The sequence below is a fragment of the Pipistrellus kuhlii genome, unplaced genomic scaffold, assembly GCF_014108245.1.
Source record: "Pipistrellus kuhlii isolate mPipKuh1 unplaced genomic scaffold, mPipKuh1.p scaffold_m20_p_21, whole genome shotgun sequence".
In the NCBI taxonomy this organism is placed as follows: domain Eukaryota; kingdom Metazoa; phylum Chordata; class Mammalia; order Chiroptera; family Vespertilionidae; genus Pipistrellus; species Pipistrellus kuhlii.
In genome coordinates this window covers 9,084,806-9,228,984 of record NW_023425520.1, presented here as the reverse complement: position 1 = coordinate 9,228,984, position 144,179 = coordinate 9,084,806, and the positions used below count along the sequence as shown (strand labels likewise).

The 144,179-nt window shown below is 46.2% G+C and overlaps 4 protein-coding genes, 1 non-coding gene and 2 pseudogenes across 12 annotated transcripts; 4 read left to right on the top strand and 3 right to left on the bottom strand.

The window, feature by feature from the left end:
• Positions 1-12,028: 12,028 nt before the first annotated feature.
• PRSS38 (serine protease 38) lies at positions 12,029-13,909 on the bottom strand (the record flags this gene model as incomplete). The annotated part of the gene is made up of 3 exons (XM_036450586.2): positions 13,541-13,909; positions 13,082-13,244; positions 12,029-12,332 (listed from the first exon to the last, which is right to left on the bottom strand). Coding segments are annotated over exons 1-3 (606 nt in total), but the record flags the coding sequence as incomplete, so codon positions are not given.
• An 18,884-nt stretch (positions 13,910-32,793) lies between these two features.
• On the top strand, positions 32,794-35,117 carry LOC118725984 (pyruvate kinase PKM-like). Its single transcript, XM_036450305.2, is given in 2 exon segments — positions 32,794-34,208; positions 34,210-35,117. Coding segments are annotated over 2 exon segments (1,617 nt in total). The 5' UTR covers positions 32,794-32,891; the 3' UTR covers positions 34,510-35,117.
• Positions 35,118-48,411: 13,294 nt separating this feature from the next.
• Positions 48,412-96,329, top strand: LOC118726143 (annotated as a pseudogene).
• Positions 74,208-121,367, bottom strand: SNAP47 (synaptosome associated protein 47). 6 transcript variants are annotated; one of them, XM_036450126.2, is made up of 5 exons: positions 120,939-121,356; positions 112,265-112,808; positions 97,422-97,912; positions 91,362-91,486; positions 74,208-76,917 (listed from the first exon to the last, which is right to left on the bottom strand). In XM_036450126.2, the coding sequence occupies exons 2-5, from the start codon at positions 112,762-112,764 to the stop codon at positions 76,771-76,773; spliced, it is 1,263 nt and encodes a 420-aa protein (XP_036306019.1). In that variant the 5' UTR covers positions 112,765-112,808; positions 120,939-121,356; the 3' UTR covers positions 74,208-76,770. The 6 variants fall into 6 exon arrangements, with proteins under 6 accessions (XP_036306019.1, XP_036306020.1, XP_045441916.1 ...); XM_036450127.2 differs by lacking the exon at positions 91,362-91,486 and having other exon boundaries at positions 120,939-121,359; XM_045585960.1 differs by lacking the exons at positions 74,208-76,917; positions 91,362-91,486; positions 120,939-121,356 and adding exons at positions 95,514-96,038; positions 113,644-113,672.
• LOC118726142 lies at positions 113,373-114,944 on the top strand (annotated as a pseudogene).
• Positions 119,832-119,934, bottom strand: LOC118726211. Its single transcript, XR_004990240.1, has one exon. It is a non-coding gene; the product is annotated as a small nucleolar RNA U13 (small nucleolar RNA).
• A 122-nt stretch (positions 121,368-121,489) lies between the features above and the next one.
• JMJD4 (jumonji domain containing 4) lies at positions 121,490-126,189 on the top strand. 3 transcript variants are annotated; one of them, XM_036450029.2, is made up of 6 exons: positions 121,490-121,833; positions 122,092-122,257; positions 124,125-124,250; positions 124,593-124,839; positions 125,316-125,414; positions 125,789-126,189. In XM_036450029.2, exons 1-6 carry the CDS (start codon positions 121,569-121,571, stop codon positions 126,086-126,088), a joined length of 1,203 nt encoding a protein of 400 aa, XP_036305922.1. In that variant the 5' UTR covers positions 121,490-121,568; the 3' UTR covers positions 126,089-126,189. The 3 variants fall into 3 exon arrangements, with proteins under 3 accessions (XP_036305922.1, XP_036305921.1, XP_036305924.1); XM_036450028.2 differs by having other exon boundaries at positions 121,491-121,833; positions 125,316-125,462; XM_036450031.2 differs by lacking the exon at positions 124,125-124,250 and having other exon boundaries at positions 121,491-121,833; positions 125,316-125,462.
• The last annotated feature ends 17,990 nt before the right edge of the window (positions 126,190-144,179 follow it).

Genomic DNA, 144,179 nt, shown 5'->3' with positions numbered 1-144,179 from the left:
ATGGAAGGAGGTAAAGGACTTAAACATCACAGTACACTGGCTAGATATAACAGACACATACGGAACACTTCACCCAACAACAACATATACATCATCTCAATATACATATACATGGGGCATTTTCCAGGATAGATCATATATTAGGACACAAATTAAGTCTCTATAGATTTTAAAATATAGGACAAAAGCTTCATAACATTGGAAATTGGCAGTGATTTCCTTATCATGACACCAAAGGCACAGGCCACAAAAGAATAGACAAATTGGACTTCATGAGAAATTTAAAATGTATATGAAAAGACACTTCTAGAGTAAAAAGGCAACCCCTCAGAATGGGAGAATATATTTTCAAATCATATATCTGATCAGGGGTTAATATCCAGAATATATGGAGAGCTCCTAAAATTCAACAACAAAACAACCAATCTGATTCAAAAGACTGTGATAGACATTTCTCCAAAGAGGAGATACAAAGAGCCAATAAGCACATGAGAATATGCTCAACATTACTAATCATAAGGGAAAAGCAAATTAGTACTATGAGGTATCACCTCACACCCATTAAAATGGCTACTATCAAAAACAGAAAACAAGGATATGGAGAAATTGAAACTCTTGTGTACTGTTGGTAGGAATAAAAATTTTACAGCCACTGGGGAAAACAGTATGTAGGTTCCTCAAAAAATTAAAAATAGGATTATCATTTAACCCAGCAATTCCACTTCTGGCCATATACCCCAAATATTTGAAAGCAGAGTCTAGAAGAGATATTTGCACACCCATGTTCATAGAAGCATTATTAACAATAGCAAACCAAGCGTCCACAACATATTAAAATATGGCATACACATAGAATTGAATATTATTTAGAATTCCAAAGGAAGAAAATTCTGAAAATTTGTTACAACATGAACAAACCTTGAGGGCATTGTGCTAATCACAAAAGGACAAATACTGTATGAGTCCACTTTATGAAGGAGCTTAGTCAAAGTTATAAATACAGGAAGTATAATGGTGGTTGCCAGTAGCTGGTGAAAAGGGGAAAACGAGGATTTACTGTTTAATGAGTATACATTTTGATTTACAGGATAAACAGAATTCTAGTGATTATCATTGGCAATGGCTGTATAATGATGTGAATGTATTTTATGTCATTGAACTGTACACTTAAAAATTGTTAGGATGGGATATTTTATGTTATGTGTATTTTAACACAATAAATATTTTTGGATAAATATAGGGGCCCGGAACCAAGATGGTGGCATAGGCAAATGCAGTACTCACTGCCTCCCACAACCACATAAAAATGACAACTAAACAACAGAATAGCCATCATTCAGAACTGCCTGAAATCTGGCTGAATGGATATCCTATAACTGTAAAATTAAAGAAGAAAGCACATTGAGTTTGGTAGGAGGGGTGGAGATGTCGATCAGGCTAGTCTGACAACCATGTGTGACATCTTTTTAAATCAGGAGGGATATCTAAGCTGAGGAGACCTTCCATGAGGAACAAGGAGTTCCAGACCCACACCAGACCCCTCAGCACAGGGTTCCAGTGCTGGAAAGAGAAGTCCCATAATTTCAGGCTATAAAAACCAGTGGGGATTGTGGTTGAGTGACATGGAGCCTGCTGGAGTCCCTATTGTTTCTCTTAAGGGACTGGCCCGTGTACTTACAGAGAACTTGCTCCCTCTGAGCTACAGTGCTGAGGCAGCTGCTTGGGTGGATCCAGGGACATACAGGGAGGAACTGGATTGTCTGACATCAGAGAAAGAACTCAGGGATGGCTTTCTCTCAGACAGGGGTGTTCGCAGTGGTCATTGTTCATATGCCAAGACTTTCCCTTTTGCAGAGCTGACTGGCAGACGCCAAATCTGAGTTTCCATTAATCTGGCTCACACTGTTCCTTATGCCCTGGTGATTCCCTAAGACCCCATACCACCCAATTTTCAGCCCTACCCAATCTGTTTGCAAAGCTTTTCCATATGAGTGGCCTGTCCTGGTTCAGGCTTCAGACTTTCCTAAAATCTCTCAAACTAGCAGCAGCTGGCATCAGCATGCCCCAAACCACTCAGTAAGAATCCCTAGGCCTGGCACTAGCAGCAGTCTGCCTTGTTTCACAACTTGGCCTCTCCTGGGCACTTCCAAGCCCAACACATGTAGCAGCCATCTGCAGATTGCTCTGTAGCTCCTGATGGGTGGACCCAGGCAGGGCATAGGAATTGGATGACTTTGCACCTCCAGAAGGGCCCTAGAGTTAGTACATATGGTGGATAGATTTAGCCCATTCCAGATTACAACTCTACACATCTATGAGTGACACACTCAAGGGGCAGACTCAGTGAGCACCAAAGCCCCACTGAAACAAGTCCTGCTCATAGGGGTCTCTCCTGCACAGCACTTCTTCCACTGTAGTCACAGCTGCTGGCCCTCACAGTCAATTGGCCTGGAGGTCAACTCCTCCCAGTGATCCAACAGCAATAAGAGCTCAACTACAATAAGACTGTGCACACAGCCCACACAGGGATGCATCTAGGCTGCCCAGATAAAGTGACTGGGGAGGCTGAGCTACTGGCTCCTACAAGATACCTTCTACACAAGGCCACTCTACCAATTCCAGGAGACATAGAAGCTCTACATAATACACAGAAATAAACACAGAGAAGCAACCAAAATGCAGAAGCAAAAAAAACATGTCACATGTTGTGGGCTCATTCTCCAGTAGGGGGTATGCAGGAGGCAGCTGATCAATGATTCTCTTTCATTGTTGATGTTTCTATTTCTCTCTACCTCTCCTTTCTCTCTGAAATCAATGAAATATATTTTAAAACATTTACAATGAAAGGTGCCTGGATCAGAGTCCCATGCTCCAGCTAGTCTATCACAGGCCACCCACAGCCGGGTGAGCTAAATGAATGCCTGCCACCATGCACAGCAGGCTTTTACAGTTCATTGTAATGCAGTGTTATTGTGGCAATACTAGTATATACATACCACAAAATTGGTACCTAGAAATTGGAGGTTGCCATAAAAATAAAAAAAATGTGGCATTGGTTTTGGGACCTAGTAGATGGAAAAAGGTTCCTAAAGTAAAATCTAGAAAAAAATAAAAAGAAATGGGTCAGAAAGGTTGGGAAAATGGTGGCCTGTGTTCTGAAGTGGCTCAGTGGTGGAGTGTCAACCCATGAACCAAGAGGTTGCTGGTTGATTCCCAGTCAGGGCACATGCCCAGGTTGTAGCTTGATCCCCAGTAGGCAGCATGCAGGATGTTTCTCTCTCATCGATGTTTCTATCTCTTCATCCGTGTCCCTTTCTCTCTAAAATCAATAAAAACATTTTTTTAAAGAGCTTGCTTCTGGCTGAGTATAAGTTACTATAAAAGAAGATGAACTCAGAATAGAACACACCAATTCTCAAGCAGAGACTAGAAGGTATATGAAAAAGAATGGGTCAACAAACTCCCTGGAAGTGACCATAAGTGAATATTTGAGGCTTTGACAGGTACTCACTCTGCCACTGGAGCAGGAGCACAGCCATAGACAATACTGACGTGAATGAGCGTGTGTGTTCAAATAAAAATGTATTTTTGGGCAAGGAACTTTGAAATTAATAAAATTCTCACGTTCCATAAATCTTCTTCTTTTGGTTTTATATCAACTATTTAAAAATGTAAAAACCATCCCAAGATTGCCAGCAACACAGGAAGCAGTGGGCGGGATTTTACTGGTGGGCTGAGTCCTCTGGATTGGAAATGAAACTGCTTTGCTCTCAATCCAGGGCTTGGCTGTCCATGCCTTTGTTGAAATCTTGAAAGAATTAAGATTGTGCCCAGATGTTCCCCGCTGAACAAGCGGGACTCTAGAAATCCTAAGGCGTCCTAATGTGCCCAGAGAGGGGGCATGCAGGAAGCATGGGAAACAGTGAGTCATTTGAAATCCTGGCAGGCATATTGTAGAGACTGGGGAGTTGATTCTAAAATTCATATGAAAATGCAAAGGACCCCAAGTGCTGTGATGATCCTGAGGCAGAGAAATAGCTGTAGAGGACTTATACCTACAAACTTATTATGCAGTTACTAGAGGCCTGGTGCATGAAATTCTTGTACTTGGGGGAGCCCTCTCAGCCCAGCCTGCACCCTCTCACAGTCCAGCAGCCCTTGGGGGATGTCTGACTGATGGCTTAGGGGTGCAGGCCTATGCCGGGAGTTGGACATCCTTAGTGCTGCCGCAGAGGCGAGAGAGGCTCCTGCCACTGCTGCTGCACTCACCAGCCATGAGCTGGGCTTCTGGCTGAGCAGTGCCCCACCCTCCCCGTGGGAGTGCTCCTGCATTGAACGTCTTCCCCCCAGTGGTCAGTGCGTGTCATAGCGACCAGTCATTCTGCTGTTTGGTCAACTTGCATATTAGCCTTTTATTATATAGGATGATACTGCAGCACTGCTGACAGTAGAGACTCCAGTGGCAGAACAGGAAACCCAGAAGTAAGCCCACATACATATTATCACACAATGTTTGACAAAGGTGCTAATATAATTCTGTGGGGCAAGAAGGTCTTACGAATGGTGCTGGAGCAAGTGGTATCAATATGGGGGGGTGGGGGGTGGGGAGTGATCCTTAATCTTTTTCTCACATCACATGCAAAAAATTAATGTTGATAGATCCTATAAAGAAGTGTAAAAATTTAATACACAATGCTTCTAGAATAAATGAAGATAATTATCTTCATGACCTTACAAGAGGTTGTCATAAACATGATACAAAATGTCATACATTTAAAAGGAAAATGATAAATTGGACTTTGTCAAAATTAAAAACCTTTTCCAATTAAAAGACATATTATGGAATTTAAAAAGCAAGCCATAGTATAGCAGAGAATTTTGCATAGTTATCCAAGTACATGTATCCAGCATATATAAAAAATTCCAACAAATCATAAAACCTCAGAAAGCTATCACTACACAATGATCAGCATAGCTGAAGTGAAAAAGACAAACACTACAAATTTGGGCAAGGATGTAGAGCAACTAGTGGTCTCATGCATTGCATACACTGATAATGGGAATGTAAAATACACAGCCAGTTTAGAATGCTGTTGAGATTTTTCTAATAAAGTTATAACCAACATATTCTACTTCCAAGTATAGCTCCAAGATAAACAAGTGTGTGAGTTCATTGAAAGACTAGTACCATAATAATTGTTTTAGATGTATTCATATGACCTAAACACTGGAGACAACTCAGATATTCATCTCCAGGAATATAGAGAGAATATATTTACTATGTTCATAAAATGGAACATCATGTGACAGAAAAATAAGATAAATTACCATGTGAACAACATCTATACTAATTAAAGGGTATATGCTAATTAGACCGGGTTGACTGGCCATCCTTCAGATGTCCAGCTTCCTTTTGGACAAAGCTGTGGTGGTGGGGGCCAAGGCAGAGGCAGTTAGGAGCAATCAGGCTGGCGGGGAGGAGGTGGGGGACGAGGGGGGGTGTGTAAGGCAGTTGGGGGTGAGATAAGGCCAGCAGGGGATTAGGGGCAATCAGGCCTGCAGGGGAGGGCATTTGGGGATGAAGTCAGGCCAGCAGGGGAGGGCAGTTGGGAGCAAGATCAGGAAGGCATGGGAGGGCAATTAGGGGCGATCAGGCTGGCAGAGGAGGACAGTTAGGGACAATTAAGCAGGCAGGAAGAGGAGTTAGGGGCGACCAGGCAGGTGAGTGGTTAGGAGCCAGTCATCCCGAATTGTGAGAGGGATGTCTCCTGTAGGATCATGCCTAAACTGGCAGTCAGGCATCTCCCAAGAGGCCCCAGATTGGAGAGGGTGCAGGTCAGGCTGAGAAATGCCTCCCTGCCCCATGCACAAATTTTGGGCACTGGGCTTCTAATGAATGAATTAAAAAAAGAGTAGGTTGAGAGAAAGAAGGCATACACAAAGGAATACAGACTGCATAATTTTATAAACATGAAGTTTAACATGAGGCATATTTAAGAATCCAAGGCCAAATCCAAAGATTTACCACTATTTTTCTTCTAAGAGTTTTATGGTTTCAACTCATATTTAGGTTGCAGATCCATTTAAAATTTTGTATATGGTGTGAGGTAAGGATTAACTTCATTTTTGTACATCTGGATATACAGTTGTCTTAACACCATTTGTTAAATAAGTTATTCTTTCCCCAATGAATTAACTTGGAGCCCTCGTCAAAATTTAGTTGGCATAGATGTATAGGTTTATTTCTGGACTTCCATTCTATTCCGTTGGTCTATATGTCTGTCCTCATGATAGAAACATATTCTTTTCATTATTGTAGCTTTGTAGTAAAATTGAAATCAGGAAGCATGAGAACACCAATTTTGCTCTACTTTTCCAAGGCTGTTTTGGCTATTCAGGGCCCCTTCTGAGTCCGTAAGATTTTTTTTAAACTACATTTTATTGATTTTTTACAGAGAGGAAGGAAGAGAGATAAAAAGCCAGAAACGTCGATGAGAGAAAAACATCGACCAGCCACCTCCTGCACACCCCCTAATGGGGATGTGCCCGCAACCAATGTACATGCCCTTGACCGGAATCGAACCTGAGACCTTTCAGTCCCCAGACTGATGCTCTACCACTGAACCAAACCGGTTTCGGCTGAGTCCATAACATTTTGAGAATCAGCTTTTCCATTTCTGCACAATTTTGGAATTTTGATAGAGATCGCATTACATATCACTTAATGCAATCTATATCAAATGCAATCATGATCACTTTGGGTAGTGTTGGCATCTTAAAAACATTAAGTCTTCAAAATCCAGGAATATGAGCTGTCTTTACATTTATTTAAGTCTTTTAAAATTCTTTACTGCAATATTTTTAATATATAAGTCATTCACCTCCTTGGCTAAACTTATCCATAAGTAATTTTTCTTTTGGATGATATGATACTGTTTTACTAATTTCCTTTTTAAATTGCTCATTAAGGTGTATAGAAACACAACTGATTTTTTTTGTAACCTTGAACCCTCTAACTGCTGAATTTATTATTGTCTGTAGTTGTTTTTGATGATTCATTGGGATTTTCTATATATAGGATTCTGTCATCTGTGAAGAGAGATAGTTCTTATCAATTTGGAAGCTTTTTATTTATTTTTATTGCCTAATTTATCTGTCTAGAGTCTGGTATGATATGGAATACAAAGGGAACCACTCAACTTCTGGTCAAGATGGTAGAGCAGGTAAACACTGTGCTCACTCCCTCCCATGACCACATCAAAATGACAAATTATAAAACAACCATCCTGGAGAACCACCTGAGGACTCACTGAACAGAACTCCTATAACTAAGGATATAAGCAAAAAGCCATGCTGAGACTGGTAGGAGGGGTGGATATGTAAAACAGGCCGGTCCCATACCCACCTGTGGCAGATGAGAATCAGGAAGGATATCTTGGCTGCAGGGTCCCCACTAGGAGCAAGGGGTCCCAAGCCCACCACAGGCTCCCCAGCCCAAAGTACCGGTGCCAGGAAGATGAGTCCCCACAACATCTGCCTGTGAAAATCGGCGGGGATTCTGTCCAGGTGAGACAGTGGGCTGCTAGAAATCCAGGCATCCTCTTAAGGGGCCTGCAAACAGATTCACTCACTCACGAACACTCATCCTAAGCTCCAGCAAAGGGACAGCAGCTCGAAAGATACTAGGGAAACATGAGAAGAAACTGAGTTGTGTGGCTTCAGGATGAGGGCTGGAGAAGTTGCCACTGGTTCTGTGAAGAGCCCTTCTGCCACACAGCTGCAGGTACAAACAGGCCCCAAATCTGAATCTGCATTAACTTAGAGAACACTACTCCTCTTGCCCTGGTGACTCCCTGAGACCCCACCTAACCCCACTCATGCACTATCCAAGTTTCTGCAACTGCAGTTGACTGTGGCCCAGGCTGCAGGCATTTCTAAAAATTCTCAAAGATCCACAGCCCTATGCAGGTGGCACCTGGTCTCTGAGTGCCCTGTACCTCTCTATATAGATACTTTTTATTGATTTCAGATTGGGAGAAGGAGAGAGAGATAGAAACATTAATGATGAGAGAGAATAATTGATAGGCTGCCTCCTACATGCCCCCTACTGGGGATTGAGCCCACAGCCTGGGCATGTGCCCTTGACCAAATTCGAACCCTAGGACCCTTCAGTTCACAGGCTGATGCTCTATCCACTAAGCCAAACCAGCTAGGGCTGCCCTGTACCTCTTGATGAGCATCCACACAGGCCTGTCACTAATGGCAACCAGCTTTGGTTCACAGTGTAGCCTCTCCCATATGCCTCTAGGCCCAGCACAGGCAGCTAAAAATTGCAAATCAGTCATTTTGTAGCTCCTACCAGGTGCACCAGGCTCCAGAACCAACACACCAGGTGGTCAGCTTCAGACCACAAAAGAGCACCACATGATTAAGTCCTTAAACGGCACACCCAAAAGGTGGTCTTGGCAGGCACCAGAGTTATGCTGGAGCAAATCTTGCTCCATGGGATAAGCCCCAGCTTAGCAGCTCGTGCACTGTGGTCATGGCCAGTTTGCACACCAAGTTAGCCTGAGGTTCACCCCACTAAGTAATATGCAATCAAGGCTCAAATACAAGAAGAGAGCATACACAATCAACAAAAGGAACACTTTTAGAAACCTGGCTCAGGTGACCAGGGAGACTGCACCACTGGGCCTCATAGGACACCTACTACAAACAACCATTATGCCAAGACTGATCTACCTAACATATAGAAGCAAAAATAGAAAAACAGTCAAAATTAGGGGACAAAGAAAAATGTCCCTAAAGAAAGAACAGAAGAAAGTTCAAAATATTGGTTATAAGGATGTTTAGTGAATATAGGGGAGGAAGAGATTAACTCACTAAAAGAACTTCAACAAAGAAATAGTAAACATAAAAAAGACATAGAAACCATAAAACCCAACCAGTCAGAAATGAAGAATACAATAACAGAAACAAAGACTATATTGGGCAGAATAAACAGTAGATTAAATGAAACAGAAGATGCAATGAGTGATTTAAAACATAGGGTAGTGGAAAATACCCAATTAGAATAGCAGAAAAAAATACTAATGAAATGATGATATCTTAAGGAACCTCTGAGACATCAAATATAACAACATTCACATCATAAATGTACCAGAAGGAGAAGAGAGAGAAAAAGGGACTGAGAATCTATTTGAATAAATAATGACTGAAAACTTTTTTAACCTGTGGAAGGAAATAGATATACAAATACAGAAAGCACAGACAGCCCCAAAAACTGAATTTGAAGAGGTCCACACCAAGACACATCTGTGAAGAGAGATAGTTCTTATCAAGGGTTAAAGACAAAGAGAGAATCTTAACAGTAAGAAAAAACACACAATTAGTTACATACAATGTAATCCCAGCAATCAGCCTGATTCACACTGTCTACTCAGCCCTGGTCCCATTCAATTTACAGCCCCACCCAAGCTGTTTTCAGAGGCTTTTCCATTTGAATGACCTATTCTGGCTCAGGCTTCATACTTTTCTAAAAAAAAATCTCTCAAACAAACTGGTGTCAGCATGTCCCATGCCTATCAGTAAGAAGCCCAAGACAGCTTGGCCTCACCTGGGCACTTCCAAGCCCAACACAAGTAACAGCCATATGCAGATTGCTCTGTAGCTCCTGATGGGTGGCCTCAGGTAGTGACTAACTTTGCATCCACTGGGAGGCCCCAGAACCAGTGCACCAGCTTCAGACCACACCGATTACAACTCTTCACATCCACAAATGACACACTCCAGGGGCAGACTCAGTGAGCACCAAAGCCCCCCTGAAGCAAGTCCTGCTCCACAGGGGTGTCTCCTGCATAGGAGTGGTTCTCAGAGCCAATCAGCCTGCATGGTCAACTTCTCCCGGTGACCCAATAGCAATCAAGGCTCAACTATAACAAGACTGTGCACACAGTCCACACAAACGAAAGAAGAAATCTCCAGAAAAAGAACTAAATGAAATGGAAGCAAGCAAACAACTAGATATAGAATTCAAAACCATGGTTATAAGGTTGCTCAAAGATCTTAATAATGAGAGCTTCAAGGGACTTAGTGAGAATTCAAGAATTTTGAGATGTGAAAAAGGACCAGTCAAATATTAAGCATAAACTTACTGAAATAAAAAATAATTTACAGGGATTCAACAATAGAGTAGAGGATTTTGAAAATCAAATCAATGATTTAAAATAGGCAGCAATGCCAAAACCGGTTTGGCTCAATGGTAAAGCGTTGCCTGCAGACTGAAAGGTCCCAGGTTCGATTCTGGTCAAGGGCATGTACCTGGGTTGTGGCCACATCCCCAGTAGGGAGTGTGCAAGAGGCAGCTGATCGATGACTCTCTCATCGATGTTTCTAACTCTCTATCTCTCTCCCTTCCTCTCTGTGAAAAATCAATAAAATATATTTTAAAAATAAATAAATAAATAAATAGGCAGCAAAAATACCCAAACAGAAGAGCAAAAAGAAAAAAAGAATAAAAAAATATGAAGTTAGTGTAAGGACCCTCTGGGACAACTTAAGCATACCAACATTCACATCATGAGGATGCCAGAAGGAGGAGAGAGAGAGAGCAAGATATTGAAAACCCATTTGAAGAAATAATGATAGTAATCTTCTCCTAACTGATGAAAGAAATACACTTACAAGTCTAGGAACCCAAAGAGGCTTACACCAAGACACATTATAATATAAATGACAAAGGTTAAAGACAAAGAGAAAAATCTTAAAAGCAGCAGGAGAAAAGCAGTAAGAAGAAGAAAAAGAAGCAGCAGCAGCAAAAGAAAAAAGATAAAAAAATATGAACAATAAAAAGGCAATAAATACATATCTATCAACAATTGAATCTAAAAAATGGAACAAGGAATATAATGAACAAAATAAACTGGTGAATGAAATAGAACCAAAGGTATGGAACAGACCAATGAATCTCAGAGGGAAGGGAGGGGATAGTGATTGAACAAAGAACTTGTATGCATATATACATTACTTATGGACACAGACAATATGATGGTGAAGGAAAGCCTGGGCCAGGGGCAGGAACTGGATGGATGAGACAATGGAGACTGGGGGGGTAGGAGAAGGGGAGATCTATAATACTCTCAAAAATATTTTTTAAAAGTAAGGAAAATGGAAAAAAATCTCATAGGAAAAATAATATATAGAACAGCCAATAATCAATTGACCAGCTATTAAAAATTAGTTCAGTGAGTTGGCTAGAAACAAGGTCAATGTGCAAAAATCAAAACTATCACTGATTAGCAAATGCAATTTAAAAGCATCTTTTACTTAGCCATAAAAATTCTAAGTACAGCCGAAACTGGTTTGGCTCAGTGGTAGAGCATCGGTCTGTGGACTGAAAGGTCCCAGGTTCGATTCCAGTCAGGGGCATGTACGTTGGTTGCAGGCACATCCCCGGTAGGGGGTGTACAAGAGGCAGCTGGTCAATGTTTCTCTCTCATTGACATTTCTAGCTCTCTATCTCTCGCCCTTCCTCTCTGTAAAAAATCAATAAAAATATATATTTTTTAAAAATTCTAAGTACAAACCTACAAAGAAAATACAAAGTTTTTAGGCACAAAATGAGAATAACTAGTAAGTTTTTTTAATAGGCTAAAAAGATTAAGTTAAATTTACTATCTTAGGAAACTTTGAAAATTTTGGTCTTAATAAACTAAATTATTAAGTCCACACTCAAAGTAGAAGTAACTATTTTTTTGTATACAACAAAGCCAGCCAGAGATAAAACAAAGCTCCAGAGAAATAGGTTGGGATTGCAGTCCTCAGATACCTGCAACTCCGTAAGGGACAGAACACTTTCTTTCCTTAATGCCATAGAGCCACCATCCTTCCACAAGCTCAAAAAAAAAAAAAAAAAAAAAAGAAAAGAAAAGAAAAGAAAGAAAAAAGAATGAAAAGAAAAAAAGAAAGAAAGAAAGAAAGAAAGAAAGAAAGAAAGAAAGAAAGAAAGAAAGAAAAAAAAGGGGGGGGGAGGGGGATTGATGCTCCATTTTGTTCTCTTACCTGATTGGGAGATGAGTCCCCATCCTGTCACCCAGCAGGTAAGGTTATTCAGGTTCATGTTTGGGGTTGCAATGCAGATGGGGAGTACAGAGTCAGAGAATACAATTGGACTTTTCAGCTGCACCAGAGCGACGTCACCTCCAAGAGGGTGGTACATTTCAAATGTATGATGAATAATAACCTTATTCACCTCAAACCACTGGGTATGGTTGCCTGCGAGCTTGAGGTCCACAAGGCCCACGTACATATCAAATGCCGCAGGGCTCCTGTTCCTGTGGGGACAGAGAACAAAGGCACAGTGGCTCAAGCACCTTGAACCTGGGGAGAGGAGCCACCATTATGAGCTCACCGACACAGGGAGGCCTGGGAGCGAGGCAGCTTGGTGTTCAGGCTCTCAGTCAAGATGTGGAAAAGTAATCCTTGCAGGACAGTGGGGATTTGGTTGTTTGGGAAAATGTCCCCCAGAGAAGTCTTGACGTGGGCCCGTGGGAAACCATCAGGATCTGCTGGCCACCAACAGCCCAGGATGAGCTTTTCAGGTGAAAAGTGGCCTGTCCAGAGGTCAGTCTCTCCTCAGCTCTCACCCTGTGATGTGCCTCTTCTCCTCCCCTCCCCTCTCATGCTCTGAGTCTCCTCTCCTCCCATCTTATCCTGGGATGTATTTCCTCTCCTCCTATGTCTCCTCTCCTCCCATCCTATGATGTGTTTTCTCTCCTTTCATACGATGATGTGGCCCCTCCATCTCTCATGTGAGCGTCTCAGCCGCCCTATGGTGTGTCTCCTCTCCTCAGCTCTCATCCTATGATTTGGCTCCCCGCCTATCTCAAAGAACAGATGGGCCTAAGGACCCCCCGCAGCCCCCCCTCCTCCCACACACACATACCCTGGCCCTGTGTCAGAAGCTATAGAGGATGGAGCTGTGTGCTAGGCCCACTCTCTCTCCAATTCCAATTGTCCCGCTCCACCTGTCTTGCATGGTCAGTCCCTGGACCTCCGGGGAATGGCATCCGGCACCACTCACTTGCTAAAGCAGTGGGCTGCTGACAGGATCCAGTACTCATTGATGATGGACCCTCCGCAGATGTGGAAGCCCCCGTAGTGCACGCTGACCTGCCATGGCCACTTCCCCTCAGGGGCGTCCGTGCCCCCTAGGATCCTCCCCTGCACGTGGCGCCGGCCACAGGCTGAGTGGAGAGAGACAGAGCGTGTGAGTGCAGCTGTGCAGGAGCAGGCCAGGCCAGGGGCAAGAGGAGGGAGGGAGGATTGCGGTGCACCAGAAGTTTGTGTGTGTGTGTGTGGGGGGGGGGGGATAGGAAAGGGGAGGGGAGACTGGGGTAATAGGGAAGCAGAGAGGAGGATAGGAGAGAGCAGGGGAGGATGAGGACGGAAGGGAAGGCAAGGAAAAGGGGTCTCCAACATGGAAGGGGAGGGGAGGGAGGATGCGCCTCTGGAACCACTCACAACCATGCTAGGGTCCTACCCACGGCCTGGCTCAAGGTGATCCCTTCGCTGTCGAGGTGCCTGCGGGGCAGCAGCAGCAGCAGCAACAACAGGAGGAGGCCCGAGGCTTTGCTGGAAGCTCCAGGCCCAGCACCAGGGCAGGAGGGCGGGGTGGCCATGAGTCTGAGGGCCCCCGGGTGCGGTGGCTGGAGCCCGTGGGACTCCCCCTGGTGCGGCCGCGCGGTGTGATGGCGCAGCACCAACGCCAGCGCCTCGCGCGCTGGAACCTCAGCACATGGTTTGCCCCTGCGGCTCAGGCTCCAGGGGGCTCCGCTCCGCTGCTCTCTGGGCGCCTGGGGCCCTGGCAGGTCACGCGCTCACTTACACGTGGACGTGGCTCTCAGCGGCCTGCACCGCCCTCCCCTCCCCTCCTACCCCCACACACAGGTGATAGACTCTCTGTGTCCTCACACCCGGTCAGCTGCGGTGGGTGGTCTCCAGTGGCCCCACCCCAGGGCGGCTGTGGTCATGCAGCCAGCAGGTCCGGGTTTGGCCATAGGACGCACGCAGTAGTATGGGGAAGTGCAAGCACAATTCCTCACCTGCTTACCAATGAACAAAGCAAGTTATGATACCATCAGCGAAGAGATGGTGGTAAGGTCATTGTGCCACCTTCGCCCCTGAGGCCTCGGAGCCCCGCTGCCCTGACAGGATGGGCACCAACGCACAGCGCTGCCTTCCAAGGAAACCTCACTTCCAGTACAAAGTTGATTTTCATGTGAGGTTTACATCTCACAACGTGTTCTTTTGTTTTCCCTCAAGCGTAAACACATGTAAAAATCATTCTTAGTTCACGAGTTACATAGAAACAGGTAGCTTGCCAGTCTCTAGGTATTTTGTACATTTACAGGTGCAGGGTACCCCCCAAAGATATACACACCCTTTAACAGCTGATTGTAGGACACTCTGAAAATAAGATATATTTTAATAAACACTGCCTTTATAATTAAAACACCCCAGGAAACTCCCCACTGGCTTCTCCTTTCAGTCCTGAGATCCCTAGTCCACCTCCTTTTGTCCACCTCACAGAATCTTTTGGTGAGTGACTTGTGGTGTTGTGATTAGTGGCAGAAGTAAAATGGAATGTGTTCATTTCTGTCTTAAACCTTAAAGAACTGGAAGTACTTCATAACTTTAATTACTCAAAGTGTGTATCCATTTTGGCAGGGAGGGGGGAGAATATATATTTGTTGTTGTTTAATCTTTTATTTGGATGTGGTCCTTTTCCATAAAATTATTTCCCCCCAGGATTTATTTTATTTTTTAATTGGATTTATTGAAGCGATATTGGTTAATAAGATTATACAGGTTTCAGGTGTACAATTCTACAATACCGCATCTGTATATTGTATTGGGTGTTTATCACCCCAAGTCTAGTCTCCTTCCATCACTATTCTACCCCCCCTTTCCTCCATACATACATTTAAATAGGTGTTACTTTTTTAAAAAGAAGTTTTAGGGTCACAGCAAAATTAATTAGAAGGTACTGAGATCTCCAATGGGGGAAGCTATGAATGTGTGGTATTAGGAAATCTTTATATTTCTTGATATCAATCCCTTGTCTTTTACAGATGGTCTCTGACTTATAATGGTTTGATTTTTTTTACTTTACAGTGATGTGATAGTGATGCTCATACAACATTCTGTTTTTCACGTTCAGTACAATATTCAGTAAGTACACGAGGTATTCAACACTTCAATATAAAATAGACTTTGTGTTGGATGATTTTGCCCAATTCTGGGCGAATGTAAATGTTGAGCATGTTTAAGTTAGGCTAGTCTAAGCTATGATGTTTGGCAGGTTAGGCAGATTACATGCATTTTTTTTACCTTTTTTTCAATTTATGATGGGTTTATTGACAGAGGAACATCTGTAATATATTGCCAATAATTTATCTTCCTTCGTGGTTACTTGCACTTTAATATGTTGAATATGTTTCAAGTGTGTTCATAATTGCTCATCAGGGAATCTTTATGATAGCTGCTTTAAAATCTTGGTCCAATAATTCAAACAATGTGTTGGCCTGATGTCTATTGATTGTCTTTTCTTATTGCAGTTGAGGTTTTCCTAGTTCTCAATGTGACAAGTAATTTGGGGCTATATCCTGTGCATTTTGAGTATAACTTTCGAAGGCTCTGGTTCCCACTTAAGTCTAACTTAGCAGGTAGTCAACCTGTCAAATCAGAATGCATATCTGGCTCACTTGAGTGGACTGTGGTTCCAATAGTAGTTTAGTTTATGGAGTCTCTGGAGAGGGATGCTGCTAAACATCCTATAGTGCACAGGTCCCCTTCCAAAACAGTGAATTTCCCAGCCCTCAATGTCAGCACTGCTGAGCTATCTTGGCCCATATGCTCAACAGGGGCCACCTTACCGCGGGGAAAGGGCTTGGTACACAGCCCCCCATCAATGAAGCCAGCTTCTTCAGTGGAGGACAGAGGAGTGCAGCTTCCCTCAAGCGGGCATAAGGGTGAGGTGTCTGTCACGTCTTCCCACCCTTTCCTGGCCCTTGGCTTTTCGTATGGCTGGTGTGTGTAACTTCACAAATAACCCCAAGTTGGGCACACAGGGGAAAGAAATGCCCCAGGAAACTCCCCACTGGCTTCTCCTTTCAGTCCTGAGGTCCCTAGCCCACCTCCTTTTGTCCACCTCACAGAATCTTTGGGTGAGTGACTTGTGGTGTTGTGATTAGTGGCAGAAGTAAAATGGACTGTGTTCATCATTTCTGTCTTAAACCTTAAAGAACTGGGAGAACTTCATAATTTTATTTTGCTTCTCCTAGCTGAGTTTGTTTCCCACAAATTGCAGTCTTCAGCTTGATTGACTTAGTGTTTATTTTTCAGTTGGAGGCCCTCCTTCGATGTCTGGTATTTCTTTGTCTTGAATTTGAAGTGAAGACTGCTAGAATAAGAAGTGATTGGAAACTCTGGGTGGTGGATGTGGCTTATTTACTCTGATCTTCTCAGTGAGAGAATGGGGTGAGTCGTGGGAAGCTGCTGGTATCATCTTTATAACATATCTCTTGGGCTTGTTAGCTTCACAGATAATAAAAAATTCTTTCTTAAATCATGAGAATCTTATTGCAAGGTTCTGGCGGTGGGTAGAAGGTGCCAGTGTCTGAACATTATGCATTAAGTATGTTCAGCATCCCTGAACCTTCCATTGTTGACATCCAGGGCCCTACACTGTGCCTGGGATTCCCCAATGTGGATTCTCTCTCTTACTCTCCACAGAAACTAAAACTCGAGATTACTGCAATAGTGAGCTACATTAGTCCAGAGGTATAGAGTGGGGAGATCAATAGTAATTTCTTTTAAATAGCCCCCCCCCCTCTCAATACTCCTAGGGTGAGCATTCCATCTCATAGTCAGATCTAGACATGCTGCTTCTTTTTGAGAATTCTGTAATACATAGATCATGATGTTTACAGCTTTCTTTATGGCCCATTAGATTCTATTAGGTCATTTGCTATTTATAGACCTGCCATTCAGCCATAAAATCTTTTCCGTTAAGGTGTAACTTACACACAGTAAAATTGATCCGATCATGCAGGTTTGACAGCCAAGATATAAAAGAGTTCCACCGCCCTGCCTACTCTCCTCTGCCCCCATAGAATCAAGCCCTCCTACCTCCCGCCCCTTGAAACAATTTATGTAGTTTTCCACCCACGTATTTTGCCTTTTCCAGAGTATCACGTATGTAGTCTTCAGAGTCTGACCTTTTGTATTAGCATACTACATTTGAGATTCATCTATAGAATGGCCCATAAAGCCAACTTGGCCTGGAATTTTATTTTTTGAAAGGTTTTTAACTATGAATTCAACTTGTAACATATGTAGGAGTGCTCAGGTTATAGATTTCTTCTTGGGTGAGTTTTGATACTTTGTATCTTCAAGAAAAATATCCTTTTCACTTGAATTGTTGAATTTATGGGCATAAAGTTATTAGTAAATATTCCCTCTCAATTCCTGTAGTAATGACCCTCTTTATTCCTGATATTGTTAGCTTCTGATTATTGTTTTATATGTGAAGACTATTGTTTGTTTTTGTATGCTACTTTACTGAATTTTCTTTCAATTTGTGATAGTTTTATATTGATTATGTTTTTGTTATTGAGTTGTAAGATTTTTATAAATTCTTGATACAAGTCTCATCAGATATATGGTGTGCAAATATCTTCTCACAGCAGTGTGCTGCCTTTTTACTTTCCTGAATGTGTTCAATGACACACAAAAGTTTAATTTTAAAGAAGTCCAATTTATCTTTTTTTTTTTTTTTTTTTTTTTTTTTTTTACCATTTATACTTTGAAATTTATATCTAAATTGCTTGACCTAAGATCATGAAGATTTACTCCTATGTTTTCTTCTAAGTGTTTTATCATGTTAGTGCTTGCATTTAGGTCCATGATTGATTTTTAGTTAAATTTTGTGTGTGAGTATCTGTTTGTCCCAGCATCATTTGTTGAGAAGAGTAATCTTTTCCTATTGATGCCTTGGGAACTTTGTCAAAAAACAATTGACCATAAATGAATGGATTTATTTCTGGACTCTATTCTATTGATGTATGTTTCTGTCATATGTTTCTGTCCTCATCCAGTTCTACACTGTCTCAGTTACCATAGTTTTGTACTAATTGTATAATCAGGAAATGTGGTGGCTGAGTTGTGGAAACTTGCTCATGAGGTTTTACCAACTGCAGATGAAGTCAAGCAGCTCATGGAAATGAAGGAAAAACCTGTCAGAGAACTCAGTGATAGCAAGAGGCTGTGTGATCTAGCATTCATGGTGGACATTACCTCTCAGAGCTGAACATCAAGTTGCCGGGCCCCAACCAGCTTCTCAGCTCCTTGCTTCCAATGTGAAATAATCTGAAGCTAAATTAAGGCTCTGGAAAGTGCAACTCAAAAGGAATTACATAGTGCATTTCCCACTCAGGAAGGACAAAAGCCTTCTGCAACACGTGAATATGCTAATGAGTGTGGGAAACTGATTGAGACATTTAATGAAAGATTCAAGGATGTGAAAAGTAAACTAATGGAATTGAACATCTTTGTACAGCATTCAATGTGGAACCAACTGATGTGACTAATAACCTACAACATGAAATCATTCAGCTGCACAGTAATGATGAGCCAAACCAGTTAGGGAGCCAAGACTGAGTTTTATTAGCACCAGGCCCCAGAGTAGGTAAAAAATGTCATCAGGTACCCCAGGATCCACCTCCACATGCTTCTTCTTGCTGGCTGCGTATTAGACTCAGTTATTGAAAGAGCCTCTGGCAGAATTGGGAGGATGGGGCTAGTTGATCTCCTGTAAAGGGACAGTGCCATACAGACTTCAGGGAAGATGGTGGATGTGATCTCTTGCCCCAGAGCCGCACAATTGAGTCTGTCCTAGATTTTGCCCTGAACTCAGCAGGCAGAACCCCTAATAGTCAGGTGGATGGGGCCTCTCGAGTCCAGAGGTTGGGTCTGCCAGTAGCTGGGAGGGTGTTTCTATCATATCTCCTGTGAGGGAGAAGCATCAATTGGGTTCACAGAAAAGTGGAGGGAATGACCCCACCCCAAAGCCAGTCACTGATACCCTTTGAGTATGCCAAAACTTCTACACTACAGCCTATACTGCTGACTACTCAGCAGGACTTAAGATCTGCAGGGTAGCCAAAAACCGGTTTGGCTCAGTGGTAGAGCGTCGGTCTGCGGACTGAAAGGTCCCAGGTTCGATTCCGGTCAAGGGCATGTACATTGGTTGCGGGCACATCCCAGGTAGGGGGTATGCAGAAGGCAGCTGGACAATGTTTCTCTCTCATCGACGTTTCTAGCTATCTCTCTCCCTTCCTCTCTGTAAAAAATCAATAAAATATACTTAAAAAAAAAAAAAAAAAAAAAAAAGATCTGCAGGGTGAGGCCAGAGGGATTCCTAAAGATGGGATAATTGTTTTCCCCCAGGCTGATGCTGCTCAGAAGAGATTGTGCCACCCAATAAAGATGGCAACTTTAGTATCCAAGAATGACTCAGTACAGGGATCCTGGCAGCTGTCCACCCATGTTTCTCCCCAGAGACACAAATCCCAGAGTCTCCTCAAGTAACTCCAGTTCGCACTGGTCTCCTTTCACTGAAGTTTAGGGTGAGTGTCTGTGAACAAAATTTTGCATGATAGCCCTTTAAGAGGGTGGCTGTGTCTCCAGCGGACTCCACCTCTCCTTGGTGGACAGAAAAATCTGCCACTTTTCACAGTCGGAGGCTATGTAGACATCTCTTTCTTGCTCTGGTGCTCTGAGCTGGGGAGCCCGGCCTGGTATTTAGGTCCCACCCTTTCAGGAGAAACCTCCTATAGCTGAGATATCCTTCTGGCACCTCAGCTGCCACCCATGAGACTGCTCTCAGCCCCATTGCATCTCCACCCTTACTAGTGTTAACACGGCTTGTTCCTTGATTCTAAGACCCCTCTTCAGCTAGCAGTTATTCAGGGTGATTATTCCCCAATTTAGTTGTGCTTCCAGTTTTGTGCTGGGGGGAGGTGAGTACAAGATCCACCTACTCCACCACCATCTTGAAAGTCCTTAACTTTCTTTCATTGCTTTTCCTCATCTAATAAGAACAGGCATCCATGTCTTATTCCTGATCTTAGCTGGAGATCTTTCAATATTTTATCATTAACTATGATGTGAACTGAGTGTTTTTCCTACATGACTTGTATTAGGTTGAGGGAATTTTATTATATTCCTAATTCATTGGAAGGTTGTTGTTTGTTTGTTTTTTTTGTGTGTGTGTTTTTTTTCAATCATGAAAGGGTGTTAGATTTTTTCCCAAATACTTTTTTTTTTTTTTTTTTTTTTCATCAGTGAGATAATCATGTGTGGATTTTGCCCATTAATACAGTTAACTACATTGGTTAATTTTTGAATGTTAACTCAACCTTGCATTCCTAGAACAAATCCCCTACATGGTCATGTTAATATTTTATGGGATTCACTTTGATAGTATTTTGTTGAGGATTTTTGTGTCTGTATTATAAAAGATAGTGCCTATAGTTTTCTTGTGTTTTTTTTTCTTCTTCTGGTTTTGGTGTCATGGAAATACTAGTCTCAAAGATTAAGTTGAGAGGTATTCCCTTCCCTTGTACTCTTATGAAGAGCTTGTGAAGTGCTGGTATTTTTTCTTTAGGTGCCTGGTGCATTTACCATCAAAGCTATCTGGGCCTGGGCACTTATTAATGGGAAATTTCTAAAGTATTAATTCAATTTCCTTACTTGTTGTGGGTCTATTAATATTTTGTATTTCATTTTTAGTCAATTTTAAGAATTTGTCCAGTGCATCTAAGTTATCTCATCTGTTGGTGTAGTTGCTTTTAGTTTCTCTTTCATCCTTTTTATTGTTAGAGTTAATAGTGGTAACTCCACTATCATTCTGCATTTAATAATTTGAATGTTCTTTGTTTTTATTTTTTTGTGGATTTTGTTGTTGTTTGTTTGTTTTGCCAGTCAAGTTAAGATACATTGATTCCTTAGGATTGAACTATATATTTAAAGCATCAACAAATGACAGCCCTTAACATGTGTTGCTAAGTTAGCTTTGTGTGTTTTTTAAACTGACTAGAAAGTGCTATTTAAAAAAAATATTTACATAGTTTTTAAAAGTTCACTAAATACTTGTTTTAAACATTACAATTCTTATGGAAAAGTAAAATATAAAGAGAATGCAGAAGATAAATTTTCCCTCCAAGATACCAATTTTTTTCTGCACAGCAAAAGAATTCATCATCAAAACAACAAGACAGACCACTGCATGAAAGAATGTATTTGCCAATGTTATCTCAGATAAGGGTTTAATCTCCAACATTTACAGGAAACTCATACAACTTAACAAAAGGAAGATAAACAACCCAATCAAAAAATGGGCAATGGGCCTAAATAGATACTTTTCAAAAGAGGACAGAAGGAAGGCGAAGAGACATATGAAAACGTGCTCAAAGTTACTAATCATCTGAGAGATGAAGATCAAAATGACAATGAGGTATCATCTGACACCTGTCAGAATGGCTATCATCAACAAATCAACAAATGACAAGTGCTGGCGAGGATGCGGAGAAAAAGGAACTCTCAGGTACTGTTGTTGGGAATGCAGACTGGTGCAGCCACTGTAGAGAACAGCATGGAGTTTCCTCAAAAAACTAAAAATGGGACTCCCATTTGACCCACTGATCCGAATTCTAGGAATATATTTCAAGAAACTAGAAACACTAATCAGAAATGATATATGCACCCCTATGTTCATAGCAGCACAATTTACCATAGCTAAGATTTGGAAACAGCCTAAATGTTCATCAGCAGATGAGTGGATGAAAAAACTGTGGTACATCTACACAATGGAATACTACACTGCTGTAAAAAGGAAGGAACTCCTACCATTTGTGATGGCATCAATAGACATGGAGAGCATTATGCTAAGTGAAATAAGTCAGCCGGAGAAAGATAAATATCACATGATCCCACTCATTTGTGAAATATAATGAACAACATAAACTGATGAACTAAGACAGATCCAGAGACAGAGCAGCATCAAACAGTCCATCAAGCCTCAGAGGTAAAGTAGGGAAGGGTGGGGATAAGTGAGAGAGATCAATCAAAGGACTTATATGCATGCATATAAGCATAACTAATGGATAACAGACACCAGGAGGGAAGTGAAGGCATGAGCAGGGTGGTGGGGAGACAATGGGAGGATAAGGACACATACATAATACCTTAATCAATAAAGAAAAAAATACCAAATTTTATTATGATGCAATAGTAATTAAAGCACAGCTATACATATGCAAGGATAGAAGAGAGCCCAGGGTTAGATCCTTACATGCAGCTTCAATACACACCTGAGGTGACATGGGAGATCAATGTGGAGAGGAGGATTTATTCAGCTAATGGCCCTGGGAAAAGTGGTTCCCCCTGGGGGAAAAGGAAAGAAGAACTCCACCTCGGTTTATGCAAAAATAATTGTAAATGACAAAGGCAACACTTTACTCTTTTAGTTTAAATGATGAATAGGTTTTCATTAATGACAAACATTGCAATCAGGGCCTCTCAGGGAAGACGACTACCAATTCATCAGAGTCGTTTCCACAGAAGCAGGAAGTGTCTAAAGCATGGTGCTAAATCACAGACCCAGGGGAGCAAGGAGGGCCAGAGGTCAGTCAGGTACTCAAAGCTGGTTCTGCCCTTTCAGAAATGGCAGCTAATGGACTCTGTCACTCTCTCCACTCTTTGGAGGTTAGGGAAACAAAAGTAGGAGGCCAGGACCCACCGTGGGTGTAGGCCACACCAAACCACACCTGCTGTGGGCTGAGGCAAGAATGGATGCACCCCAGGGCTTAGTCAGCCGTGAGCCAGCCCACTTATGAGCCGCAGCCCAGCCTTGAGTCATCTGAATGGCTCAGGAAATCTCAACTTGAACTTGGTGTAATGGTACTCCAGATGACTAGTGTGCCCTATGCCTGACAGAAGCCAGCAAAACTGCCTTTAGGGCAATGGTAATATGACCCTGAGCCTAAAAGTATTTAAATAGCTTTCTAGCACATAAAGATGACCAGAAATGTGAGATAATGTACCATGACGGGGAACCAGCAGAGACACAGACCTGAAGAACTCCGGGTACTTGAATTAATAGCCAGAAGCCATGAGACAAATGATTTTGTTGTGTTTAAGGGGGTAAAATTAGGCTGGTAAGTTTCTACAACAACTGGAAACTGTGTATTCCACAAACAAGACTTGAGAAAGAACTTCCAGAATAGAACCAAAAAGAACTTCCTGAAATGAAAAACACACACAAAAAAATTGAGAACTCATTGAGTAGCTTTACAATAGTCGAGACACAGGTGAGAAGAGACTCCATCAATGGGAAGATGAGTCAGAAGAAACTGCCTGGAATGGGAAGAAAAAGAGGCAAATTCAAAGAGAAGCATTAATTTACTTTAGTGCCATTCGTGTGTGCATTTTAAAAGAGCACATGGGGACAACTGTAATACTTTCAAGAATAAAGATAAAATTTTAAAATGTAGCAAATGCTATTTTTGGTTTGAGTTTGTTTTAAATAAAACAATAAGAAAACCTTCTACCTCTGGCCAAGATGGAATAACAGGGACCAGATTTATCTCCCATTTGAAACAACCAAAAACTCAGAAATAATAAATACAGGAAACTGGTTTTCAAGATCTGAACGTCAGGCCATGAATAATGTGACCCCTGAGAAACAGAAAATAAATGGAGTTAGCTGCAGGACTGTTTCAGCTCCCAGACCACAGCAAGAGGAAGAGCCCAGATGGAGCCTGCAGGAGCACCTGAGTCGAGGAGATCACAATGGTTTCAGTTCTCAGGACAGAGGATCAGAGAGGCAAGAGTTGCACAAAGAGAGCTCTGTCTCTGCCAGTGCCCAGCAGAACCTGATCAGCACAAGTATGCGAGGAAACTGCCCAAAGCTGGGTAAAGAATCTCCCAAAAGAATGAGAGGGATCAGTATCCAGTGCTCGGATTGAGCTGGGAATAATGCCTGTTTCCACCAATCACTGAAACCTCCTAATACACAGGGCACTGGACAGAGGACTCGTGAGTTCTCACCTCAACATCCAAGGAATTTTTATTTATTTTAAATATATTTTTATTTCAGAGAGGTAGGAGGGAGAGAGAGTGATAGAAGCATCAATGATGAGAGAGAATCATTGATTGGCTGCCTCCTGCATGCCCCATACTGGGGATCCAACCTGTAGTCCGAGAATGTGCGCTGATCAGGAATTGACCTGTGACCTTCTGGTTCATGGGTCAATGCTCAGCCACTGAGCCATGCTGGCTGGGGCTGGGTGCCAAGGAATTATTAACACTAATCTGAGCACTGTCCCAGACCCACCTAACAAATTGTAAAAGCAAGACCTGAAAGTTCTAACTATTTGTAGTCAAGTAATTTAAACACATCCCAGATCAAGGTTCAGGAAGACGAGTAGGAATAAAAAATATCCAGCACCAACAAAGTAAAATTCATAATATAAGAAAACACAACCATAATGAGAACTTTTAAAAAAACAAAACAAAACAGAAAATAACAAACATTGATGAGGATCCGTGTGCACTGTTGGTGGAAATGTAAAATGGTATAGCCACTATGGAAAACAGTAAATCAGTTTCTCAAAAATTAAAAATGGACCATATCACACCTGTCAGAATGGCTATCACCAACAAATCAACAAACAACAAGTGCTGGCGAAGATGCGGAGAAAAAGGAAACCTCATGCACTGCTGGTGGGAATGTAGACTGGTGCAGCCACTGTGGAGAACAGTATGGAGCTTCCTCAAAAAACTAAAAATGGAACTCCCATTTGACCTAGTAATCTCACTTCTAGGAATATATTTCAAAAAACTAGAAACACCAATCAGAAAGGATATATGGACCTCTATGTTCATAGCAGCACAATTCACCATAGTTAAGATTTGGAAACAGCCTAAATGCCCATTAGCAGATGAGTGGATCAGAAAACTGTGGTACATCTATACATTGGAATACCACGTTGCCATATATATATATATATATATATATATATATATATATATATATATATATATATATATGGGAATTCCTTTCCAACAAACTGAACAACCTATAGGAAATGGACATATTCCTAGAAAAATATAAACTTCCAAAATTCAATCAGGAAGAATCTAAAAATCTCAATACACCAGTGACTTGGGAAGAAATTGAAACAGTCATCAAAAAGCTTCCAGCAAACAAAAGCCCAGGGCCAGATGGCTTCACAGGAGAGTTTTACCAAACATTCAAGGAAGAACTAAAAACTATCCTCCTCAGACTATTCCAAAAAATTCAAGAGGAAGGAACGCTTCCAAACTCCTTCTATGAAGCCAGCATCACCCTAATACCAAAGCCAGATAAAGACAACTCAATGAAAGAGAATTACAGGCCAATATCCCTCATGAACATAGATGCCAAAATCCTCAACAAAATTCTAGCAAATCGGCTACAGCTGAACATCACAAAGATCATACACCATGACCAAGTAGTGCAAGGATGGTACAATATCTGCAAATCAATAAATGTGATACATCACATAAACAAAATGAAAGATAAAAATCATATAGTCATATCAATTGATGCAGAAAAAGCATTTGATAAAATCCAACACCCTTTCCTGATAAAAACTCTCAACAAGGTGGGGAGTACAAGGATCATACCTCAACATAATAAAAGCTATATATGATAAACCCACAGCCAACATCATACTCAATGGGCAAAAACTAAAACCATTCCCTCTAAGAACAGGAACAAGACAGGGATGCCCACTATCGCCACTCCTTTTTGACATAGTACTGGAAGTACTAGCCATTACAATTAGACAAGAAGAGGAAATAAAAGGCATTCAAATTGGAAAAGAAGAAGTAAAGTTATTCTTATTTGCAGATGACATGATATTGTACATAAAAAAACCAAAAGACTCCATTAAAAAACTAATTGACTTAATAAATGAATTTGGCAATGTAGCAGGATACAAAATTAATGCCAACAAATCCATGGAATTTCTATACACCAACAGTGAACTTACAGAAACAGAGACTAAAAAAGCAATTCCATTTACCATCGCACCAAAAAAATTAAGATACCTAGGAATAAATTTAACTAAGGAAGTAAAAGACCTATATGCGGAAAACTACATGACACTGAAAAAAGAGATAGAGGAAGATGTAAACAGATGGAAGAACATACCATGTTCATGAATTGGTAGAATCAACATTATCAAAATGTCCACATTTCCTAAAGCAATCTATAGGTTCAATTTACTCTCCATTAAAATACCAACGGCATATTTCACTGACCTAGAAAAAACTCTCAAAAAGTTCATTTGGAACAATAAAAGACCCCGAATAGCCACAGCAATCCTGAGAAAGAAGAGTAAAGTAGGAGGGATCTCAATACCAGACTTCAAGCTGTATTACAAAGCCACTGTTCTCAAAACAGCCTGGTACTGGCACAAGAACAGACATATAGATAAATGGAATCGAATTGAGAACCCAGATATCAACCCAAATCACTATGCTCAATTAATATTTGACAAAGGAGGCACGAATATACAGTGGAGTCCAGAAAGTCTCTTCAATAAATGGTGTTGGGAAAAATGGACAGATATATGCAAAAGAATGAAACTAGATCACCAACTTACACCATACACAAAAATAAACTCAAAATGGATACAGGACTTAAACATAAGATGGGAAACCATAAAAAATACTAGAGGCATCCACAGGTAGCAAAATCTCTGACATATGATGAAAGAACTTCTTCACTGATACTTCCCCTAGGGCAATGGAAGCTAAAGAGAAAATAAACAAATGAGACTACATCAAAGTAAAAAGCTTTTTTACAGCAAAAGAAACCATCAACAAAATAACAAGAAAGCCCACTGTGTGGGAGAACATAGTATTTGCAAATGTTACCACTGATAAAGGTTTAATCTCCAACATCTACAGACAACTTATACAACTAAATAAAAGGAAGATGAATGATCCAATTAAAAAATGGGCAAAGGACCTAAATAGAATATTTTCAAAAGAAGACAGAAGGAAGGCCAAGAGGCACTTGAAAACATGCTCAAAGTCACTAATAATCCGAGAAATGCAAATCAAAACAATAATGCGGTACCATCTCACACCTGTCAGAATGGCCAACATCAACAAATCAACAAACGACAAGTGTTGGCGAGATTGCGGAGAAAAAGGAACCCTCGTGCACTGCTGATGGGAATGCAGACTGGTGCAACCACTGTGGAGAACAGTGTGGAGTTTCCTCAAAAAAATGAAAACGGAACTCCCATTTGACCCAGTAATCCCACTCCTAGGAATATATCCTAAGAAACTAGAAACACCAATCAGAAAGGATATATGCACCCCTATGTTCATAGCAGCACAATCTACAATAGCCAGAATTTGGAAACAGCCTAGGTGCCCATCAGCAGATGATTGGATCCAAAAACGATGGTACATCTACACAATGGAATACTATGCTGCCATAAAAAAGAAGGAATTCTCATCATTTGCAGCAACCTGGATGGAACTGGAGAACATCATGCTGAGTGAAATAAGCCAGTCAATGAAAGAGAAATACCACATGACCTCAGTTATTTATGGATAATAAAGAACATTATAAACTGATGAACCAAAAGTTAGATATAGAGACAGTAAAGCAACAAACAGACTGTCAAATTACAGCAGGGAGGGTAGGGAGATCTGGGGGAAATAATAGATCAACCGAAGGACTTGTATACATGCATATAAGTACAACCAATGGACACAAAACTCTGGGGAGGGAGGGTATGTATGGGAAGGGGGGCAATGTTAAAATATGTACACAGATAATAATTTAATTAAAAAATGTAAAAATAAATAAAATTAAATTAAAAAAGGGAATTCTTATTATTTGCAGGAGCATGGATGGATCTAGATAGTATTATGTTAAGTGAAATAAGCCAGGCAACAAAAGAAACATACCACATGATCTCACTCATTTATGGAAAATAAATAACATTATAACCTGATGAACAAAAAGATAGATACAGAGACAGCAAAGCACCGAACAGACTGTCAAATTACAGTGGGAAGGCAGGGGAGTGTTGGGGAGGGGGGGAAAGAGGTCAACCGAAGGACTGGTATGCATGCATATAAGCACAGCCAATGGACACAAGACACTGTTGGGGGTGAGATGAGGGCATGCAGCAGGGGCTAGGGGAGGCTGGAGGAAGGTCAATTTGGAAAAAAAGCAAATATGTGTACTATTATTTGTAATACTTTAAACAATAAAATAAAATTTAAAAAATTAAAAATGTACTGCTCCATCTGTAAAACAGAAAAAACACTTACAATTTGCAACAACATGGAGGGACCTGGAAAGCATTATAAACTGATCAAAATAAGCTGAGTTAAGTATCACATTACGTCACTCAGATGTGGAATCTAATGAACAAAAAAACCCGATGAACAAAATAGGTCCAAAGAAGTAGAAGCATGGAACAGACTGTTGAATCTCAGAGGAAAGGTGGAGGAGGGTGGGTGGGAAGAGATCAACCAAAGAACTTACATGCATATATTCATTATCCATGGAGACAGACAATAGAGTGGTGAAGGCCTGGGGTGAGGGATGGGGGGTGAGCTGCAGGAGGTCAGTGGGAGAGCGAGGAGGGACATATGTAGTATTTACAAGAATGTTTTTGAAAAATAAATAAATAAAATAAAATGAAAGAAGAAAGTAAAAAAGTAAATGGAACTGCCATATAATCTAGCAATTCCATTTCTGGGTTTGTGCCCAAAAGGTTTGAAAACAGAATATTGAAGAGATATTTGTATAGCCATGTTCATAACAGCAATATTCACAATACCTAAAACATGGAAACAGCCCAAGTGTCCATTGATGAATGAATGGGTTATCAAAATGTGTTATATGCATACAATTCAGCCTTCAAATTCTGGCATGCGACACATGAATGAAATTTGAGAACATTGTGCGAAGTGAAATAAGCCAGTCACAAAAAGACAAATGTTGTATGTTTCCATTTACATGAGGTCCCTAGAGTAGTCAAAATCATAAAGACAAAAAGTATGGTGGTGGTTCTAGGGGTTTGGGGCAGAAGACAACGGGGAAGAGTTATTTAGCGGCTATAGAACCTTAATTGTGCAAAAATGAAAGAGTTCATGGTGGCAATGATTGCACAAAAATGGGAATAAATTTAAAAATGGTTAAGCTGGGCCCAACTGGTGTGGCTCAGTGGTTTAGCTTCAGAAACTTATGAACTAGAAGATTACAGTTCAATTCCTAGTCAGAGCACATAAGGTTGCAGGCTTAATCCCCACGTGGGCGTGCAGGAGGCAGCCAATCATGATTCTCTCTCATCATTGATTGATTTTTCTCTCTCTCCCCTCTCCATTTGTATCAGAAATATATATATATATATATATATATATATATATATATATATATATATATATATATATGTTAAATGGTTAAGGTGGTAAATTTTGTTATGTGTATTTTACCACAACAAAAATTGAGAGAAATGAACAAAGTTCTAATATATGTTATTACATAGATTAGCCTTAAAAAACTAGCTTGGTGAAATAAACCTGATATAAAAGGGTCAATAATGTATGATCCCATTTATATAAGTTTCCAAGAATAGGCAAATTCATACAAACAGGAAGTAGAATAGAGGTTTTCAGAGACTGGTGAAGGGGAAGAGGAACTTGTTTTGTTAAAGAGTTAGAGACTCTGGCTGGATTATGAAAAAGTTTTGGGAATAAATAGTAGTGATACTGTGCAACACTATGAATATAATGAAATTAATGCCATTGGATTATATACTTAAAATGAAAAACCTTATGGTATATATATTTTACCAGTTTTTAAGATTAATAATGTAATTACAAAAGATCATGAATTGTACACTTTAAATGGCTGAGCTGTATCTTATGTGGATTGTATTATAATAAACTGTTAATTTTTTTTAATAAAATGACTACTAACCCTGGCTTGTTTGGCTCAGTAGATAGAGCATCAGCCTGCGGATTGAAGGGTGCCCGGTTTGATTCTGATCAAGGGCACATGCCTGGGTTGCAGGCTTGATCCCCAGTAGGGGCCATCCTGGAGGCAGCCAATCAATGATTCTCTTTCATCATTGATGTTTCTCTCTCTTCCTTTCCCTTCCTCTCTGAAATCAATAAAAAAAAATTTTTTTAAATGACTACTAGGAAAAAATACAGCTAATATCCCTGGTAAAGATAAAAGCAGAAATTCTCAATAAAATACTAGCAAACTTAATTCAGCAGCACATTGAAAGGATCGTGGTGAACGCACCAGGATCAGGGAGATTTACCCCTAGGATGCAAGAATGGTTCAACATATGCAAGTCAATTATATGTGATACATCATATTAATAGTACGAAAGAAAATGATCATATGATCATCTCAATAGATGCATAAAAATCATTTGGCAAAATTCAGCATTCACTCATGATTTAAAAAAAAACACACCTTTTAACAAAGTAAGCAGATAAAGAACATATTTGAATATAACAAAGGTTTTATATATATATATATATATATATATATATATATATATACACACATATATATATATATATGTATGTGTGTATGTGTATATATATATATATATATATATATATATATATATATATATATATATAAAAGCCAAGCAACTGGAATGCTGGAACAACCAGGATGACCGGTAGCTATGATGCACACAGTGGTGGCCAACTGGTCCAATTGGGCCTTGATCACCCCCCATAACCATCCCTCCCCCTGGCCAGCCTGGCTCCTGATTGACCCTCTACATCCCAATTGGAGCAGGGTGGAACTGGCTAGCTGACCTCCTGCAGCTGGCCAACCCCCACCGGCTGTCCTGACCATGATCAGACCCTATGGAGTGGGCCAGCCGGACCCCACCTGTGCATGAATTTGTGCACTGGGCCTCTAGTATATATAAACTCCATAACTAACATTGTACTCAGCAGTGAAAGGCTGAAATAGTTTCCTTTAAGATCAAGAGAAAGACAAGGGTGTTCAATTTCACCACTCTTCTTAACACAACACTAGAAGTTTTAGCTAGAACAATCAGGCAAGAAAAAGAAACAAAAGGTATTGGAACTAGAAAGGAAGAAATAAAATTGTCTCTATTTGCAGATGACATGACTTCATATATAGAAAATATATATGTTTTGTTCTGACATATTAGGATCTGGGAAGTCACACTCCATCCTAACAAGTTAAATACTGTACAAACTGAAAATCAATAACTCTTCTTTGATCCTTTAGAGAAATGAGGTCATAGGGCAAACCCCCAAAACTAGAGAGACAGAGGTGAACCTAGAGAATCACAATTTACTAGAGAGAAAACCATGAACAGAAATGTCCTGGGAAGCCAGTGCTGGGGCAGGATACCCTGAACTATCCTATATAATAAAAGCCTAATATGCTAAGTGTTCAGTCAGCCAGTCGTCTGTTCAACCAATCAAATATGCTAATGATATGTTAAGGTGGCTCAACCACTCGCTATGACATGCACTGACCACTAGGGGACAGATGCTCCAGCCCATAGGTTAGCTTCCTGCTGAGATCCAGCCAATCAGGACTGAGCGAGACAGGTCGGACATGCCCTGGAACCCTCTTATGGTCCCTCCCCAGCTGGCCAACCTCCCACATCTCTCCCTGACCCCGATCATGCACTAGTGGGGTCCCTCAGCCTGGCCTGCACCCTCTCACAATCTGGGACGCCTTGGGGGATGTCAGAGAGCTGATTTAGGCACGACCCCACATGTCAGGCTGAGGGATCACACCAGAAAATACATAGCCCCCATGAAAATACATAGCTTTCTCCCTAGCCAGAAAATGCATAGCTTAAATCACCCTGGCTGGGGGAAAAGAGAACAATGATCTATCTAAAGTGATTTGTGCCAGCTAAACCCAGGGACAGAGATCATATGCGTTCAAAGATCACAATATGCATTCAGAGATTGGTGGACAAATAGTAATAACTCCATTAAAGCCAGACAGACCTAGGACAAAAGCAAAATAGCCCAAATAACCCCAAACTCCCCTATACACTCATTTTGATGCATCAGCATATTTAAAATGCATCTGAAAAGCTGATGACTATTCTACTGAAACCCTTCCCTAAGATTCTCCCCTCCAGGAAAAAAATAAAAAAATAAAAAAAAAAGAGAAAGAAAAGAAAAGAAAGCCCTAAGGACCAAGATACAAGGCGGGCTGATTCTAGAGCACCCCCATTCCCCTACCCAGGCATAAATTTTTTATTTCTTCCTTAATTTTAAGGGTCCTCATGAGACTTGCAGCTAGGGAAGCAGTGGCCAGCAGCACCTTGACCTAGGCTCCCCCCTGCTCCTGTCTCCAAGGTCCTCCTTTTCTCTGACTTCCCAGTGAGCTAACGCAGCCCCACCCAGGCTCTCTGTCTCTCTGACCTTCCCTTCCCAGTGAGCTCACAGCAGCCCTGCCCAGGCCACTTCTTTCCTGTAACATTCCCGGGGAGCCAAGCAGAGCCCGCCCACGCTCTCTCCTTCTGTTACTGCTACCCTAAATCCTTCCTTTGTCTCACTGTCCCCAGAATTAAAAAACTCTCTCTCTCTCTCCTCTCTCTCTCTCTTTCTCTCTCTCTCTTTCTCTCGCTCTCAGAGTCCACAGAGCAGTGACGCCTCCGGAGCCGCCGAACCTCCCAGCTCCAGCTCCAGCCGGACCACGCCAGAGGACCTCAGAAGCCATGTCGAAGCCCCATAGTGATGCCGGGACTGCCTTCATTCAGACACAGCAGCTGCATGCAGCCATGGCTGACACATTCCTGGAGCACATGTGCCGCCTGGACATTGATTCGCCGCCCATCACAGCCCGGAACACTGGCATCATCTGTACCATCGGCCCTGCTTCCCGATCGGTGGAGATGTTGAAGGAGATGATTAAATCTGGAATGAACGTGGCTCGCATGAACTTTTCTCATGGAACTCACGAGTACCACGCAGAGACCATCAAGAATGTGCGCACGGCCACTGAAAGCTTTGCTTCCCATCCCATTCTTTACCGGCCAGTTGCTGTGGCCCTGGACACTAAAGGACCAGAGATCCGAACTGGGCTCATCAAGGGCAGCGGCACCGCGGAGGTGGAGCTGAAGAAAGGGGCCACTCTCAAGATCACTCTGGATAATGCCTGCATGGAAAAGTGTGATGAAAACACCCTGTGGCTGAACTACAAGAACATTTGTAAGGTGGTGGAAGTGGGCAGCAAGATCTATGTGGATGCTGGACTTATTTCTCTGCGGGTGAAGGAGAAAGGTGCTGACTTCCTGATAACAGAAGTGGAGAATGGTGGCACTTTGGGTAGCAAGAAGGGTGTGAACCTCCCTGGGACTGCAGTGGACCTGCCTGCCGTGTCAGAAAAGGACATCCAGGATCTGAGGTTTGGGGTGGAGCAGAATGTAGATATGGTATTCGCATCTTTCATTCGAAAGGCATCTGATGTCCATGAGGTCAGGAAGGTCCTGGGAGAAAAAGGAAAGAACATCAAGATAATCAGCAAAATCGAAAATCATGAAGGAGTTCGGAGGTTTGATGAGATCCTGGAAGCCAGTGATGGGATCATGGTGGCTCGTGGTGATCTAGGCATTGAGATCCCTACAGAGAAGGTCTTCCTTGCTCAAAAGATGATGATCGGGAAGTGCAACCGAGCCGGGAAGCCTGTCATCTGTGCCACGCAGATGCTGGAGAGCATGATCAAAAATCCCCGTCCCACCCAGGCTGAGGGCAGTGATGTGGCCAATGCAGTCCTAGATGGAGCTGACTGCATCATGCTGTCTGGAGAGACGGCCAAAGGGGACTACCCCTTGGAGGCTGTGCGCATGCAGCACCTGATTGCCTGTGAGGCAGAGGCCGCCACCTACCACTTGCAATTATTTGAGGAACTCCGCCGCCTGGCCCCCATTACCAGCGACCCCACCGAAGCCACTGCCGTGGGCGCTGTGGAGGCTTCCTTCAAGTGCTGCAGTGGGGCCATAATCGTCCTCACCAAGTGGGGCCATAATCGTCCTCACCAGTGGCAGGTCTGCTCACCAGGTGGCCAGATATCGCCCCCGTGCTCCCATCATTGCTGTCACTCGTGATCACCAGACAGCTCGCCAGGCCCACCTATATCGAGGCATCTTCCCTGTGGTGTGTAAGGACCCAGTGCAGGCGGCCTGGGCTGAGGATGTGGACCTCCGCGTGAACTTGGCCATGAATGTTGGCAAAGCCTGAGGCTTCTTCAAGAAGGGAGATGTGGTCATCGTGCTGACCGAGTGGTGTCCTGGCTCTGACTTCACCAACACCATGCGTGTAGTGCCTGTGCCGTGATGGGTCCCAAAACCCCTCCTCCAGCTCCTGTCCCATCAACTCCCCCAACCCATCCCTTAGACCAGCGATGCTTGCAGTGCTCACTTGGGGCTGTAGTGTGCCACCCAGGAACTGGGGCTCCAGGGAAAAAGATTAAGGCCTTTGTAAAGTGGCTATTTTTAAGACCCTGCTCAGGTGAGGCATAGTCCAGAGCCAGGCTGCCCATCTTACAGCCCTACCCAAGCAAGACAGACAGGGGTGCAGGACTGGAGGCTCCCAAGCTGAACATGGAAGGCAATAGCTCCTGCTTCTCTGTGCATTCCAATCATTTCCTGTAGAAATGGACACTCAGAGAACTCCCAAGCCTGGCCTGGGTCAGAAGATGGCTGGCTAGAGAGGGCAGTGGCTCCAGTTTAAGCAGACTTCACTTGCTTCTTCAATCCCCTCAGCCTCCCCCACTCCCATCTTGTGCACTGTGCACCTCTGTTCCTGCACTCCACTCAGCTGTCACTGCAGACAAACTCCATCCTCCACCTTTATTATCCCCACTACTGAAGATGCCTCTAGGCCTGTTGCTATACAGCCTATCTATTGAATATATGTCAATAAACAACACTGAAGCAAAAAAACAAAAGAAAAGAAAAAACTCACTCTCAAACCCATCTGAGCTCCTGATGCAAAATCTTTTCTTTTTTTTTTTCTTTTAAATATATTTTATTGATTTTTCACAGAGAGGAAGGGAGAAGAATAGAGAGCTAGAAACATCGATGAGAGAGATACATTGACCAGCTGCCTCCTGCACACCCCCTACCGGGGATGTGCCCACAACCAATGTACATGCCCTTGACCGGAATCGAACCTGGGACCCTTGAGTCCGCAGACTGATGCTCTATCCACCAAGCCAAACCAGTTTCAGCTGCAAAATCTTTTCTACACAAAGTCAAGGACTCGCACGCTACAGGCCAGCCTGAGGTAGACCTGCTCAGGGCCGGTCTCTGTCCAGTAGCAATAGAATTATGGAATGCTCTCCTGTCCCACACCTCATCACCACATTGAAATGACTCCTGGGTAATAAGAGGAATACAATTTTTAAAACTATGTTTCTCAGACAATACTTAGTAAGTATCTGGGGAATCTCAAAGATCAAAGAGGGCCAAAACCGGTTTGGCTCAGTGGATAGAGCATCGGTCTGCGAACTAAAAGGTCCCAGGATCAATTCCGGTCAAGGGCATGTACATTGGTTGCGGGCACATCCCCGGTAGTGGGTATGCAGGAGGCAGCTGGTCGATGATTCTCTCTTGTTGATGTTTCTAGCTATCTGTCCCTCTCTCTTCCTCTCTGTGAAAAATCAATAAAATATATATTTTTTAAAGATCAAAAAGAGGACAAGGGAGACAAAACAAGGTCACCACAGGAAAGTTTGTCCTCTGACAAGACAACTAAAGCATCCAAAATTTCACACAAACCTCACACAAAATTGTTTTTTTACCTCAGTTTCTATTACTGGTGCATCTTGTCAGCTTTAACAAACAAGTATAAGGCATACTAAAGGCCAAAAACAGTTTGAAGAGACAAAGCAAGCATCAGAACCAGGCTTAGATATGGCACAGATGTTGGAGTTACAAGATGGAGAATTTTAAAACCACTGTGATTAATATGCTAAGGCCTTTAATGGATAAAGTAGACAGCATACAAAAGCAAATGGGAAATATAAGTAGAGATGGAAATTCTAAAATAGAATTAAAAGAAAATGGAAGTAAAGACTGCCTTTGATGATCTCATTAATAAACTGGACATGGCCAAGGGAACAATCAATGAGCTTGAAGATAGGCCAGTAGAAACTTCTAAAACTGGCATGCAAATAGAAACAAGGAAGAGGAACAGAATGCCCCAGAACTGTGGGACAATAAAAAAGGTGCAACACAGCCATGGCCAGCTTGCTCAGTGGTTAGAGCATCAGCCTGCGCACCAAAGGGTCTTGGGTATGATTTCTGGTCAGGGAACCTACCTGGGTTGCAGGGTCACTCCTTGTTCCTAGTCTGGGTGCATGCGGGAGGTAACCAATTGTTGTGTCTCTCTCACATCAATGTTTCTTTCTCTCTCTCTCTCTCTCTCTCTCTCTCTCTCTCTCTCTCTCTCTCTCTCTCTTTCTCTCTTTCTCTCTTTCTCTTCCTTCCTCTTCCTCCCTCCCTTCCACTCTCTCTGAAAAAAACAATGGAAAAAAATATCCTCAGGTGAGGAATAACAAAACCACATTTTAAAAAAGATGCAACATACACATAATGGGAATATCAGGGGGAAAGAAAAGAGAGAAGAGAACAGAAGAAATAATTGAAGCAACAATGTCTGAGAATTTTCCAAAACTAATGATAGACACCAAACCACAGATCCAGGAACCCCAGAGAACATCAAGCAGGATGAATACCAAAAAAGTCTATACCTAGCCATATTATACTCAGTACTGCAGAAAATTAAAGACAAAGAAAGTCTTGAAAGAAGTCAGAGGGGAAAGGCTCTACCTATAGAGGAGCAGGATAAGAATTATATCAGACTTTGCCTCAAAACCAAGCAAGCAAGAGAGGAAGAAAATATTTAAACCGTGGAAAGAAGAAATCTCACTAATCTAGAATTCTATATTCAATGAAATTATACTTCAAAAGTGAAACAGAAATAAAGACTTCCTCAGAAAAACAAAAATTAAGGGATTTTGTCACCAGTAGACCTAACTTGCAAGAAATATTACAAGAAACTTTTCAGGAAAACAGGGGAAATTATATAGGTGAGATACTTGGATCTACATAAAGAAACAGTGGAGAAGGGGCAAATGAAGGCAAAATAAAACATACCAAACATCATTCATAGTAACCAATAATGATAGCTAGAAGGCAGTGAGTAAAATATTCAAAGTGCTAAGAGAAAATCTATTAACCAAGAACCTATATCCAACAAAGCTATTTATAATAATCTATGATAATAAAGGCATAATATGCTAATTAGACTGGACAGCCGAACGACCTTCCGGATGTCACTCTGGATGTCCTTCCGGACAAAGCCTCTTTCATTTTAGTGAATTCTATTATCAATTGCCTTACAGTAAAATATACATTACAGTAAAATACACATCACATAGCATTTACTATTTTGACAATCTTTTTGAGTGTTCGATTCAGTGGCATTTTGAGTGTTCAATTCAGTGTCCAATGTTGTGCAACCATCACCACCATCCATTTCCAGAAGTTTTTCATCTTTCTAAATAGAAATTGTGTGCCTATTGTTAACTTCTGCTACCTCCTACAGAAGGCCCTGGAAACTTCTATTTTCTTTCTATAATTTCCCTATTCTAGAAACTCCATATAAGAGGGATGGTACAATAGTTGTCTTTTTGTGTCTGGCTTATTCCATTTACCACAGTGTCTTCAAGGTCCATCCAAGGTGTAGCAGGTGTCAGAATTTCCTTCCTTTTTAAAGCTAGGTAACATTACATTGTATGGATAGACCACATTTTGCATATCAATTCATTTGTCCATAGGCACCTGGGTTGTTTCCATATTTTATATTGTGATTGATGCTATCATGAACATGGGTGTGCAATGCATGTTTATTTGTCTGTTTTCATACTCTTGAACATATAGAGTTGTGGGGTCATATGATAATTCTAAGTTTAAATTTTTGAGGAACCCTTTCCACCCTAACAGGGGCCCCATTTTTCACTCCCAGCAACAATGTACAAGAGTTCCAATTTTCCACATCCCAGCCAGTACTTGTTATTTTCTTTGTCTTTTTTTCTTTTTATTGACGTAATTGGAGTGGCACTGGTTAAAAAAAAAATTATACAGGTTTCAGGTGCACAATTCCACAACACATCATCTGTATATTGTACTGTATGTTTATCACACAAGTCAAGGATTAGTCCATCACCATTTATCCCTCCTCTACTTCCCCCCACCCACTCTCCCCCTGGCAATCACCACACTGTTGTCCACGTCCATGAGTTTTTTCTCTCTCTCTTCTTTTCTCTCAATTCCTCCACCCAGCCCCAGCCCCTCAACCTCCCCCTTACAGCTGTCAGCCAGCTCTCTATCTATGAGCCTGTCTCTATTTTGCTTGTAAGTTCCGTTTGTTCAGTAGAAATCATATGGTACTTGTCATTCTCTGACTAACTTATTTCACTTAACATAATGCTCTCCAGGTCCATCCATGCTGTTGCAAAGGGTAATTTTTTTCTTCCTTTTATAGCCAAATAGTACTCCATTTGTAAATGTACCATAACTCTTTTATTCATTCATCTACTGGTGGACACTTGGGCTGTTTCCAAATCTTGGCTATTGTAAATAATGATGCAATGAAGATAGCAGTGCATATATTATTTTGAATTAGTGTTTTGAGTTTCTTTGGATAAATTCCCAGAAGTGGAATTGCTGGGTCATAAGGCAGTTTCATTTTTAATTTTTTGAGATAACTCAATACCACTTTTTACAGTGGTTGCACCAATCTGCATTCTCACCAACATGGCACAAGGGTTCCTTTTTCTTTATATCTTCACAATATTTGTTGTTTGTTTATTTATTGATTACAAGTGGCCCAGTGCATGGATTCATGCACAGTGAAAGGAAATTAAGAAGAAATATTTTCATATCGATATAAAATGAGATTTATTCTCATCCCATAATTTCAAGAGATCAAAACACACGTGCAAGTCAATGTTTATTTTTAAACGTGCACGTGTGTACTGGCTGGTCGGTCAGTCACTTAGCCTTTTGCACATGTGTCAAACACAAGGCCCGCGGGCCAAATCCGTCCCGCCAGGCCTTGCAATGTGGCCCGCACCGCGCTGTCATCACTGCACTCCGCTGCGTTTCCATCACAATGACAGTTTATGACTGTTCAGTAAACCATTCGGCCCGAGATTTAGGCTGGATTTTAGATTTTGGCCCCTTCTCTGATTGAGTTCGACACCCCTAAGAGAGATAGCACTCTGACAGGTGTGAGGTGATACTGTGGTTTTAATTTGCATCTCTCTGATGATTAGTGATGTTAAGCATTGTTTCATATGTCTATTGGCCATCTGTATGTCCTCTTTGGAGAAGGGTCTATTCAAAATTAGATTTTTTTTAGGAGGGGGTGTGTGTTGAGTTTTATAGGTTCCTTATAAATTTCAGATATTAACCCCTTATCAGATACATCATGGCAAATATGTTTTATCATTAAATGGGCTGTCTTTTCATTTTGTTGATGGTTCCCTTTGCTGTGAAAACATTTTTATTTTTGTATTGTCCCATTTGTCAATTTTTTTTAGTTGGAGATATATCAGAAATAATATTGCTACAAGAAATGTCCGAGATTTTACTGCCTATGTTTTCTTCTAGGATGTTTATGGTTTTGAGTCTAACATTAAGTTTCTATTCCATTTTGAGCTTATTCTTGTGTCTGGTATGAGAAGGTGGCTGCCTGCCCTCCCCCGGTGAGTTTACCACTAGACTACAGCGGGGCTGCAGGGCTGACCAGCAGCCCCTGAACGGTGGGTGAATAGGTTACTCCAACACAATTACACTGTGAAAGAGAAGGCTAAGGGACAGCCGACTGTAAAAGCCAGGCAGCCTCAATTGCCTGCTTCGTTAGCCTTTTATTGTAACAGCAATTTGAGATAAAGTTTATCTTTTAGATACAATCAGCAGGGTCAATAATATTGGGAAGATACATGTGTTTGTAGTGTATTTCAAGCAAGGACCCAAAAGATTAAGCATAAGGATTCCAGTGAACACCCAGGGGTCTGCACCTGCTCAGACTTGTTTGGGAAGGTCAAGGAATAATTAGAGGCACGCCTTCAGCACTCCCCTAAGTCTCCCCTAAGTCAGAATTCCCATAAACAAGGCAGGCAGCCTTCCATACACTCCCCTTTTCTCAGAATGTCCTCCTTACAACTTTCCAACCAAGTCTTATGTGCTCCCAACACAGGACCTGGACTCGGCCTGCGGGGGGCGGGACCCCATGGCCATAATGTAATTGCAAGGGCAGCGTCCACTTTGGAAGATGAAGGCTCTCCGCTGGCAAAGGGGCCAGAGGTCCTTGTGCTTGTCCAAATGCAAGCCTGGACTCTTGCGTGCTGCACCCAGAAGGCCCATCTGGCAACAAGGAGTACCAGTGACCACTGTTCCCTGGGATCCACATGGCCAGTGTACCAGCAGATGGGAGCTCCTTGGCACAGGATCTGGCTCCCCTCCCCAAGTCTCTGAAGGGGGGGCAGTGCCCCCCTCCTCTCCCGACAGCGCTCAGGGGTGCGGAAGGGCCTTGGCCTGGTCAGGTGCGTGCTGACCTGAGTTTCACTCCGCTCCCTGTGGGCAGCTGGTCTGCCAGTGGCCTGGGGTGGCTTTAAATGAGGGCCAGCAGTGGTGTCCACAAATGCTCCCCCCTAATCCATTCCCTATGAAGCCAGGGAAGCCCAGCCCAGATGGGTTCACTCCAGCACCATAGCCATGCAGCCAAGACTGCAGCTCCTCCAGGATGTGTGACCGGGGGAGGCCCCGCTAACCCACCCCATGGGGGAGGGTGGTTATGCGCAGACACAAGTGAAATTGGCTGAGAACCCTCTCAACACACAGAGGGATGCTCTGCATAACCGGCACACCTTCTTACAGCTGTCAACTATCTCAGCAACTTGTCACTGTACGGATAATGCCCCATTCTGCACACCAACACATTCCTATGGGATGCATTTTTTAAATACATTGGCTTATGGGGGTGTCACCATAGTTAGAGGTGGATGGACAGATTCCTAAAAAGGCTGTACAAGCATTCACCAGCAGACTGAGGGTCTTGGGTTTGATTCTGGGTCAAGGGCATGCAGTTGGATTGTAGGCTCAATCCCTGGAGGCAACCAATCGATGTGTCTTTCTCACATCGATGCCTCTCTCTCTCTCTCTCTCTCTCTCTCTCTCTCTCTCTCTCTCTCTCCTCCCTCCTTTCCACTCTCTCTAAAAATCAATGGGAAAAATATTCTCAGATGAGGATTAAGAAAAACAAAGGCTGTACTAGCTTAAACTCCACTCCATAGGCCAGCTCCTTCCAAAACCAAACTGTTCCTAAGGCCTGTTCCGTGTTCCCCATGAGCCCTCCTATACCAAAACTGTCCCCAGCTGCCCTGCTCCTTCTATACCCATGTCCCTCCTCACCCCGTGTTCCCACGGGCCTGCTCCTTCTAACCCTATGTATACTCCCATATCCAAACTGTCCCCAAGGGTCTGCTCCATCTATCCCGTCATATCCCTTTCATACCCCAGCTGCCCTACAAGCCTGACCTTCCACCTTTATGTCCTCTCCTGTACACACTTGCCCCCATGACCTGTTACTTCCACACTTGGTCGCCTCTGTCACCCACCTGACCCTACAGCCTGGCTCCTTTCATCCCCATGACCTCTGTTCTATCCTACGTGTCCCTGAATACCTACTCCTTCCACTTTTATGTCCCCTTTTGTATCTCATTTATCCCCCACTGGCCTGCTCATTCCACCCTCATGTCCCTATCTGTACCTAATCTTTCTCCCATTGCCCAGTTACTTTTACCACATGCCCCTTCCTGGATTGTGCTGCAAGGGTAGCTGTCACTCCCCACACGGGCCTCTCCGGTCCTTCCCAGAAACCCCCCTCAGCTCATGGGGCAGGTACAAAGCCTGTGTCCCTGGGAGACTTGGGGTGGGAGAACTATTCCTCACTGAGAGCAGGTAGGTGGAACAGGCTGAGAGCAGTGTGGCTGTACCAAAGTGGGAGTGCCTGCTCAGGAGGCCTCACGGGCTCAGGGACCAGGCAGGTAGCCCTGTGCAGGGAACGCCAGTTGGAGGAGCAGTGTGCCTGGGCCTGAGGACAGGTCTCTGGGCAGTGACCATAAAGCCACCACCGGCTCACGGAGCCCTAGAATGGTCCTCAATTACTCCAGGTGTAGAGCTACCAGGTCTTCCCTGGGAGATGATGTGAGCAGGGAGACATGGCCTGCTCCCCTCTAGACAGCGTGCCTCCCACAGCTGGTTCCCATCAGAGAAAGGCTCAGCCCCGCCTCTAAGTGAACTTGTCAGGCAAATATAAAGCGCACCCCACCCCCCCATAGCAGTCTCCCTTCCCACATTCCAGCCCTGGGAGCGGGCAGAGAAGCACTCCTGTGGCCCCAGCCAGTCCTTGGAGACCCTCACTGTCCTCTGGCTCCAGAGGGAAGGGCTCCAGGAGAGGAGCTGAGATGAGGCCCACTCATCGGAGGAGCAATAGGAGCTCCACCCCCATGTCTTTGGGCAGGGACTCTGGACAGGGAAGGGCTGCCTGCCCCCTTTCAGGGCTAGGCCAGCCCACCCTCTGATGCTGGTGGGTGGGGCTCCAATGCATCAGAGAGATGCTCCCATCTCCTTGCCCCTTGAGGACCCACCAGCATGAAGGAGGACAGAAGCTGCCGGACCCCCAATAGGCTCACTCTGCTCATGCCCCTGGGGCCATAACCGGAGAGCTGCTGTGTCCCCCCTTCTTCACCTGCCCCAGCTAGTTTCTCTCCCCACTCACTGGCCTGGCAGCATCTGCCATTGGCCTGGCAGAGCCCTGGGGCACAGTCTCCTGTCCAGGCTGGCACTGGAGTGATGGAAACCCAGTGTCCTTCCTTGCTGTAGAGCTCCCTGCCTGGGGGTGCTGTGTGCTCCCCACCCCAGGGGCTCCTTGGCATGGTACAAACAAAGTTTAAAGGGACAGTAATGACTGTCTCCCAGGCAAACTGGTCCAGACCATGGCCATGCTATACATGTGTGTGTGTGAGCCACGTATGGGTGCTATGCACATGTGTGTGGGCACCATGTGTTGTACGGGTGCAGAGGTCTGGTTCTCAGCCCTGGCCTGGCCATGGGGAGGGGAGGCAAATACAGGCATGTTCCTCCAGAGAGCAGAGTCCTCAGCCCATCTCCCAGGCCATGAGAGAGCTGCCCTGACTCTACTCTCTAGATCAGGAAATGACGCTTACCCCTGGCTGGCCACGCTGCTCCCTTTCTGGACCCTGTGGCCTCTCAGTGAGCCCTACTGGGAGAAGATGGGCTGGGGTGGGGGAGCATGGGGCTCCTCAACCCCCTCCTGCCCTGGGGCACATCTTCCAGGGCTCCCTAGTCAGAGGCCTGCAGGGTGGCATGGGCCTGGCTGATGAGAAAGATGGATTCAGGTCCTGGAGATCCTCTGCCTTCAAGTCCCGGGACTCTCACCATTGGTGGGTGGCCAATGGCAGGGAGGGTCCCAGTCATGGACTGAGGGGTCTGGGGACAAGGGTCAGCCACACTGTGCTGGAGAAGTGGCCCAACCCCAAGGAAGACCAACAGACACTCCAGAGCTGGCACTGGACTCCACCCAGCCTGCTTCACACTCTGGGAGCCAGCCAGGCCGCTCCCAGTGGGGCTCTCCGGGCCCAGGTCCAGCCCAGCCCTGGGTCCTGTAATGCCAGTGTCCCTGGAGTTTGGAAGGACAGAGTCTCTTGCTCCCAGATCCTGTCCCTCTCAACCCTCCGCTAAGGATCACCACTGCCCAGAGATTCTGCCCAAGTACCTACCTCTCCATCTGTTCCATCTGAGCTCTGGGCTTGCCCCCCTTACTGCCTGGACCATGGCCCTTCAGCCTTTATCCGACCGCAGGGGCCTGCCTTCAGCATGCTTTGCAGTTCTGCTCCATCCCTGGGCAGGCATCACTGCGGCTGCAGGACAGACACCTCGAGGATGTTGCCAGATCTCTGCTCTCTGTCAGCCATCCAAGGCATCAGTCCACACCAGATACACAGGCTGGCATGCTGAACATACACACTCACACGTGCATACATGTAACCTTTATTGCATAATGCAATAACATATGAGCCCTGGCATACATGCATGCACACATGCACTTGTACGTATGCATGTGTGCACACTGCATATATGTGCACGTTTGCACATGCACTCGCACACTGGTACTCATGCTGTGTAGAAGTAGATGGGGCAAAGCCAGCTCCATCTTTGTGTTTCATTTCATGTGTTAGATTCATGCTGTGACCTCTGATCAACCTCGCTGTCCTTGGTGAGTATATCAAAGCAATCTATTTGATGACTGTCTGTGTTTCCTTTCAATGTAGCCATGGATATTTTGTTAGCAACAGCCAGAATGGCATGACAACCAACATAAACATCAAAGTGGTGATAGTATTGATTATAAACAATCACTTACCAAGACCACCAAGGAGAATGGCCTTCGTGTTACTGCATTCTTTGTGTTTTCCTGTCAGTGCCCGAGTTGTGCTATAAAAAATAAAAAAATAAAAAGTAAAAAAGGTACAGTAGCAGGGGTCTGTGAGCTGAAATAATCCACGCAGAACTGCTGGGTCATTGCCCAGACTGACCCAATCTCCCTGTGAGTACATGATTCTGTAATAAATTCCATCATACTAATGGAGTTGCCTGCTTTGTTCATTTGTCTGAAAATACCTTCTTGTTATGGTGGCCATTATACTTTTTCCCCACTATTGGACAAATGCTGGCACATACATGCCCATGCACTGGCACACATGCACACATGCAGTGACATTCACGGCACTCATGCGCACATGTGCTCGGCCCACACCAGCTAGACCCACATTCACTCCCTTTCCTTCTCTGGACTTTGAGTTTCAGCTGTCCCCTTGCCTGGTCAGCTTGTTGTCAGCACTCATGGTCCAGCTCACATGAATTTCCTCTGTGCAACCTCCAGCCCGCAGATGAAGCCCGGGGCAATGATCATCTTGAGGGCAAGAGTGCTCCAGACACACACACCCCTCCAGCAAATGCCTGCCCAGCTGGGTGGACATGACTCGCGCTGACTGCTGTCATCCTGAGGCTTCAGGGGTTCACACTCAGGTGGGAGCAGGAAAGACAAGCTCAGGTCCTCACAGCACTAGGTCACCCTCCACTGCAAGGGCAGGTGGCTACTGGCCCGGAGTCAGGGCACAGAAGCAGTTGTGCTAGAATGTGAGCCCAGAGGTGCAGGTGTTGGAGCTAGATCTCCACACCTGCACATTCTGGCTGGGAGGATGCCGGCTGCTGGGAACTGGGCTGCCTGATGGCCCAAGAGCCACACTCCTGGCCAAGACAGTCCGTGTTTAGAGATGCTGGACCAATACTGTGGGTCAGGAGGATGGAGCAGGAGCCCATGTCCACCCCACCTCAAGAAAGGTTCATCTGAGTTTTGCATGGTGATAGGGGGAGGGAGAGAAGATGATCAGGTCTCCCCATGAGTGGGGTCGCTTCCAGGATGGACATAGGTAACACTGGTAGAGAAGGGCCAATGCTAACACGTGCAGGCTGCTACTGAAGTGGCCTTAGAGTGAAGTACGTGTAACATGCCCCCTTCCCATCCTGCAGATGGAGATACTAAGGCCCAGGCTGGAATAGTGACTAGAGAAACAGCTGGGGTGAAGCCTGGGACTCAGATACCTGGGAAAATGGGAGGACTGGCGAGAATGAGGAAACAGTGGTTGCTCAAATGCAGGGACAGGTCCTGGCATAGGGACAGGCATAGGAACAATAAGATGGAACCGCGAGTCCAAAAACACACCAGGCAACTATGGTCAATGGATTTCCCCAGGATTGCCACGTCCATTCAGGGGGAAAGAATCGTCTTATCATCAACAAATGGTGCTGGGGCAACTGGATAGCCACATGCAGAGGATGGAGTGGGACTCCGGCCACACATCAACACCCAAATCAGCCAAACTGGATCAGAGAGTTAAAACTATAAAATGTTTAGAAGAAAACACAGGGCAAATCTTCATGGCCTAGGATTTGGCAATGAATTCTTAGATATGACATCAAAACTAAAAATAGATTCGTTGATATTCATCAACATTAAGCACTTTTGTAAATCAGAGGCCACTATTAAGCAAGTGAAAAGACACTGTACAAAATGTAAGAAAATATTTATGTCATATATCTGAAAAGAGTCTAGTATGCATAAGAGATAAAGAATTATTTACAATTCAACAAGAAAAAGACAAACAACCCAGTTAAAATGGGCAAAGGACTTCAACAGACATGTCAAGCAGACACACAAACAGCCAGCAAGCACACAAAAGATGCCCCTCATTACCAGTCAGTCAAGGGGGATGTGCAAATCAAAGCCACAGCAAGGTATACATCGCTACCCTGTTTCCCCGAAAATAAGACAGTGTCTTATATTAATTTTTTCTCCCAAACTTGTGCTAGGTCTTATTTTCAGGGGATGTCTTATTTTTCCATGCGCTAGGTCTTATTTTTGAAGGATGTCTTATTTTCAGGGAAACATGGTAGAATAAAACAACAAAAATAACCACACACACACACACACACACACACACACACACACACAGGAAATAACAGGTGTCAGTAAGCACGAAAATTGGAATCCAGGTGTCATGAGGTGGGAATACAAAGTAATACATTCATTATGGAAAATGGGGTGATGATTTCTAAGCAAGTTAAACATAGAATTACCATGAGACCCAGCCATCTTACTCCTAGGGAATGGAGTTTGTAGAACTGAAAACGGACTCAAGTAAACACACACACGCAAGCCGACAGCAGCATTATTCACAATTGCCAAAAGGGAAAAACAGCCCGTGTCCACCAATGGTGAGGAGATTAACTTGTGTCAAAGAAAAATTACAAATGGAGCCACTTTAAAATGGAGTCAGAGCTGCCACCCCAGAGAAACTGCCTTTCAAGTCTTAGGCTTCAAATCTGTGGGATGTGAAAACAGGGCAGCATAACCGTTGGACTGGGCCTAAGGAACATTGCGTTCCAAAGAACTGTTTGCAAGGATAGTGAGGAAGCAGACATTATGACGACTGGACTGATGGCCGCTTACTGGAAATTAAAAGCATTGTTTAAAATTAGCGGCACTATGTTGGCTTATCTGCACCAACACAAATGCCTTCCTTCCACTGAGGTCACTGTTCCCTTTTTTCTTCTCATAAATACCCCTTGCCTTTGTCTCCTAATCAGGACACTCTCTGGGCTTCTGCCTGAATCTGTGTCTCATATAGCTACTCATGATTTCAATAAATGTGTTGCATTTTTTAAAAATCCTCATCCAAGGATATTTTTCCCTTTGATTTTCAGAAAGATGGAAGGGAGGGAGGAGAGAGGGAGAGAGGGAGAAGGAGAGAGAGAGAGAGAGCGGGAGAGAGAGAGAGAGAAACATCAACATGAGAGAGAGACATCAATTGGTTGCCTTCTGCACAAGTCCCAACTGAGGCTGGGGATTGAACCCACAACCGAGGTACATGCCCTTGACCAGGAATCGACCAGTCCAGGACTGATGCTCTAACCACTGAACAAAACCGGCCAGGGCTGTTGCCTTTTTCTGAAAGGCCTTTTCTTTTCAGGTTACCACACAGAATATCATACAGCCACAAAAAGGAGCAAAGCCCTGACACAGGCTTCGATATGGATGAACCCTGAAAATATTGTGCTCAGTGACACAAGCCAGTCCCCAAAGGCCACGTTCTGTGTGATCTCATTTATATAAAACTAGAGGTCCGGTGCACGAAATTCGTGCATGGGGGTGTGATTGGGGGAGTGTCCCTCAGCCTGGTCTTGGCCTGCAAAGATGCCAGCATCCCTCACCTGGCCTCTAGCCAGAGGTTCCTCCCCTCCTTCCACACAGCCTCTGGGAAGTTGCTTGTCCTGGGGCCTCCTCAGGGTCCCGGCCCAGACACCCTGCAGCTCTGGTACTCGAGTGCTTGGGCTTTCAGGTCAGGCTTCCTTGCCTTGCTGCGCATCAGCTGCCATGGGGGCTTTGCCTCAGGAGTTGCCCCCTTGGACCATACTACTTGTGAGTGTGTGTGTGTGTGTGGGGGGCAGCCTCAGCAGCAGTGATTTGATGTCTTTAGCTTGCCTGCCGGACACCCCCCACACCCTTTGCTGTGGTGCCACGATGGTCCTGTCTGGACTGCTGGCAGGGGGCTTCCAGTCTGCAACTGGGGCTGCTGGACTGCGACTGGGGCTGCAGGTGGAGGACCCCGGCACCCAGAGGCTCTGTCAGCACCAGGAACTGGAAAGATCCATTTTTCTGGTTCCTCCCCTGCCACGGGGAACCTGAGCTTGGGGCCCCACTGGCCTCTTTCCTCCTGCTGCAAGGTGGGCCAGAGAGTAGACTCTGGGCTGGAGACCCCAGAGCTCAGAGGTCCCTTCCCTCCCGCCTCACAGTTGAGGCACAGACACTGGGCTCATGGCCTCACAGGCTCCTTTCCACCAGCCGTACAGCTGGCCGAGGCACCGACGCTGGGCTGGTGGCCCCACAGGCTCCTTCCCTCCCGCAGCACAGCCGTTGCTTGGACGCTGAGCTCATGCTGCAGTTGGCGATGCGAGCTCAGTGTCCCACTTCCAGTCCTCGGACCAGAGACCCCTCCCCCCTCCATGGCCAAGGAGCAGATACTAGGCTCCTGTTGCCTAGGCAATGCCACCAGCATCTGTTATGGACGCTGCCATTTTTGTCGTGGAGTGATGGCTAATTTACATATTACTCTTTTATTACATAGGACTAGAGGCCCAGTGCACAAATTTGTGTATGGGTGAAGTCCCTCAGCCTGGCCAGTGATTGAGGTGAGCTGGTGGGGAGAGGCCACGGGAAGTTGGCTGGCTGGCCCCACTCCAGATTGGGGCCCATCAGGGCCAGGTCGGGCAAGGGGGAGCAGGGTCCAAGGGAAGTTGAGTTGGCTGTGGGTGTGCACTCACCACTAGGGGGCAGCTTCTGTGTTGAGCATCTGCCCCCTGGTGGTCAGTGCACATCATAGCAACCAGTCATTTGGTCATAAAGGTCACTTAGGCTTTTATATATAGAGATGACCAGAGTAGACAAATCCAGAGACACAGAAAGCAGGTTGGTGGTGCCAGGGACCAGGGAAGGAGAATGGGGAGAAACTGCTTATTAGATACGGGGCTTTTTTGGGGTAATAAAAATATTCTGGAACTAGACAGAGGTGATGGCTTCCCAACACTGTGAATGTGCCAAATACTTCTGAATTGTTCACTTAAAAAATTGTTAATTTTCTGTTCTGTGAATTTCACTCTGTCCTGTAGCAGCAAGGGGACCATCAGTGGTGTCTTTTCAGAGACTGCTGACAGCCCACCCAGCGTGAACCCTGGCCTTCCCCAAGCCACCTCCAGCCTCACTCACACCTTTGCATCCCTCACCCCTATCTTGACCCCAGGGAGGGTAAGAGGTTATTGAAGAGTCAGACAGGACCAGCCGTCCCTATCTAGGGCAGATAGACATGGGGGCAGGGGAGTAGGGGGAGTGCAAAGCCTGCTGGGACATTGTCTTCCCACTTGGCCCAAAGGTGGGGCTGAGGCTTTGGCAGCCCTTGTGGGCTGGGTGCCCGGGCCCAGTGCCATCAGCCACCCATGGCAGTCCAGCTTTCCCTGCAAGCTTCATGATACCCATCTCAGTGGCTCGAGCAGCCCCTCAGGGGAGCCTCAGAGGTGTCCCCAGTGGCCAGCACCCCAAGCAACCCTCCTCCGAAGCCATGGGCCACACCTTCAAGACCCTGCCACAGGTGAGTCCTGCCTGCGGTGCCCTGACCCCAGCCACAGAGCCCTCAGCCAGAGCCAGGACAGCCATGACAGGTGGCCACTTCCTGGGAGTGGGAAAAGGAACACTTCTGTCCCTTTTCAGGGGAAGGGGCTTAGTAGCAGGTATTTGGAAAAAGGTGGTCACAGATCTACAAGCTTTAGGGTGTAGAGAAGGTGTTCATCAGGCTACAAATTCAGATCCCTGGGTTCTCCGGGGATCTGGGCCCAGGAATCTGCATGTACCTCAAAGCCCAGAGGAAGTGGTGGGTGGTCAGAGCCCCACAGGTCCTGAGGGAGTGGGCAGAGAAACTGGGGGGTGGGCCGCATTCTCCAGCCTCCCTTCAGCGCAGGCCTTCCTTAGCCAGCCATCGGAGAGGGTGAGACACAGAAAGCACCTCTGGCCTGCAGATGCACACTGGGGCTCTGTGGGGGCTGGGAGACCCTCCTGCTAGACACACCCTCACGCTGAAGCACTGTATGAGGATGCTTTGCACCCCGCTCATTTACTGGATTTTTTAAATGAGAAAATATTTTTTAAAGGAGTTATCCAAGTTGGCTTTGGAAATTGGTAAATTCAATGTAGCAGCTTCCTTTGTATATTTAGAGGCCAGTATATGTATTAGAGGGTCTCAGACATCCTAGCAGGTTTTAGGAAAGTGCAGGTCCCAGCACTGGGGGGCGGGGCCTGACCTGGTAAGTACCATACACCCTGATCTCAAAGAAGCTTTGCAAGTGGGTTGAAATACATTCATCTGCAGATTCCTATGTGTGCGCATGTGTGCATGGACACACACACACACGTACACAGAGAAACACAGATATGTCCATACACACACGCAGAGACTTGCACACGTAGATCTATGCACACACACACATGCAAGAGACCAACACTGGTGGTTGTTGGTGCTAATTAAACATCAACAGGAATCCTTAATTTAGGGTGTGGTGAGAAAAGAAATTATTTAGTCCACAACAACTTACTTGTGATATGGCATGGCTGTGAACACAGCCCAGGCAGCCTTGGGGCCAGGCTCCTCTCCAGTGGTTCAGCTCAGTGGTGCCACACCTCTCCTCACGCTCTGCTCCATGCTGGGCTGCTTTGTGCTGCACTGGTTTGCTCAAGAGACACTCTCCCTCAGCCCAATGGGAGCTGGCTTATATGGACTGAAATCCCCGCCCATGACCCCTGATCAGAAGGAGGAAGCAAAGGTCCTGGCTGCTCCTGCGTTGGACGCTTGTTGAGGGGGCTTGAAATCACCCACTTTGAGGACCCCACCATTTACAACTTCGGGAAACTTTCAAGCCACAATGCAGAGCCAGAAGCAGCAACACTGGGCAAAAGCCAGGGCACTTGCCCGCCTCTTTCTATTCATCTGCAGGAGGGGACCCTGGGGCCACGTAGCAGGGTGGCTCTGTGGAACAGCCCTAAAGAAGGAACTGACCAGGTGGGCGGGAGTCTGGCCCAAGCATGGACAGTAGGAGAAGGTAGCAGCCAGGGCCCGTGCCTAGGAGGGAGTCTCTACAGGGTTAGGGTAGAGGCAGGGGGACTGGTGGGTTTCTATATAGTACTTGGGGTAGGGAGTCCAGGGAGGGAGGGCAGGGCCTGGGAGTAACACGATGGGCAAGCCGGGGCTGCATACCTACCTGGGCAGAGAAGCCAGATGCTGGGGGAGCCTGGGAGACCCCAGCCCATGGCTGCCCCGTCCCGTTCAGGCCTCTCCCCTGCCTGTACAGTGGGAGATGTTTATTCACTCACACAGCACCCATTCCTCCATTTGGGAGGCTGATCCCTGTGCAGAGAGAGGGCAGCCAGCCTGGGGTGGGGGGTGAGAACTGTTCAAGAGCAAGAGGCAGGTTAAAGGGAATGATGGGGTGTCAGGCCTGGGCAGCTCAGGAGTCATCTAAGCAGGAGGAACCCCCCCAGCAATCCAAGGCCTGACGGCTCAGAACGAATCAAGTCCCTGGGCCCAGGACCTGGCCTCACAGGAGGGCTGACTGTTGACCCTTGGCCCTCTTGTGAGGGACCTCAGATGGTCCCCATGGTCCCCCCCCAAGGGGTACAGGGGGTGCAGGAGGGTGGCTCCACCCTCTGGAATCAGCAGGTCAGTCTCCTCTGGTGAGGCCACACGTACTCTCTAAAGTACATCCCAGGGTCCATCAATGGCCCGAATGCTCCCCTGCCATTCCACTCTGTGGGGCCCACAGTGGCCCTCGGGACCTAGGGGCCTGAGTCTACATTTCACCAAGAGGAACGGGATTCACAGTGGCCTCCTGCCTTTGGCTGGGACTGAGAAAGGGTGGGCAGCCAAGAGATGGTTCCAGCTGTGTAGCCGCATGGTCACAAACACTTGCCTCCCTCTCCAGGCCTGGCCTCGCTGCCACCTCTACCCAGGAAGCTCCAGCATGTCCTCTAGAAAACGGCTCTCCCAGCTCAGCTTCATCAATGCTCCACAGACATCTGGGGTGGCTCCCTCTCACATGGCTGCTCACCTCACCCAGCTGGTATACCTCATGCAGCTGCTCCTTCTCTCCCAGGCTTCTCCCTCCCACCGAGACTGCTCCCTCCCTCCCAGGCTACTCCCTCTCACCAAGGTTGCTCCCTCTCACCATGCTGCTCCTTCCCATCCAGGCTGCTTCCTCCCTTCCAGACTGCTCCCTCTCTCCCAGGCTACTCCCTCCCACCCATATTGCTCCCTCTCTCTGAGGCTGCTCCCTCCCACCCAGGCTGCTTCCTGCCACCCAGGCTGCTCCCTCTCACTCAGGCTGCTCCCTCCCTCCCAGGCTGTTCCCTCTCACCAGGCTGCTCCCTCCCTCCCAGGCTGCTCCCTCTCACCAGGCTGCTCCCTCCCTCCCAGGCTGCTCCCTCTCACTCAGGCTGCTCCCTCCCTCCTAGGCTGTTCCCTCTCACCAGGCTGCTCCCTCCCACCCAACCGCTCCCTCCCTCCCAGGATGCTATTATACCTCCCACCCAGGTTGCTCCCTCTGTCAGGGAGAAGGTCACACCTTCATCAGTCTCAGTAGTTTATGTCCATGGCCAGACAGTATGTTCAATGGCGCGGTTTTTAAACTTGCCTTGCAATATCAGGACACATTTTCATTATGCTGGTCCAGAAACTCAGAAGGAAGAGAGAAGGAAAATAAGGCTTAACACAGCTGTTTGCATTTCAACCTACAAAAAAATAAAAGCTAGCCAGGAGCACCAGCACTTACAAGGCCCTAGAGTCCTCCCTAATCAACCAGATGTTCAGTTCCAACATTTGCAGATTACAGAGGCAACTGGCAGGTTTCAGGGCAAGAGCATGGGGCCCTTGTCCTGACCCCTCCCCCACTCAAAGATTGGCCCTGGCAGCTCAGGGGGATGAGGCTCCTGGGGAGAGCCTGCTTCTCTGAGACCACTGCAGCGGCTCACGTCCCTCGGGGCCATCACACAGCCGATCACGTTGTGATGATCCGGCACGGCCATAGGCATCCTCAGCCCCAGGGCGCCTTATGTGCCACACCAGCTCAGCCAGTTTAGTGACCCTGAGAGGGGGCGGTGAAGGATGGAGAAAAAATAAGACAAGAGAATGAAAGCTGGTCTGGGTGGGATGCTGCTTCTCCGATGGAGAGACAGAGCCATGGACTACAAGCCGTGTCTTTATCTTATAGCCGATGCCACGAGGCACAGTAAGGGCGTGGTCAAGATGTTGACAACATTCTAGTGGGTTTCGATCCTGCTCAGTTACCTGCAGCTGATCAAGCTTTGTTTCCTTGCAGCCTATATCACTCAGGCACGTGGGGCCACGTGCTCGGACCATAGGTTCAAGCTCACAACTACGGCTGTTGGCTATCATTGCGGGGAGGGCTCCACCCTCCAGGCTGGGACTTGCACGTGGCCATGAGAGGACTGTGCCCTCTCATTAGTCTGAGGCTTGAACCTGTCCAAACACTGTAGCCATTCTCCACACAAGGGGCTTCCACCCAGGGACTCCAGAGAGACCCCTTCTCCCCCTGCCCCCGACACACACACACACAGGTGTCTCTGCCCACTTTCCCAGTCTGTCTCCACAGCAAGAGGGTGAGTGCTTGCTAAGCCCGATTCCAGTCTGCAGCGGTGCACAGATGTTTCACTGTAAGCCAGCATGGTCTTTTTCGAGAGGAACCGAGCACAAACCGTTAATTAGTCCATGATGTAGTCGTTAATCATAGCAGAGCCTCATCATCTGAAAATTCTCTATCAGTGACTTTTTCTCCTTTTTAATGTAGACTTGCCTCAGCTTTCTGAGACTTGTCTGGCCTCTTTCAGTGACACAGGCCTGGAGCTGAGGAGAGGGCCTGCCCACTGAGCAGGTCTGTGCTGCCCAGCACCTGCTGCTCCAAGCCCCTGTTTGCTGCTCTCTCCTCCCTGGGGTGCGGTGGGGCCTGGGGCTCAGCCTCCCGCCTGTACGTAGGTGACAGGGAGTAAGCCAAGGGTCTTTCCTCGCATCCCTCAGCCCTGAGCAAGGGCGTCACCAGGGAAAAGATGTGCTGGCTTGGGAAAGTTCAGAACATTTTCCCACTGGCCCCTTCGCCAGGGAACCAGGCTGGCCCTCCTCTATCCCCTCACACCACTGTCCCCACTGTCCCTGTGGACCGTGCCAGGCCTGTATCCCCTAACCGAACAGCTCTGGCGTCAGGAGGGGAAAGGCCAGCCCTGGGCTCCTGGTTAGTCTCCTGGGCAGATCCTGGTGGCCAAAGCCCGAGGAGCCGGAGGTTAGGGATCACTCAGGCCATACATCTGGCCAGAGGCTGGCACCCTCAAAAGGGGCTGAGGGCCTCCCGGGGTTGGCTGGTGCCCTCCCAGGCTGTGGGCAGTCCACCCCAGGGAGGAGAGAGCAGCAAACAGGGGCTTGGAGCAGCAGGTGCTGGGCAGCACAGACCTGCTCAGTGGGCAGGCCCTCTCCTCAGCTCCAGGCCTGTGTCACTGAAAGAGGCCAGACAAGTCTCAGAAAGCTGAGGCAAGTCTACATTAAAAAGGAGGAAAAGTCACTGATACAGAATTTTCAGATGATGAGGCTCTGCTATGCAGACGTGCTTGTGGAGGGCCCTGCAGTGTGGGCAGGTGCCACTGCCAGCTCCTAAGTGACGTTTCCAGCTCATTCGTCAGGGCTCCACCCGGTCTCCCTGCCGAGGCCTGGCACTTGGAAACCGTAGGCCCTTCGCTCCCTCCCCACTTCCCATGCTTATTGAAGACCTGCCTCATAGAGATGGCTCAGCACCCGCCCCTCCACCTTCCACACACGCTGGGTGCCAGCTGCAGCGAGATAGCACCCAGCTCTGCCCTGGCCTCTGTCCCCTACCGCCTCTGCCTGGAGGTCCTCCCTCTGCCCGGGTCCCAGTCCCTGGGGCATGCCACTCCGTCCCTCTGCCCTACTGCGGTCATCTGCTGGCTCTTACCTTCCGGGGGCTGGGCGGAGGGCAGGGTCCAGGCGTGCTCACACTCGCCGGTGAGTGTGCTGGGCAAGCGAGTGCGTGAAACACTTCCTGCTGCACAGAATTTGTCCTGAGTCCTTTCAGCTCCGTGTGGGCAGCGGGCCTCGCCAGCACCTCGTTCTATCAGACGCTGAGCATAAGGAAATAATTGAGTTGAAGGGGGTATCGTTTCCAATCCAAGCAGATTTCTGTTTTGGAACCTTCTCCTTTGAAATTCACAGAAAGCCAGCCCTGACAGGAATGCTTTCTTGTGAAATTGCGGAGTAATTTGTTTATTTGTTCAGGCTAGGCACCCAATGGGATGGCATCTGCAGATAAACATCTGCTTCTGATGAGCGTCTGCCATGTAGTCCTGTCCGCCACACTGTGACTTGGGCCACACAAATGCAGAGTGCCCGGCCCTCTTTCTGAAATAAGAGCCAGGTCAGAGCCACGCCGGGACAGCTGGTAGCAGAAGGGGCCTTGGACTGTCCACCCTCCGCTCCCCAAGACCCTGCCCCGGGCCTTCTCCTTCCTGCCTGTCCACCCCCCTCTCACCCACAGTCACCTCCCCCACCGGGCCAGAAGCAAGGATGGTCTTGTCTCCATGGCTACAGCCCTCACGATGGCCTTCTGTCTCTTCACACGCATGAGAGGGAGGAAGGGCACTCCCGGGACCACAGAGCGAAGGGACTCCTGGGACAGGCGCGGCCTCGCTGTCTCCCAGTTCCTGGAGACACCAAAGGACACGGAGGTATAGCCGAGGCGGTGCAGCCTGGGCCCGGGGCTGCTGGTGGTGATGCCGGGTCTGCAGGATCCCGCACTGCCGATGCAGAAACGGATGTTCAGAGGCAGGATGCAACTTCCTGAGGCCCAAGCATCCACTCCCTGTGGGTAAGGGCGGAGTGAGGGTGGACCCGGCTGTCCTGGGGTGGAACAGAGAGGAGCAGATCCTAAGAGGCCCTGGTGATCCTGCACACACAGCATCTCCCAGTTACCCAACCAAATGCTAACTAGGGGCTGCCATCAGCTTCTGCGGAAGAGTTCATGGTCCCTGATCAGCGGGGCTGAAGAGCATTCCCCTGGCGGGCCTGACCCGACAGCAGGGCCCTTTAAAATCAGAGCTTTCCCTGGCTGATGGCAGAAGGAAGTCCAGGAGTCAGAGCGTGAGAAGGACGCTGCTGCTGTGGTGTGAAGACAGAGGGGCTGCGGGCTGAGGAATGCGTGTGACCTCGGGGAGCTCCGTGCAGCCCAGCCGAAGGCCGACAGGAAACGGGGATCCGGATCCCACCGCCACGGGAGCCGAAACCTGCCAACAGCCAGGACGAGCGCGGAGGAGCCCAGACCAGGCCAGATGAGGGCCAGATGAGGACGCAGCCCGGCCAACACCCTCCCTAACTTCAGAATTCCAGCCTCCAGAACTGTGAGGGAATCGATTTCTGTTTTTTCAAGCCTCCCAGTTTGTGAAACTCTGTTATAGCAGCCCGAGGAAACAAATACAAACCCTGTCACCTGGCTGCAGCAAATACCTGAACATGTGCAAGTGCTTTGGAATTCGGTAATGGCCTGACATTTTTGAGACAGAGGATGGAAAAGGCCGGGACTGGCGTGAATAGGCTGTTGGTAGAAACACGGACATTGGCGACACCGCCAGTGAGTGCGCAGAAGGGAGGGGGCGAGGGAGGGACACGGCACTGCAGACTGGATGGAACTGGTTCTAAAGAGGAGAGAGCTTGGGTGAAAAGTAAAAAGCAGAACTGGTAAATAATAAGCCTGAGAAGATTTCTAAGCAAAACGTTGGAAATGCAGCCTGATTTCTCCTCGCTGTGTATAGTACAATGGGAGAGGAAAGAGCTACATTGAGGAAGAAACTGTAGAGCAAAAACGAACCAGCACCTGATGGGGAAAATCCTCAGTGTGTCCAGATTGCACAGGATGCTCAAATGAGGAGGTTGTGTTTGGGAAAGTGTGCATTGCCCAGGAAGCCAACCACGTGGTGGGAGAGAGTAAGTGTGTGACTTGTGGTCGCCGGGAATGGGATGGGCTCGCCCAGGACGGACCTGTGGAGGAGCCTCTTCTCTGAGGGGGCGCATCCCCATGACCAACACGGGAGGCACACGAGGTATCTGAGAATTTTATATCAGCAGAAAACTCATGTGCAGACTGAAAGGGACAAAGTGGAAAAGGGCGGCGGCTGGACTGCCAACATTCTACAGGCAGGAAATAGGTGAATAGCGCCACTGAGCTACGAACACGTTCTACCCTTCAAGAAAATGGAGTGATTCCAAGAGTGGAGTCATGGGTCAGAGAGGAAGGCCACAAGGGGATTCTCCTCAGGTCTTGAGACCTAATGGAATCCGCCTGCTGGGCTTGGATATCGGTCTTTTACCTCCATCCTTTCCTTCCCTCAACTTTTTAAGTACACTTTTTTTTTTTTAAGAGCCATTTTAAGTTCACAGCAAAATTGAACGGAAGGAACAGAGACTTCCCATGTACTCCCTGTCCCCACATACAAGGATCATCTGCCACCATCACCATTCCACACCGAAGTTTCATCTGGAACAGGTGAGCCCACACTGACACACCATTTGCTCCCAAAGGCCGTAGTTTACCCGAGGCCCACTCTTGCTGTTGTACCTCCTATGGGTTTGAGACAAATGTATCCACCACTACAGTATCACACAGGGTAGTTTCACTGCCCACAGTACCCTCTGTGCTCTGCCATTTCATCCTCTTTGCCCCCAGCCCCTGGCAACCACTGATTCTTCCTCTGTCTCCATAGTTTTGCCTTTTCTAGAATGCCAGACAGTTGGAATAAGATATGTGACCTTTTCAGGATGGCTTCTTTCACTTACTAATATGCATTAAGGTTCCTCCATGTCTTTTCATAGCTTAACAGCCAATTTCTTTTTAGAACTGAATATTTCATCGTATGAATGTAGCACAATTTATCCATTCAGTCCTTTGGATAACAGTCCTTTACCTAATGTGTCCTTTGCAAATATTTTCTCCCAATCTGTGCCTTGTCTTCTTGTTCTTTTGACAATATCACTAAGAGTGCAGAATGTTTAAATTTTAATTTAGTCTAGTTTGTGCCTTTAGTGTTCTACCTAAAAAGTCATTACCACACCAGAGTTTAATAGTTCTGTGTTTTACATTTAGGCCTACCGTATATTTATTTTGAGTTAATTTTTGTGAAGGGTGTAAGGCAGTGAAAAGGGCTGTGTCTAGATTATTTTATTAGTTGTTTATTTATTTTTGTTGTTAATCCTCACCTGAGGATATTTTTCATTGATTTTTAGAGACAGTGGAAGGGAAGGGGAGAGACATAGAGAGAGAAACATCTATGTGAGAGAGACACATCCATTGGGTGCTTCCTGCATGAGCCCTGACAGTTGAGCCTGCAACTGAGGTACATGCCCTTAACCAGAATAAAACCAAGGACCTTGCAGTCCACAGGCAGACACTCTATCCACTGAGCCAAATCAGCTATGGATGCATTCATTCATTCATTCATTCACATGTGGATGTCCGGTTGTTTTAGCACCATTTCTTGAAAAGACTGTCTTTACTCCATTGTATTGCCTTTGCCACTTTGTCAAAGATCAGTTGACTGTATTTATGCGGGTCTATTTCTGGGCTTTCTATTCTGTTCATTGATCTATTGTCTATTCTTTCACCAGTACCACACTGCTTGATTACTATAGCTCTGCAGTAGTGTCAGTTCTCCAACTCTGTTTTTCTCATTCAATATTGAGTTGCCTATTCTGGTTCTTTTGCCTCTTCATATAAACCTTAGAATCAGTTTGTTGGTATCCACAGAAAAACTTTCTGGGATTTTGATGGGGATTGCATTCAATCTATAGATCAAGTTGAGAAAAATAGATAATATCAAGTATTTCTATCCATAAATATAAAATTTATATTTATTTCATTCTTCTTTTATTTCTTTCATCATAGTTTTGTAGGTTTCCTGATATAGCTCTTGTACATATTTTGTTATATTTCTATATATTTCATTTTGGGGTGTTAATGTAAATAATGTTATATTTTTCATTTCTAATTCCAGATATTCATAGAGAGGCTATTGACTTTGTATATTAACACTGCACCCTACAAACTTTCTATGATCACTTGCTAATTCCAGCAGTTTTTTTATTAAATTTTTCTCAGATTTTGTATGCAGACAATCATGTCATCTGCAAACAAAGACAGTTGTATTATTTTGTTTCCAATCCATGTACTTTTTATTTCCTTTTCTTGTCTTATTGCATTAGCTAAGACTTTCAGTGCAATGTTAAAAGGGATGGTGAACAACAGGGCAAGTGCCGGGGGGTAGGAGAAGCTGGGGGGAGGTCAGTGGGGGGGGAGGGGGAAGAGACATATGTACTACTATTTTTAATACCTTAAACAATAAAATTTAAAAAATGAAATGGAAAAAAAAGGGGGGGAGGGGGTGAAAAGGAACATCCTGGCCTTATTCCTTATCTTAGTGGGAAGCTTCTGGTTTCTCAACATTAAGTATGATGCCAATCTGTAGATTCAGTGCAATCCCCATTAAAATACCAATGGCATATTTCAAAGACCTAGAACAAACTCTCCAAAAGTTCATCTGGAATGAAAAATACCCCAAATAGCTGCAGCAATCCTGAGAAAGAAGAACAAAGTTGGAGAGATCACACCACCAGATATCAAGCTGTAGTAAAAAGCCACTGTGTTCAAAACTGCCTGGTACTTGAACAAGAACAGAAATATAAGCCAATGGAACAGAACAGAGATCCCAGAAATCAACCCAAGCCATTACGCTCAATTAATACTTGACAAAGGAGGCAAGAGCATATAGTGGAGTCAAGCCTCTTCAATAAATAGTGTTGGGAGAATTGGACAGATACATGCAAAAAAAAATTTGAAATTAGACCACCCATACACAAAAATAAGCTCAAAATGGATTAAAGGACAAGACAGGAAACCATAAAAAGAAGAAGCTATAGGCAGCAAAATACCAGACATTTGTCACAGCAATATCTTTACCAATACAGCACCTAGGGCAATGGAAACTAAGAAGAAATTAAACAAGTGGGACTACATCAAAATAAAAAGCTTCTGCACAGCAAAAGAAGCCATCAACAAAACAACTAGACAGCCCACTGCATGGGAGATGTTATCTCTGATAAGGGTTTAATCTCCAAAATTTATAGGGAACTCATATAATTTAACAAAAGGAAGATAAACAATCAAAAAATGGGCAAAGGACCTAAATAGAAACTTTTTTTTAAAGAGGACATACAAAAGGCCAAGAGACATATGAAAGCATGCTCAAAGTCACTAATCATCTGAGAGATGCAAATCAAAATAACCATGAGGTATCATGTCACACCTGTCAGAATGGTTATCATCAACAAATCAACAAACAATAAGTGCTGGTGAGGGTACAGAGAAAAAGGAACCCTCATGCGCTGCTGGTGGGAATGCAGACTGGTGCAGCTACTGTGGAAAATACTATGGCATTTCCTCAAAAAATTAAAAATGGAACTTCCCAGTAATACCACTTCTAGGACTATATCCCAAGAAAACAGAAACACCAATCAGAAAGGACATATGCACCCCTATGTTCATAGCAACACAATTTACAATAGCTAAGATTTGGAAACAGCCTAAATGCCCATCAGCAGGTGAGTGGATTAGAAAACTGTGGTACATCTACACAATGGAATACTATGCTGCTGTAAAAAAAGAAGGAATTCTTTTTTTTTTTTAATATATATATTTTATTGATTTCTTACAGAGAGGAAGAGAGAGGGACAGAGAGTTAGAAACATCGATGAGAGAGAATCATCGACCAGCTGCCTCTTGCACACCCCCACTGGGGATGTGCCTGCAACCAAGGTACATGCCCTTGACCAGAATCGAACCCGGGACCTTTCAGTCCGCAGGCCGATGCTCTATCCACTGAGCCAAACCGGTTTCGGCAAAAGAAGGAATTCTTACCATTTGCCACAGCATGGATGGAACTGGAGAGCATTATGCCAAGTGAAATAAGCCAATCAGAGAAATGTAAATATCACATGATCTCAGTCATTTGTGGAATATAATGAACAACATAAACTGATGAACAAAAATAGAACCAAAGTCATAGAGGCATCAAACAAACTGTCCAACCTATGAGGAAAGGCGGGGAGTGAGGGGTAAGAGATCAACCAAGGACTCATGTGCATGCATATGAGCATAACTAATGGACACAGATGGGGGTAAGGGGAAGTGGGGAGGTGAGGGTATGTGCTGGGGGGGTGGGGACGACCAGGGAGAGGTCATCGGGGAAAAAGAAGACTTGTGTAATACTTTAAACAACAATTTTTTTTTAAGTATAATGCTAGACATACTTTTTGTAATTTCTTTATGAAGTTGAGGAAGTTCTCTCTGCTCCTAATTTGCTGGGAGTTTTCATCATGCATTGGCATTGGATTTTGTCAAATGCTTTTTCTGCATACATTGATGTCATCATGTGATTTTTTCTTCCTTAATTTATTGATATGATGGGTTATATTGTTTGATTTTTGAATGCCAAACTGGCTTTGCATACCTGGGATAAATCCTACTAGGTTGTTGTGTGTAATTGGTTTATACATTGTTGATTTGCTAATATTTTGTTGAGCATTTTTGCATCCATGGTCGGTAGTTTCCTTTTCTTGTAATGCCTTTGTCTGGTTTTGAATTAAAGACATCCTGGCCTCATAGAATGAGGTTGGAAAAATTCCCTCTCCTCCTATCTTCTGGAATAGAATATAAAGAATTAATATGGATTCTTCATTACATGTTTGGTAAAATTCACCAACAAACCCACCTAGCCTGGTACTTTCTGTTTGAGAGAGTTATTAATTATTGATTCAATGTATTAACAGATATAGGCCTATTCAGATTATCTATTTCTTTTTATGTGAGTTTTGGCAGATTGTATACTTCAAGGAATTGGATCATTCCCTCTAGACCAGCGGTCACCAGTCTTTCAGACCTCATGGACCACAAGTGGTCTGCAGACCACTGGTTGGTGACCACTGCAGACTATCAGATTTGTGGACATAGAGTTGTTCATAACATTTCTTTGCTATCATTTTAATGTCTTAGGCAAATAAGGTGATTTCCCCCCCCTCTCTGGATTCTTTCAAGATTTTTTTCTTTACATTCGAGTTTTTGAAGTTTAAATATGCCTAGGAATAGTTTTTTTTTGTTTTTGTTTTGGCATTTATCCTGCTTGTTGTACTCTGAGGTTCCTGGGTCTATAGTTTATTGTCTGACATTAATTTTGGGAAAATCTCAAGTCATTATTTCCACAAATAATCCTGCTAGTTCTTTCTATCTTGCTTCTCCTCCTGGTCTTCAATTAATTACACATATATGTCACCTTTTGTAGTTGTCCCATCCTTGGGTATTCTGTTCTGGTGTGTGTGAGTGTGTGTGTGTGTGTGTGTGTGTGTTTCAGTCTTGATTCTCTTTGCTCTTCCATTTTGGAAGTTTCTGTTGACATGTCCTCAAGCTCACTGATTGTTCAATGCCATGTCCAGTCTACTAAATGAGCCCATCAAAAGCACTCTTCATTTTGTTACAGTGTTTTGATCTCTAGCACTCATTCTCTCTTAAAATTCCCATCTCTGCTTACATTGCCCTTGTGTTTATTCATGCTATCTACTTTATCCATTAGAGCAGGATATTTATGACCGTTGTTTTGAGTTCCAGCATCCTTGCATGTCTGGTTCTGATGCTTACTCTGTCTCTGCAAACTACTTTTTGTCTTTTGGAATGCCTTGTAGTTTTTTCTTGATAACCAGACATGTGTTGGATAAAAGGAACTGCAGTAAACGGACCTTTGTAGATGTGGTGATGAGATATAGGGATGGGGCATTTGATTATGCCCCATATTTGTGAGTCTGTTGCCTGGACTGTGACCTTCACGTGTGCTCCTCAGCCCTCCTTAGGTGGTACAAGAAAGATAAAGGAGAAGGGTGGGCATTTCTCTCCCTCAGGGTGGTCAGGATGAAATGATTTCTCCTGAGGGCAGGCCTTGTTAGAACACATGCTCTGGTGTATTCCCAATGGCTACTTCCCATGTCCAGACTGAAGCAGGAGGGGATTTTTCTCCTGTCCTCAGTGTGAGAATCTGGGGTGGCTCCTAGAGGTAAAACTCACAAAAGTGGGGCATTTGGCTGCGCCCTCACCTGCCTCAGCCCCAGCGAGTTGTTCCGGCCCATCCACGCTGAGGATGAGGGCCAGCAGCCCAGAGATCGAGTTGCTGTGCATGAACTGCTATGCGACGGTGTGACACACCTGCTGCTCACCACGATCCCTTCTTCAGAGAAGTGACAGCCAGCTCCTTTTGCTGCAAACACTGCGGCTGGCACAACATGGAGGTCCAATCATTGGGCAGGATCCAGGGCAGGGAGTGCAATACACCCAGAAGGTGGGGTGACAGAGGACATGAACCGAGAAGTAGTGAGACTGACTGCCACCACAAGGATTCCAAAGTTAGATTTTGAAATTCCTGCCTTCAGCCAGAAGGGAGCTTTGGCCACTGTTGAAGGATTGATCAGCTGTGCTATCTCTGGCCTGGACAGGATCAGCCCCCACGAAGGGCAAATGAAGAAGCCATAGCTGAAAGACTGATGAGTTCATTGTCAAACTGAAAGAGCTAAAGCAGGTGACCTCTCCTTTCACCATGATCACTGATGACTCCTCAGGGAACAGCTTCATGGAAAACCCACACGCTCCCCAGAAAGACAATGCCCTGGTGATCACATGTTATACCTGGACTCCGCATCAGGAGGAGATGCTGGAGCTCTAGGCAGAGGCACCAGAAGAGAAGCTGCAAGAGGAAGATCTTAGAAATGAAGTACTGGCGTTCAACACAAACTGCCCGGAATGCAATGCCCCAGCTCAGACCAACATGAAGCTAGTTCAAACCCCTGGCTTTAAGGAGGTTATCATTATGGCTACCAACTGCGAATATGCAGTCATCCGACCCGACCAATGAGGTGAAGTCTGGAGGAGCAGTAGAGCCCTTGGGTCCAGGATCACTCTCCATATCACAGATCCCTCAGATATGACCAGAGTCTCTCAAACCTGAGACGTGCAGTGTGGAAATTCCAGAACTGGAATTTGAATTGGGAATGGCCCTCTTTGGGGGCAAGTTCACTACACTGGAGGGGCTGCTGAAAGACATCCCAGACCTGGTGACCAAGAACGCTTTCACACTGGTGACAGTTCAAATCCTGGCCAGATGGACAAGCTGCAGGAGTTTAGCCAGAAGTTGGACCAGATCATAGAGGGTAAAATGAAGACCCACTTTATTATGAACGGTCCAGCAGATTACTTGCAGAATGAGTATGCACCCGAAGATGATCTGGAGATGAAGGTGGGACGTTATAAGTACACGTTTGATCAAAATGAGGAGCTAGGGCTCAATGACATGAAGATGGAGGGGTATGAGAAAGGCCAGGCCCCACGGTAGCAATGGACGGTTTCCCAGCCAACCTCCTGTACTGCTCAGATCACGGGCTTATTACTATTGGAAAATCGGGGAGTGACCTCCCCACCTACACCTGGTCTGAATCATGTTGAGATATGCTCCCTCTATTCTCACATTGCTAAGAGCTTTCATCACAAATGGTGTTGGATCTTGATGAATGCTTTTTCTGTGTCTATATGATCATGTGGTTTTTGTCTTTCATTGTATGTGATGTATCACATTTATTGACTTGCAAATATTGTACCAACCTTGCATCCCTGGGATGAATTCCGTGAGGTGAATTCTACTTGGTCATAGTGTATGATCTTTTAATATATTGCTGGATCCAATTTGCAAATATTTTGTTGAGGATTTTAGCATTTACGTTCATCAGGGATATTGGCCTGTAATTCTCTTTCTTTGTAGTGTCTTTATCTGGTTTTGGAATGAAGATAATGCTGTCCTCATAGAAAGAGTTTGGAAGTGTTCCTTTCTCTCGGATTTTCTGGAATGTTTTAAGGAGTATAGGTGTTAGTGAAGCAGTCCAGACGGACCAGGCTTTTGTTTGCTGGGAGTATTTTGATGACTGCTTCTATTTCATCAATTGTTGTTGGCTAATTCTGGTTTTCTGATTCTTCCTGATTAAGTTTTGGGAGATTGCATTTTTCTAACAATTTGTCCATTTTATCCACATTTTCTGGCTTGTTGGCATGTAGTTGTTCATAGTATTTTCTTGCAATCCTTTGTATTTCTCTAGTGTCAGTGGTCACTTCTCTGCTTTCTTTTGTATGTTATTTATTTGAGTCCTCTTTCTTAATTTCTTGATGAATATGGCTAATGGCTCATCAATCTTGTTTATCATTTCAAAGAACCAGCACTTGGTTTTTTTTTAATTGTTTTTTAGTCTCTCATTTATTTCTTCTCTAATCTTTTTTACTTCCTTCTTTCTACTTACACTGGGCTTTTCTTATTGTTATATTTCTAGTTCATTAAGTTGTAGGGTTAAATAGTTTATTGTTAATTTTTCTTGTTTTTTAAGGTAGGCCTATAATGCTATGAACTTCCCTCTCAGGACTGCTTTTGCTGTGTCCCAGAGATTTTGTGTTGTTTTGTGTTCATTTGTTTCCAGGAAGTTTTTGGCTCCTTTTTTTTTTTTTTTTTTAATCTTACTGTTAACCCATTCATTATTTAATAGCATACAATTTAGCCTCCATTTGTTTGAGTATTTTGGGGTGTTTTTACTGTATTTGATTTCTAATTTCATTCCACTGTGATCTGAGAAGATGCTTGATATGATTTCAATTTCCTGAAACTTGTGGAGACTTGTTTTGTGTACTAACATGTGGTCTATCTTTGAGAATGACCCATGTGCACTTGAGAAGAATGTATATTCTGCAGATTTGGGGGGAATTATTCTATAAGTGTCAATTAAATCCATCTGACCCAGTGTGTCATTTAGAGTCAATGTTTCCTTGTTAAGTTTTTGTCTGGAAGATCTAAACAGTGAAGTCAGTAGGCTGTTAAAGTCTCCTACTATGACTGTATTATTGTCAATCTCTTCCTTAAAGTCCTGTAGAAGTGGGGGTTTTTTGTTTTTGTTTTTGTTTTTTTAATATATTTAAGTACTCCTACATTGGGTACATGTATGTTTACCAGGTTTATATCCTCTTGTTGGATTGCTCTCTTTAGTATTAGGTAGTGACCTTTATTGTCTCTTGTGATGGCTTTCACTTTGAAGTCTATTTTGTCAGATATAAGTATTGCTACTCCAATATTTTTCCCATCTGCATGGGAAAATTATTTTTCATTTCTTTACTCCCATCCTGTATCTGTCTTTTGTCCTTGTAGACAGCATATAATTGGGTCTTGTGTTTTTTCTATTCAGAAACCCTATGTCTTTTGAATCAAGCATGTAATGCATTTACATTTATTATTAAATATTTATTGCCTTTTTAATTCTGTATGCATAGGTTTCTGTCTCCATTTTTTCTCATTACAGCAGTCCCTTTAGCATGTCTTATAATGCTGGTTTGGTTGTGATGTACTCCTATAGCTTTTTTTTTTTTTTGTCCAGGAAGTTCTTTATTTCACTATTTTGAGTGCTAGCCTTGCTGGATAGTCATCTTGGTTTCAGATCCTTGCTTTCCATTTCCTTGAGTACTTCATGCATTCTGGCCTGTAGAGTTTCTGATGAGAAATCAGGTATCAGCCTACTGGAGCTCCTTTGTAGGTAACAGTTTGCTTTTCTCTTGATGCCTTTAAGATTCTTTGTCTTTAATTTTTGGCATTTTAATTATGATGTGTGTGAGTGTGGGCCTGTTTAGGTTCTCTTACTTGGAACTCTCTGTGACTCTTGAACTTGTGTGATAGCAAATGACTGCATGAGAAAGATGACCTCTGCAGCATGAGGGGATGTCTCAGCACAGGATATTGGGGTATCTGTTTTCTGAACTCTAACCCTGGAGCACCCCATCCTGGCTTCTTCTCAAACAGCTTCAGACCACTCTGTCCTCCCTCTGCTGGAGCACAAGGTGATTGGCTGCACAGGGAATTTTGTGTGTGGGCCCTTTAAGAGGGTTCCTTCATTCCCAGCCATCTATCCCTGGTGGACAGTAACCCCACTGCTCTTCACAGCTAGATATGGGTATCCTCAGTTCTGGTGCCCTCTGCTGGGGTCCCCAGCTTGGGGATTAGACCCCAGAGTTCTCAGTGGCAACCCCCCACAGTTGAGATATCCCTCTGGAACTTAAGTTGCTGTCTGTGGAACCCAGCCAGCCCTTTCACACCTCCACCCCTCCTACCAGTCTCTATCTATGCTGTCTCCACTTTCTGTTTTCAGTTACCAGGGTTCTTTCTAGCAAGTCTCCTGTTGATTATTGAGGAACTTTTTCAGTATTTTAGTTGTAATTCCAATTTGGTCCTGGGAGCATGTTTGTGCAGTATCCATTTACTCTGCCACCATTTTAAAATCCCCTGTACTGGAGTTTTGCACTCAGTCTTGTCCACACTGAGTCTCCAGCATTTATCAGTTATAGTTCAGGGTTTCCTGCCCCAGCACTGGTTCCCTAGGACATTTCTGCTCATGGGTTTCTCTCTGGAAAGTTGTGGTTTTTTATAGGTTCACCTGGGGGGTTTGTCCTATAGCCTCATTTCTTAAAGGATCAAAGAAGAGTTGTTGATTTTCAGTTTGTACAGCTTTTCACTTGTTAGGATGGAGTGCACGTTCCCAGATCCCCGTATGTCAGAACCAAACAGGAACTTGTGCTCTTCCTAATTTTCATATTTTTTCCTCTTTGAAGTAGGAGCACCCACCTCTATATCTGGAAATAGCTCATTTTTCTGACTTCACAAAGTTGGAGAGGAATTCTGCCCCAGGATGGACTCTACTATCATCCATGTTGGACTTAGAGATTAAAGTTGATGATATATAGGTGAGATTTTTGGACAAAGATCAGATGTGTAACAGTTGAAAATTTTGGAGATATTGGGATGGGATAAATATATTTCATATGTGGGATGAGTGTGAATTTGGCAAGAATAGAGTGTCATAGGTGGAATTGTGCTCCCCAAAATAGATATGTCCAAGCCCTAATTCTAGGAACCTGCAATTTGACATTACTTTGAAAAGGTGTCTCTGCAGCTGCACTAAGGTTAAGGTTCTTTTTTTTTTTTTTTTTTTTTTATAAGTTTTTATTGTTCATATTATTACAAATGTTCCTTCCCCCCCCCCCCACCATTGCTCTCCTCCACCAGGTTCCCACCCCACCCTCTGCCCTTTCCCCTCTCCCCATTGTCCTCATCCATAGGTGCACAGTTTATGTTCAGTCTCTTCCCACGCCCCTCTCTCCCCTTTTCCCCAAGAATCGTCAGTTCACTCCCCTTCCATACCTCTGATTCTATTATATTCAATAGTTAATATTGTTCATCAGATTTTTTTAATTTCCTTGGTTTTTAGATTCACTTGTTGATAGTTACGTATTTGTTGTTCATAATTTTTATCTTTGTTTACTTTCTCTTCTGAAAGAACCCCCTTCAGCAATTCATATAATTCTGGTTTGGCGGTGATGAACTCCTTTAGCTTTTTTTTATTAGTGAAGCTCTTTATCTGGCCTTCGATTCTGAGTGATAGCTTTGCTGGGTAGATTATTTTTGGCTGTAGGTTCTTGCTATTCATCACCTTGAATATTTCTTGCCATTCCCTTCTGGCCTGCATGGTTTCTGTTGAGAAGTCAGCTGACAATCGTATAGGTGCTCCTTTATAGATTACTACCTTCTTTGCTCTTGCTTCTTTTAATATTCTCTCTTTGTCTTTTGCTCTTGGAATTTTAATAATGATGTGTCTCAGTGTGGTCCTCTTTGGATTCCTTTTGTTTGGGGTTCTATGCGCTTCCTGGACTTGTAAGTCTAATTCTTTCACCAGGTGGGGGAAGTTTTCTGTCACTATTTCTTTCAGTATGTTTTTGATATCTTGCTCTCTCTCATCTTCTGGGACCCCAATAATTCTGATGTTGGTTCGCTTGAAGTTGTCCCAGAGGTTTCTTACATTATCTTCAATTTTCTGGATTCTTTTGCCTTCTAGCTTCTGTGGAGGAGTGTCTTCTGGCTCTTTATGTTCCAAATCTTTGACTTGATTCTTGTGATCGTCCCTTCTGTTTTTAGGACTCTGTAAAATATTTTTTATTTCAGACAATGTATTCTTTATTTCTTGTTGATCCCTTATCATTTCTCGATGACTCCTTATTAATTCTAGTTGATCTCTTTTCATATCCTCATAGGCCTTATCCATCTTTTCTAGGAAATTCTTGAAAAACCTTATAAGCGTAGATTTGAACTCTATATCCAGACGCTTTTTGTCCTCCATTTCTTTCGTTTGTGATCTATTTTGTTGTCGCATTTCGCAGTTACAGATGGGACAGGGTTTCAGGGTGGAGCCTGCAGTTTTGGCTTCCGTCAGCCCCGCCCTATGTGGGTCCTTCAGTGCTCCCTGCCGGCGCCTCTGAGAGAAAGGTGCCCTCGATTTTCGCCTGCTGCCAAACAGTCTATGCTCTCCCCCAATGAGCTCGGTATTGGGGTTCAGTTCCGTTGGAAGTGGAGTTGGAGGTGGCGTTCAGAGCAGTCTGGAGCCCCAGTCTCCTTCCCGTCAGGGCAATCCCGCGGCACAGCCGACCGTCCCTTCTCTGCGCGCCGTGTGTGCGCACTGCCGGGACTTCCTTTCACCACTTCCCCGGGGTTCCGCCTTACAGCCCGGCTCCCTATGGCTGAGCCTGAGTCCCCGGGGTCTGGCTTAAAACTGGGGTTCAGAGCAGTCGGGGGCCCAGCACAATCGGAGTTTTATCTCCTTTCCGATAGGGAACGCCCGCCAGGCACTTGGCCTCCCTCCTCTCCGGCTCCGTCCTCTCCACGCGCTGCGTCTCCGTACCTTGGGCTTTTCCAGCTCCTCCGCACCTCCTTCTGGTTTTCTCCTTGCTTCTCACTGTAGAATTTCCAGTCAGTCAACCTTCCTCTAGTTCTGGGCAATGTCCGTTTTATATTTTAGTTGTATTTTATTGAAATTGTTGTGTGAGGCTGCGGCTAGGTGTTCACCTGGGCACAGCCATCTTCAGGTTAAGGTTCTTGAGATGAACAGGTTAAGGTTCTTGAGATGAACAGATCATGAGGAATAATCTGTTGGGAGGGGAGATTCTGAAGTCAGTGGAGAATGAAGATCCAGGAGATGGGGAGACCCCACCATGCTGTGGGGTCTGTGCACAGTGAGGGCTGTGACTTGGAGACCCCATCATGCTGTGGGGTCTGTGTACACTGAGGACTAGGTGGCAGGGAGACCTCACCCATGGTGATGTTCTTGTGTTGGGCAGTGTGATAAAGCAGAGCTGAGCAGGCAGTAGGCTGTAGGCAGCCTCGGGCCAGTCTGAGATGCCCGATAGGCAGAGTCTATTTTGCATGATCCAGAGGTGAAGAGCTTGGATGAGATCCTGTCACACACAGCTGCTGCCCTAAGGTACCAGCACCTTAGGTGATAGGATGTGATAGGGTGTGTGATAGGATGGCAGCCACAGCTTCAGGATGCATGCCCACATCCACAGGAGCCCTGGGTGTGCAGTGGTCTTTCCTCATGACCGCACACTCTAGCAATGCACACGGTGATGAGGCTGCTGGTTCAGGTATTTCTCTCATTTTGGTTTGTGTTGGAGAGACTAGGACACCCTGTACCTTCGAGGGCATCTTGATCCACCCACCCACCAGTCCCCCCATGTTGCTCCTACCTTGTCAGGGCCATGTCCCACGTGGATAAGATAACTGGGAAGAAAGGCATTGTGAGTTCAGCAGGCAGCTCCCACCTCTGGTAGGAAACCAGTTTACTCTAAGATGGTCCTTGAATAGGTGGGCTTGTATCTGTAGACTCTGGTATGTATGTGCACCCTGAGCAGCTTTGGCCTGTCCTGGCCATATCTCACAACCTGGGACCCTTTTCTTTCTCACCAGTGTCTACCCTGCAGGCTCACTCTCCTAAGCAGTCATGACCTAGCATGTAGATAGAGGACAGAAGCTGCCAGAGACTCAAGCCAGGACCTTGGGCAGGTTCAGGTGTCTGTCCTCTCATCTGTAAGAGGAGTAAACAGACCTCCCAACTGAAGACCCTCTGAGCATTGGAGCAGACATGAACATGACTTTCAGATGAAGCACTTAGTGGGTACTAGGAATGGGCCCTGTCTGACCCGCCCCCATCATCCTCTTTTCTAATCTTCACTCCCTAGCAGAGTGTCTTAATGCTGTTGTCCCATATTCAAACCAAACCACCCTGTGGAGCAGTGGTCGCCAGTGGTGGTCCATGAGGTCTGAAAGGTTGGCAACCGCTGCTCTGGCGCATCGTATCCATTGGAAAATGCAGCCCAAGGCCCAAGCCACTGAATCCCAGGGACCTCCTGAGGCTGTTCTTTGTGTCTGTCCTCACCCCCATGGTGCAGGAGCCCAGTGATGGCTGCTCTAGCTCCCTTTTCCAGGGCATCTGCCCCAGAGCCTCAGGATAAGGGTTGGCCTCATTAACAGCAGCTGCATGTGCTGGACATGGAACAAAACGAGCGCTGAAGCAGTGGGGCAGTTGGAAGTAGGATGAGGAAACCCCCCAAGGGAGCAGCCTCAAGTTATTGGTGCACATCCAGGGACACTCACCAGGCCTAAACCCTCCTTTGCATCCAGCTGGGCTTCTGCAAAAATACTATGGGCACGAGCCCTGTACTCATCTAGGAAACATGACCCCGCTTGAGCAGAAGGCACACTTCCCTCCCCTTGATTTTACCAGGCCAGGGAAGTTTTCTGCCATTATTTCTTCAGACATGTTCTCTATCCCTCTCTCCCTTTCTGCCTTTTCTGGCAAACATGCTATTCCAATTTAATGTTGTTTTACAGCTCCCTTAAGCTCTCCTTGTTTTTTAATTGTCTTTTTCTTCTTTATGGTTCTCTGAGTTTTTTCAACTTTGTCTTCTAATTCACTGATTCAATCCTCATCTTCCCCTAGTCTACTGTGTATTCCTTCCAATGTGTTCTTTATTTGTGCTGTGTCATTCTTTATGCTTTCATAGTTACTATATTTTTCTCATGCTGTTGAGCATCTTTACTTCTGAACTCTATATCAGATAAATTTCTTATCTCCATTTCATTTAGCTCTTCTTCTGGAGAATTCTTTTGTTCTTTCATTTGCAGGTAGTTTCTTTGTCTCCTTTTGGCTGCCTGTTTGGGTTTGTGACTATGCATTACATAGATCTCCTTCTCTCAGTGTCTAGTGCAGGACTGTTTCTGACCAATTAGATCAGGCAAAGCCTCTAAGCCTCCAGAGACCACCTCGGCCTGCAGACTGATAGGAAGGGGCAGAGGAGGGAATAAGAGATGGTGAATAAAATTCAAGGGCACTGAGGAGCAGGTGCTGCTTAAGACTCAATGGGAGACCGTGCTAGAGGATCTTGTGGTACTGGTACCTTAGGGCAGCAGCTGTGTGTGATAGGATGGCAGCCATAGCTCCAGGATTAGTGCCCACATCCGCAGGAGCCTTGGATTGTGCAGTCTGGGCCATACAGCACAGCCTTGAGCCAGTCTTGCTCCTAGGTCCTGGCCCTGTACCCAGGTCTCTGTGTCCGGGCTCAATGGCCTTCACTCTAGAAACTATACATGGGCTTCTGTGGCTCTCCCAGCAGCAAGCAGCTCCTAGTGCCTGAGAATGGATGCTTCCCCACTCCGCCTCACAGGCCTGCTTCTCACTGAGGAAGCTGAGGAGAGGATGAGACCAAATGATCCTCTGGGAAGCAGGACCACCCTTGCCTTCAGAGGAGCTGGAGGACCAGCCCTGTGGCTTTTCACTTTCAAAATGAATCAGGGAAAATTGCCTCCTCGACAAGCCCATTGCTACCCCACATTTCCAAAAGGATGCCAAAATCTGGAAACATGTGGATGTGGAGATCAGTTGCAAATGTGAAACCTAACTACAATTTGGGTGTCTTTCAAGTTTTACTAAAACCTTCAGCTAATAATTAAACTGGCAGCAGTAAAAGGGGAGGGGGCTCCTCCCAGGTGAGGCCGTGGGGCCTTGGAGGGGCCTCCTTGTAAAGTGGTCTCACGCCAGGGTAAATGCCTCAACCAATACAGCTGCCTCCTGGAGGGCATTTCACCCAACCCCAAACCAAGTCAAGCCCCCACCCTGATTGCATACAGTCGAGTTTTCTGTGTTTTTTGGAAATAGCTCAAGGACTGATGGTTTTTTGTTTTTTCTTCTCTCCTGAAATTTCTGTGTGCTGATGTGGGGCATCCAGGGAAGATCACTTGTGAAAACCAGCACGGGCCTTTCCTCATCTTGCCCTCCCCCCACCTCCACTGTGCCCCTATTCCACGCTCTGCCTTTAACAGGAATGGGATCAAATATCTGCAAAGCTCCGGACAGCTAAGCACAGCCAGAAAATGAGTTGAAGGTCTCCCACCCGCAAACCTGGATTGGCACTGACATTGGCAGCAGTGTCATGCCGAGGGCTCAGGCCGCTCTTCAGTTTGGGGCTGAGAAGGGCAGTGAGTCGCCCTCCAGGACAGACATTGCTGAACTGTGGCTGTAGCCTTGAAGATCACACCTGCTGGGCAGGTGAGCAAGCACAGCAGCCTGCTCCCCTGTGGCCTGCATGTCAAGGACCTACTTGAATTTTCCCTGGTTGAAAGAAAATCAAAACAAGAATAACATTTTGTGACACATGGAGTTCCTATTTCCAAGGTAGTTTTATTGAAACCAGCATAACCATTGCTCACAAGTCCAGGTCATCTTCACATAAACAGGAGACCTAAGATGTCGTGACAGGCACCAAAATGGCTCAAAAGATGAAGCAGTTTCTTCCTGTACTTTTACAGAAAGTCTGCTGACCCCTGCCCTCAGCTAACAAAAGAATCGTCCCCCTTTTTTTATTGATTTTTAGAGAGAAAAGAAGGAGAGGATAGAGAAGAAGGAGAAGGGATAGAGAGAAACATGGATGAGAGAGAAACATCATTGACTAGCTTCCTCCTGGACATCCCTGAGCCTGCAATCTAGGCATGTTCCCTGACCAGGAATCAAACTGTGACCTCTTGGTTCATGGGTTGACGCTCAATCACCGAGCAACAACAGCAGGGCAGAGATCTGCCTTTGTGGATGAAATGTCAGAGCCGTTTCATTTAGTTGCATTCGAAGGACTTGCACTGTGTCTACCTTCATAGAGAGTAAATGAGTCCACATTAAGTTTTAGGAACTGCAAACACCTTACAGGATGACAACCATCTGACAAAATACAGGGTAAAGTGCAGACAGATTTTGGTGCAGGAATGATGCATGTAGAGAGCTCAGCCCCGCACACAGGCCCGACGTCAGTGTCAGTGGGTAAGCTCCAACTCGGGAGAGGGAAAGCAGGACCGGAGACACCCTGCTCTATGCCGACGAATGATGATGATGGTGGCTCCAGAGGGTCTAATGATCTGATCCACTCGGTGGGAGCCATCAGGACACGTGCTACCTGGATGCAAGAGATCACCAGGCTGCCTGCTGACCTCCTTTCTCCGGTCTAGCATCTGAGCATCCTAAGGTCCACTCCCCTCATGTAATTCCCTAGGGTGGAAGTGTAAGGTGAAGACAGTGCACCAGGTGAGGAGGACAGTGAAGATGAAGACAGAGAACTGGCAGTGGGAGCACTGAAGGTGAAGTTGCATTGCCATGGATGTGTTAGTCTAAGGAATTGGAATTTTGCTACAAGGTGGAGGGGGTGGGAAGGAGGGGGGTGTCTAGAAAGATTCATGCACCTGGTGTGGAGGGGCCAGGAAAGGGGGAGTTAGTGCACCTGGGGTGGGAAGCAGTGGGAGGTAGAAGTGAGCACTTGGGTGGGGAGCAGGGGCTGTGTGAGTTCTTAGTGTCAAGGTTTTTGGTGCTTTTGCCTCAGCTTGGTGACTGTTAGTGGGTTTAAATGGGTAGGTTTCTGTGTTTTGACCTCGAGTCATCAACTCAAGAAGGATTTTCTGCTACTGGAAGAATCTAAGTGCCCCAGGAGGGAGCATAGCCCTGCAACACCCTGACCTTGTACTTCTGGCCTCCAGACCTGGAGAGCACACTCCTGTTGCCGTATACTGTGTGGACTTGCTGAGGTCAGCTCAGAAATCTAGCACTGCCCAGGGCAGTTCCCTGAACCCACCCAGGACCCGAACACAGCAGCACAGGGCCTGAAGGTGCCGTCCCAGGCACTGCAGACACTCAAGATTTAAGGAGCCTCTCTGTGGACAGCCTCCCAGGATGCTCTTCAAAGCGGTGTGTGAGGTGCACGATCCTCCACTTTCCCCTCATCCCCCAAGGGGCCCGCTCGTGGACTCCAAACCAAGCAAAAAGCAGCATCGATGCGTATCTTCACAAAAAATCCTAACACTAACATTTTTCTTTTGTTTCTGGATAGAAATGGGGCAGTAAAAGCAAAAATCAAAACCTTTTAAACAGGCGCAATATTTACTATTTTCACCTTTGGCTAAAAACTGGGCAGTGAAATAGTATTTCAGGAGTTTACTAGTATATGATGAACTTAAGGTATGCTAGACTCTCAGCTTCAGTTAGAAAATAAAAATACAACCAAAAAGAAACTGGCCTGCCCACCAGAGAGATGGAACAAGTGAGGGTGGTGGGTCGCTTAGCGGCCCACAGAGGGGAGCAGGCTCAGGAATGCGGTCCTGGAGGAGGGACTGTGCCGATACAAGGTACACCTGCAGTGTTTAGACCCACAGTGAGAAAAAAAGCAGATTTTATTCACGGAGGCTTTACATCTTCCTTTTTTGCCCAAAAAGCGTGGAGAAAGGCTAATAATGCAGCTACTGGTGATGCTGGAGACCTGGGATAAAGCCATGCAAAGGGGTCCCTCAGTGCTGGGTGCAGACCAGCCTCTGAATGGAGAGCCACCACGCAGCTGTGCAGGGCTCACCAGGGCTCAGCCACGTGCTGGATGGCATGGGTGCTCCTGACGCGCCAGCAGCTCGAGGGGCCTTGGCGGGGTGCCGTTTGCTGTGTCCACAGGCAGAACTCCTCTCCTGCAGCTGCACCTTCAGGGCCTGCAGAGGACCCCTCCCTCAGTGGCTGCCCAGAACCTTCACAGCAGCCTTTGTCCTGAGGCAGGTAGGCCTCGGAGGCAGGACCACAAGTTTTCTCTGGCCCTGAGAATGGCCTCCTGTGACCGTCACCGGAAGGCAGCATGCAGGGGTTGAGGACAACATACTGAGATGCGATTCTCATCAAAAGCTCTCACCTCTACCCTCTCTGTCCTTCTAAGTCAGTTTTTTCATTCGTCGATTGTGCTTGTCAATGGTTAAGGTTGCCCGGTCCACGGCAGTGGCGATGCCATCCAGGGCCTCGTCCTGTCTCTCCAGCTCTGCCTCAGCATCCAAGGCAAGACCCTTCAGCTTCCCAAGGATCTGGAGAGAGGCACAGAGACAGGAGGGGCTTACTTTCCTTGAACTCTCAAAATGGACAATACTTTCCACCATTCTTATAATGCTTTAGGAATTTTGAAAGTCAGTGGGGATAACCCACCCTCTGTCCCACGATGGAGCCAAGGCAGAGCGTGGGTGTGGGTCTCAGCTCGGCTCTGCCGCTGACTGGAGAGCTGTTGGAAGATGATGCATTTGCCCCTGGCCTTGCTCCAGGCACGGGCAGCAGTCTGACCTCAAGTCCCTGAGGCATTACTGTTCCAGCCCACAGTATGCTGTGTCACCGGTGCCTTACCACATCCATGAGGAATTCCAGCGGTAGGAGAGGGGCGACAGACACAGGAGAACCAGAGAGCTGGGCCAACAACTAGGATCCAAGTTCCAGCTCCTGCCCAATCATTATGTTCATTACCTGTTTGCACCCAAGTACCTAACTGAACACTGAAGCTCAAAAAACAATATGTAAAAAAAAAAAAAGCAAAATCCTTTTGTCTGTGTGTTTGAAATATTTCACATACAAATACAAAAGGCAGAATAGAACACAGTACTAATAATTCAAATCACATAGCACAACTCTCCCAACCTCCGACTCCATGCCCAGAGCCTGAGAAACTGAGAAACAAGGGAACTAACCAGGAAGCACAGGCCTGGGGCTCCAGGAGGTAGAGAGGGACCAGGGTGAGGACATGGAGGGCACAGCAATGCCACAGGGGAGGCTGGTGGGTGCCCACAGGGTGGAGGCTGCACTGAGGGCCCTCCCCCCCTTGTGACTCATGCGTGTCAGCCTTCATACTAGTAAGACTGGTAAGCCAGTGAGAGTGGCCATTTTATCACAAGTCTCCTGAGACAAACTGCATTGTGAAATGTACTTTAACTAGATTCTTACTTGAGCCTGGATTGAATCATTTAATATTCTCAAGCTGACAAAAGGAATAGTTGTAAGAGAAATTATAATGACCAACTACTTGCTATAAATGATAATGCCTCTTTTAGGGAAACTTACAATCACTGGATAGTCCAAGCAGCAGGCACACAGAATAGCAGTATGAGAGACTGTGGAGCCTTGCTTGTCCCAGGGGATCAACTGCCATGTCACACTGAGATGGATGTCAGCAGCTGTCAGCCTGGACGAACACTCCAAAAGACCCCAAGTCCAATCCTATATAATAAAACCCTAATATGCAAATCAACTGAACAGTGGGACAACTGGTTGCTATGATGTTGCACTGACCATCAGGGGGCAGTCGCTCAATGCAGGAGCTGCCCCTTGGTGGTCAGTGCACTCCCACAGCGGGAGCGCCACTCAGCCAGAAGCCAGGGCTCATAGCTGGCAAGCACCACAGCAGCGGTGGTGGGAGCCCTGCCTCCATAGAAGCGCTAAGGACCTTCAGGGGATATCCAACAAAGGATCCCGGACTGCAAAAAGGTGCAAGCTGGGCTGAGGAAACCCGCCCCCCCCCCAGTGCATGAATGTCATGCACCAGGCCTCTAGTATGTTGACAATACATCATGCCCCACAATGACATCAGCCCCGGGTCCCACCAGGTGGTCCAAAGTGAATGGCCCCATACAGTGTCAGGAGGCGGGGATGGTACCTGGGCTGTCACATGGCAGCCCTACACTGAGAATCACAAGAATGCCTGATCACCTGGCCACCACCCACTGCCTGGGGGGACTGCTTCGTCAGGTTAACAAGAAACAGAGTCAAGGCAGGATGATGGCCAGAAGGATAATAAAAGCAGCCAGGAATGCTGAGGCTCCAATGAGGTTACAAATGTGAAAACTATGAGGTGCTGTGTGGTACCACAGCCAAGCCTCAGCACACTAGGCTGCGGCGCCAGTGCCACCCCATCTGTGGAAGGGACAGGGACGAGCAGAGCTGAGGTCATCTACGCAGTCACACATAGGTTGGTGGCAGAGGCAGGACTAACCCACATCTCTCCAAACACAGCATCTTCACTGGATCTTTATCCTGAGACACAGTAGATCATAACTGGGCTATCCAGCCCAGGCACTACCTTTCTACACCCTCTGGGAGCTGGTGGAAACTCCATCAGTTGAATCACTTGAAAAACTGGACAGCGCTTTGGAAAGTATACCAAAGGGTCAGCCGGCTCTGGAGGGGCTGGGCTGAATGACTAGTACAGGAGGTCTTTTCCATCTCTCATTCAAATGATCTCACAGGGCTGAGGCCCAAACAGCGTACTAAGAAAATCAGAGCTCACCACCATGTCATGCAGGTCCTTTCATGATGTTTTCTCTGGTCAACTATTCCCTCCTAACTTACCTCCATTGTTAGTGTGAGAAGACTACTCTACCAGATACTTGTACAAAATGTCCATGGAGATTGGTCTTTGCCGCACATGTGCAGCTGGTTTGAAACCCTGAGGTCTTTCTCCTGAGCTGAGTGATCAGGCTGCACAGACCCCTACAGCTCTCTCTGCACCCTCTGTCGTTGTAAATCATATCAAAGTGTGGTCAAGTTCATTTCCAGTTGAACTGTCCTTCAGGCCCTGGATTGTAAACAGCCACTTTGTGCCGTGCTGTGCTGTGCTGAGGGAGGAAACAGGTTCAAAGCAGGCAGCCACAGTTCCCTTCAGTGCAGATCAGGACAGAGAACTTAGAGAAGAGTCCACCGAAATCCACGTCCTGACCAGGCCTATCAGATAAGCACTGTGGCGCCTTCCTTCCACCCCAACAACCACTCCTACAGAAAATTAAATGGGCTTTAGAGTGTGTACACAGATTTGTTTTCTGTTTCCTCATTCCCCGGTCATCCTATATGAGCTGAGTTATGGGGCCTGGAGGTGTGCTCTAACTATCCTTTCTCTGTTAATTCTCAAAGTCACTCTGCTTCACACACTAGGCTGAGGGTGCTGGGTGACTTGTCTGTTTCCTAAGCTCTCAGGATGCATCTCCAGGTATAACCTTGACATGACTGTCACACAGATAACAGAGGTCACATACCAGGACACTGAGAGAAATAAAAAAACATCCCTAAAGAAAATGGCAAAAGAGCTACCACCAGGATTGGCAAGCCATTCGCACACCAACGGAGGACTGTACCAGCTCAGAAAGCCCTCAGCAAAAGTGGCAAGAGGTCCAGTCTAAAGAGAGCCACACTTTCAATTTTTAAAAATTTTAAAACAGTCAAACTGCAGTTAATATCTCCCATCTTGAGTAATTAAGTTCTTAACCAAGTTGTTCACAGAAAATAATGTCATGGTTGTCAAACAAAACTTCTTCCATTCTTGACCTGACAAGTGACAAACGAGAATGAGGGAATATGAGTCAGTTTACCGCTTACCTCGCCGTGTTAATATCTCAGGAAATTGTGCTGTGAGTACTCTCTGATGAAAAAAAATGATTTGGTTTTGGAATGAATCACTTTTCAAAAAGCCTTCTGGCCCTGGCCAGTTGCTCAGTAGTCAGAATATTGGCTCTCAGATCAAAGAGTCATGGGTTCAATTCCCAAAGGCACATACTTTGGTTGCGGGTTCAATTCCAGGCCCTAGTGTGTGCAGGAAGCAATCAATTGATGTGTCTTTCTCACATCAATGTTTCTCCCCTCACCCCCACCACCCATCAACCCTCCCTCCACTTTGTCTGCAATCAATGGAAAAAATATCTTCAGGTGAGGATTTAAAAAATTAAATAAAAAAGCCTTCTGGAATTAATTAAGCTCGAGAACCAAGATTCCACTTACATTTTAAAAACTAAAAAATGAGTGTAATTCATTTTAATAATATGTTTTATTTAACCAAATCACCTTCAAATATAAAATTGATATATTTTATATTGATATATATAAAAAAGATGCAGGGCCAGTATTCTGAGGTATAGTAATTTAGAGGCTTACTCAGAAATTATTTTTGTACACTTAGTAGCTGTAAAGATCTCTCTAGTATTTTTGAAAAATTTATTTCAAGTACATTTTTGGTAGAGTATCTAAGGGCCTCAACAGGCTGCATAGAATGTGTGCTATAGGTAAGGCCATCCTCCAGGAGACTTTTTCTAAATCAAATTATAATTTTCTAAATCATAATTATTAATGAGATATTTTATAATCTTTTTTATATGAAATCCTAGCAAGCTGGTGTGAATGAGAAACAAAGGAAGTAAGCATGTGCTATATATACATAGCACATCTCAGCTTGGACCAGCCATTTTTCAAGTGCTCAGTAGCCACATGTGGCTAGTGGCTATTGTGTCACATAGCATTGTACCACACTGCCAGGTGACAGTCCCTGTGTGTCCTCTTTCCCAGTCCACAATTAAACAGTGGCCAAAGCAAGAATATCTACTTCCCTGAGTCTATGTTTAAGCAGCACAGTAATAACAGGCACATACCATTTATTTTGTGAGCAAGAACAGCTGACATGCCTAAAGAACTTGAGCATTTTACTGAGTCTGTAGGGCAAACAAGGGCTGGTTCCTGTCAAATTTTTTGATTTAGAAAAAGGAGGATGGCCTTACCTATAGCACACATTCTATGCAGCCTGTTGAGACCCTTAGATACTCTACCAAAAATGTACTTGAAATAATTTTTTCAAAAATACTAGAGAGATCTTTACAGCTACTAAGTGTACAAAAATAATTCCTGAGTAAGCCTCTAAATTACTATACCTCAGAATACTGGCCCTGCATCTTTTTCCTTTAAGACAGGGATTGAAGTAATTAAATGTCATTGCATGCATTCCATATAACATGGGATGGAAAGAATGGAGAACAGGAAGACTGGCCAAACCTTAAACACAGTTGTTACTTCTGTGGCCCAGGATGACAAGCTGTCTAGTCATCTACACGAGACGCTGCCAGCCTCTGAATATTAGCTGGCCTCTCAGATGGGCCCTCACGGGGTTCTGAGTCTAAGACAGGCTCAAAGTGAACTCTTCTCCGAGTCCATGTGGCACTGATAAATAAACCAGGAACCTTCTCTCCAGCCTTATTCATACTTATGTTGAACTATATGGTTTAAAGGACATTGAGTTTTACAAGAAAATAACCTTATAAACTCCAAAGAAATACACAGTGCCTTTAGTACAGGAAGACACAAAAGCACATGTGCCAGCACTGCCCGGGCACAGGGTCATGAAGAAAAAGGAGCACTCGGGTTCCTTAGCATGAGGGTCACAGGCGCCCACAGAGCCAGTGCAGGAGGCTGGGCCCGCCCACCAACGTCAGTGATAGGGGTGGGCCAGCCAGGAAGACTCGGGCAGAAGAGGGAGGCACTGCGTGGCCCGGGGCAGAGCAGACATTACTAGAAGGGTAAGAACCTCTACTTGGGTTACACACTCTGGCACCTCCGTCCTCCAACACCACAGATCTCAGGACTGCAGCACAGGCACTGACTGGGTTAACATAAGAACAGATATGGAGGCATTTTAGCCTTCTAACCACTTTCATTTTGTTTCTAAAAATAAAAAATAAGTTATGGAAAAATAGCTTACCCGATAGAGTAGGTCCACTCACCAAAACAGACGTGTTTACACATCTGTGCCTCACCAAGCCAGCAGAACCTGAGCTCTGCTGGGAGCTGTGCCCCTGAGGGGCTGAGGCATGTGTGTCACTGAAGCAAGGGAAGAGCATGGTGCACAGAAGAGAGCCTTGACATTTTCAAAATACCTAAAAAATTCTAGTTGTTGTCTCAACTTACAGTCAGAAAAAAAAAAATAAGTTTTGCTCTACTTCATGATAAAAATCCAGGATTCTGAGTATTACTATATTAATATTAAAATGAGTTTAGTATTAGTTAGATTGTCTGCCCTCATCTTGTTATTAAGCTGACTCATTGCAAGACTGTGAATTTTCTTGCAGCGAGAAATTAGCAACCATTTAAGAACATGGCTGGGATAAATCAAGCTGTCTGCAACGCCAAATAGTTCTACCAGTTGGGGCCATTAATATGCTATAGAGAAGGGTAAGAGGGAAAAATTGGCTTCTAGCACAGCTAAAGCTTTAGAGGCTGTAAAGAACATTGTGGGCTACAAACTGTCACATTCAGCACTCATCGACCACCCCCCACCCATGTCCCATCAGATCCCCCTGCTGCATTCCTGGGCCCCGGCCCAGGGTTCTCCTGTGGGCCCACTGCGTGCTCCCTCCCTCATGCCCCCTCAGGCAGAGGGTAGAGCTGAGCATAAACCCGCTTGATGAATCAGGGCTGCAGCTACACAGCAGGGAGTGGTCAGTGCTCAGTTATAAATGGCCTCTCCAACTCAAACACAGGTGAGCACCTCCCACACTGGAAGGGGTCCTGGGAGCCAACCTGCCACCAGACCCTAAACAGAGCTTCCCATGAAAAGAACCAGGTTCTTATGAGAACAAAGAATCCCCACCAAGTAAGACACTCAATTCACTGAAGGTTCCTCTTACATGTGTAAGTAAATGCCTCAGTGGGGCAATTCTCAGAGTATGAAACACATGGAAAATGTATTAAGTTTGTGACTTTTTGGTGCTGACAGGGTCACAGTCAATCAAAGCCCTACTGACATGTTTGTCTAGAGCTCACGAAACAATTCCACCCCACACAGTGCAAGTCTCCTCACCTCATCCCTACACAGCCTTGAGGAGGAACCCTGTCCTAGAAAACGCGACAGGAACACTAAGCAAACATGCAGCTTGCCGAAGGCCACACAGCTAATGTGGCAAAGATACTCTCTGGCCACCTCAAGCCAAGACTCCAACAAATAGTCCCCAGACCTCGTCCTATAGATGGGACAGACAGACATATGCCGCTGAGGACACAAGGTTAAGTATTCTCCCCAACACTTGCTCACAAACCATACGAACCAACTTCCCAGCATGAACTATTGATAAAAACCACCTAATACCTGCTATTTTTAAAAGTTAATAAAATGACATTGGTAATGGATAAGACACCCAGACAAAAGAGCAGTAAAGAAACAGAGGACATAAACAACATTGTGCATCAACTGGACCTAATAGATATGTACAGAACACTCCACCCAAATCAGCAGAACACACACATTCTTCTTAGGATCTCCAAGACAGACCATGGTGGACCACAAAACAAGCCTCATACATAAAATACTTAATAAAAAGTAAATTCCCTTGGCACGTTGGAATAAAACTAGAAATATAGAAACTAGAAAATTCACAAATATGTATAAACATATTCTTTTTTAAATCCTTACCCAAGGATATTTTTTCCATTGATTTTTTAGAGTGGAGGGAGACAGGAGGAGGAGAGACAGAGAAACATCGACATGAGAAAGACACATGGACTGGTTGCCTCCTGAATGCTTTGAAACAGGACCAGGGATTGAACCTGCAACTCAAGAATGTGCCCTTGCCCAGGAATTGAACCCAAGACCTTTCAGTCTGTAGACCGATACTCTAACCACTGAACAAATTGCCCAGGGCTAAATTAACATATTTTAACCAACAGGCCTAAAAGAGAAATGAGTAAAATTCTTTGAGACAAATCAAAACACACCATACTAAAATACTTGCAAACCAAATCCAGGGATTTATCCCTGAATACAAAGGTGGTTCAATGTAAGATAATCAATTGATGTGATAAACCATGTTACTAGAACACCATCTCAATTGATGTGGAAAAGACACCGATAAAACCCAACATCCTTTCATGACAAAAATCAGTCACAAAATGAGGAACCGAAGTAAAACTGTGGACATTCAATGCTCAGTGAAGCCACCTGGTTGGTGAACACACTGATGAGCCAAGAAGAGTGGCACACCAGTTCTACTGGGGAGGGCACAAAGCTCCAGGTGGGCCCCTCTCAGACTTCATCCCAGATGTCTCTTTAATTTGGCTGTTTCCAATCTGCATCCTTTGTAATCATAAGAAGAGTGAGCTCCTAAATTCTTTGAGTAGCTCTCCTGAACTATCAAGCCTGTGAGGGCTCATGGGAACCCCCCTAGATTTGTAGCCTATTGGTCAGAAGGTGGACCCCAGTGCAGCTGATGTCTCAAGGAGGAGCAGTCTTGTTGGGGGCCAGGACCACTGTGGGATCTGCTCTAACAATGGGAAGTTAGTGCCAGGATTGAATTGCAGTTCACTAGCAGGGCTTGGGACCAGAATTTCATCAAAGGGCATTATCAAGAAAGTCAAAAGACAACCCACAGAATGAGACAAGTATCTGTAAACCAGAGATTTGAAAAGGATTTAATATCTAGAAAATGTAAGAAACTCCTACAACTTAAAGAGACAAACAGCCAATTAATAAAGGGGAAAAGAACTTAAATATACATTTCTCCAAAGAGGACATACAAAGGGCCAATAAAGCCATGAAATATGGTCGACAATGTCAGTCACCAAGGATGTGCAAATCAAAACCATAATGAGATGGCTCTTCACATCCATCAGGAAGGCTATAACAATTTTAAATTTTTCGAAAAGGAAAGTAAGTGTTGGTAAGGCAACATTTTGAATGTAACTAATACCACTGAATTGTACACTTAAAATGGTTAAAATGGCAAAATTTGCATTATGTATATATTTTACCACAATAAAAACCATGGTCATAATATATAATACATATTCATTACATATAATCCTATCTAATAAAAGAGAAACATGCAAATTGGCCATACCTCTGCTACACTCACAAGCCATACCCACCAGCCAATCAGGAGAAAATATGCAAATTAACCCAACAAATCTGGCATTGACCATGGAGCTGGAGCAAGCAGGAGGCTTGGGTTGCCCCCAGCAATGAAGGAAGCCAAGCTTCCTGCGCGCCCTGGCCAGCCCTGGCTGGCCCTGGCCTCCAGTCAAGGCTACAAAGTTTTAATTATATAAGATAAATAAATCCCAACAAAGATGGCAGTGGCCACTGAGTTGGAGCCAGCCAGAGGCTTGGGTTGCCCCTGGCAATGGAAGAAGCCAAGCTTCCCACCCGCCCTGGCCTCCGCTCTAGGCTACAAAGTTTCAATTATAGAATATAAATAAATCCCAGATACCAGGGCTTCCACATGGGTCGCTGGGGGGTGTGGTCAGCCTGCAAACCACCACAGGCCCCTCGCCCAGGCTACCCCCACCCTGATTTGGGACACCCTTCAGGGCAAATCAGCTGGCCCCTACCTGTGCACCAGGCCTCTATCCTATCTAATAAAAGAATAATATGCAAATTGATCATCACTCCAACACACAAGATGGCCACCACAAGATGGCCAGCAGGGAAGGGCAGCTGAGAGGGACCAGGCCTGTAGGGGAGGGCATCAGGGAGGGACCAGGCCTGCAAGGAAGGGCAGTTGGGGGCAATCAAGTCTGCAGGGGAGAGCAGTTGGGGGGACCAGGCCTGCAGGGGAGGGCAGTTAGGGGTGAGCAGGCCTGCAGGACAGGGTATTTAGGGGTGACCAGGCCTGCAGTGGAGGGCAACTAGGGGCAATCAGGCTGGCAGAGGAGCAGTTAGGCATTAATCAGGCTGGCAGGGGAGTGATTAGGGCCATGGTTGGCAATCTGCGGTTTGCCAGCAACATGCAGCTCTTTGGCCCCTTGAGTGTGGCTCTTCCACAAAATACCATGGCACAGGCAAGTCTATTTTGAAGAATTGGCATTAGAAGAAGTTTAAGTTTAAAAAATTTGGCTCTCAAAAGAAATTTCAATCATTGTACTGTTGATATTTGGCTCTGTTGACTAATGAGATGCCGACCACTGGGTTAGGGGGTGATCAGGTTGGCAGGCAGAGGCAGTTATGGGCAGTCAGGAAGGCAGGCAGGCAAGCAATTGGGAGCCAGCAGTCCTGGATTGTGAGAGGGATGTCCCAGATTGGAGAGAGTGCAGGCTGGGCTGATGGACACTACCCCTCCCCGTGCATGGTTTTCGTGTACCAGGCCTCTAGTATATAAAATAAATATAAGAAGCCCCAGTCGCCTAATGGATAAGGCATTGACCTCCTAAAATAAATATATATAACCATCCAAAGCCAGGCACTCAATAACAAAATAATCAAACGCTTGATTTTAAGATTTGAGGATCATTTAAGTACAGACTGAGAAGACAGGAAAATTCCAGGAAGAACAAGTTATCCTTTTAATCCTGCCCCCACATCCCACCCCTGCAGCCCTGCAGCTACTTTAGAAGAGGCTCACCCGGACGCTGGTACGGCCTGGAGTTCTGGAGGTCCTTATCTGGAAGGTCCCTCCCTGTCCATAGTGCCTCGGGCGGTGGAGGGACAGGATGCATCCCCAGATTCATGTGCACAGGCATCTGGACCAGGTAGCCCAGGTTTAGCCATGGCTTCTATGTGAGGGAGGCCCATCACACCTGCACAGCCTCTGTCAACTGCAAGGGACACACAGCCACATGCCTGGCCAGGCCCTCCCACTCTAAACAATCAGTGCCACAGACAGCATGGGTCTATGCTAGATAGGTGACCAAATTCAATGTGTCAAGAGCTCTGACAGCTGTTCGGGGATTTCAGAGGGACCACAGCAGGCAGGGGGTGGGGTGGGGGGTGGGGGGTTGCATGTCTGCTGTCCTTCAAAGCAGTGCTCATTGTTACCAATGACCTAGTTAACCAAAATTGCAGACAGGAAAATCATGAATGGATATTTAAAAAGCTTGGCACTTTTGTAATTCAGCTTTCATTTCATCATGGTAGTTTTGGAAGTAGACAGTGGGAACTGGAAGCCAGAGACTCGCCTTTCAGTGGTGGCGGTTGAGACCAGGGAAGGAGCAACCTGCCTGGGTCTATGGGCTAACAGGACAGGCCAGGAACAGGCCAGGTCCCTGATTCCTAATGCAGGGCTCATCCTAGGGCACACGTCCTCTTATTAAAATGTCAATGGTGTGTGGATGTCAGAAATTACTAAGCGCTTTTTCTCAGTTAAATAGAATAGTTTAACATTTAGAAATGACATAGGATATAATGTAAGGAACATCCTATATAATAAAAGGGTAATATGCAAATCGATTGAACGGCAGAATGACCGGTCACTATGATGTGCACCAGGGGGCAGACACTCAATGCAGGAGCTGCCCCCTGGTGGTCAGTGTGCTCCCACAGGGGGAGCACCGCTCAGCCAGAAGCCAGGATCATGGCTGGCGAGCACAGTGGTGGTGGCAGGAGTGGGCCTAAGCCATCAGTCGGACATCCCCTAGGGGCTCCCAGACTATGAGAGGGCACAGGCCAGGCTGAGGGACCCCGCCCCTGATTGCACGAATTTCGTGCACCAGACCTCTAGTTTACTAATAATTTACAATTAAAGTAACAGATATGAAATAAGTGGCCCAGCTCACTGGTAATATTTGTACTAGTATCAAATCCATTATAAAAACACACACACAGCATCATAACCACACCTCCTCCCCCAATTAATAAATTAAATTAACAGTCTGGAGAAGGTTCACAAGGCACAGGATAAGAAGACAACCTGAAGAGGTATTCAAGTCTGAAATCATCCCACCACTCCTCACTCAAAAAATCCTCAGTGACTCCAAGCTGCTTACAGGACACACTTCTGACTCCTTGCCTGGCAGGAAAGTCCCATTGTCTGTGCCACACCCCTTGCAGGTCACCCCTGCCTATCTACCCTGGAGGGTCCCCTAGCCCAGACTCACTGTGGCCCTCTTCATTGGAAATGACAAGGGAATCAGCTCAAGTCTCCTGGCATTGCTGTCTTCAGTCCTGGGGCTCCCCACAGCGCCTTCCCTGCAACCCACCAGGGTGGGAGCCTGCCCCAAACCTCCCTTGATAAACCAAAATACCAGACTCGTGCCAGCTTCTCGTCTGGTTCTTTCCTGGTGAAAGAGGGAGGCAGGAAGAAGAAAGACCAAACGCAGGACAAGACAGAGGAGTTGATAGGTTCAGAAGTTACAAAGAAAATGCCATGAAACCGAGATGCCCTCAGCGGAAGCCAAATGTGGTTTGGTTTTGTCATCTCCAAATGCTGCCTCAAACATGTGGCAGTGACAGACTGAGGCAGGGGAAGTCGGCCCATCCCACATTAGACGGGAATCAGGGCACTCTGCCAAGCCCGTCCCAGCCAAACCACGCTCGCCAGCCCCACAGGGGTCCTCTTGCAGTGACGCAGCCACGGCCACCGCAAGGAGCTGCCGCCCCAGGAAGTCAGGCGCACCATCTCTCAGCACCAACTGCAGTTTAAGTCACCAAGACCCATTTCACATGACTCTAACAGCATTTGTAGCAGAAACCACAGCTGAATTGAGGATGCGTGTGCATTTTTTTTCTCCCCAGAAATTTAACTCATTCCTCCATATGCTTGAGTTTCATCACACAGTGAGATCTCCTCTCTAAATAAGGAAACATGAGATTAACCTCTAAAAGATCATCTCTTGAAACTAGGCTCTCCCTGCAGGAGGGAGAGTGAACAGCTGACAGTAGAAAGCCCTGCCCCTCCTGCAGCAGCCCTGTCCAGGCACTGGCTACCACTTCCTCAGCCCTGAGGCCAGTCCTGACTCACTTGGCCACTGTTGCCAGCACTAATGCACAGGCTCAATAATAAAACTTATTGACCACAGTCAGGACCAACTACACAGAAATGTGCTCTCAGGGGCTGTGGGTGCATTTATCCTGACCTCTCCCATCATTCATGGTCTTCTCATATTGCATAGCCATCTTCAGAATTAACAGATAAAACCCCTCCACCCCCATCACAAAGCCACAGGTTCCCTCCTCAGCCTCAATAACGTCATGGGGGGAGGGGACAGCTTCCAGATCCCACCAGCCTGAGGCCTATGCTCCCATCCACTCTCAGGAGCGTGGGCATGTCAGCCTTTATAGATCAAGGGCTCACAAGCCTGGAGCAGACAAGAGCCACGTGTTCTGGAAGCAATTAGGAACCTGCCACACTTGCTAGTAGCAGCTATAAAGCAGCATTTCTATGTCATTACAAAAATGACTAAGTTAGACCGGGAGGAAAAAGTGACAAAACATGTATATTTAAATTACCCCACAGTAAAGATGAACACTTTTTTCCCTAAAAGGAAAGGGCTAAGCTTAAGGACTCGATGCCTGGGCAGACACATATCTGTTACTTTAATTGTGAATTATTAATAAACTAGAGGCCTGGTGCATGAAATTCATGCACTCAGGGAAGGGGGTCCCTCAGCCCGGCCTGTGTCTGCAGCACCAATGAACTGGTCTCTCCAAAGCAGAGCTGGGTCTGATGGGGCCATAGAGCTATATACTGACCTACAGAGACCATACTGCTCACCCTGGGGAAACAAGTCAGAAAGATACAAATTGCAAAATGCTGATTTCAATGAATAAACTGCAAAGGAAAAAGAAAAGATGACGGAGGCAAGCTATGCATTAAGGTGTTTCACCGGGCCCAGCGCTCGGGCCTCACGGGCTCCTGAACTACAAATGCACAACACACTCCTGAAGTAGGATGACAGGGAGATGTCTGATGACAGCAGGAAATACTTTTTATTTTTTCTTAAGGTAAGCATGGTGTGACGTTGGTTTTCATTTATTTATTTTTATTTTTCAAAATATATTGTCATTGATTTTATTTGATACTTGTTTATTGTTACTTTAGGTAAACAAATAATTTAATATTGCTTCATAATGATATATGATTCTATTTATCCAATGTCCAAACTTTTTAAAAAATATATTTTTATTGATTTCAGAGAGAGGAAGAGAAAAGGAGAGAGGGATAGAAACATCAATGATGAGAGAGAATCATTGCTCGGCTGCCTCCTGCATGCATCCTACTGGGAATTGAGCCCACAATTGCATGTGCCCTGACATTCAACCACTGGCCGGACATAATGTTGGTTTTTTAAAAAGTTATCTTTTAAAGATACATACTGAAATATTTAAGAATAAAAAATAATGTCTATGTGTTTGCTTCAAAATTATTTACAAGGGTAAAAAAGCCATTTTATTGCCCAGCAATAAGATAGGGAAGACAAATTAAAAGTATTTCTATCAAATATTATTTAAATTTAAATTTTCTGGATACATAGTAGCCAGTCTCTTCAGAATCTAGTTGAGTACTTGAGATGACAGAACAAATGTCCTCAACTGGACGCGCGCGCACACACACACAGCACACATGTGTGCAGACAAAAAACAACAACTCACAGCTCACATACAGTACACATGTACACACGTACACTGCATAAATTCACATACAGCACACACGTGTTCATCCACAGAGCACACACATGTACACATGTGTACCAACTTAGCACATATACATATAGCCCATGTGTGTGTCTATGAGCTCTCATACACACATGTGTATACATATGTGCATGGGTGGAAGCACAGGAAGGCTGTGCTGTCTTCATGCTCAGAGCACAAGGACTCGGGTGGGCACTTTCTTTCTCAAATGGATGTCTCAATTGGGTGTCTCAGTAACTCCTATGGGTGAGAGGCAAGTACAAGCCAGGGAGAATCCCTCTCAGGCAGAAAAGAGAAGAGAGTCACCTGCAAGGGAGGATGGAGCCCTTAAATGCATGTTACCTGTCTGAGTTCCTGGGTGTCCTCCTCAGAAATGAGTGGCTCGCTCATCTGTAGCTGAAGCAGCCTGCCCTCCTGGCTCCCTGAGGAGGCCTCTCGGTGCCTGTCGCAGTCCATGGGCCTGGACGCTGAAATGCAAGCCAAACAGCAGTGACATCTTCCATAATGCACACAATGCACACAATGCAGAAGTACTCACGACTTTACAAAGATGGTTCCTGCTCTCTGGGCCAATGGCATCTCTCCATCTGCAGGCTCTGTGCCTGCTGGTCCCCTCCCTGAGCCTCTGCTAAGCTGAGCGGCTGTGGGGCCTGCCCAAGTCTTGCCTTCCACTCCAGGCCAGGGTGGTTTCCTTAACCCACCCCGATCTCAGTGAAACACTGTAAATGCCTGGGGTGTGGTTCTATAACTGGCTCTAAGAAAGGTCACTACCCAGGAGTAATCGTTTTCTTTATGAGAGAAGACTATAGATTTAAACTTTAAGCTAGTAGTTGTTGAATCCTCAGAATCCCTCAGGATGCTCTGGGTCTGGAGAGCACTGGGATGGCCAGCTGACCAGCCAAACAAAGGTCAGTGTGGAGCCACAAGGGAGAGAAGTCTGAGGGCGCAAGGCCAGGCACTGCTCAGAATGGGTTTCTGCTCAAACAGCACCTGCCTGGCTAATGGCTCCGAGGAGCGGAAGGGCAGCCTGAATAGAGGCTGCTAATCGGGTGGCTCACAGCCGCCCCCTCCACCCCCTCCCCGCCCCCCCCGCGGTGTGCCACCTGTCCTTTATTTAAAGAACTGCCTCCACTTGTACCCTGGCCCTGGGAACCCAGATAAGGGCATCACTTAAGAGTCTGCTGCCTACTCTTCTGCACAGACCACCTCAGGTACACAGTAGTTACTGATTAGGATGCTGGAGAGGAGTGCAGGTGGCAGAAAGTGCACAGATCTGAGAAACAGCACCAGATGCCCCAAGCAGCCTTCTCTGCTTTAGTGGAATGGGGCAAAGCAGGGTAATAGGTGACCCCCACCTCCTTCCCAGCGCCCTACTAGGGGTGAGCAGAGCCGCGTTCATCAGAGTGGCTTGGAGCAGCTGCTAAGGAATGGAGAAGCAAGTCTGGCTCAGTAAGGCTCTCACTGGGCCTGAAGGGCTGAGGCCTAGCTGGTGGCCTTCAGGACACACCGACTGCGCAGGCCTCTCCTTGGTGGGAGAGGTCAGCCACCCCTAGCTTGCACACAAAAATGCCCCCGCTATTTTTTTTTATTTTTTTTTTTAATTCTTACAAGAAGAGGGCCTGCCCTCGGGATAAAAGCAGGTTGAAGAGAGACAGAAAGCAGGTTTCTCAGGGTCCCGGGAAGAAAAGGGCCCAGGCCAAAGGAGGACACTCAGTAACTCAGACAGAAAGAAAAGGGCTCAGGCAACAGAGGAGGAAGTCTGCTGGAGGCACGACTGCAGCCCTCCCCCAGCCCATCTCTAACTGTGCGAGCGAGAAGCGCATCCCGTACAGAGCTACCACACCTGGTCCGCATCGCTAGGTCTGGAAAAGTTGCACAAGACAAAACATTACTGCAAACCACGCACTCGAGGATCTGCTGTTTTAGGCCATTCTTTAGGAAAATGCTAGTTGGAGCCCTTCTAAACAATGTCATAATTTGTGTTCTACACTTGCTAAAGCCCCACCCACTCCAACATCCTGGGGGGCTTGTTCATCAGAATGGTCCCCATTGTTCCTATGTGGTCTAGTGTCCCTCACTGGAATGTCACATATGAAAAGTCCTTTTCTGAAGTGTCAGTCAGCAGCAGAGCACTGTCAGAGCTGGGTTGGAAGCTATCATGGCAGAACAGAGGGCGTATCCTCTGGTTATTATGAGCCTAAAGGAGAGGCCCCCTTACACGTGACATTAAAGCCTTACCTGTGATGTCACAATGGCAAAGTACATCTCATAGGCCTGTAAGAACAGCAGTTCTCTGGCCTCAGCATGCACCTGTGCTCAGTCTGTCCCCTATCCCATCCCCAGCATGCTGGCCCCACAGCCTCTCCACCCCACAGGTCCTGCACTTGGCCCTTCCATCTGCAGCAATCCCAGTGTTATTCCATTTGCACACCTTTTAATGAACTTGCTTGGAACTGCCCTGCTGTTTATTTTTTCAGCATCACTCCAGGATCTCTGACTAGCTTCTGTGATCAGGACTGTGCTCTGGTGTCCATTTTACCACCTATAGCTATATTACTGACAGAGGCATACTCTTTTTGAACGTTTAGCCAAAGACTATTATTTAAACAACCGGAAAGCCAAAATGGAGGATATTTCTTCCTAGAACATACTAAGTCAGAGATGTTTTTCAGGACAAGCATGGGCTCAGTGGGGTCCCGCCCAGCACAAGGCTTTGGCCACCCCCAGTGCTGTGTTGACTCTGGAGCTATTGACTCAGTTACCTCAATGCTTTGAAATATCTTCTGAGAAAAATTAATTTGGTTCAGTATAAGATGGTTTTTGACTCTAAAGTCATTAATTATCTCTTTTAACCAAACTAAGCACACATTGTTCCAGCTAAAAGGAAACTTACAGATGACTTCACTTCCCAGGAAGGAGGAGACATCGAGGAGGACCTGACTGGGCAGTAGGGGCGGCACCAGAGGGCAAGTGTGAGGCAAGATTTCCATGGGGTGAGTGAGCGGGTGGCCAGGTGTCTTTAATTAGGTGGTCAGGGAAGGGCTCTCTCAGAAGGTGACAGCCAGTAAACAACAAGGACAAAAATCAGTTCCAGAACTCTTAACGGTGCCAGGCATGGCCTGCTCTGCTGGAGAATAATCTGTGGGCTTCCTCCCACACCTGTCACTCCAGGACCAGGAGACATCCTGGAAGCATGCTACAACTGCTAAGAACGATCAAGACCACCAAAGCAAGGAGAGTCTGAGTAACTGACACAGTCAAGAAGGGTACAAGGAGATGCGCTGCCTAAACGTCACGTGGAATCCTGAAAGAGTAAAATGTAAAACAATCTGGATAAAATATGGACTTACGAGAATAGCAACGTATCTATATAGGTTCATTAGATATGACAATAAAGGACACCAATGTCGGGTGACAGGAGTGTGGAAGACATGGGAACTCTGAACTACCCTTGTAATTTTTCTGCAAGTCTGAGACTATTCTAAAATTAGAAAGGTTATTTAAAGATACTATGCAGAAAAATAGCACTTTGCAACTGCTCTTCCCTAAGGTGGAAACTGCCCACCTGTGTCATTCAAGGGCCCTCACCGCTCCACACAACACATTACCTCAGAGGTCTCTGGAAAGTTCTACTCACCCAAGGCAAATACCTGTCTCCTGTTACTAGACTGCCACCTACTGGCCACATATTTTACCCAAATACCTCGTCAAGGAGAGGAATCCATTTCTGAGATGTCAGTCACTGTTTCCACCTCCACTGTCTCTGCAGTTTCCAGTGTGGAACAGCAAAGACAGAGGTGATGGCAGACACAACACAGGCGACAGTGAGAAATTCGCCCTCATCATTAGGCTTGCAGAGGACACAGAAGTTTCTAGCAAGTCAGATGCCATCTCGCTTACTAAACTCAACATGCTGGCTCCTTCCAAACGCATCACTTCTCATTACCTGAGCCTCTCCAAACCCACAGCTGTAAGGTGCATCTACTCTGGGAGGTAGGGTGGTCTTGCAAAGGGAGAATGGAACTTCTTGTTCAGAGCGGAAGAAGACACTCTGCAGGGATCCCGCCCACCCGGAGGCTAAAGTTAGCACCGAGATGAAAACCCATCTGTCAGCTCATTCCACACACATTGGATCCATTACCGTGAGAAGCCAGGCCACAGCTATTCAATCCAACCCTGATCTAGGTGTTTATGGGAAGGTGTTTGTAGCGTGGAGGGAGAAGGCCTGTAATCACTGACTTTAGGTAAGGGAGACTGTCCTAGGTGATGTGGTGGGCCTGATACAATCCGTAGAAAGGCTTTAAAAGCAAACCCATGGCTCCTGGAGGAGGAAGATGATGCTCGGCCTGTGGTCAGCAGACTCAGCCCAAGAGGTCCAGCCTGCCCTTCCTGACGACAGGCCTGTGGAACTTGCACTCACCTATCTTCCTACAGTCTGCCTGTGACAGCAGAAGCCCTGGACTTGCTTCCTGCTCCTCTCCAGCCCTGTCTGCCACCTGGGCTCTAGCGTCTGAGCTTCCCATCCTACCTTTCGTGGGGTCCCTGACAGCAGGCCCAGAATTTTGTGCAGTGTAACCTCTGTGCTACACATAGCGCGCTCGCACTGCTATATCACTCATTACATTCTGTGCCCTATTTTCCATCAGAAGCCCCATGCACAACAACCCACAAAGCATGGTGGAGCTCCCTGTGACAAGGAGGGTTGTGGGTTTCATTTAGCCTTTTTTCCAAGACTATAGGTGCCGAATACCATGACTGGCACTGCAGGGTTCTCAGTGCTGGTGGAACTGGTGGCTGATGGTTCTCTGTGTCTTGTCCCTACAGAGCCTCCTCCTTCACTGCTGAGGTCTCGCCCAGGGGAAAATGCAGTGGGTGACTCAGTCAAAACTTGGGGCATCAGAGCAACTGCCCAGCTGGGCTTGTACATGGCCTTGCCTGACGGGCCTCTGGTCAGGGTCTCGCATTGGCTACAACAGCCCACCATTCTTGGCTTTTTTATGGGCCAGCTTCTGAGTCCTGCTTGAGTGAGGGGCCAAAGAAAAACCGGAAATGCCAAGAAAGTAAGTTTTTAAATTAAGTTTTTACATTACCATTTCTAACATTTTGGCTCTTATGAGACCAAATCTAATATCAAGTATATATATTTTTGAAACTCGAAGTCATCTAGAGTAACATAAACATATTCATGTGTTAGGAAAATAGGTTACATATTAGAATTAAAATCAATCACTTAAGAGAAAGAAGAAAAGGAACCAGAATAGTAACAAATATCACTCTTACTTTAACAGACATGCAGGAATCAAAGATACTTAAAAAAAATGACATTAAATACAGAAGTAATATTATCTATAATTCTAGTATTAGAAAATATCAGAATATTTAATGACTTTAGGATTTCTTATATGGGGCTCAAAGCAAACTTAAGTGGGGGGAAATGGTGGATTTGACCACAGCAAAATTAAAGATTTCTGTAATGGAGGCTGGCAGCCTGGGAAAGCACTGGCAGCCTCTCAAATCAATAAGGAATGAAAATCTAGAATATATAAAGAACGCTTGCAAATCAGACAAAACAGCAACAGCAACAACAACAAAACACACAGAACAGGCAATCCACAGAACAAACCTGTGGGATTAAAGAGCAAATAAGCATTAGATGCTCTATCTCACAATCAATGAAATAAATTAAAATACCATCAAGATGCCACAGAATACTGTAGAATGGCAAAACTGAGAGGTCAACCATCAACTTATCCCATGCTAGGGAGGACACTGGGATCCAAGAACTTGGAGATGTGTGGACATATAATATATCTGCATGTCCTGCCCCCCCCACTCCTCCCCATTGGCCATGCCAGTTACACCCTTCACACCCCAGAAACCTGCAAGAGAACAACACCTCAGCGAAAATAAGTTTTTCAGAATACCTCATGCATGCCCCATAAACTACCCAAACTATGCTGCATAGTTTTCAAAGATTCTGATACCTGAACACACCTGGAAGGTGGTCTGGGAAGACCTCGATCAAATGTGAAGGAAAGCAGGAGTGAGGCTCAGTAAGTTACTGGTGGGAGGAATGGAGACTCGGCAAACCAGATGGGGGCTGCTGCTAGTTAAGGCCCTGAAATGCTAATTCTCAAATCAAATAGAGGGAAGAGTGAAAACACTTAACTCAGACCTTCTGAAAGGGTCTGAAAGGGTCATCAAAACCCTTTCTGATCTACTTGGAAACCTCTAAGCTTTCGAGTGTATGATAAACCGAAGTGATTTGAGATTCACAGGTGGCAAGTACTAAGGAAAATGGTCTAAAATTATTTTTATTGACAATGCACCATGTTAAGTACACACCACAGGCAGACTGAGATTTCCCCGGCCTGTGCACAGGCTGGGCTGATGGTCACTTACCTGCCTGCCAGACTGAGTAGCCCTTCTCTGCTGGGGAGGAGGTTCCCGTGCTTCTGAGCATCAAGGCATCTTCCAAAAACTCGATCTTCTTGCTGAACTGCATTTCCAAAATGGGGATAACTTGTGGCATCTTGGCAGATATCAAACGAAAAGCTATGTCTGGCTTCCCAATGAACCGCTGGCGGATGCTGACTTCATAATGGGTGTGAACCTTAATGTCATCTACATCCTCTCTTTCAAATCTGTGCAACAGCAAAGAATTTGGGCCATGGATTTCCAACCCAGAAACAAGGATGGTGAGCCTTCCTGGTTTAACTTGCGATTCTGTTCCCTGGGAAATAATAGCAGGAATTCTGATCACTATTCCTTCTTTTCCAAGAGCTTTGTTACTAGCCATGGAGGAGCCTGCCCTGGAGTTTGTGTCTGATGGCATCTTCCAAAGCTTGAAGTTAAAGGGCCACCAAGAAGGAGATTCCAGTTCTTTCAGCAACCTAGAAAACGAAACAAAATACAAAAAACTAGGCCAAGCAATTTTTAATACTTATTAAAACTGCTTTAGCCTTTATAAAGCACTTGTATCATTTTATAGTTTTATTTTCCACAAATACTCAATGAAACAGAGCAGAAATGGTTATCCCCACATCTTAAGAAACCTAGGCCAGTAGTCGGCAAACTGCGGCTCTCGAGCCATATGCGGCTCATGAGCAGCAGTTTGCCGCTCTGTTGACTAATGAGTTTGCTGACCACTGACCTAGGCTAAAAGCCAGAGAGGAGGGGCGGCTGAGTGCCTGGCTGGCGTTCCCTAGCGGGAAGGAGATAAAAGCTCCAACTGTGCTGAACCCCAGACCCGAGAGCACTGAACCCCAGTTCTAGGCCAGACCCTGGGGACCCAGGTTCAAACAGAGGGAGCCAGGGCTGTGAGGCGGAATCCCAGGGGAGCGGCGAAAGGCAGAGCCCCCAGCGGCTCGCACATTGCGCGCAGAGGACAGACTGTTGACTCTGCTGATAGATTGCCCTGGCGGGAAGGAGACAAAGGCTCTGGACTGTGCTGGGCCCCAGTTCCGACTGCTCTGAACCCCAGTTCTGGGCTGGACCCTGGCTCAAACAGAGGGAGCTGGGCTGTAAGGCGGAACCCTGGGGGAGCGGCAAAAGGAGGTCCCGGAGGCGCACACATTGCGCGCAGAGAAGGGACAGTTGGCTGTGCTGCAGGATTGCCCTGGTGGGAAAGAGACAAAAGCTGCTCTGAATGCCACCTCCAACTCTACTTCCAACTGAACTGAACCCCAGTTCCGGGCTAACTGGGGGAGAGCCTAGACTGTTTGGTAGCAGGCGAAAATCGAGAGCACCTCACTCTGAGAGGTGCTTGCAACAAGTACTGAAGGACCCTGGGGATTACTGAGATTCAGGAGCCTCATAGGGCGGGGCTGAAACCCAGCCCCATCAGGGAAGCTGAGAAAATGCGGAGACAAGGAAATAGATCACAAACGAAAGAAATGGAGGACAAAAAGTGACTGGATATGGAGTTCAAATCTACGCTTATAACGTTTTTCAAGAATTTCCTAGAAAAAGTCGATAAGACTTATGAGAATATGAAAAGGGATCAACTAGAATTAATAAGGAATCAACAAGAAATGATAAGGGATCAACAAGAAATAAAGAATACATTGTCTGAAATAAAAAATATTATACAGAGTCCTAAAAACAGAATGGAAGATTGCAAGAATCAAGTCAAAGATTTGGAACATAAAGAGCCAGAAAACACTCCTCCGCAGAAGCAAGAAGACAAGAGAATCCAGAAAATTGAAGATAATGTAAGAAACCTCTGGGACAACTTCAAGCGAACCAATATCAGAATTATGGGGGTCCCAGAAGATGAGAGAGAGCAAGATATCGAAAACATACTGAAAGAAATCATGACAGAAAAGTTCCCCCACCTGGTGAAAGAATTTGACTTGCAAGTCCAGGAAGCACACAGAACTCCAAACAAAAGGAATCCAAAGAGGACCACACCAAGACAAATCATAATTAAAATTCCAAGAGCAAAAGACAAAGAGAGAATATTAAAAGCAGCAAGAGCAAAACAAGTAGTTACCTATAAAGGAGCACTTATACGATTGTCAGCTGATTTCTCAACAGAAACCATGCAGGCCAGATGGGAATGGCAAGAAATATTCAAGGTGATGAACAGTAAGAACCTACAGCCAAAAATAATCTACCCAGCAAAGTTATCACTCAGAATCAAAGGTCAGATAGAGTTTCACTAATAAAAAAAAAGCTAAAGGAGTTCATCACCACCAAACCAGAATTATATGAATTGCTGAAGGGGGTTCTTTTGGAAAAGAAAGTAAATAAAGATAAAAATTATGAACAACAAATACGTAACTATCAACAAGCGAATCTAAAAACCAAGGAAATAAAAAAAAAAAATCTGATGAACAATATTAACTGTTGAATAATATAGAATCAGAGGTATGGAAGGAGAGTGAACTGACGATTCTTCGGGGAAAGGGCAGAGGGGGATGTGAAAAGAGACTGAACATAAACTATGCACCTATGGATGAGGACAATGGGGGGTGGGGAAAGGGCAGAGGGTGGGGTGGGAACCTGGTGGAGGGGAAAAAAAAGAGGAACATTTGTAACAATATGAACAATAAAAATTTATTTTAAAAAATAAATATAAATAAAAGGAAAATAAATGATCCAATTAAAAAAATGGGCAATGGACCTAAGTAGAATCTTTTCTAAAAAAGTCAAAAAGAAGGTCAAGAAACATATGAAAACATGCTCAAAGTCACTAATTATCTGAGAGATGCAAATCAGAATGACAATGCGGTGTCATCTCACACTTGTCAGAATGGCAATCATCAACAAATCAACAAATGACAAGTGCTGGCGAGGATGCAGAGAAAAAGGAACCCTCATGCACTGCTGATGGGAATGCAGACTGGTGCAGCCAATGTGGAGAACAGTGTGGAGTTTCCTCAAAAAACTAAAAATGGAACTCCCATTTGACCCAGTAATCCCACTTCTAGGAATATATTCCAAGAAACTAGAAACACCAATCAGAAAGGATATATGCACCTCTATGTTCATAGTAGCACAATTCACTATAGCTAAGATTTGGAAACAGCCCAAATGCCCATCAGCAGATGAGTGGATTAGAAAACTATGGTACATCTACACAATGGAATATCATGCTGCGGTAAAAAAGAAGGAATTCTTACTATTTGCAGCAGCATGGGTGGACCTGGAGAGCATTATGTTAAGTGAAATAAGCCAGGCAATGAAAGAAAAATACCACATAATCTCACTCTTTTATGGAAAATAAAGAACATTATAGCCTGATGAACCAAAAGATAAATACAGAGGCAGTAAAGTATGGAAAATTTCTAGTTCAATTCCCAGTTCATTCCCAGTCAGGGCACATGCCCGGTGGTAGGCTCAGTTTCCCAGTGTGGGACGTGCAGGAGGCAGGTGATCAATGATTCTCTCTCATCATTGATGTTTCTATCTTTCTATCCCTCTCCCTTCCTCTCTGAAATCAACAAAAATATATTTTTAAAAAAATAGCTCACAAAGAAATTGAATCTGTAATTAAAGAGCTTTCCACAGAGGGTGAGAGTGAGCTATGGTTTAGGTGGCTTCACTGATGAGTTCTGTAAACATATAGAAAAAAATAATAATCATATACCAACTCTTTCAAAAACTAGAGCAAAAAGTGAATGCTTTGCCCATTCAGTTCACAAGACCACTCTAATTCTTACTCCCAAACCTGGTAAGGACATTAAAAGAAAACAAGAAGATAGCAATGTCCCTCAGTAACACAGATGCAGAATTCCTTATGAAAATATCAGTAAATCAAATCTAACAATATATAAAAAATACTACCTAATGATTAAGTGGTATTAATCCCAGGATACTGATATTGGTTTAACATACACAAATTAATCATTGTATCTCACTGGTGGAAAACCAGAGGGAAAACTAAGAGTTTCACAAAAGATGCAGGAAAGGAATCTGTGCCACCCTCCTGCTGATCTGTGATCCAGTCATTACAGGTCGGTCATTAGCTTCATAGTGTTAACGACCATTTGCATATTATATCTTTATTACATAGGGTATTTGTTTGTTTGTTGGAAAATATACTTAAATCTTTAAGAAAAAAAGACATTTTTAAAAGAGCTTTGATTGGAGATATAACCGTTCTGGGCTCCCAGTCCACATCAAAGACCAACAATATATATTTTAAATGCCAACTTTTATAACAAAAAAAGATATGAGGAAACCAAAATGTGACCTATACACAGGGAGGGGGACCCACAAAAAAGCTAAACAATCAATAAAATCCATTTTGAAAGCGTTCATATAGTGTAATTAACAGATAAAGATTCAAAACACTTATAAATATTCAAGGAATTAAAGGAAATCAAGTTAAAAAGCTATGATGATGATGATTCATCAAATAGAGCCTATTAATAGAGGGAAATTATATAAAAGGAATCGAATGAAAATCCTAAAATTAAAAAGTTACAATAACCCAACAGAGAGTCCAGGAGCACATGGTTTTAGTGGTGAGTTCTACAAAACATTTAAAGAAGAATTAATACCAATTCCTATCAAACTTTACCAAAGCTAGAAGAGGAGAAAGCAATTTCAAACACATTTCATAAGGTCAGCATTACCTTGACACTAAAATTAAACAAGGCTACAACAAGAAAAGAAATTTTTAAGCAAATATTCCAGGTGAACACAGATGTAAAAACCTCAACAAAATATTAGCAAACCAAATTCAACAATATGTAAAAAAGATTATATACCATGACTAAGTAAGATTTATTCCAAGACGCAATGATAGTTTGACAACCAAAAACCAATCAATGTGACATGTACCGTGTTAACAAAATAAATAATAAAAATCATATGATCAACACAATAGATGACAAATTATCAACGAAGTGGCTATGGAAGGTTTGTACTTCTACATATTAAAGGCCATATATGACAAAAACCACATTTAACATCATAAGCAACAGTAAAAGGCTGAAAGCTTTTCCTATAAGATCAAGAACAAGATAAGTATGAGGTATGAAATATATAAGAAAACTAGGTATTTTTATACATTATAGCAGCGTTTTTCAAGTGTGCCGCGAGATGTTGCCTGGTGTGCCGTAGGTGCAGACAAGACAAGAATTTTATAATTTTTCACTATTTTGTTTACTTAATATTTCATAATAAAGTAATTATAAAATACTTTCTTTGTGTTTATTTGATTCCTATTCAAGAGAATTACTTTATATATAGTCAATATAGGCACAGAGTTAAATTTTTTAACATTTTCTAATGGTGGTGTGCCTCGTGATTTTTTTCATGAAACAAGTGTGCCTTTGCCCAAAAAAGGTTGAAAAACACTGCATTATAGTATTGGAAGTCCTAGCCACAGCAATCAGACAAGAAAAAGAAATAAAGAGCATCCAAACTGAAAAGGAAGAAGTAAAACTTTTTATTTGCAGATGACATGACATTATATATAAAACCCCAAAGACTTCAACAAAAAACTGTTAGAATAAACAATTTCAGTAAAGTTGCAGGATACAAATTAATATATAAAAATCAGTTGTTTCTATACACTAATATCAACTATCAGAAAAAGAAATTAAGAAAACAATCCCATTTACTATTAAATAAAAAATAATAAAACACCTAAGAATAAATTTAACCAAGGAAATGTAACACCTGTACAATCAAGACAATAACACACTGAATATAAAGATAAATGTAAAGATATTCTGTGCTCATGGGATTAAAGAAAACAGTAGTTCTGCTCTTATCTGCTCTGATCACTGCAGAAATTTCCTTTCTGCAGTGATCAAAAATGAACATTCATGAGTTTTAACCTGTATGCCAGACAACTGGATATGCCCTCAGCTTTATAATAGATCTCTAATTGGTAAATCTAAGCTGTAAAGGAGGATGAGGTTAAAAATAGTGACAGAGTAATTCGATGCTGCAGAGACACGATCCCAGGACCAAACTGGAATTACAAATAAAATACAGAAAAACTTCCTGAATAATTAAAGGAAGACTCATTGGAGGTTAACCCTGATAACCAAAGACTGAAAGTGGAGGCTGCATAGAGACTGGTAGGTGGAACAGATCATAGCTGGGGTGGTGCACTGAGAACTCTGGGATCTGATCCCTAATCTGAGCCCCCCAGTAGAAAACCAGAACTGAGAAGGGTAGCCACATAGCATCTAGCTGTGAAAAGCAGCAGGGTTGCTATCTGCCAGGGAGAGACAGCTGGAAATTCAGATACCCACTCAAAGGGCCAATGCACAAAATCCCTGTGGAGCCACTCACCTTGTGCTCCAGCAGAGTGAACTGGAGCTGTGTGAGCAGAAGCCAGGATCAGAGACTGTGGGGTTAGAGCTCTGAAGGCAGAAACCCAGGTTTCCAACACTGAGTCATTCTCTTATGCTGCAAAGGCCATCCTCATGCAGACATTGGCTATAAAGGCAGCCTTGCCTGAGGGGAAAACAGTTGACACACCCTATTGGAAAACACCTTGCCCTTATTGGGGAGTTAAGGAGGCCCATTAAGAGACCAAGAATAACAATTAGCCTCCAGGCAAAAGCAATTGCCCAACCTCATAGAAAACAACTCTTGCGGCACCCATGAATTATTGCCTGAGGGCAATTCAAAAAAAGAAAATCCTATCAGTTGAAGGTGGTCTCCGGAGGCTTTGAGTTTTTGACTGATCTAATTAGTCAGAAATAGCATTTGACACTGTCCTGCACTAGAGATTGAGAGGAGAAGCAGATCTACCTAATACATTGTCACAAACAGGCAGCCAAAATGAGGGTACGAAGAAACACCCCCATATTGAAAGAACAAGAGAATTCTCCAGAAGAAGAGATAAATAAAATGGAGAAAGAAACTTATCAGATATAGAGTTCAGAATAATGATGGAAAAGATGCCCAACTGCATGAGGAAAAATACTGTCACTATGAAAACAGAAATTAAGAATGACACAGCACAAGTAAAGAACACTTTGGAAAGAATACACAACAGATTAGGGGAAGTTGAGGATTGAATCAGTGAATTAGGACACGGGGTTGAAATAATCACTCAGAGAACCAAAGAGAAAAAACAATTGAGAAATGGAAGACAGCTTAAGGGAGCTGAGGGACAGTGTAAAATAATAATAATCCTAATATATAAAAAGCAAGGGGCCATCATGACTGAAACAACCAGACAGATGATCCAACAACAGGCTGTGTGAGGCAAGCAGGCAGAGGCAGTTACGGTGATCAGGCTGGCGACGAGGGGAGGGGTGGGGGGGCAGTTAGGGGCAATCAGGCAGGCAGGTAGGTGAGCAGTTAGGAGCCAGTGGTCCCAGATTGTGAGAGGGATGCCCAACTGCCGATTTAGACCCAATCCCTGAGATCAGGCCTAAACTGGCAGTTGGACATCCTCCAAGGGGTCCTAGATTGGAGAGGGTGCAGGCTGGGCTGAGGGGACCCTCCCCCCTGCACAAATTTCGTGCACCGGGACTCTAGTCTATAATAATACAAGTGTAATATGCTAATTAGACCAGACGTCCTTCTGGACAACCTTCTGGACAAAGCTGGGACTGCGAGGGAAGCCTGAGCCCTGAGTGCTGGCAGCTGGAGGGAAGCCTGGGTCCTGGGTGCTAGAGGAAAGCTGGTGCTGGCAGCTGGGGAAGGAAACTTACTCTTGCACAAATTTTGTGCATCGGGCCTCTAGTATTCACATAATAGGGGTGCCAGAAGAAGCAGAAAGGGACAGAGAACCTGTGTGAATAAATAACGGCACAAAACTTACCTAATCTGGTGAAGGAAAAAGTTCAGGAGGCACAGAACATCCCAAAAAAGAAGAATCCAAACAGGCCCACGTCCAACACATCATAATTAAAATGCCAAAAATTAAAGACAAAGAGAGAACATTAAAGGCAGCAAGAGAAAAGCAACTGTTACTTACAAAGGATTTCCCATAAGGCTGACACAAAATTTCTCATCAGAAACTCTACAGGAAAGAAGAGAATGACATGAAGTACTCAAGGTAATGAATAGCAAGAATCTGAAACCAAGATTACTATACTCAGCAAGCTGTCCACCTCAGAACAAAAGACACACAGTATGAGAGTGGAGGGATAGAAAAAAATTCTCCATGCAAATGGAAAAAAAAAGCTAGGGTATCAAAACTCATATCTGACTAACTTTAAAATATAAGCCTTCATAAGAGATAACAATGGTCACTATATAATAATAAAGGAATATTACCCTGGTAAACTTATGCACCTAAATATATATAAAACTTCTAGGAAACTTTAAGTGAGAGATCAACAAAAATAGTCATAGTAGGGAAATTTAGCACCCTGCTGACCTCACTGGATAGATCTTTCAGGCAAAAAATTAACAAGGAAACAGTGACTAAAGCAGCAGTCACCACCGGTTGGCAACCACTATTCTAAAATATACACTGGATCACATGGATTTAATTGACATTTACAGAACATTTCACCCAAAACTGCTGAATATACATTCTTCTCAAGTGCACATGTAACATTCACAAAGATAGTTCACATGTTAGGACACAAAAGAAGTCTCTACAAGTTCAAGAAGATTGAAATCATATCAAGCATCTTCTCAGATCACAGTGGAATAAAATGAGAAAGCAACAACAGTAAAAACACCAAAAAACATTCAAACACATGGAGGCTAAATAGCATGTTATTAAACAATGAATGGGTTACCAACGAGATCAAGAAACAAAAAACTTCATGGAAACAAATGAAAATGAACACACAACCATCCAAAATCTCTGGGACACAACAAAAGCAGTCCTGAGAGGGAAGTTCATAGCGCTACAGGCCTAAGTCAAAAATCAATAAAAATTAATAATAAATCACTTAAGCCTACAACTTAAAGAAATAGAAAAAGAACAACAAGAAAAGAAGGGAGGAAATAATAAAGACCAGAGCAGAAATAAATGAAAAAGAGACTAAAAGAACAATACAAAAAAATCAATGAAATCAAGAGCTAGTCTTTGAAAGGATTAAAAAAAAAATGGATGAACCATTAGCCAGACTCATCAAGAAACAAAGAGAATAGACCCAAATAAATAAAATCAGAAAAGAACGTAAAGAAGGAACCACCGATACTACAGATACAAAGGATTGTAAGAAAATACTATGACAACTATATGCCCAACAAGCTAGACATGTGGATGAAATAAACAAATTCCTAGAAAAATACAATCTCACAAAACTGAATCAAGAAGAATCAGAAAACCTGAATAGGTCAGTAACAGCTGATGAATAGGAGCAGTAACTAAAAAACGCCCAGCAAAAAGCCCGGGTCCAAAAGGCTTCACATGGGAATTTTACCAAAGAAGAACGAACACCTATACACCTCAAACTATACCAAAAAATCCAAGAGGAAGGAATATTTCCCAACTTCTTTTGTTTTGCGAGGCCAGCATTAGCCCAATTCCAAAAACAGATAAAAATACCTCAAAGAAAGAGAATTATAGACCAATATCCCTGATGAACATAGACGCTAAAATCCTCAACAAAATATTAGCAAATTGGATCCAGCAATATATTAAAAAGATCATACACCATGACCAAATGGGATTTATTCCAGGGATGCAAGGCTGGTACAATATTCCAAATCAATAAATGTGATTAATCACATAAACAAACTGAAAGACAAAAATCACAAGATCGTATCAATACATGCAGAAAAAGCATTTGATAAAATCCAGTACCCTTTTTTAAAAAATATATTTTATTGATTTTTTACAGAGAGGAAGAGAGAGGGATAGAGAGTTAGAAACATCGATGAGAGAGAAACATCGATCAGCTGCCTCTTGCACACCCCCTTACTGGGGATGTGCCCGCAACCAAGGTACATGCCCTTGACTGGAATCGAACCTGGGACCTTTCAGTCCGCAGACCGACACTCTACCGCTGAGCCAAACCGGTTTTGGCACCCCCCCCCCCCCTTTTTTTTTTTTTTTTTTAACAAAAACTCTCAGTAAAGTGGGAATAGAGGTATCATACCTCTACCTAATAAATGTCATATATGACACACCTACAGCCAACATAATACTCAATGGCAAAAACTAAAAGTGTTCCCCTTAAGAACAGGAACCAAGGCAGGAATGTCTGCTTTCACCACTCTTATTCAACAAAGTACTGGAAGACGTAGCCACAGCAATCACATAAGAAAAAGAGATAAAAGGCATCCAAATTGTAAAGGAGAAAGTAAAACTGTCATTATTCACAGATGGAATGATATTGTACCCAGAAAACTCTAAAGTCTCCACCAGGATGTTATTAGATTTAATACATGAATTTGGCAAGATAGCAGGATATAAAATTAATATTCAGAAATCGATGGCATTTTTATACACCAATAACAAACTCTCAGAAGGAGAAATTAAAAAAGCAATCCCATTTACCATTGCAACAGAAAGATACCTAGGAATAAACTTAGCTGAGGAGATAAAAGACCTGTACATGGAAAACTATGACATTGAAAAAAGAAATACAGGAAAATACAAACAAACAGAAATGTATACCAGGTTCATGGATTGGAGGAATTATATAATTAAAATGTCTATACTACACAAAGCAATCTATAGATTCAAAGCCATCCCTATTAAAATACCAACAACATACTTCACAGAACTAGAATACTCCAAAAATTTATATAGAACCATAAAAGACCCCAAATAATTATAGCAATCTTGAAAAAGAAGAAGTTGGAGGGATCACAATACCAGATATCAAGCTAGACTACAAAGCCATTATAACCAAAACAGCCTGGTACTGGTACAAGAACAGGCTTATAGACCAATGAATTAGAACAGAGACCCGATAAATTGACCCACACCATTACAGTCAATTAATATTTGACAAAGGAGGAAAGAACATACAATGGAGTCAAGACAGTTTCTTCAACAAATGGTGCTGGGAAACTGGGCAAACACATGCAAAAAGATGAAACTAGACCACCAATTTACACCCTACACATGAATAAACTCAAGATGGATAAAGACTTAACTGTAAAGCATGAAACCATAAAAATCTTAGAGAACACGAGCAGTAAAATCACAAACATCTCACATAGCAATATGTTTTCAGATATATCCCTTAGGGCAAAGGAAACTAAGGAGAAAATAAACAAATGAGACTGCATCAAAATAAAAAGTGTGTGCACAGCAAAAGAAACCACTATCAAAATGACAAGGAAACCAACTGTATGGGAGAACACATTTGCCAGTGATGCATCCAATTAGGGGTTATAAGGAACTCATATAATTTAGCAAAAGGAAGTCAAACAATCCAATTTAAAAATGAGCAGACAACCTGAATAGACATTTCCCCAAAGAAGACATACAAATGGCCAAGAGACACATGAAAAAATGCTAAAAGTCACTAATTATCAGAGAAATGCAAATCAAAACCACAATGAAATATCACCTCACACATGTCAGAATGGCTACCATAAAAAAATCAACAAACAACAAATGCTGGTGAGGATGTGGAGTTCATTGCTGGTAGGAATGCAGATTGATGCAGCCACTATGGAAAACAGTATAGTTTCCTCAATAAGTTGTAAATAGAATTTCCCTTTGAGATAGCAATCCCACTTCTGGGAATATATCCTAAAAACCCCAAAACACCAATGCACCCCTATGTTCATAGCAACGTTATTTACAACAGCTAAGACTTGGAAACAGCCCAAGTGCCCATCAGTAGATGAATGGATAAAAAAGCTGTGGAACATTTACATAATGCAATACTATGCATCTGTAAAAAAGAGGGATTGCTTATCCTTTGGAACAGCATGTATAGACCTGGAAAATAAAATATTATGCTAAGTAAAATAAGCCAATCTGAGAAAGACAAATATCACATGATCTCTTGTACCAAAACCCATCTTAGTATCTCAGTGCAGGCAGGGGTTTTATAAAGGCACAGAGCACTCACTGCAGCAGCAGGCATGGGAACCTTATGTCTTCTGCTAAGCCTCACTTTACAGAGGTGCAATGTCTCAAACAGGGCTATTCTTCACTGAATTGGTTATTATATAACTAGTGGCCTGGTGCACAAAATTTGTGCACATTAAAAGGGGATTAATTAGAGGAAATATTTTAATATTGCTATTTGCCCTTTCTCTGTAAATATCAATAGAAGTGTCAGAGATGAAAGACTAGTAAAATGCATGTGAAAATCTTCCTTCTGTCAAAGTCTGGGACACATTGTGGAACCCAGAGTCAAGTCCCCACCCACCTGAGGTGCCTCAAAATTGTGTGAGACCCAGACCGAGCCAGCCCCACCCCCGTCAATCCCCGTTGGGCAGGGGATACAGTCTCAGGTCCCCCGTCAATCCCCAACCGGTAGGGGCACAGCCTCAAGTCCTCTGGCCTGGCACTGGGTTGGGGGGAGCGGGGGACGCAGCCCCAGGTCCCCCAGCATACCTGTGGGTCCCCTGGCCCAGTGCCGAGGTAGGCAGAGTGACCTGAGGTCCCCATCAAGCCCTGCCAGAGGGGGGGAGGGGCAGCCTCAGGTCCCCATCAACCTGGTGTGGGGCTCAATCTCAGGTACCCTGTCAAGCCCCGCTGGGAGGAGGGCAGAGCCTAAGGTCCCCTGGCCCAGCACCAGGAGGGGAGCACAGCCTCAGGTCCCTGGCGCCGGGGTGGGGGTCATGGCCTAAGGTCCCTGTCAAGCCCCACCAGGCAGGGGGCACAGGTTCAGGTCATCTGACTTGGCCCAGCGCCATGCAGCCTCAGGTCCCTGCCAATTGCTCCTTAAGGTTCATTATGGGAACTCGGCCTCCCCTGTGGGCGAAGCCATCTTGTGTTATGGAAACCCCACCTCCACTGTGATGGTATGATGGTCAATTTGCATATTCCCTCTTTATTAGATAAGATAATAGAGGCCCGGTGCACTGGTGGGGTCCCTTAGCCTGGCCTATGCCCTCTCAAAATGTGGGACCCCTTGGGGGAGGTAGTAGGGCCAGAAGCAGCAGGTGGCTGGGGAGGAGCCCAAGCCTGGGCTGGGCACCTGCCGCCACCACTGTTCAGTAGTGCTGCCATGGAGGCAGGAGAGGCTCACGCCACCACAGTGCTTGCCAGCTGTGAGCCCGTCATCTGGCACCCAATGGTCAGCTGAGCGACACTACTGCTGTGGGAACGCACTGACCACCAGAGGGCAGCTCCTACATTGAGCATCTGCTCCCTGGTGGTCAGTGCACATCATAGCGACTGATCGACTGGTTGTTCACACACACACACACACACACACACACACACAGAACATATAATAATCTGGCCACTCAGTGTATATCTCTATAATAAAAGGCTAACATGCAAATTGTCCCCTCAACCAGGAGTCTGACCAGCAGGAAGGCTGGCCGACCAACCACCCATGTCCCCTCCACCTGGCCAGGCTGGTTGGACCCCACCCATGCACAAATTCATGCACCGGGCCTCTAATTGAGTGGCCAGATTATTATGCACTCAGCAAACATAATAATCTGGCCACTATATATATATGAATTAATTAGAGGCATGGTACACGGGTGAAGTACATTGGGGTGGCCTTCGGATATCAGGCCCCAACTTGCACCCATAGCCTCACAGCCACACCAGGCACCCCACCTTGGCCTGGCGCTGCCCCCTCACCTGCTGTATCATCCTGCCTGTGGGATGATTGGTCAGGGCCGAGTCCCCCACATGGTTCCCTCAGAGCCTAGGAGCCTGATGGCAGCCCCGCTCCCACAACCACCATTGGTCACCATCTGTGGGATGATGGGCAGGGTGATTGGGCCCCAGCTCACACCTACCTTGGCCTGGTGCCAACCTCACCTGCTCCACCATCCCCCCACAGCCCCGCTCTCATTGGGGTCCATGGGGCGGGCAGCACTTCAACTGCCTCCTGCTGTCAGTGCCGCATCCACCTACACCCACCATGTTTCCACACCATCCTCTGGTGGTCAGCTCATGTCATAGCAAGCAGTCGAACTCCCGGTCTAATGGTGGAACTTCTGGTCAAACAAGGACCCGAAGGTCCTTTATAATAAAAGCCTAATTGCAAATTGACCAAACAGCAGAACAACCACCAGGGGGCAGACATTCAACACAGGAGCTGCCCCCAGCCCATGGACCCCAGATTGTCCCCAGTCACCCCACAGATTGGCCCTGATCGCTGGCCAGGCCTAGGTACCCTACCTGTGCACAAATTTCGTACTCCGGGCCTCTAGTAATAATATAATAATGTAAAGATATTATTTTTTAAATGTCACATTACTAAGTCATGAGTTTATTATTTTACTCTTTAAACAATAATACTTTTAGTTTTTTTTGTTTTAAAAAACATGGTTAATAGAACATAACCCACAGAAACAAAACCTCTTTGGGGCCTCAATTTTTAAGAGAGTAGAAGAGCCTCAAGACCAAGTTTTGAGAGTTGCTGGTCCAGCAGCTCAGGTGGTAACTTCTGGAGCCAAAATGCTTCTGTTGAAAACTGGCTGCTCCACAGCTATATAAAAAAAATAAACTGTTAATAAACCTAGTGTGTGTGATCTCAAATTCTTTGGCCTCTCAGACTCAGTTTCTCTCTCTTCTTGGCTTATCTGGTGATTGAATGACGTATCCTCATTAAAGACTTACACTAAATCTGGCAACAGTTCTTTTACTGTCTATATGCCCAGAGCATCCAGCCCAGCATAACTGTTTCCTGAATGTGTATTAAATATGGGATATGGAAGACACCAAAAGAGCAGCTTATGGTTGCAGTACTTTTCTCTACCTGTCAGCCACATCCAGGTCAGACTCCATATTGTCCAGGCTGCTCGTTATGCTGTCCAGCTGCTCACCCTGGTAGTGTAGGACTCTGGCTGCATCTTCTAGACGCTTCTGGGAACATGCCATGAGACCAGTCAGCTCCTTCCCCTTGGTCATGGTGGAAGATGATGCCTCCACAGCAGCTCCTGGCTGAGACAGCAGCAACTCTCTCCAGAAGTGTTCGATGATATGGAAAACAACATTCCTACTAGGCTGCAAGGAACTGAACCAGTGCTTGACATGGTCCTTTTCCAGGATGGTGACAGAACTGAAGATAAAATTAGAAGCTTCTTTCTTGATCTCAATTATATCAGCAAGAGGAAAGCTGACAAGAAAGTCTCCAGTTTTATCAGTCAGAAATTTTAGTGAGAGTGAAGTTAACCAAAGTTTTCCAGGAACCCATCGCTTCTCAAGTTCCAAATAATAGGAGCATGGCCAGGTGTGAACGCAGAGGTCTCTGCTCATCTGGTTCCTGGGTCAGTCTCCACCAAGGCCAAGACCACTCTGCTCTGGAGGAAAAGGGACAAATTAGTGGGTATGTTGGGCTAAAATGTGTCATTACACTTGACCTAGAGACACTAGGACATCAATGGCGAAAGAATAGCTTGGATTCAGAACAAACCTAAGACACCAGCACATAACAGGATCCTTGCCTAGCAAGAGCTCTCACACATGTGATGAAGTCTTTGTCCTACTTAGCAGAGAGGACATGGCCCCGTCTCAGACTTGTATTCTTCCGAAAGCCCCAGGGTCCCTGAGCTCTATGCCCACCAGAACACCCCCCACTCAGACCAGAGTCCAGAGCTGATGTAAGTGAAGGAAGAAAACTGCTGGAAACCACTATGCCAAGAGGTGTGAGGACCTCTATCACTACACATTCTTTACAAGTTTCTAACCTAAAGAAGAGTCTCCATTTGAAATTTTTATAAACTTAATTTCACAGAGAAAATATTAAACTGATAAGAACAAATACTACAAAAATCCAAAAAGTGATCACAGAGAAAATAATCTGACAAACTTTTCCACTCTTATAACCCCAAATAGTTTTTATAGAGTTCCATACAATCACGGATATGTGTATACTTATAGTTTTACTAGAGGCCCGGTGCACGAAATTTGTGCACAGGTGAGTTCCTTAGGCATGGCCAGCGATCGAAGCACAAGTGTCTGGCATGGAAGGGCAGGTCCCAGCTGACCTTTGGGCCCTGGACAGCAACTGGGCCCCTGGGTCCTCATGTACTCCCCTCTGCCTGAGTCATCAGGCCCCCCTGCCACCATTGCTGGTCGTCTGCGGGGCAATCAGGCCCCACTTGCACCCACCTTGGCCTGGCACTGCCCGCTCACCTGCTCCACCATCCCGCCAGAGTCCTGCTCTCATTGGGGCCCATTGGGGTTGACAGTGCCTCCACTGCCACCTGCTGCCAGTGTCCTCATTGCCAACACTCGCCATGTTTCACACCACTCCCTGTTGGTCAGCACACATCATAGGGAGTGGTCGAACTCCCAGTCAAGGGGGCAATTTGCATATTAAGCTTTTATTATCCTATATAATAAAGAGTTAATATGCAAATTGACCATCACTCCAACACACAAGATGACCACCCCAATGTGGATACAAGATTGCTGCCACAAGATGGCCTGCAGGGGAGGGCAGTTGTGGGCAATCAGGCCAGTAGAGGAGGGCAGTTGGGAGGGGTACAGGTGGACCTAAACAGTATGGAAGACTTTCTCCAGAGCTCAGGGCCATGGAAATACTTCCTAAATACATGCAGAACAGACTGCCCTATAAAGACCAATGCCGAGATGGTCCTGGCCCTCAAGATGTTGAATGGGAAGAACAGTATGGAGTAGAAGATACCTACCGAGTACAAAATATCTCACCGGCAATATCACTGAGGCAAAAGACACAATATACATAACCAACATGTATGTATATGGAAGATAAAGGACACTCCGCCTAATAATTTACCTTTGTTCATGGGAAATGCCTACATTGCGGCTTCTCGAAGCTTTGTCCAACAGGTCTTCAAGAACCCCAAAGCCTGGCAACTGATTGAGTGGGTAAGGTAACTATAGCCCCAATGAACACTGGACCACGCTTCAGTGTGCCCCATGGATGCCTGGTTCTGTTCCCTACCACCCCAAGTTTCACATGTCAGACATGGCTGCCATTGCCAGGCTGGTAAAGTGGCAGGGTCATGAAGGAGACATCAGCATGGGGCACCTTATGCACCTTGCTCTGGAACCCACCAGCGGTCTATCTGTATTTATGGCATTGGGGACCTTCATTGGGTTCTTCAGAACCATCACCTATTAGCCAACAAATTTAACCGAAGGTGGATGATAATGTTCTTAAGCTTAGAATACTTACGGTATAAGGCTATCTGCAGACTGAACTCTGAGATACACTGAGAACTGCTATCTCAGATTGAAATGCGGGACAAGAATATGTGCAAACATGCCCAGAATGTGCTGGGACAGTGTGGGGTGGGAGACCAGGTCTCTGGAATCTATGGCATCCCGCAGGGTTAGGGTGCTGCTATTGGAGTGTGGGTAAGTATAATAGATCTGCTGCCTTGCAAATTGCTATCCCGGATGAACACTAACTTAGCTCTCCCCATTCCCAGTAGCCTCTCCTCTGACTTTCTCACAGAGTGAGCTAGCTATTTGGGAGAGCTAGGGAGGGAAGTGTGACAGGGGACCCTGGACTTTAGTTGAATGCTTGGTGTCCAGCTTTTCTATTATATGGAGATGCCATTCCTAATAATTCTAGGCTCGGTAGTGGGGAGGGGAGTTTGATGGAAAGAAGGCCTTCTTTTATACTATTAACTTAAAAATAAATAGCTCCTGATTCAAACTTCTACCTCTGCTTTCTGTTTGGGAAGCCAGAAATAAGACAAAAGTGTAATACTTTTTTTCATTACTATTGGTGGCATTTAAAATCCCTCGTGGCTGGGCAGACTCCCCATTATTCCAAAATGATCATGGCAGGCTGTATAAATAGCAAATTCAAAAAAAAAAAATGTAGAGGTACGGAGCTGATGCTTTCATTGTTGAAAGCTCTCCTCATGTTGTTTACATTGCCAGATTCATGACTCTTCTGTATGGGAAAAGGCCGGGTGATTTAACCAATCTGACCATTGTATCTTTATGGGGAAATTACAACCCTAATTTATATAGTTGGCTTCACAGCCAAAGCTTAACGTTCTATAACAAAGATAATAGCTAGTTTAGGTAAGGTTATCATATAATATTTTGTCCAAACTGGAACACTTTTACGGGAGGGAAGGCGGCTATACTATTAAAATTATGTGGGAAATAAGAATAAACTACAACTGTATAGCTAAACCAGGAAATCGGGTTATTTCCCATTTACTAGTAGGCCTTTTGAGTGAAAACTCTTTTAAGTATGTGAATGAAAGAGTCACTATTTGTGGGTCTCTGGCTTATACATTTCCTCATGAGGAGACAATTACGCACGTGTGTATTTGCCACCACTCCCCCAAAATGTTACCCAGGGAAACAAAGATCTCTGAAGCCCCAGAGATAATTGTCATATTGGTAACACTCTTCTGTGATGGAAAGGGGGTACTACATAAATAGAAGCATATCTTGTTGATCTTCTGCATACAATGTGCTTTAGAAAAGTGATTTAAATACAAATTAGCGTTCGTGGTGTATGGGATACCCAGAGCAGGACACCTTAACATGGCCTTCCTATAAGATAATGCTCAGCAATAATAATAAAATAAAATAAATGCAGACCGTGAAAAATAAATAAATAAATAAATAAATACAAATTAATTTGTGTAATTTGGGGAAAAAAACAAAAAACAAACAAACAAAAACAGACAACAGGGAGAACCAAGATGGTGGCATAGGTAAACGCCTGGACTTTCCGCCTACCACAATCACATCAAAATTACAACTAAAATACAGAACCACCATCATTCAGAACCATTTGAAAGCTGGCTGAATGGAAGTTCTACAACTAGAGAAGAAAAGAAGAAAGCACATCGAGACTGGTAAGAGGGGCAGAGACAAGGCTGGCCTGACACCCACATGTGACTTTATTTTAATCTGTAGGGAGATCATCTCTGCAAAGGCCATCAGTGAGACCAGGGGATCCCAGCTGCAACCAGAACGCCAGCCCCAGGTTCCAGAGCTGGGAAGAGAAGTCCAGGAACTTCAGGCTGAGTGAGATGGAGGCTGTGGGAGAACCACGTGTTCCTTTTAAGAGGCCAGCACACAAACTTACTTAGAGTTGATCCCTCTGAGCTCCAGACTGGGAGACTTTGGGAAACCCAAACACATAAGGGGAAGAACTGTAGAATCTGGCATTGGGGCAGGAACTCGAGGGTGGCTTTCTCCCAGATGGGGGTGCTTCCAGAGGTCATTGTTCCTGTGCTGGGTCCACCCCATTGCAGAGATGGCTGGCAGCCATATCTGAGTTTCCATCAGTGTGACTCACACTTCTCACACTTCACTGAACCCTGGAGATTCCCTGAGGCCCCACCCTAGCCAATTTGCAGCCCCACCCAAGCTGTTTGTAGCAGCTTTTCCATAAGAATGGCCTGTCTGGCTCAGACTTTGCTAAAATCTCTCAAACAAACTGCAACTGGCATCAGCATGTCCCAATAAAAGGCCCAAGACCCAGCACTAACAAAAGTCTGCCTTGCTTCACAGCTGGGCCTCATCTGGCCATTTCCAAACCCAATACAAATAGTAGCTGTCTGTGGATCTCTCTGTAGCTCCTGCTGGGTAGCCCCAGACAGTGGCTGACTTTGCACATCTCTGGAGGACCTAAAGCCAGTGCATAGCTTCACACCCTAACAGATTACAACTCTACACATCCACAAGCTATCAAGGGGCTGACTCAATGAGCACCACTGAAGCAAGTCCTGCTCCATAGGAGTGTCTCCTGCACAGCAGCTCTTCCATTGTAGTCACAGCTGGTCTTCAGAGCCAACTGGCCTGGAGGTCAACTCCTCCCAGTGACCCAACAGCAATCAAAGCTCAACTACATAACAAGACTGCCCACACAGGGGTATACCTAGAGTGCCCAGCTCAGGTGAGGCTGAGCCACTGGGCCCTACAGGACACCTAATACACAAAGCCACTCTAAGAATTCTAAGAGACATTTCAGCTCTGCCTAATACATAGACATTTCAGCCCACCCTAATACAGGGAAGCAGCCAAAATTTGGAAACAAAGAAACATGTTACAAATGAAAGAAATGGAAGCAAACAAACTAATGGATACAGAGTTCCAAGCAATGGTTATAAGGTTACTCACGTATCTTAATGAGAGCTTCAAGGGACTCAAAGAGAGCTTCAAAGGACTTAGTGAGACTTTCAAGGATCTTAATGAGAATGTCAAAGACAGGTGAGGATGCACGGCATGCTCACAACCCTGGTCGACCCTGAACCTGCTGCTCCAGGACACTGAATGGCCTCTGCCCCAGTGACATCATCTCTCCCAAATTGGAGCCTCATCATGGAGCCCTCATCATCTACAGCACTCACCACAACTCCTAAGAGCCTATCAATGTGCTCACATGAGGGACAACTGGGTCTGCATCCTGGAGAAGCAAACATCATGCGGAGAGTGCCTTGTGCACAGTGCCAGCACATCCAGGCTCCCAGGGAGTATCTGCTGAGTGAATCCCATGCCATGTGGAAACATCAACTGTCCACTGTGGACTGCTTTCCTCCTTCATGTGCTGATGCTGGTCCGACATATGCTGAGTTCTGGAGTCCTTACTTGGTCCTCACCCGCTATAATCTAGAACCTACATCTTCTAGTGAAAGACCTACAGACTTGCATGGACCCTGAAAATAGAGCTGAAATGGGAAGGGAAGGTCATGGCAAGGCTCCCCGAGGATGTCCAGAGCTCATCAGCAGAGTGATGCTCTAGGTTACTGAACCATACTTAGGATGCACGGCATGTAGTATAACATCTCTTTCAGCTCTTGCATCAGAACTGTGCCTACAGTGAAAAAGTATCAAGTAAACACCTATTTTTAGTTAAATTTCCAGAGTAACAGAACTAGCAACATTTTACACACCTTCCAATAACTCCTGACCACAAGAAGGCTTAGAGTCTGAACAGTGGGAGCAGTGTCTCCAGGTGCCATGGCCAGCCTTTTCCATTACCTTCATCTCCTGCTCCTCAGAGGCACCCACTTTCAACCTGGGAGTTCCAAGTGCTGTTTGGATGTTTTACTGTAGCAGCATGGCGTATTCACAGGGCGCGCCCCGTCTTTCTAGCTCCTTGGAGTAAATAGGACTTTATGTAATTCCCACTGCATTTCCTACAAAAGTAAGCACTACAGAGTGCTTGCTTTTAAACTCCCTCCTGCTGTTTTCTCGCTGACCCTCTGAGGGGTGTGTCACAGGGAAGTACCCACCCCCGGGGATATGACTCCCCAGGATGTGACCACAGTATGTCTGAGTGGGGCCCAAGCATGTACATTTCTCACCAGTTCCAGGTGATGCCAAGGCTGCCGTCTAGTGGCCTCTGAGGGACACTAACTTGCTCTCACTGGTTCTGTTGAGACTCAGTGGTGGTGACACTGCTCGTGCCAGAAGGTCACCGTGTGGGCTAAGGGAAATACAACACAAATGCCTGGAACAGCCAATGCTCAAAAAAGGGCCCATCTCCTACCTTGAGGGACAATACCAGGGAGCCTGTGGACCTGCTGGTGCAAAGCTTCCACTTTTTTAGGAAATTTACTCTCAACCACACACCTTCAGGAGCTGGAGTGCTCCCAGGCAATACCCAACTGAATTTCATTCTTCCATGGGGCAAACTTGGACCCATATTTCCCAAATCTTTATACTACTATACTTATGAATACTTTGCTCCTCTGCCCCTTCAGAGATCCACAACTGTGGGTGTACAGGGAAGGAGAGAATACAATGGAATAACTGATCCATATCTGTGTTATGCCCAAGTGTCTTAAACCCCAAAGACTACCAGGGAGCCGAATCCGATGCAATTGCAGAAAGCCTGTATTTATTTCGGACTAGTCCGAGCTCAGTCTCACTTACACCAACAAGGGCATGGGGAGAAAGAGGAAGAACTTAACATATTATATCAATGGGTTTTATAGGGAGGGTGGTGCTGCTACCTTAGCTGACCTGATTGGTTGGGTTAGGCCTAGGGTCCATTTACCGGAAGCTGGACCCGCCCCACCCTGCCCTCTCACCCCGCCTGCCCTCTTACCCGGCCCTGCCCCCTCACCCCGCCCTGCCCTCTCATCTGGAAGGACAGCTCTACATCAAAACAGAAAACATGGTCCTCTCTGGATGGGGTTATGGGTGACTCTTCTTCTCCATTTAGCCTTCCCCTTGTGTTCTCACTGTCTGCCCCAAACTAACCAGCCTAATGAAGAATGCCATGCCTTAAACACACAGACAGATGGGACAGATGACACAACACCACCCACTGCTCCACTTGCCACACAATATCCACCCCCAGTCCCGTTTCTCCCATGTTCTTTTTTTTTTTTTTTTTTTTTTTTTTTTCACGTCAGACAGGTCATGTGCCAAAGCGTAACAAGGTTAATGGGCGGCACACCTCACACAGCCGCGTGAACACCCAATCATCACGCTTATGAACTCCGAAAGGATCCCCCATGTTCTTTTTTGTTGTTGTTAATCCTCACCCAAGGATATTTTTTCCATTTTTTTTTTTTTAAAGAAAGTAGAAAGGAAGAGGTAGGTGGAAGGGGAGAGGATGGAGAGAAGGAGGGAAGGGGGTGGAGGGAGGGGGAGGGGGAAGGAGGTGGGAGGAAGGAAGCTGGGGAGGAGGGGAGGAGGAGGGAAGGGGGAGAGGAGGGGAGAGGAGGAGAAGGGAAAGGGGAGGTGGAAGGGGAGGAGGAAGGGGGGAAGTGGAAGGGAAGGGGGAGGAGAGTGGAGGAGGAAGGGAGGAAGAAAAGGAGGGAGGATGCATCTTTCCCTCCAGGAAAAGAGATGAGAGAGGTGTTATTTGCTTTTTCTTCAGTCTTACTATGTTGGAAATGTGTGAAGTTCTGTCCAATTCTGTTCTCTCTTGCTGACGCTCCACATACATGTATGAAATCTGACAAGTTCACACAGTAAGGAGTCCGGTTTCTTTCCACGTGGGGGTTTGTGAGGGTAGGACTGATTTCTCCGATATACCGAGACGTGACATGTCACCCCCACCACCTTTCCACTCATGTCCCTCCATTGTAGGCCTGCGGTAAAGGCAAGCTCACATCCCCATCACTGATCACCACACCCTCTTCAGGTCTTCCCATTGCCCCACAATCCCTCCTACCATCTTCCAGGCACCTACCAGCCCCTCCAAGTCCCCGCTCTCTCTCCAGCCCCCCGCCTCCCTCATGCTTCAGGTCTCCCCACCCCCTAGGCTCCCATCATCCCCTCCAGGTCCCCACGGCTCCTCTAGGCCCTTCATCATCCCCTCCAGGTTTCCACCATCACCATGGCCCCCATTATCTCCTCTAGATCCCCACCATCTCCCTTATTCCCCTTAGGCCCCCACTGTCCTCTCCAGGTCCCCAATCATCCCCTTAGCCCTTCACTATCCCCCTGTACCCTACCTTTGGCCCTTCTGTCGTTTTTCTCAGCCCGGCCCACAACCCACCACCTACCGCAGTCCCGGGGGCCCTGGGAAGAGGGGGGTCCTCGCTGCCAGACAGACCAGGGACGACGCGCTCCGGAGTCTCGCTTGAGGCGCGAAGATGAGGAGACTCGGGCGGGCGCGGGGCGGACCCGGAGCCGGTCGGGGTTCGGGGGCTGCCCGGCGGCCGCCGCACCTGCGCCGGGAGGGCCGCGCCGTGCGCATGCGCCCAGGCCGCGCCCGCCGCGCCGGCTCCGGCGGGAACTCCGCCCGGGCGTCTGGGTTCCGCTCGGCGGCGCCCGGCGCTGGTGTGCGCCTCGCGGACTCGTTCCCGCCGCGCGGGTACCCCCGGCTTCTGTGCGGAAGGAGTTGTAAGAAGTGCTTCCCTTCACCTCCGGGGTTCACGCGCAAGGCAGTGGGAGGCCCGAGGCCGGCTTCCGGCTTCCGCCCTCTCCCGGCGGCACCGGCACCGGCACCGGCACTCCGTCCTCCGGAGCTGTTCTCCCGCCCCAGCCCCAGCCCCAGCCCCTCCGCTCTCGGTAGACCCTCTCCTCCCCTCCGGACCCTCCCCTCCTGAAACTTCCCCCTTCTTTCTTTCTCCCCCCCCCCCCCCCCCCTCAGCATCCCCGCACGCGCCCCAGGATGCGGAGCGGGGCCTGGCATGGACCGGGAGACGCGCGAGTTCGCCGAGAGTCATTTCCGAGGCCTCCAGGGGCGCCTCCCCAGCAAGGTCTCTCCGACCCCGGACCGTGTGGACTTTATCGAGAAGCCCGACTCCTTCTCCTACACGGACTTCTTCAAGAGTTACCTGCTCCCCAACGTGCCCTGTGTTTTCTCCAGCGCCTTCACTGAGCACTGGGGCTGCAGGAAGCGCTGGGTGACGCCCAGCGGGAAGCCCGACTTCGACCACCTGCTGCAGAATTATGGTAAGGACGGAGGGCGAGCGCAAGCACAGGACCAGAGCGGAGTCCTCTTACTCTCCTCCTGCCAGTTTCCCTTAGGCCATACCTCCAGGGGCGCAAATGCGGGTAGCCACTGAGGGTTTGGGGAGAAGGCTTGAGTGAGCTCCCAGAGGCATTCATGCGGAGACGACCTGAGCACCGAGCTGGAGGGGTGGACAGGATCGGAGACCATGAAGAAGCTGGAGGACTCGGAAAAGTATGTGCCTGATCCTCCCTTTTCAGGAGATGTAGTTGTGCCTGTTGCAAACTGCGGGGTCCAGGAATACAACTCGAACCCTAAAGAACACATGCCCCTCAAAGATTACATCAGCTACTGGAAAGAGTTCATCCGGGGAGACTACTCCTCTCCACGGGGCTGTCTCTACCTCAAAGACTGGCACCTGTGCAGGTAAAGGTGTGGTGCAATGGCCGCGGCGCTGCTTTTTCCAGACTTGAGTGAGCCCTGGCCGCACACAGGGGATCTCCTCTTTTCCCCGGTTAGGAATTTTAATCCGTACTTTTAAAAAATCCAGCTCTGCGGCACGGGGTGGCCATCCCATGGTGTGCACGCAGTTGGCTGTGGAGAAGCGGGATTGGTGGAGGTGCAGGTGGACTCTGGGAATTACATCTTTGTCACATTTGCTCAGAGCTGAGGGCTCCACTTCCCTCTCACTGGCAGCACCCAGCCTGCCTCCCCCTGCTCAGATGCCCCCCCGGGAATCAGCCTCCCTTTCCAGCCCTCTCTCTCTAGGTCCAGCCTGTTGTGCTGCCAGTCTCCTGACTAGCTGCCTGCCAGGCCCTGCACCCCACTGCTAGGCTCACTCAGGTGCACCTGCTCTTTAAGCTGTGGCCCACCGGCTTAAAACCTTATCGCTGCTGAGCGGCACCAACTCTCTAAAGAGGACTTTCTTTGCTCCCTCCTGCACACTTCCACCTGGGGAGCTCAAACGCTGCTACCCTGAAAACATCTCCCTCTCACTGTGGTGACCACGTTCTGAGGGGGTCTTCTGGTTTTGTTTCCATTTCCCCCACCCAGGCGCATGCTTTCCACCAGCAGAAACCATCCTAATCAGACTCCCCTTAGTTAATTAATGTTGGACAAATGAGTGCACAAATTGAATTCTTGTTTTGCTGATGTGGAAACTCAGGCTCAAAAAGGTAAAATGAGTCTAGAACTCAGGCCCATGTGATTCCAAGACCGCTGCTAGAGTAACGAGGCACGCCAGCGCCAGCCCCCACCCACAGCACCCACAGCATGTCCTCTGTGTTCCTGCCACAGCTCTTTGGATTGGGCATGGAACTTTCTGTGTAGACAGTGGTTAAGGTGTGACCAGACACTGACTTTGGCCCTCAGACACTCATAGGCCCTGATGCTTATGCAGTGTGGGTTTGAGCTTCAGATAAGCAATGGGGGGAAGGTGGGTGTTTGTTGCTTTTTTGGTGTAAATATATCCCAAGTATTGCATGGGGCACACTTGTACTAAAAACTTTATTGTTTGTTTGAAATTAGGTTTTGACCGAGTGTTCTGGCAACAGTAAAATGAAAAGAGCAGAGAGGCCTGGGCTAGGCAGACACAGGAGGCACTGTCTGAGCAGGGCTTGTGAACGGGCAGGAGTCTGGGTGCACAAGGCCTGGTGCTGGGGGAGCTCCAGGTGGTTGGTGGTACTGGGTTCTTCTGGCTGCTGACCAGGCATGATGTGTGAGCCTGCCTGGCATTCTCCCTGAGGCTGGGTTAACATGCTCCTGTGTTTGAGAGCCCATGGTCGGGTTGTGGGATCCACCGGTGGAGTAAGGATTTGAGAGACTGAGGGTGAAGAGGGCCTTGGTGTTCAAGGCAGTCCTTGTGCGAGGGCCTGTGGCCTTGTGTCTGCTCAGCAGAGTCAAGGTCACTGGTGTGGGTGAAAACACCAAAGCAACCCACAAGTTTGGAAAACAGTGTCACTCCATTGATGCATTTAGAACACAACTCTAAAATCCAACAGTCTGAAATCCCAGACCATGTGCCAGAGGGCCCAGGGCACGCGGGTTCTACCTCCATGGGGGGTCTAGCCCTGTCACAGCACCCTCAGCCATCTCATCTACTTACCACCCTGGTTCAGGTATTTGGGCGAGCCCAGCTAGGCTCATCTGATGGTCAGACCGGGGCTGGGTCATCTAAGGTGGCCCCATTCAGCCTGGCAGTTGGTGCTGGCCCTGGAAGGCAGCTCAGGGGCCCTCATATCAGGGTTTGGGAGCGTGGAGATGGCAGCATCCTCATGTCGCTTGCTCTCTGAAGGTACTCCTCTGCAGAGGACTTATTCACCCTGCCCGTGTACTTCTCGTCCGACTGGCTCAACGAGTACTGGGACACCCTGGATGTGGACGACTACCGTTTCATCTACATGGGACCCGCTGGCACCTGGTAACCGTGTGCCCGCTCCCACCACTGCCCTGCACCCTGTCCCTGGCCACTCTCCTGAACCATGCTGCACTCTCTCAGAGCCTCTGGGAGATTACCCTTGGCCAGGCCATGGAGTGAGCTGCCAGGTCTGGCATTTCCAAACCCATTTCCTTCTTTATGACTCTGCTCAGAACTGGTGTCCCTCCTGCGGGATATTCTGAAGTGGGGAAGGTCTGGCTCACCCCTGTGGCTCACAGATAGGTGTGAGAGCTGGGGACCTAGGGCCTCTGAGTGTGGCCAGTCTATTTGGAAGAACCAAAGCCCACACCCAGACCACAAGACACCAACAGGGACTTTCCACAGGTCGCCGTTCCATGCCGACATCCTCCGCTCCTACAGCTGGTCTGTCAACATCTGCGGGAGGAAAAAGTGGCTCTTCTTCCCACCAGGGCAAGAAGAAGCCCTGCGGGATAGCCACGGTGGCCTGCCCTACGATGTGACCGCCCCTGAATTCCTGGAGAGCCACCTGCATCCGGTGCTGGAGGTCACGCAGGAGGCAGGCGAGATGGTGTTTGTGCCCAGCGGGTGGCACCACCAAGTCCACAATCTGGTAGGGTGGGCACACCCCGCTCTATGTGCCCAAGAGGTAGTCCAGGCAGGCACGGAGACATGCCATGGGGTTTACCAGGCTGGCCTTGACCCCCTTTCGCCTGGGCCCCTCAGCCTGCAGACTTTTCCTGATGCTTCCTGAGGAGAGAGGGCTGTGCCGTCCCTGCTGGCTCCACGGTTGGCTCTGCCTCTGGGAGAGCCCCGGTGTGTGACAAGGCCGGCCACGTGTGTAGGCATGTTGACCCCACTCAGCACGGCTAAGGGTTCCCTCCCTTCCACATTACTTTCCCCAGGGGCCCCACCTTGGACTAGCTATGGACTCAGGTGGTCCCAGACTCGGTTCTCTCTTGCCTGCTGACACCCCCAGAGAGATAGGGGGAGCCTTTCTCAGCTGAGGAGGGCTGGGAGGACCTCAGGTCAGGGGAGAGGACACTGCCCTTGGGCTTGTGAGGACAGCCTGCAATCTGCCTCTTCCAGGAGGACACTATCTCCATCAACCACAACTGGATCAATGGCTGTAACCTGGCCAACACTTGGCGTTTCCTGCAGCAGGAGCTGTGTGCTGTGCAGCAGGAGGTCAGCGAGTGGAGGGACACCATGCCAGACTGGCACCACCACTGCCAGGTGGGGTGTTTGGCCCGGACAAGACTGAGGACAGGGAGGGGCCAAGGCATGGGAAGTTGGCGGGAGCTTACCAGAGACAGGGCTGCAGTGGGGGGAGGGGTGGCTATCTGGTCTGCTGGGAAGAGGGTCAGTCTGAGGCTGAGGCAGATCACCGGGGCTCAGACCACTCCATCACTGGCTGGCCCCTGGGTATTTGACTCCATCCTCAATGACTGGTCCATGGCTTTGGATCCAAGGATCCTTTGGATCCTTGGACTCTGTCCACAATCAGCAGAAACTTGCCTAGAGTTGCAGGTGAGCTCATTGGCCTGTCCTCTCTGCTCCAGGTCATCATGAAGTCCTGCTCCGGAATTAATTTTGAAGAATTTTACCACTTCCTCAAGGTCATTGCTGAAAGGAGGCTCCCCTTAGTGAAGAAGATAGGCCCTGGTGAAGTGCGATGCAGTGAGGACTCTGGACTGGGCCCCCAGCATGCCATTTTTGACATCAGCCGGATTGCTGAGGTGCTGGCATCTGTGGTGGTCAACCCCGACTTCCAGAGAGTGGACACGAGCAAGTTTTTGCCGCAGCCTGAGGACCTCCTACAGCAGCTGCAGGAGGCCCTGGCCACCACAGACCCCCTTTAGTGTGTGCCATGAGCGTTAGTTGGCAGCCTGACAAGGACCCTCGAGGCCCTGCTCCAGGGTCCCTTCCAGAAATAAAGCTACATCCTCTGTGTGGGCTGGGACATGTGGCCTCCCAGATATGGTTCCTGCTCTTAAGGGCCTTCTACTCTCCTGGCATCCCAGACTCCAGTGCCTGTCCAGAGGGTCCAGGTTCCTTGTCCTTGTGAGGCCCAGCAGGACTGGGGACTCAGATCTGGGTACGGAGTTGTTGGTAGCTTGGAGCTGTGGCAAGGCTGTGGGTATGCCGGAGTGTGAGCAGCATGTGGCTGATTTTTCTTGGTGTCCCTAGCCCTCCCTTAGCAGAGACCAGCACCAAGCTGTTGGGCTTCGCATCACAGCAGCACAGGGCAATGAATTGTCTCGCAGGCCCACTCCACAATAGCATCACACACACCCCAATTCCACGCCGATTTCTCTGGAAGCAAGCCCCCGGGGGTGGAGTAGAGACTGGGGCCCAAGGCACCTCCATGCTGCCAGGCCTGTATCTCTATCCCACATTCGAACCACTGTTTAAATAGCTCCCTCCTTCCCTCCACTGGCCCCTGGCCCCCTTGGCAAGGTCCTGAGCCAGAGATGTCATACTGGTCTGAGCTCTAGGCCAAGCCTTCAGGTATCACAGGCACTGTATTCAGAGGACACTCAGGCCCCGCTGGCAGTAAGTGGCAAGTCAGAACACCCGTTGTCTCCCTTCTGCCTGCTGCGGCAACACCTTCAGAGACTCCATTCACCGGAGCCCTTTGCTCCCAACCAGCAGTAAGAGGGCTCTGATTGGGGTCTACCTCAGGCCAGATGGAGCCCAGGCCTCTTCCACACCTTGCACATCATTCTGCACCATCCACCTACTTGTTGCATACTTTGCAAACTGATTCAACAACCACTCTGCACGCTCACTTTCCATCCATTTCCCCACCCTTACACATCTCTTCTGTGCCAGGCAAATCAACTTACACATTTTAACCTCTGCATGCTTATCTGCACCATCCAACTTCTACCACCCTACCACCGCACACCTGTGTGTCACTCATGGTGTGAGTGCTCTCCAGGGAAATGAAACCAAGCTGTATGAAAAGAGATGGGGCTGGTGAGTGCTAGTCTGCAGAGAAGGCTGGACTCAGGCAAGGTTTCTGTGTTGCATCTGGAGGCAGAATTGCTTCTTCATAAACCTTGGTTCTTGCCTGTAAGACCTCAACTGCTTGGACAAGGCCCGCCCACATTATGGCAGGATCATCTGCTTTATTCAGTCTGCTGAGTTACGCATGAATCTCCTGTAAAAACCTTTGACAGCAGTATCCACCCTGGTGTTTGACCAACTGGCACTGTGGCCTTGCCACATTGGCATATAAATGTGACCAGTGTAATCACTCTGGTCATTTGGACTCAGCAGTCCCTGCTTCCTCCAGCACCCACTTCTGAACATGCCCACACTGACATTCAGCAGTCTCCTTGCACAGTTACTGTGGGCAATCCAGAGTGTTGTGTTTGTTTTTAGTCCTCACCCAAGGATATTTTCCCATTGATTTTTAAAGAGAAGGAAAGACAGAGAAATACTGATGTGAGAGAAACACATCGATTAGTTGCCTCCTGCATGAGCTCTGACCAGGGCTCAGACTGGGGAGGAGCCTGCAACAAATTACGTGTCCTTGACCAGACTCGAACCTGGGGCTCTTTGGTCTGCAGGCTGATGCTCTATCCACTGAGCCACACCAGTTAGGACTCCTGGGTGTTTTTCAACCACTGGTTTGCCACAGCGTGTGACTTCATGTCACTGTGCAATTCTGCAACCATCCTTTGCACATTCATTCTATACCAACCACCATCCACTGTTTGCATGCCCTCTAACATTTAATCACTGCACACTGTAATTAATAAGTCACAGTCTCATTCTCCAATCTCACACTTTGCACACCCAGAGTTTGCCATTCACAATCAACTTTTACCCACTCACCATGTGCAGCTCAACAACCAATCTGTGTATGCATCTCTCTCCATCCAACTTTTCCTCCAGCACCCCCCCATAGCATTTAACTGCTCTTCAGTCTGCTCACAGACTCACTTTGCACAGCCACCGTGTGCTGTTCAACAGTGTCTTGTTGCACACTCCCTGTGCAAGAGCCACTCTGAACACTTACTGTTTACCAACCACTATTCACCATTCTGCTCTTTCCAGCTCCCATCCTGCACCACTGTGAGCCAGTGCTTGCACACTCACTGCAAGTCAACAATCATTGCATGCATGTCAATTCAGTCTTTCCTTGCACATTAGCACTACACTATCCAAGTTCCACTGAGCCATCAATAATCACCTCACAATCACTGGTTGGACAATCACTTGCATCATTTTGCTCTCTCCTGTGTCTAATTGCACAGTCACTGGTCCCTGCACAAGGTGACAACTGTAGCCATCATGGGGGAAAGGATAACAGCTGCCCCACATTTTTAAAAAATATGTTTTATTGATTTTTTACAGAGAGGAAAGGAGAAGGATAGAGAGCTAGAAACATCGATGAGAGAGAAACTTTGACCAGCTGCTTCTTGCACCCCCCCCACTGGGGATGTGCCCGCAACCAATGCACATGCCCCTGACTGGAATCAAACCTGGGACTCTTCAGTCCGCAGGCTGACGCTCTATCCACTGAGCCAAATCAGTTTCAGCTGCTGCCCCACATTTCACCCTGCTCCTGCCGTTACAAGCTGTATATTCTGGAAAAAAGTAGGCTAGAGCAGTGGTGGGCAAACTCATTCATCAACAGAGCCAAATATCTACAACGATTGAAATTTCTTTTGAGAGCCAATTTTTTTTAATGTTTCAAACACAATTTTTTTGTGTTTTTTTAATTAAATTATTATCTGTACATATTTTAACATTGCCCATCCCCCTCCCATACATACCCTCCTTCCCAAAGCCAAATTTTTAAAACTTCTTTTAATGCCACTTCTTCAAAATAGACTCGTCCAGGCCATGGTATTTTGTGGAAGAGCCACACCAAGGGGCCAAAGAGCTGCATGTGGCTCGTGAGCCACAGTTTGCTGACCACGGGGCTAGAGGCTCCCTACTGGGTCTGCTGTTAGCCCTGAGCCCTGATCCTGGGGAAAGCCCAGAGAGTGCTCACGGAGCTCAGGACGGTGTCTCCCTAGGGGTGGAAGCACTGCAGTGTTAATTGGTAATGATGTGTTCCTGCTGCCTGTGGACATCAGTCCTGCTTGCACCTCCTCCCCTGCCCACCAGGCTACATCGTTCAGCCCGCCCACTGCAAAGGTTACACCCCATGACGTAACCAAAGCGCATTCCTCAGGGCCTGCAGGAGGGGAGTGAACACTGTGCCTGATTTGAGGGGGTGGGCGGCTAGGGGCTCTCTCCCAGGACCATTCAAATGTAGGTGAAAGGCCAACTGCAGGGCCCTTGGGACAGGGTGGAGTCCTGCCCGCCTCATTTTCTTGGCTAATAATCTTCCTCTGGCCTTTTCCTTCCTACATTGTATGTTTTAATCTATTTTACATTTTTTCCCATTTAGCGCTGATGAATTCCAGTTTGACCTTAAAAACTACAGTTCCCCAATTGGCAGTCAAAAGATACCTACCTCACTCAGCAAGAGAAGCAGAAAGTGTTCCTTTTTCCTCAAAGTATAGAAAGGCAGCCACTGTCTGGGGCAGCAAACGATATTTTTAAAGACGCCCAATTTCAGGGGCTGTGTGAGTACCTTCAACCTCTAATCCCAGGAATCCTGCGGGGCTGTCTCTGCTCCTGGCCCGAGTTCACAACACTGGACTGAACTTGACCTCTAAGGAAGTAGGACTTGGGCATGTGCCTCAGGTCCAGGGAGGGAGCTGGCCCTTCTCCCACCTAAAATAAATGAATGGTTCTGCAAAACTTACAAGGAATGAGTCTGATTTAAATTAACAGGAAATGAAGAGCAAAACCACAACTTCCAGGCTATAGTAGAAACATACTTCAATATAATACTCAAATATAGCTTTCACTTTTTACAGCAAATACTGTAACAAGTTTGTTTGTGTGTGTTTTTTTGTTTGTTTGTTTTACCTTTTATATTATATAAAAATCTAATCCTACCTCCTCTGAAATCTTCCCTTCCCATTGATCCTGCCTCTTGTGACCTCAAAGTCCTCCGTGCCTGGCACTTGCAGGGAAGCCAGAGAACATTAGTGGGACTTAGCTGTCTCCTTTTCACCTGGTGAAGAGCCACTTAGGTGATGGGCAGGTCTCTCCCAGAGGACAAGCAAGACTTGATGATGGGATCTTGGCAATTCCATGTGCTGACAAAGGCTAGAGAGGTGAGAGGCTGGGCCAGGACCCTGGGAAGTTCACAGGCAGGTGATGTAGACATGAGAACTGCAGTCTTCAGACCTGGTGGGTAAGTGAGTGCTCTGGCTGCCTGTGGGCCTAGGTGACAGGGACTAGCCTGTACCTGCAGAGGGATGATTAGGGGGGTGGGGGGAGTGGTAAGAGCAGTTCCTTAGCTAAAGACAGCTAGTCTCTGGTTCCCAGAGAGCAATAGGCACCCAAAGCAGCAAGTGAGCCCTGGGAATCCAGGTCAGCCTGCCAACAGTCTGGCGTCATACACAGCCAGAACAGAGGTCCAATGGTGAGACGAGTGTGGAAGTGGCCTGGGCTGGAAGGTGCCCGGCTGGCTAGGACCACTGTTTAGCTAACTGCTGAGCCACACCCTATAGAAGTGGTCCTGAGGCTGGCAATTGCCAAGAGTCAGAAGATGCCCATTGTGAGCTAAAAAAAATAAAGCTAAAAAATATTAGAGCAGAGGCGAGTTAATAGAGAACAGGGAGAAAAAATAAAGCAAAAGTTGTTCTTCTGAAAATGATAATAACTACAGCCAGAGTTGGGTCTCATTTTACCTCTGGATCCGGTGCTGGAGCTGGCTGAAGCCCAGGAGTGCATGCTGAGGCAGGCCCTGGCTGTGGACCTGGTGCTGGACCTCTGGAGTAGCTGCTAGAGCTGGTGCTGCAGCTGGCATGGGAGGTAGTGATAGGGCTGCCTCTATCTCAGGTTGTTTGCAGACCTGGTGCTGGACCTGGTTCTGGTGCAGGTGTTAGAATTGGTACTGAGACTAGTTCTAGTTCAGGACCTAGCACTGGCTCTGCCTTCGTAGCTCATACCAAAGCCTCCTGATGCAGAAGCTGGCACTGGTGTGGACTCGAGCTGTGGATCTAGTGTCAGAGTTGGTGTTGGAGTTGACTTTAGCTCAGAATTTGGTGCTGGCTCTGGGTTTGGAGTTAGTTTTAGAGATCATTCTAGGTCTAAAGCTGTTGCTGGAGCTGGCATAGGAGTTGGTGATATAGCAGTCTCTGTCTCTAGAGTTGGTGCCAGAGCAGGTTATAATGGGAGCTGATGCAAGAGCTGGTGCTGAAGTTGGCCCTAGCTCTGGTTTCACTTCAGCTCTGGCAAAGATGGTAAGGCTGGCTCTAACTCCAGAGAAGGTGCTAGAGCTGCTTTAAATATGGCGCTGGAGCTGGCGCTGAAGCCAGCTTTGGCTTTAGAATTTGTGCTGACGCTAGAGCTGACTCTACCTCTGAAGCTGTACTAGAGCTGGTGCTCATGCTAGCACTGGTGCCACAAGTGGCTAGTTCTAGAATTGTTGGCAGAGTTGGTGCTGGAGCTGGTTCCACCTATGCTAGAACTTGCTGTAACTCTGGAATAGGCACTGTCTCTACATCTGGAAGTGGTACTAGAGCCAGAGGTGGCTCTGGTCAAGCTGGTGCTATAGTTCTAGCTCTGGGGCTGCTGATGGCTCTTACACTGGAGCTGGTGTTGGAGCTGGCAATGCAGCTGACACTAGCTCTGGAGCTTCAGGTACAGGAATGTCCACCAACATGATCATCTTTCCATGAAACTTTTAAAAGACATAAAACATCCTCTTGCCTTGAAGAGAAACCCCAGTGCCACATCCAAGTAAGTATTCCCAGGCTGAAGTCCACCGCTGAATGGATTCCAGCTGCTCTGCCCCTGTTTGTATGGCCCAGCCCAGTCCTTCATCACTGCAGCCAACCACAGTCCTCCTCAGCCTCTGGCTCCGCCTCAGTGTTGGGTAGTGTTTCCCGTCTGAGCCAGACAGGTTAAACCACATGTGTCAAACACAAGGCCCACGGGCCAAATCCGTCCCACCAGGCCTTGCAATGTGGCCCGCACCGCGCTGTCATCACTGCACTCCACTGCGTTTCCATCACAATGACAGTTTATGACTGTTCAGTAAACCATTCGGCCCGCGATTTAGGCTGGATTTTAGATTTTGGCCCCTTCTCTGATTGAGTTCGACACCCCTAGGTTAAACTTTACATAGTCCACAGCATCTTGGGAAATAAAGCATGGACCCTGACAGAATTCCCCCAGGACTGATCCAGCCAATTGCCAAGAGTGAAGGATAAGTCAGGAAGACGTCACAGCCAGAGGAATCCCCAGTCGCAGATCCCCAGAGTAGCACTCACAACCCCCCGCATCTCACACAGCCTCAGCTGGGAGGCCCACCCCTTCCATAGGGCTGAAAAGTCCTTCTGAAACAAGAAACAGACAGGTGCTCACTGTCCTTCCCCCTCCTAGAGGCCAAGGTGTTACTGGGAGGGCTGCTATCCACTTGTCCAACCAGCATCTCCCCAGGGAGCACAACACTGGGTCCTCTCCAAAGCCTACGCCTGCTTCCAGTTTCATTCTGGGGTTCCCCCAGACCCTGCCAGCTCTGGCACTGGCAGCAGAAAGCCTGGCCTTTGAGAAGAGAGTCACTCAAATACTTCCTTCCAGGCAGTTGGGGCAGAAGCATGGGCCAGGGCCTCACCTCTGCTGTCCCAGCCCATCCTGGTGAGGGTGGGGCCTGGGTGAGCCCTCAGCAAGTGCACTGGCCAGCAACACTGACTCCATCACAGACCTCCACTCCCCAATCTCATATCACATGAGCCCTCTTTGGGAAAGAGTTCTCAGACCCTGGAACCTGGTCATAGAAACTGTGAGGTAAATAAGCTGTAAGCTGCTAAGCTTGAAGTAAGGTTGTCACAAAGCAGTAGACAGCACACCCTGTTTGGTGCCATCGGGTAGTGGTTCCTTAGGCCCTGGAGTTCAGAGGAGCGGACTGCAGGCTCCAGGTGTAATGAGAGGAGCCCCTATCCCTTCTCCATCCCTCCTCCCTCTCTCCTCTACCCCTCCTCCCTCTCTTCTCTATCCCTCATCCCTCCTCCCTCTCCTCCATCTCTTCTCCTTTCTCCTCCCTCTCTCCTTCATTTCTCCTTTCTCTCCCCTCCTCCCCTCTTCCTTCTCTCCTCTATCTCTCCTCCCTCTCCTCACCCCTCCTCCCCCTCTCTTCCATTCCTCCTCCCTCTCTCCTCCATCCCTCCCTCTCTTCTCCATCTTTGTCTTTGCTCCTTTCATCCATCCCTCCCTCCTGGTCATCCTCCCTCTCCTTTTCTCCTCCCATACTCCTCTTACTATATGCCCTCCTCTCTTCCTTTTTCTTTCTTCTTCCGATTTTCTTCCTTCTCTCTCTTCCTCTATCCCTCCCCTCTATCCAAATCCCCCTCCATTCATCCCTCCCCTTGCTTCCCTTCCACCTCCCTCCCTCACTCTAGCTTTATATTTCACAGCAGCACTTGTCCTTTTCCTTCATAGGCATTCATTTCCTTGCTTTTGACCACCCAGATTGTGAGCTCCTAGAGGGCAAGTACTACCCAGGAGTTCAGCACCCGGGAGAAAGAGAGGAAACCCCACCCAACTTTGCTTGTCAACACCCACAAGGACTGATGGATCCCAACCCCTCTCTGTGGACGTTAGTGTTGTTTCCAGTTCCCTGCTATTTCAGTCAATGCTGTGAATGTCTTGATGTCTTGAAAATACATCTTTGAAAATTATTCTTTGTAAACTCTTTAAGATGAGCACTGCCAGGTGACGGTGTATGCCTGTGGAACTTGGATGGGCCTAGTGCAATGTTCTTGCAGAAGGGAGGGTCCTTTCGCATGTGGGGGATCTAGTGGGGCCTCTGCTTTCTCACATTGTCCCCTGGGTAGAGCCCTGTCGGTCTGCTGGTGACGATGCTCTCCCCACAGTGTTCACATGTGCATGTGTGCCCATGGGGTCAGGCACCTCTGACATACTGGTCATATGTGTTGTCTTTTGTTGGAATTGCATGTGTTCACTCTCTGTCCTTATTACAGCATTGACTTTTGAGGATTTTTTTTTTTTTTTTTTTTGCATCACAGGGATGGTAAGCCTTTCTCTGGCCTTGTGCTGTGAAGAATACTTTTGTGTTTGTGGTTTATTTTTTCCAGCTTTCTACATTTTTCTTGATTTTGTTTTGGCCACAAGAAAAGCCAGCTGTTTCCTATCTGTCTTCTGGTCTTGATGTCACACATAGAACAGTGCTGTTTACCCTGAGATATTGCACATATTTATTTAAAAGGCTAGGTTTTATACATCGTCTTTAATCCATCTGATATATATTTCTTTTTTTTAAATATATTTTATTGATTTTTTACAGAGAGAAAGAGAGAGGGATAGAGAGTTAGAAACATCGATGAGAGAGAGTTATCGATCAGCTGCCTCTTGCACACCTCCTACTGGGGATGTGCCCGCAACCACGGTACATGCCCTTGCCCGGAATCGAACCCGGGACCTTTCAGTCCGCAGGCCGACGCTCTATCCACTGAGCCAAACCGGTCCCGGCTGATATATATTTCTTAAAAAAACAACACAAAATACTATTTTCAGTTAAAGCAGAAATAAAAATTACTGAGTTCCTTCAAAAATATATGGACAGACACAAAAGGGGTCCTATTGCATGATTCTATTTATAGGAGACACGTAGAATGGGCAAAGAAACAGAGACCGAAAGCAAGTTAGGGGCTGTCAGGGGCGGGGGGGGGGGGGGGGGGGGGGGGGTGTGTGTGGAGAGGAGGAGGGAAGAATGGGAGCAAATTCTTTTGGTACAGAATTTCCTTTTGGGGAGATGAAATATTTCACACTTCCATAGTGACAATGGTTGCAGAGTATTATGAATGTACTTAATGCCCATCAATTATACAATTACAATAATAATGTGAAAACGTTATCTTTAATTTAAAATCTAAAATACGTCACTATATAAAATGTAAAAACAAAATTTTATAAAACCTAACTGAAAATAATAAAAGGGGAAGAGAAGGAAAGTTCTGGTCAGGATGAGGATTAAAGTATAGTTCAGGAAATGGTGCTGAGTGGCTCTCCAGGGCTGGCCCTCCCTGCAGGGGTGCTGGGTCCTGTATGGGCTCCAGGTCTCCTGCAGGATCGTCTCCAGATGCCAGCTCTTGCCCCAGAACTGCAGATGCAACTGGTGTTGATATTGCCGGCAGCTCTGGAGCAGCTGCTAGAGGTGGACAGTTTCCAGGACCTGCAGGTGCTTTTGATTCTGCACCTACAGCTGGCTCTCAGGATGCACAGAAGCTGAAGCTGGAACTTGGATAGATCCCTGAGCTAGTGCTAGGCCTGAAAGAGAAGAAAAGCTTAACCCATCTGCTTGCCTTTCCACATGCATTCCAAAATCAGAACATCTTGGAGTCTTCTGGAGAAGTCACAACCCTGGAACAGACAACGGGCTATCTTCCCTGGCTGCAGCCTGCCAGGTAGGTGGTGTAAGGCCAGTCTCTGCTTCTGGCTCAATATCAGCCTCTGGGGCTCCTCCTTATGTGTCTGGCACTGACCCTTCCTTTGTGCTCACAGACACCTCCCACACGCTTTTCTCCCTGACAGACTCTGCCTCCATGGGGTCAAAGTGACCCAGAGGAGTTACCAGAAGTCAAGCAGGACGATCTGGGTGCTTGGCTGACACAATGTGTTAGGTGTAATCAAATAATTGAATCGATGCCCCTCCCCTGGGAACTGACCTTTAGACCACTTCACAATGGACATTCCCTTTTGCTTAGCCCACATTCCACTGTGCTAAGATCACATTCCACTTTCTACGGCCATTATCCGTCCCCTATGGACCTTATTCGGATCCAGACCTGCCCAACAATGCTCTGCCCAGAAAAAGCCCTCCTAGAGTCCTTTAAAACCTCTAACTCTGTCTCTGGGTCCTGGCGCCATTTTGGGGCTCAGCCTATCTGGTATCCAGATGACCTACTACATTTATAGTCCCTTACCACATTGGCCTCATGCGTCAATCCTTCAGTGATCCTAACAGAATGTATTACACAGAGACCCTGGGTCAGGCCCTGAAGTGTGGCCCGGGCAAGGCCTGGACTGGTAAACTTCCCTGGGTATTCCCTGGTCCCAGTTCTGAAAACACCTTGGCCAAATTCATCCAGAGCCTGGGCTGGCCCTTGTTGGCGGGTGGCTCATTGGCTCCTCACTTCAGGTGGAACAGATATCCCTGCCGACCTGCTCATCAGCAATCTACATGGAGCTCTGTGACAGTGCCTGGCAGCCATCCTGGGAGCACAGAACCCTGCCCGGCCGTCATCACTGTTTGTTCTGCTCACCTGACCTTCTATTCCCAGATTAGGCACAGACCTCCACCCTGGTGAAGTGAGATTCACCTGTAGGGCTTGGGATAAACCTCGGGCAGAAGGATGCCCCTCTGCACACCACATCCCACCCAGCCAGTCTTGACTGGGGTGTGATTATGACCAGCCCATCAGGCTTCTGAGCTCTCCTCAGCCTGCTCCTGCTCAGAGCGTGCTCTCCCTATGTGAACCCCCTTACATACACATATGTAGGGGGACAGAAGACTGCCAGGGGGAGACCACAGTGGTGGTCTGGCCTGGCCTGGTATGCCCTAGGCCTAGCTGTGCTACCCTCATTCACCTCCACAGAAATGGCTACAGGTGTCTGGTGTGAGCCCTGGCCCACCAACTACAGCAGAGGAAGAACTTCTCACAACATCCTTTCCTGGGGTCACAGTCTCAGAACATAAAGATGCAGCAAATGAACATGTTGTTCTAACTCCAGCACCTCCCAGTCAAGGGAGCTGGTGCAGTGTTCTTACAGAATGGGAAAGGGCCTCTCTAGAACGTGGCTGTCTGGTTACCAGGGTTCCAAGTTCATCAAGAAGTAAGGTCACTGCCTGGGGTTCCCTACCTGGGCCTCCTCCTCAGACCAGAGCTCCCAATGACCTCTCTGGTCTGGTGACTGCTCACCCTCCACCCCACTCCATGTCCATACACAGAACAAGCTGCGAACACAATGCTGCTTTCCCCCTAAATATTTTAGTGTATATTTTCTAATATTTTTTATTTTACATAATCACGGTAAAGTGATCCAACAGAAGAGTTAATACTGCCATGTCATCATTAGTATACTTAATTAGTATATTTAATCCATAGTGTTTAATTCACAGGATTATTCCATTTTTACCAATTATCCCAATAATGTCCTTTATAGATCTTTACAACTCCTCCCACACCCTGTGTAGAATCTAATCCAGGATTACACATAACATTGAGTTGTTACATCTCTTCAGTCTCCTTAATCTGGAACAATTTTTTACTTTAATGACATTTATATTTTTAAAGACAAATAGATTATGAATACTCTGTTTCCTCGAAAATAAGACAGTGTCTTATATTAATTTTTGGTCCCAAAGATGCGCTAGGTCTTATTTTCAGGGGATGTCTTATTTTTCCATAAAGAAGAATACAGTACACATTTATTGTTAAATGAAAATAAAGAAAATTTATTACCTGTATACAGTACGGTAGTATGGTAGTTGTCAACACAAACCAGACAAACTGTGAATCCTACAGTATCAAGAATTTACTCATTTATTCAATGACAATCATGTCATCATCTTCTAGAACATCATCAGAACAATCCAATTCCTGAATTTCCTGGTGAATTTCTTGTGACTCCATTTCTTTCAGAATCAGTGGACCAAATTTCTCATGTTTAGCCTAGGGGGGCCTTACTTTCGGGGGATGCCTTATATTTCACTCAGAAGGAAACCTGTAAGTAGGTCTTATTTTCGGAGGATGTATTATTTTCAGGGAAACACGGTAGTATACTATAGATTATGTATAGAATATTACAGATGATGTAAGAATGCATGAGTCTAAAGTAATAAACACAAACATAAATAAGGAAAGCTCTCCTTTCAGTAATATGACAACTAATAAAAATGTAGAAAAAAGTGACAAAATTAGAGAATTACCATTTTGCAACCATTATGGTAATAATTGATTCAGGCATGAGTTATTAATGAATAATTGATTCAGGCATGAATTATTGGTTAAACTAGCAAATGAAAGTTCAAAGAAAAAATATATGACTTTAAAATATTGCCCCACTGTTAGGTATCTATCTATTCTATATAATAAAGAAGTAATACACAAATTGACCCTCACACCCTCACAAAAGATGGCCAGCCCCATGTGGTCAAAGATGGCCACCACAGCAGGGGAGGGCAGTTGGGTGAGACCAGGCCAGCAGGGGGGGGCAGTTGAGAGGGATCAAGCCTGCAGGGGAGGGTAGTGGGGGGGGATCAGGCCTGCAGGGGAACAGTTAGGTGTCAATCAGGCTGGCAGGGGAGTGGTTAGGGGGTGATAATCCTGGCAGGCAGCCAGCAGTCCTGGATTGTGAGAGGGATGTATGACTGCCAGTTTAGGCTCGATCCCTGCAGGGGAGCGCAGTTGGGGGTGACCAGGCCATCAGGGGAGTGCAGTTAGGGTGACTAGGCCTGCAGGGGAGGGCAGTTAGGGGTGACCAAGCCCAAAGGGGAAGACAGTTGGGGGCAACCAGGCAGTTAGGGACAATCAGGCTGGCAAGGGAACAGTTAGGCATCAATCAGGCTGGCTCAGGAGTAGTTAGGGGATGATCAGGCTGGCAGGCAGAAGTGGTAAGGGGCAATCAGGAAGGCAGGCAGGCAAACAGTTGGAGCCAGCAGTCTTGGATTGTGAGAGGGGGGTCCATTGGCAGTTGGACATCCTCCAAGGGTTCCCAGATTAGAGAGGGTGCAGGCTGGGCTGAGGAACACTCCCCCCCACCCCCTCGCACAAATTTCATGCAGCAGGCATCTAATATATATAAAAGGCTAATATGCTAAGTGTCCCTTCACCTGTCTGACTGATTGCTATGACACACACTGAACACCAGGGGGCAAATGCTCAATGCAAGAGCTGCCAAGCTGCAGTGATTTGGCAGCGGTGGTTCTCACGTGAGGCACCCTGGAAACCAAAGGGATGGGAGCCTGATTTCTTGTGGCCATGAGTTATGTTGTTGCTGTGGGCACTTTCACCTGAATCTGGTTTACTGCACACTTGCATTTGCATTCCACACCCTGTAGGACAGAGTGCCCTCTCCCATTCCAGGACCCCTTGGGGAATGTCGAAGAACTGGTTTCAGCCTGATCCTTGTAAGCCAGGCCTAGAGACCCCACCTACTGGAGGGATGCCGCTCACTCCGTTTTTTTTTAATCTGGGGGAGATAAGAGATCAACCGAAGGACTGTATTCAGGCATATACAAGTGGAGAGGGAGGGCATGTATGGGGGGGCGGGGGCAATGGTCTCAATTCCCGTCAAGGGCATGTACCTTGGTTTCAGGCACATCCCCAGTAGGGGGGTGTGCAAGAGACAACTGACCGATGTTTCTCTCTCATTGACGTTTCTAACTCTCTATCACTCTCTCTTCCTCTCTGTAAAAATTCAATAAAATATATTTTTAAAAAACAAAATAAAAATGATTGCTTTTTAATGACAAACTTGCTCAGATAGAGGGTTGCTTTAAAATTGCATTATCAAAGAACACCACTAGGTGTCACTGTGGCTTTACCAGTTGCACAAGTTTATCTGCTTTAGTCGAGACTATCACAGTCCTTTGTGGCTTGCCTCTTTACTTTGATACCTCTGAAGACAGATACATTTATCCACGTCCAATAAATAGCTTCTGAGAAGCCTGCAAGTTAAATAACAATAAAAGCATTGGAAGAAGAGGCAACCAGCTTACATTAACACCTGTCTCTGGCATCACAAATGACCATTGCTGGATCTGTCTTGTTTCAACAGTGTTTAGACAGAACAGACCCAGGGATGCCCCTTCTTCCAGCCTCCGGCCCCCCTCCTGATTCTTATCTAGTCACCACCTTCAGAACCACTTCTGGGACCAGCCAGCACTCCGGTTTTTCTTCTACCTTAACTCCTATTGTCGAACAACTATGAGCTCCCAAATTCACCAGAATTAATCCACAAGGTGAAGGCTGCAGTAAACCACTTGGCCAACCTGCATCTGTGCTGGGGTTCTATTCCAACCTTGAGGCTCTCAAGGGCATGGGTCACTTTGAGTTGGCAGAGGAGAAAAAGCGCGAGGGTGCTGAGCATCTCCACACTCCCTTCCAGGAGGTGCTGAAACCTTCCCAGGATGAGTGGACAAAACTCAGGACGCCATGGGAGCCCCCCTGGTCTTGCAGAGGCACCTGAACCAGGCCCTTTGGGAGCTGCAAACCCTGGGTTCTACTCGTGCAGACCCCCATCTCTGTGACTTCCTGGGGAACCACTTCCTGGATGAGGAGGTGAAACTGATCGAGAAGATGGACCACCACATTATAATACTAACATCCGCAGGCTGGCTGCACGCCCCCTCCTCAGGCTAGGCAAGGTGAGTATCTCTTCAAAAGGCTCACCCTCAAGCATGACCAGGAGCCTTTGGAGCCCAGAGGCCTTTGAGAGGCCTCTCTGCATCCCCTGGTGTCTCTGACTTTTACCTGAGCTTCTCCCCAAAACTACTAGCCAATCTTTTAACCATCCTGAAGCCCTCTCCATGCATTGGATCGAACGAAACAATAAAGCTTTTTGCAGGAAAAGAAAGAGATTATTACTTAATACTTAATTTTCCAGAACAAACTTTCCCCAGGATGGAGCAGTATGCCTGGGATGCGGAGTTGGAAAACGTGGGTAGAGTGTAGAAAGGCTATTTCAGGGTTGGCCAGATTCGGGAGTGGTGTGGGCTGCCACCTGCCAGCACTCAGAAGGGAGGGCCAAGTCTGGAGGAGGCTGCCAAGGAGGGATGGGAAGGCAGTTGTGGGAGAGGGGGACTGCAGGCAGAGAAGTTGGGAGTGAGGGGAACCTGCAGTGCGTGCACCCTTCTATAAAATTGTCTTCTGGACTCTGGGGCCTCCATCTCAGGCTTCCCCCCGCTGCGACCCACTCCTGAGCCCCGTCCTGCCCCAGAGTGCAGCGGGGGCGAGGTGGCCCTTGCGTCCAGGACTGACCGGTGGGACGCGGGCACCCTAGGAGGACTCCGTATGGGGCACCGCTCCCTCCTCAGGCGGTTTTCAGTCCGACTTGGGCCTACTCGGAGCCAGCTCCTCGCGGGTCGGTTGTGCAGAGGGCATCTTGGGCTCCAGGGAGCTGTCGGCCTCCTTGGCCCCGGAACACCGGGACTGGCTTTGGAGGGGCTCATGTCCTGCCAAGGACGGTAGGTCCCCGGTGGCAGGGCTGCTCTGGAGTGGCCGTCCCCTGGGGACCTGTGAGGAGCCCGAGGAGCCCCAACCCCGATGAGGCAAGAGGAATGCTCTTGGTTTGCAGGTCCCAGAGCAGGACCCTGGGCGGCGGTACCACTGCCCTTCCCGCTGGCAGATCCAGGGAGGTGCCGGCTGGTTTCTGGGGGCTGCCTGGAGGAGTGTCCTTCCCTTCGCTTTGGGGACTTGGGGCGGGACTGGGAGCTCCGGGCTGACGGCTCCCATGCTCCTTCCCTCCTTCCGGTTGCAGGCAGACTCCCCGGGCGCGGAGCCAAGCGCACCCCTGTCTGGGAGAAAGCCACCCCTGAGTTCTTGCTCCAACACCAGCCAATTCAGTTCCTTTGCATATGTCCCTGGATCCCCTCAAGCTGCTGTCCCAGCACTGGATCTCAGAGGCAGCAAGTTTGAGTAAGTTTGTGCACCAGTCCTTTAAGTGGAACTGCCTTGGTCTCCAACAGCCTCTGTGTCCCTCAGCCATAATCTCTGCTTGCTTTTACAGCCCAAAGTAATGGGTACTTCTCTTATCAGCTCTGAACACCAGGCTGGGTGTTTGTTGTGGGGCTGGGACCCTTTGCTCCTCACAGGAGCCTCCACAGCCAAGATATTCCTCCTGACTAAAAAAACAAAAACAAAAACAAAAACCAAAAAAAACAAAACAAAACCACCAAAAAACAACAAAAACACCACACATGGTCTGTTCCATATCTCTGCCCCACCTACTAGTCTTTCTTCTTTACTTTTCTAGTTGTAGGACTTTCAGCCAGATTTCGGGTGGTTATTTCATGTTAGTTGTTCTGTATTTTAATCATAAATTTGATGTGGTTGTGGGAGGTGATGAGTAAGCCACCTATGCCACCATCTTGGTTCTCTCCACATGCCGTCTCTTGCACATTCCTCATTGATGTTTCTCACTGAGCCACACTGGCCAGGCCAAACTCTTGACATTTTTAGTTTTGGCCTTCTGCAGCATCAGGTACATGGACCTTGGACCAGTAACACACCTGTACACATTCCTTCCCAGTTGTGGGACAGGATTATTTAGATAATCCAGACACTGGAGTCGCAAAGCTGACTGGTGGGTCCCTTTGCAGTGCCCACCACTGTGCACATGCAGAGTGCCCCGAATATGAAGCTACATGTCCTTAAGGAGGTGTCCACCAGCTTTGAATAAAATCCCAAGAACCAAGGCCACGTTGGTCTTCTAGTTCCTAATTGTGTAATTTCCTTGGCTGCCTCAAATTGCAGCTTGTCAAAGTGAACAAGGCCTGGTAGGCTGCAGCCAGCACAGAGGGGCCACAGGGGCAATGAGAAAGATGCCTAGATTTGGGGTTCGATTTCCTGGAACGGTGCAGGTGGGAGGCAGCTTGAGCGAGTCTCATGGCAAGGCTGAGAGCTGGCCGCACCCTAGAACACAGAGGGCAGGCATGGAAGCCCTGTCTTTCGAACACTCGTTCCCGACCTTGCCCAGTGCATCCCTTCCTTTTCTGCTGTTCCTTGGTTGTATCAATGAACACCATAAGGATGACACTTTCAGTGAGTTACTGGAAGTCATTGTAGTGAATAATCAAACCTGAGGGGTCTTTAGAACCCCCATTTGTGGCCATCTCAGCATTAGTCTGTATGGTCCCCAAGACACCTAACTGGCATTTGAAGTGGGGTCCAGTGTTCTCCCAGATCATTAGTGTCAGACTACAGGCTGTGCTTGGCACCTGGCCAAGCTGGCTTCTAAAGTCCTGCTCTGGCAGGAGCCAGTGCCTCTTAGGAAGACAGACCGGACAAGGTATGCCTTATATGTCACATAACAAGGTCCTGTTTTCAGGCTTTGTAAACAGGAACACAATGATGACTAGTAGTGGGGAAAGTGTTGAGAGATGCACCAGGTATCTCCTCCTGACAACATGGGTCTGCATTCACCCTCTTTGAGCCCCAAGACTGCCCACCAGCCACAGGCTGACTTTGTTATAAGACAGAGTGTGTAAGCCAGAGGTCTCTGCTATCAACAGCAGCAGCTACGTGAAAATCCCCACAGGATGGAAGACTGCCATAAGAACGTTGGGGCCCCTGGTCCTATATTGGTGGCCATCTTTATTTATTTATATTTTTATTGATTTCCAAGAGGAAGGAAGAGGAAGAGATAGAAACACTAATGATGTGAATCAGTGATCAGCTGCCTCCTGCACCCCCCCACTGGGGATCAAGACCATGACCTGGGCATTGGAATCGAACATTGATTGGAATCGAACCTGGGACCCTTCAGTTTGCAGGCCAACACTCTATCCACTGAGCAAAGAAGCTAGGCCTTAGTGGCCATCTTTGCTGGAGCACCTAGTTTCTGTGCAAATCTGGTGAATGTACATCTGTTCAGCCTTTTGGCTTCTTGAGCACAGATGGTTAGCGAAGCCTTTAGATTAGGGGTGTCGAACTCAATCAGAGAAGGGGACAAAATCTAAAACCCAGCCTAAATCGCGGGCCGAATGGTTTACTGAACAGTCATAAACTGTCATTGTGATGGAAACGCAGCGGAGTGCAGTGATGACAGCACGGTGCGGGCCACATTGCAAGGCCTGGCGGGACGGATTTGGCCCGTGGGCCTTGTGTTTGACACATGTGCTTTAGA

Coding starts and splice junctions, on each gene's coding strand:
- SNAP47 (XM_036450125.2), bottom strand. CDS start 112,764: ATGAGCAGAGACCTCTGCGTTCACACCTGGCCATGCTCCTATTATTTG. Junction 97,913..112,264: donor GACCTGGATGTGGCTGACAG/GTAGAGAAAAGT, acceptor TTCGTTTTCTAG/GTTGCTGAAAGAACTGGAAT. Junction 96,039..97,421: donor CTACTCAGTCTGGCAGGCAG/GTAAGTGACCAT, acceptor CCCTCACTCAAG/CAGGACTCAGAAGCTGGCCC.
- JMJD4 (XM_036450028.2), top strand. CDS start 121,569: ATGGACCGGGAGACGCGCGAGTTCGCCGAGAGTCATTTCCGAGGCCTC. Junction 121,834..122,091: donor CCACCTGCTGCAGAATTATG/GTAAGGACGGAG, acceptor CTCCCTTTTCAG/GAGATGTAGTTGTGCCTGTT. Junction 124,251..124,592: donor ATGGGACCCGCTGGCACCTG/GTAACCGTGTGC, acceptor GACTTTCCACAG/GTCGCCGTTCCATGCCGACA.